Source organism: Chelmon rostratus, chromosome 15, assembly GCF_017976325.1.
Source record: "Chelmon rostratus isolate fCheRos1 chromosome 15, fCheRos1.pri, whole genome shotgun sequence".
Classification (NCBI taxonomy): domain Eukaryota; kingdom Metazoa; phylum Chordata; class Actinopteri; order Chaetodontiformes; family Chaetodontidae; genus Chelmon; species Chelmon rostratus.
In genome coordinates this window covers 2,913,703-3,053,729 of record NC_055672.1, presented here as the reverse complement: position 1 = coordinate 3,053,729, position 140,027 = coordinate 2,913,703, and the positions used below count along the sequence as shown (strand labels likewise).

The 140,027-nt window shown below is 42.2% G+C and overlaps 9 protein-coding genes and 12 non-coding genes across 34 annotated transcripts in view; 12 read left to right on the top strand and 9 right to left on the bottom strand.

The window, feature by feature from the left end:
* exoc3l4 (exocyst complex component 3-like 4) overlaps nt 1-8,106 on the top strand; it is a 26,432-nt gene extending 18,326 nt beyond the window's left edge. Inside the window, exon 14 of the mRNA XM_041954519.1 lies at nt 5,797-8,106. Within this exon, the coding sequence (XP_041810453.1) occupies nt 5,797-6,016 (220 nt within the window). The 3' untranslated portion in view covers nt 6,017-8,106. The remainder of the gene's footprint in view (nt 1-5,796) is intronic.
* On the bottom strand, nt 742-948 carry LOC121619001. The gene has a single exon (XR_006007466.1). It is a non-coding gene; the product is annotated as a small nucleolar RNA U3 (small nucleolar RNA).
* On the top strand, nt 1,331-1,537 carry LOC121618999. The gene has a single exon (XR_006007464.1). It is a non-coding gene; the product is annotated as a small nucleolar RNA U3 (small nucleolar RNA).
* Nucleotides 2,100-2,307, bottom strand: LOC121619012. The gene has a single exon (XR_006007476.1). It is a non-coding gene; the product is annotated as a small nucleolar RNA U3 (small nucleolar RNA).
* Nucleotides 2,320-2,526, top strand: LOC121619006. The gene has a single exon (XR_006007470.1). It is a non-coding gene; the product is annotated as a small nucleolar RNA U3 (small nucleolar RNA).
* On the top strand, nt 3,218-3,424 carry LOC121619005. Its single transcript, XR_006007469.1, has one exon. It is a non-coding gene; the product is annotated as a small nucleolar RNA U3 (small nucleolar RNA).
* LOC121619008 lies at nt 3,992-4,198 on the bottom strand. Its single transcript, XR_006007472.1, has one exon. It is a non-coding gene; the product is annotated as a small nucleolar RNA U3 (small nucleolar RNA).
* LOC121619003 lies at nt 4,586-4,792 on the top strand. The gene has a single exon (XR_006007468.1). It is a non-coding gene; the product is annotated as a small nucleolar RNA U3 (small nucleolar RNA).
* Nucleotides 5,357-5,563, bottom strand: LOC121619002. The gene has a single exon (XR_006007467.1). It is a non-coding gene; the product is annotated as a small nucleolar RNA U3 (small nucleolar RNA).
* A 520-nt stretch (nt 8,107-8,626) lies between the features above and the next one.
* Nucleotides 8,627-8,833, top strand: LOC121619000. Its single transcript, XR_006007465.1, has one exon. It is a non-coding gene; the product is annotated as a small nucleolar RNA U3 (small nucleolar RNA).
* A 585-nt stretch (nt 8,834-9,418) lies between these two features.
* On the bottom strand, nt 9,419-9,625 carry LOC121619010. The gene has a single exon (XR_006007474.1). It is a non-coding gene; the product is annotated as a small nucleolar RNA U3 (small nucleolar RNA).
* A 387-nt stretch (nt 9,626-10,012) lies between these two features.
* LOC121619011 lies at nt 10,013-10,219 on the top strand. The gene has a single exon (XR_006007475.1). It is a non-coding gene; the product is annotated as a small nucleolar RNA U3 (small nucleolar RNA).
* Nucleotides 10,220-10,760: 541 nt separating this feature from the next.
* On the bottom strand, nt 10,761-10,967 carry LOC121619009. The gene has a single exon (XR_006007473.1). It is a non-coding gene; the product is annotated as a small nucleolar RNA U3 (small nucleolar RNA).
* A 2,685-nt stretch (nt 10,968-13,652) lies between these two features.
* On the top strand, nt 13,653-25,309 carry LOC121618392 (tumor necrosis factor alpha-induced protein 2-like). Of its 2 annotated transcripts, none has more exons than XM_041953879.1 (12): nt 13,653-13,790; nt 16,648-16,896; nt 18,097-18,745; nt 19,578-19,689; nt 20,159-20,281; nt 21,300-21,394; nt 21,495-21,587; nt 21,705-21,831; nt 22,532-22,651; nt 23,174-23,329; nt 23,516-23,637; nt 24,892-25,309. In XM_041953879.1, the coding sequence occupies exons 1-12, from the start codon at nt 13,739-13,741 to the stop codon at nt 25,037-25,039; spliced, it is 2,046 nt and encodes a 681-aa protein (XP_041809813.1). In that variant the 5' UTR covers nt 13,653-13,738; the 3' UTR covers nt 25,040-25,309. The 2 variants fall into 2 exon arrangements, with proteins under 2 accessions (XP_041809813.1, XP_041809815.1); XM_041953881.1 differs by lacking the exon at nt 13,653-13,790 and adding an exon at nt 14,845-15,961.
* A 2,320-nt stretch (nt 25,310-27,629) lies between these two features.
* On the bottom strand, nt 27,630-35,945 carry si:dkey-196h17.9 (exocyst complex component 3). Its single transcript, XM_041954223.1, has 11 exons — nt 35,778-35,945; nt 33,357-33,849; nt 31,901-32,018; nt 31,569-31,670; nt 31,389-31,489; nt 31,184-31,285; nt 30,847-30,973; nt 30,622-30,729; nt 30,284-30,439; nt 30,077-30,198; nt 27,630-29,197 (listed from the first exon to the last, which is right to left on the bottom strand). Exons 1-11 carry the CDS (start codon nt 35,875-35,877, stop codon nt 29,056-29,058), a joined length of 1,671 nt encoding a protein of 556 aa, XP_041810157.1. The 5' UTR covers nt 35,878-35,945; the 3' UTR covers nt 27,630-29,055.
* Nucleotides 35,946-39,870: 3,925 nt separating this feature from the next.
* Nucleotides 39,871-41,347, top strand: LOC121618464 (protein FAM216A). The gene is made up of 5 exons (XM_041953981.1): nt 39,871-39,993; nt 40,180-40,306; nt 40,692-40,866; nt 41,044-41,117; nt 41,217-41,347. The coding sequence occupies exons 1-5, from the start codon at nt 39,874-39,876 to the stop codon at nt 41,345-41,347; spliced, it is 627 nt and encodes a 208-aa protein (XP_041809915.1). The 5' UTR covers nt 39,871-39,873.
* A 1,678-nt stretch (nt 41,348-43,025) lies between these two features.
* Nucleotides 43,026-47,199, bottom strand: vps29 (VPS29 retromer complex component). 2 transcript variants are annotated; one of them, XM_041953770.1, is made up of 5 exons: nt 47,147-47,199; nt 46,099-46,110; nt 44,711-44,902; nt 43,864-44,099; nt 43,026-43,547 (listed from the first exon to the last, which is right to left on the bottom strand). In XM_041953770.1, the coding sequence occupies exons 1-5, from the start codon at nt 47,147-47,149 to the stop codon at nt 43,430-43,432; spliced, it is 561 nt and encodes a 186-aa protein (XP_041809704.1). In that variant the 5' UTR covers nt 47,150-47,199; the 3' UTR covers nt 43,026-43,429. The 2 variants fall into 2 exon arrangements, with proteins under 2 accessions (XP_041809704.1, XP_041809705.1); XM_041953771.1 differs by lacking the exon at nt 46,099-46,110 and having other exon boundaries at nt 47,147-47,192.
* Nucleotides 47,200-47,538: 339 nt separating this feature from the next.
* eif5 (eukaryotic translation initiation factor 5) lies at nt 47,539-55,604 on the top strand. Of its 2 annotated transcripts, none has more exons than XM_041953857.1 (12): nt 47,539-47,603; nt 48,252-48,474; nt 49,712-49,991; nt 50,281-50,362; nt 51,165-51,337; nt 51,553-51,664; nt 51,788-51,918; nt 52,557-52,718; nt 53,019-53,180; nt 53,356-53,520; nt 54,264-54,404; nt 55,251-55,604. In XM_041953857.1, exons 3-12 carry the CDS (start codon nt 49,920-49,922, stop codon nt 55,347-55,349), a joined length of 1,299 nt encoding a protein of 432 aa, XP_041809791.1. In that variant the 5' UTR covers nt 47,539-47,603; nt 48,252-48,474; nt 49,712-49,919; the 3' UTR covers nt 55,350-55,604. The 2 variants fall into 2 exon arrangements, with proteins under 2 accessions (XP_041809791.1, XP_041809792.1); XM_041953858.1 differs by having other exon boundaries at nt 47,539-47,608.
* A 3,853-nt stretch (nt 55,605-59,457) lies between these two features.
* On the top strand, nt 59,458-112,760 carry mark3a (MAP/microtubule affinity-regulating kinase 3a). Of its 11 annotated transcripts, none has more exons than XM_041954419.1 (18): nt 59,458-60,080; nt 64,836-65,018; nt 66,242-66,295; nt 75,577-75,625; nt 77,188-77,253; nt 79,929-79,999; nt 81,478-81,534; nt 84,925-85,161; nt 85,960-86,079; nt 88,584-88,683; nt 92,938-93,050; nt 93,525-93,672; nt 94,539-94,756; nt 95,704-95,807; nt 98,828-99,097; nt 100,598-100,624; nt 110,175-110,219; nt 111,836-112,760. In XM_041954419.1, exons 1-18 carry the CDS (start codon nt 60,030-60,032, stop codon nt 112,179-112,181), a joined length of 2,259 nt encoding a protein of 752 aa, XP_041810353.1. In that variant the 5' UTR covers nt 59,458-60,029; the 3' UTR covers nt 112,182-112,760. The 11 variants fall into 11 exon arrangements, with proteins under 11 accessions (XP_041810353.1, XP_041810352.1, XP_041810351.1 ...); XM_041954418.1 differs by having other exon boundaries at nt 98,825-99,097; XM_041954417.1 differs by having other exon boundaries at nt 85,960-86,100.
* Nucleotides 112,761-113,843: 1,083 nt separating this feature from the next.
* Nucleotides 113,844-117,308, bottom strand: ckba (creatine kinase, brain a). The gene is made up of 8 exons (XM_041953287.1): nt 117,203-117,308; nt 116,593-116,794; nt 115,661-115,815; nt 115,445-115,577; nt 114,908-115,079; nt 114,690-114,813; nt 114,385-114,574; nt 113,844-114,196 (listed from the first exon to the last, which is right to left on the bottom strand). Exons 2-8 carry the CDS (start codon nt 116,783-116,785, stop codon nt 114,018-114,020), a joined length of 1,146 nt encoding a protein of 381 aa, XP_041809221.1. The 5' UTR covers nt 116,786-116,794; nt 117,203-117,308; the 3' UTR covers nt 113,844-114,017.
* Nucleotides 117,309-118,319: 1,011 nt separating this feature from the next.
* On the top strand, nt 118,320-133,516 carry trmt61a (tRNA methyltransferase 61A). The gene is made up of 4 exons (XM_041953288.1): nt 118,320-118,455; nt 119,432-119,772; nt 125,417-125,683; nt 132,830-133,516. Exons 2-4 carry the CDS (start codon nt 119,442-119,444, stop codon nt 133,135-133,137), a joined length of 906 nt encoding a protein of 301 aa, XP_041809222.1. The 5' UTR covers nt 118,320-118,455; nt 119,432-119,441; the 3' UTR covers nt 133,138-133,516.
* The last annotated feature ends 6,511 nt before the right edge of the window (nt 133,517-140,027 follow it).

Genomic DNA, 140,027 nt, shown 5'->3' with positions numbered 1-140,027 from the left:
TGTGTTGGAAAGTGGCGGTTTTGTTGAGATGAACCTGTCAAAGTCACCAGGCTTTGACACAAAAAGCATGAGGGAAAAAAACCCACACTGAAGACATTTAACCAACATCCTGATTTTAATTTCTATTTGAAATACTGAGAAAGTGTCAAAGCTTCCTCTTTATAAATGTATTCAGTGTTTAGATGGAGACGATTGAGGAAGGACAGAGGTCAGCAGATTAAAGTTGCGCCAAAATCCCCCATCCTCGACTCTAATAAACCCAACTGGACTAGAATGAATGTGACCTGGAGAATGAGGAAGTGATGATGAACTAACAGAAAAAAAGCTGAACGAAATGAAGTGGAAAGTACGTTGTAGTTACAGATTTACACAAAACAGAGCCGTGGTTGCTCCCTTCAGTGTTTACATGGCCCCCCCGGCATGTATCACGAGGAGGTTACAGTCCAAACACAGACGCCACGTGATTCCCACAGGAAGTGTCATGTTTCAGGTCTGATACAGATGAAAAGGAGCCACAATCTCCAATAAAGTGAATAGTTGCATGAGATATGTACTGACTTAACCAGAGGGAAAGGCTGGGAAGTGACCCAAAATGATGAAGCAGTGATAAACGCTAAGATCTTTATTGGCTTTATAGTTCATTTAGAAGTACAAGCTCTTCATAAGATAAGCTGACTTCAGAGAAAGCTGCATATTTCTCATCCTGAACAGAATTGCTTGTCTTAAGCTCTTAATACAGTCTCCACTCAGATCATGTTTCCTCCATCAGAGTCTCATTCAGAAACACTGAACAATCTTCAACAGTGGAGAAGAAACAAAGTCTTCCCACCAGTTTCCTGCTCTGAAGGAAACATCTCAACTCTTCATCGTGGGCAGCGAGACCAAACTCCTTAGAAACACATTTCTCAAGTCAACAACTAAAGAAATGATCCCTGAAAGTATAGTCTTGGTTTGTTGTGGATGTTTCTCAGGGTCTTCTGTCTGGAGACGAGCACTTTTACTCCTGGTGAGCTCCTGTGGTTCACACAGACTCTCCTCCTACAATCACAGCATCATCAGAGACACATGCATTCGTGTAGATATCAGACGTCACCAGTGGAAGTGGAGTATTTGACATCTGTTGCTGTCCTGTAGCTGCCCCAGCTGTGGACAAACTGGTTAAACACACAGTTGATCTAAATCATTTGTCCCCTTCATTTAACTTTAATGAATCAAAGAGAGGCTCTGCTTTCATTAGCAGGAGGAGAGTCTGTGTGAACCACAGGAGCTCACCAGGAGTAAAAGTGCTCGTCTCCAGACAGAAGACCCTGAGAAACATCCACAACAAACCAAGACTATACTTTCAGGGATCATTTCTTTAGTTGTTGACTTGAGAAATGTGTTTCTAAAGAGTTTGGTCTCGCTGCCCACGATGAAGAGTTGAGATGTTTCCTTCAGAGCAGGAAACTGGTGGGAAGACTTTGTTTCTTCTCCACTGTTGAAGATTGTTCAGTGTTTCTGAACGAGACACTGATGGAGGAAACATGATCTGAGTGGAGACTGTTGTTCTGTTCTGAAGACAAAACTTTTTAAAGTTTTAATGACTTAACATTAAAAAAAAACCTTATCTTTGAAATTTTACTTAAACCAACTACACCACAGTACTGCAGCAGGATGCTCTCAAGATATATTTTAAGGAGGCAATAAATTGAGTTTGTTTGCTCTCACATGAAGTGAAGTATAAATGCAGGAATTCCTGCATGAAGTTTGTTGACTTTAAGTAACCCCCAGCACAGCTCCATCAGCTTCAACCTGAGCAGAGGTCTAATCAGCTGGAACAGCAGCAAACACCTGTGTGGGAGTGCAGGACCTGTAAAGACCCGCCCACACAGGTGTGTTCACTTCATGTTGCCTGATTAGACCTCCTCTCAGAGCATCTGCACTCTGTGATGGATTGACCTCTTCTTGATTCTCCTGTTAGTTTTGTAGCACTTGTTTGAACAGGACAACTTGAAGCTTCATGATGTCGTTGGATGGAGATGAAACACTGCAGGTTAACTTCAACCTGAGCTGAACAAAGCACAGGACAAAGTCTGATTCCTTAAACAAGACAAACAGTCTCCACTCAGATCATGTTTCCTTCATCAGAGTCTCGTTCAGAAACACTGAACAATCATCAACAGTGGAGAAGAAACAAAGTCTTCCCACCAGTTTCCTGCTCTGAAGGAAACATCACAACTCTTCATCGTGGAGGAGAGTCTGTGTGAACCACAGGAACTCACCAGGAGTAAAAGTGCTCGTCTCCAGACAGAAGACCCTGAGAAACATCCACAACAAACCAAGACTATACTTTCAGGGATCATTTCTTTAGTTGTTGACTTGAGAACTGTGTTTCTAAAGAGTTTGGTCTCGCTGCCCACGATGAAGAGTTGAGATGTTTCCTTCAGAGCAGGAAACTGGTGGGAAGACTTTGTTTTTTCCCCACTGTTGAAGATTGTTCAGTGTTTCTGAATGAGACTCTGATGGAGGAAACATGATCTGAGTGGAGCTTCACCTGTTATCAAAAAACATTAAAGTCTCTAAAATAAGTTTTTTACTTAATCTTCTACACAGTTATATTGGTGCTCTGTTAGAAATGGCTCTTAACTTATGCTAACATGGCTAAATGATTAAAATATGTTTCTGAGCTCTTTGTTCTCATTAAACTGATGAAGAATGAAGGTGTTCTGCTCAAACAGGTGTGACAAACCTGACAGCTATCAGGAGACTAAAGAACAATAAGGAATCAGTCAGTTAGCCCACAGACTTCTGAAAAGACGTCGTATCAGTCCACATTAATAAAAACACCTGTGCAGGTGCACCATGGCTGAGCATACGGCTTTAAAGCAGGCAGTCCTTTACCTTTACATCATCTCAGTATGTGCTCTTCTTCTGCAGAGGTTTAATGGCACCTGACTGGAGATTTCTTTCCATTCACAGTGTATTTCAAAGTGCAAAACTGCTAATATTCACTAACAGTAGTGGATGAAAATGTGCATTTGTTTGCATTTTCTTTTGTTGATTTTGTTTTACATTTGGATGAAAAGCTGACAGGTAAAATAGAGTGAGTGCTACTGTTGGTCTTGCTCCATCACCACTGTGATTGTAGGAGGAGAGTCTGTGTGAACCTCAGGAGCTCACCAGGAGTAAAAGTGCTCGTCTCCAGACAGAAGACCCTGAGAAACATCCACAACAAACCAAGACTATACTTTCAGGGATCATTTCTTTAGTTGTTGACTTGAGAACTGTGTTTCTAAAGAGTTTGGTCTCGCTGCCCACGATGAAGAGTTGAGATGTTTCCTTCAGAGCAAGAAACTGGTGGGAAGACTTTGTTTCTTCTCCACTGTTGAAGATTGTTCAGTGTTTCTGAACGAGACTCTGATGGAGGAAACATGATCTGAGTGGAGACTGTTCTGTTCTAAAGAAATAACTTTAAAGTTTTAATGACTTTACTTCTTTTTAAAAACAAGCTTGTCTTTGAAAATCCACTTAAACCAAATACACCACAGTGCTGCAGCAAGATGCTCTCTATATATTTTAAGGAGGCAATAAATTGAGTTTGTTTGCTCTCACATGAAGTGAAGTATAAATGCAGGAATTCCTGCATGAAGTTTGGTGACTTTAAGTAACCCCCAGCACAGCTCCATCAGCTTCAACCTGAGCAGAGGTCTAATCAGCTGGAACAGCAGCAAACACCTGTGTGGGAGTGCAGGACCTGTAAAGACCCGCCCACACAGGTGTGTTCACTTCATGTTGCCTGATTAGACCTCCTCTCAGAGCATCTGCACTCTGTGATGGATTGACCTCTCCATGATTCTTCTCTTAGTTTTGTTGCACTTGTTTGAACAGGACAACTTGAAGCTTCATGATGTTATGAGATGAAGATGAATTTATAGCAGAGCTCTACCCAACTTGAACCTGAGCTAAACAAAGCACAGGACAAAGTCTGATTCTTTAAACAAGACAAACAGTCTCCACTCAGATCATGTTTCCTCCATCAGAGTCTCATTAAGAAACACTGAACAATCTTCAACAGTGGAGAAGAAACAAAGTCTTCCCACCAATTTCCTGCTCTGAAGGAAACATCTCAACTCTTCATTGTGGGCAGCGAGACCAAACTCTTTAGAAACACATTTCTCAAGTCAACAACTAAAGAAATGATCCCTGAAAGTATAGTCTTGGTTTGTTGTGGATGTTTCTCAGGGTCTTCTGTCTGGAGAGGAGCACTTTTACTCCTGGTGAGCTCCTGTGGTTCACACAGACTCTCCTCCTGCTAATGAAAGCAGAGCCTCTCTTTGATTCATTAAAGTTAAATGAAGGGGACAAATGATTTAGATCAACTGTGTGTTTAACCAGTTTGTCCACAGCTGGGGCAGCTACAGGACTTTGTAGCAACAGATGTCAAAAACTCCACTTCCACTGGTGACGTCTGATATCTACACGAATGAATGTGTCTCTGATGATGCTGTGATTGTAGGAGGAGAGTCTGTGTGAACCACAGGAGCTCACCAGGAGTAAAAGTGCTCGTCTCCAGACAGAAGACCCTGAGAAACATCCACAACAAACCAAGACTATACTTTCAGGGATCATTTCTTTAGTTGTTGACTTGAGAAATGTGTTTCTAAAGAGTTTGGTCTCGCTGCCCACGATGAAGAGTTGAGATGTTTCCTTCAGAGCAGGAAACTGGTGGGAAGACTTTGTTTCTTCTCCACTGTTGAAGATTGTTCAGTGTTTCTGAACGAGACTCTGATGGAGGAAACATGATCTGAGTGGAGATTCACTGTGTTACAAATTAAGGCTTTCTTGTTATCTTAGCCTTAGTTAGACATTTTCATTAGACCAGTTTGACTTAGAAGTTTTTACTTACAGCTTAAAAACTAAAACCTTTGTAAATTTAGTTACTTTAACAACGTAGTTTAAGAAATGCCTCCCTTTAAATTTTCACTTTAAGAAAATAAAAGTACTCCAGTAACATCTCAGAAAATATTTTAGAGGCAATTATCCATCAATTAAGTATCAACAGATTATTGAAATGGATTTAATTTGTAGAAAAGTTGTGTGAACACATTCAAATTCTCATTTTACTTTTACATCTTGCATGTGTTTGCTCTCACATGATGAGAAGTATAAATGCAGGAATTCCTGCATCAAGTTTGGTGACTTTAAGTAACCCCCAGCACAGCTCCATCTGACCTCTTCTTGATTCTTCTTCGTTTTGTTGCACTTGTTTGAACAGGACAACTTAAAACTCAATGATGTTATGAGATAAAGATGAACTTCAACCTGAGCTGAACAAAGCACAGGACAAAGTCTGATTCTTTAAACAAGACAAACAGTCTCCACTCAGATCATGTTTCCTCCATCAGAGTCTCGTTCAGAAACACTGAACAATCTTCAACAGTGGAGAAGAAACAAAGTCTTCCCACCAGTTTCCTGCTCTGAAGGAAACATCTCAACTCTTCATCGTGGGCAGCGAGACCAAACTCTTTAGAAACACATTTCTCAAGTCAACAACTAAAGAAATGATCCCTGAAAGTATAGTCTTGGTTTGTTGTGGATGTTTCTCAGGGTCTTCTGTCTGGAGACGAGCACTTTTACTCCTGGTGAGCTCCTGAGGTTCACACAGACTCTCCTCCTACAATCAGCGACAAATCAACCCCTCAACAACCTGCAGAAACTGTTGTTGTTGGTCTTTTCTGGTAAATTGGACTTCCAATGCTGTGATGACTAAAGATAAAAAAGTTAATACAGTTTTGTGTTGTCTTCTTCCACCTGCAGCAAGAAGCACCTGGTTGCTGTTCTGTATTTCAGAGGCCTGCTGAGAGGCCGCGAACACCAGCTGATCCTCCAGAGGCTCACGGAGCTGAAGAAGAAACAGGGCGGCGGCGGCGGCAACAAGAGCCAGGTTTTATTTGGTGACATGCAGGTCGCCGTCAACACCGACTGCTTGTCCAATCTGCCTTTCTCCTGCTTCAGCTTCCTGCTGCCCGACAACTAGTCCAACAAGGTGGACGAGGCGCTGAGTGGAGGAAAAGTGAAGTTCAAGAAGGTGGTGTTATACAGTTACAGTTTTTCTCAGGTGTTTGGACACATTGCACACAAACTAAGGTCCTCGCTCTCAAACACAGCCACTTAAACTCAAGCAGACTGTGCGTTTTGCACACCGTCAGGTATACCTTCGTCATTTTGCTTTCATAAAATTAATTAAAAAAACTTGTTGCCTTCAAAATATTCTTTATGGCTCTTTAGCTCCTGTGGAAATGCTTGTTAATGTGTCACTGAGGTCAAATTTCTGCAGAAATCTTCTGTTATTGTCAACAAATCCTCCAAAAGTCCACAACGCTCCTCATGTGAGGACCACTCGTACGAACAGATCCGTTCTGAAGCAGCACATGTGAGCAATTTCAGCATCATTTCTGGCACAAATCAATTTTCTCACACTGAGGATTTTCTTTACAGCACGAATGAAATTCAGGAGTGGTTGAGATCTGTCGAGGGAGCCGTGAGCAGAGTCAAAGAACATGAATCCAATCTGAGAGCTAAATCACTTCATCTGAATAAACTAACATGAAATATATGACCAAAACAAACGTAATGCAAAATTATATTCTATCCATCACATCACCACCATGTCTGGCCCACTTATCCATCATTTTCAATTCTCTGTGGACGGAGGCATTATGTTTCAGGTTGTCTGTCTCATTCTGGAGAGAATTTAATCACATCGGGTACAAACGTCCACGTGGACTCAAGGATGAACTGAGAATTTGGTGAGGTCAAAGGTTACAGGTGATCTCACAAATCCGGTTTTTGGCTTTATCTCAAGAATTAATTTGCTAATTCCGACAAAATTTCACACTAATGTCTCTGAGGATGAAATGATGGAGTGAAGACGTTTTATATTGAACAGGTCAAAGGTCACCTTCACTGTGACATCACAACGTTCTGCAAAAAAAACTTTTCTGCACATTATTTAACGCCTTGCGTGAGTAATGTTTGATAAAAGCTGCAGTTTCCAGCTGTTTATTTACGTCTCCAGTAAGAAGTCAGAGCAGCGTATGGAGAGACAGACTAACACAACATCTGTTTTAGTCTTTTCATGGGTTTTGGTGACAAAAAGTAAAGAAACGCGCCAGCTTTGTAATTTATATGAAGCTTAAATGAAATTCATTAAACGAAAAACGTATCTCATGACATAAGACTGCGACCCAACAGATGAGTGAACTTACTTCTGTTCTTCTAAAAGCAAAAAAGTTAGCTCAAGTGTTCATTAACGTCTCCTCCAGCACGCAAATGTAGAAACGCCTCACATGTTATCACTTAGAAAACATATTAAATGTGACGCATGCAGTGTGTTACATGTGTGGGTGTTTCCAGCATTGTGAGGAATTACAGAGATGTTTTCCGGGAAAGGAAACATTTACCAGCTAATCTGGATAAAACTCAAAGTTTGGGGGGGGAGGTAAAAACATTGTGAAACATTGTGTGGAAGGATGTGAGGCTCTCCGCAGATGGAAAAAACAAAAGGCAGGTTTCAGCATCAGTTTGCTCTGAGGAGGCTTCAGATCAGCAAACAGAAACTGAAAGAAGCTGAAACTCTTTGTGTGCTGATGGAGGAACTGAGCCGAGCAGATGGTAAATTTACTGCGTGTGAGCCGTTTGAACTGCCCTCGGGCTTAATATGAGAGGGTTGTTGTGAAACGTGTTTTTTTATTGCCAGTCTGTTAAATCTCTGGTTCAGATGACTTTGTATGATCATAGATGCAGAAAACTGAAAATTTTCATGTGATTTTCTTTGCACTTTTTATGCACTGCTTCAATCAGTGAGTTTTCCTTTTTCTGTAAGTTGTTTGTTGTCAGCTGGGAGAACTGGAGCATGTGCAGAATATATACTGTATATTCATATATTTAGCATCTCAGGATGCTTTTTCAGGGCTTTACAACTTGTTTTAGGCATGAAGTTCTCATGACGCTTGGAGTTTAAATATGAAATGTTTCTGTTTGATTTTCAGATATGCAACAGCAGCCCAGAGGTGTTAATACACAGAAATGTCAAGCTTATTTAATGTTTTTTAATAAAATATATTAAACCAATCAGTTTCATGCATCTCCTGCGATTCCATCTGCATAAGAAGCAACTGCTTGTTGAGCAAGAAGCTTTTCAACGCTGATAAGAAACAATAATCGTTTTAATTTTTGATGTAGATGCTCACGTGTGAAATCTTTCAATCTGAGGCACAGACGTCAGAGCCTCTCATTGGTTTTCATGGACACTTTGAGTCATTAAAGTTAACTGAAGGGGACAAATGATTGATATAAAATGTTTGTGACTTGTCTCTATGCTGTGACACAACTTTGATTCAGTTCATCGAAATAGTCTTGAGCCGCAGCTGTCCACGACTGAGCAGTTACAGTCGTTTGAAGCAACAGGAAACAGATGTCAAAGAAAGTCCACTTCCACTGGTGACGTCTGATATCTACATGAATGAATGTGTCTCTGATGATGCTGTGATTGTAGGAGGAGAGTCTGTGTGAACCACAGGAGCTCACCAGGAGTAAAAGTGCTCGTCTCCAGACAGAAGACCCTGAGAAACATCCACAACAAACCAAGACTATACTTTCAGGGATCATTTCTTTAGTTATTGACTTGAGAAATGTGTTTCTAAAGAGTTTGGTCTTGCTGCCCACGATGAAGAGTTGAGATGTTTCCTTCAGAGCAGGAAACTGGTGGGAAGACTTTGTTTCTTCTCCACTGTTGAAGATTGTTCAGAGTTTCTGAACGAGACTCTGATGGAGGAAACATGATCTGAGTGGAGACTGTTGTTCTGTTCTAAAGTAAAAATTTCAAAGTTTTAATGATTTCACTTTTTAAAAACAATTATTTCTTTAAAATTTTACTTAAACCAATTACACCAGAGTGCTGCAGCAGGATGCTCTCAAGATATTTTTTAAGGAGGCAATAAATTGAGTTTGTTTGCTCTCACATGAAGTGAAGTATAAATGCAGGAATTCATGCATGAAGTTTGGTGACTTTAAGTAACCCCCAGCACAGCTCCATCAGCTTCAACCTGAGCAGAGGTCTAATCAGCTGGAACAGCAGCAAACACCTGTGTGGGAGTGCAGGACCTGTAAAGACCCGCCCACACAGGTGTGTTCACTTCATGTTGCCTGATTAGACCTCCTCTCAGAGCATCTGCACTCTGTGATGGATTGACCTCTTCATGATTCTTTTGTTAATTTTGTTGCATTTGTTTGAACAGGACAACTTGAAGCTTCATGATGTGTGAGTAGATGGAGATGAAACACTGCAGGTTAACTTCCAGCTGAACTCCACCCAACTTCAACCTGAGCGAAACAAAGCACAGGACAAAGTCTGATTCTTTAAACAAGACAATCAGTCTCCACTCAGATCATGTTTCCTCCATCAGAGTCTCGTTCAGAAACACTGAACAATCTTCAACAGTGGAGAAGAAACAAAGTCTTCTCATCCGTTTCCTGCTCTGAAGGAAACATCTCAACTCTTCATCGTGGGCAGCGAGACCAAACTCTTTAGAAACACAGTTCTCAAGTCAACAACTAAAGAAATGATCCCTGAAAGTATAGTCTTGGTTTGTTGTGGATGTTTCTCAGGGTCTTCTGTCTGGAGACGAGCACTTTTACTCCTGGTGAGCTCCTGTGGTTCACACAGACTCTCCTCCTGCTAATGAAAGCAGAGCCTCTCTTTGATTCATTAAAGTTAAATGAAGGGGACAAATGATTTAGATCAACTGTGTGTTTAACCAGTTTGTCCACAGCTGGGGCAGCTACAGGACTTTGTAGCAACAGATGTCAAAAACTCCACTTCCACTGGTGACGTCTGATATCTACATGAATGAATGTGTCTCTGATGATGCTGTGATTGTAGGAGGAGAGTCTGTGTGAACCACAGGAGCTCACCAGGAGTAAAAGTGCTCGTCTCCAGACAGGAGACCCTGAGAAACATCCACAACAAACCAAGACTGTACCTTCAGGGATCATTTCTTTAGTTGTTGACTTGAGAAATGTGTTTCTAAAGAGTTTGGTCTCGCTGCCCACGATGAAGAGTTGAGATGTTTCCTTCAGAGCAGGAAACGGGTGAGAAGACTTTGTTTCTTCTCTACTGTTGAAGATTGTTCAGTGTTTCTGAACGAGACTCTGATGGAGGAAACATGATCTGAGTGGAGATTGTTTGTCTTGTTTAAAGAATCAGACTTTGCCCTGTGCTTTCTTTAGCTCAGGTTCAAGTTAACCTGCAGTGTTTCATCTCCATCTACTCACACTTCATGAAGCTTCAAGTTGTCCTGTTCAAACAAATGCAACAAAACTAAGAAGAATCAAGAAGAGGTCAATCCATCACAGTGTGCAGATGCTCTGAGAGGAGGTCTAATCAGGCAACATGAAGTGAACACACCTGTGTGGGCGGGTCTTTACAGGTCCTGCACTCCCACACAGGTGTTTGCTGCTGTTCCAGCTGATTAGACCTCTGCTCAGGTTGAAGCTGATGGAGCTGAGCTGGGGGTTACTTAAGGTCACCAAACTTCATGCAGGAATTCCTGCATTTACACTTCACTTCATGTGAGAATAAACAATTGCCTCCTTAAAACATATTGAGAGCACCCTGCTGCAGTAAAATTTTAAAGAGGAGATTTTTTTTTTTTTTTAATTAAAGTCATTAAAACTTTAAGTTTTTAAAAATGATTTTACTTCAGAACAGAACAACAGTCTCCACTCAGATCATGTTTCCTCCATCAGAGTCTCGTTCAGAAACACTGAACAATCTTCAACAGTGGAGAAGAAACAAAGTCTTCCCACCAGTTTCCTGCTCTGAAGGAAACATCTCAACTCTTCATCGTGGGCAGCGAGACCAAACTCTTTAGAAACACATTTCCCAAGTCAACAACTAAAGAAATGATCCCTGAAAGTATAGTCTTGGTTTGTTGTGGATGTTTCTCAGGGTCTTCTGTCTGGAGACGAGCACTTTTACTCCTGGTGAGCTCCTGAGGTTCACACAGACTCTCCTCCTACAATCACAGCATCATCACTGACATGTTGTGTCTGTCTGTTAACTTCCTGTTTTAAGTTTTTAATAGTTTTTATTTTAAAGGTGTATTTCTCAGTGTGATCATTTTTAACAGTGAAAAATTGTCTTAAAGTAAAACTTGAACAGTTTTTGAACTTTTACACCTTTGCAACACTGACTGGAAAATGACTGAATGCAGGAAACATGTTTAATTATCTGCTGCTACAAAGCATAAACCTTCATTCCAACTTTACCAAAGGTCACACGGATTTAATTTTGAGGTTACCTCCTTTACTAAAGGGAACATCTCAGCTGTGTGAGTTACAGTAATTCAGACGTTCGGGTCCAGATTGTGGTTTTAAGAGATAAAATCCTTGAGATTTAGATGTGAGATTATCTGAGGAATATTAGGAGGATCTTATTCATCGAGTCCACTTCTCAATGTGCCAGAAAATGAAATCATCCAATGAGCAAACACGGGATTCTTGTCTCTTTACTGTAAAACACTCTGCTGTTGCACATTTTTACACAACATCTGGACTGAGATATTACAGCTCTCAAATCACGGGCTGAAGAGAGATCCCTGAAAGTATAATCTACCTTTTTAATGCAGATTTTTCATTGTTTTATGTGCAGAAAAGAGGACTTCACACCACCTCCAATCACAGCTTCATCACTGAGGATAAAGTGCAGTAATACAGAAAACATCTGGAGCAGGCAGAGGCAGATAATAAACACTTTGTTTCCTATAAAGGCTCTCTTTTCTAATAGATGTATGTAAACTCTCCCACATGTTTCTCCTGTGGTTGTTGCAGTGGTGTCTGACATTTACAGTCTTGCGTGACTTTTGCTGTCTTTCCTTTTGGGTGCTGATGCAAGTTTGAGCGGCTACAGTTCTGATGCTTTCACTTTTCATTTAACTCGTGCTTTGCAGAAGTCACCGCGTGTTGACACAGTTTTTGCATGCCAAACTGACCAAGATGGTGTTTGTGTCATTCTGGAAGAAAATGCTGCCAAAAAACACTTTCGGCTCAAATGGTTTCATTGCCAGAAAGCATTAAAAACACAAACCTCCCTTATGTAAACAGACATGAACACTATTGGTCAGCACAAATCTCTTTCTAATAAATGTGCAATCTGTGATCAACATGTAAACACAAGTTTATCCATATGAGTCTTTTCATACACTGACAGTCAGTTGGGTTTTGTTCTTTACTGAAATATCTCGACAACTGTTGGATGATCGGCTGTAAAATCTGCTGCAGACGTTCATGGTCCCCAGAGGATGACCGCATCAGCCTCAGTTGCACTTGGAGTTTAGTGCTAATTAGCAAATGTTTGCATGCTAACATGCTAAAGCAACACTCAGAACATGGTTAAAGGAGGAAAAAAATCAAAACATCAAACAGAATTCCATGAATACTGGTCAACGGGGGTCAGACGAACAGTCAGTGTTCAGTTTAGTCATAGTGAGGTTGCCAGGTTTGGTACCAGTGGGCTTGTATAGGGACCAATACCCAAACACCCACCATATCTGGCAACCTGTGCTCTCGCAGGGGACACTCCTCAGAAGTTCTGAGTGGATGGAGAAAAAGTTCCAGTCTGTAAATCCCCCTAAAACCAAAAACTGAGTCATGAAAGTGGAAAAATAAGTTGAGGCCTCAGAATCAGTATGAACGAAAACAATGTCGACTCAAAATCCACCTTTTCCTGAGCTTTCAAATGCATAAACCACTGAAATCTCAGAAAAAGTTAATAAGCTCGATACAGTGGACCTTGAGATTCGGTTGCGTTGATACACACAGGTTGGAAAGCTTAAACAAACACTTTATATCACATTAATTTGTGAGCTTTAGAGGTGCTGGTCGGAGCATTTTCCAACTTTGGACTGAGCCAGGCTAGCTGTTTCCCTCTGCCTCCAGTCTTTATGCTAAGCTAAGGAAAGCTAATCACACCCTGACTCCAGATTCTTCTCATCCTTAGACATCAGAGCCAAACCATTGCTAAAGATCACAGATACGGATCAATAACCTTCTTACATCTCACATGCAGTGAAACCATATTTACTACACATTTCACTAAGTGACGACAGCTGAAAGCCGCATGTGCAGGAAGTGCTGGAAACAACGCTGTTTATTTCTAAATGTGTGTGAGACACTGTTGTGTGACTTCAACATAATCAAAAATAAAAGTAGCCACCAGGGAAGACAAATTTAAACCTGAACTCACTCTCGATGTGTCTGTTTTTAAAGGAAGTGAAAACAGTTCTGGCACACGAGGGCAGTTTGTGTTGTGAACTCTTTTCGGCTTTGTGAGACGCTTTGAAAGGTAAAAGTTTATTGTAAAAGTATTATTGATCTGCATATTTTTACCTGGAGTGGAAGCTGTGCAGTGATACCTTTAATGCAGCCAGTGTCCCGTGACATTTTGAAACCGCTCATACGCCACTTTGAAACCCTTCGTGCACTCATTCTCACATCAAGTTCACAGAGGAAGTGTGCATAGGTGGAGCGTATAGGTGCATAGATGGAAAACAGAGCACGCTTTCTCAAAGCATGACTTAACCAACATCCTGACATCAAATGTTTTGTCTGCATCTTATACTCAGCTCAGTGTTTCACTGACCTGCTGCAGAGACGGGTGAACTCTACATTTCTGTGAGTCGCGCTGCCTTCAGGAGCGATGTGTTGGAGTCTCCACGGCTGCTCGTCCTGCAGATTCTGCAGAACAGAAGGTCAGAAAAGCTCTTTATAATGCGGCATACAGGTTATTAAAGTTATTAGCAGGGTTTATGGATGCCAGATGTTACCCAAATATAAACAGTGAATGTACTGTATGTTTTGTATATTACCGTATATTAAATATGTGTAAAAATCTAAACAAAACATGGCCTTTTTCACATATTATCATATGATGCAATGCATATTCTAACAAGTCTCTTTGATGAGCATTTGAGATTGATTTATGCAACATTTCATTGTATTTATTTACACTCGGTGGCCACTTTATCAGGTACCCCTGTGCAGTTTAATGCAATCCAACTAAAACTTCGTCATAATGATGTCTAAAATGGTCAAGTTGTTGGACAAAAAATTTGAAATGCCACTCAATATAACGAAGTCCAGCACAACTCCACCTTTAACTGACTGTGACGTGATAGTTGCAGCGTATGTGAATGAGATAGTTCAGCTTTTAATAAATATGCAAAAATGTCTAATATCCTGTTTTTTACTTGCTGTAGAGGGTCTCAGCACTTAAACACTAAATACAAATCTGCTGCAAAATAATGAACAGACATATTGTTGACTAAATTAACAACACATTTCTAAAACATGCAAAAATATTTGTTGACAGAATGACTCAAAATAACAATTAATCAAAGTCAAAGTCAAAGTCAGCTTTATTGTCAATTCTGCAGTATGTACACGACAAACAGAGAATCGAAACCTCTGTGACAGGACATATATTAAACAGAAATAAATAAAACAACAGCAACAGGGAGTTATAGTCCAGGTTGTGTGTTTGTGTGGAGGAGGGGCAGAGCAGGGAGAGAGTTCAGCATCCTGACAGCCTGGTGGACGAAGCTGTCCCGCAGTCTGCTGGTCTTGGCCCGCAGACTCTGCAGTCTCCTCCCTGATGGCAGCAGGCTGAAGAGGCTCTGTGACGGGTGGGGGGGGGTCTCTCGCAATGCAGAAGGCTTTGCGAGTGAGGCGGGAGGTGTAGAGGTCGTGGAGGGAGGGGAGAGAAGCACCAACGATCTTCTCAGCTGCTCTCACGATGCGTTGGAGGTTCTTCCTGCAGGACGTGGAGCAGGCGCTGTACCACACGGTGATGCTGCTGGTCCCCGTGAAGTCACAAAAAAGGAACAAAAAAGAATAAAATCAAAGAAAACTGGGGAAAAAATTAAGCCACCATTACACTGAGAAATTGAGAACTGACATACTGTTTGAATGGTGTAAATAATGGCATCAAAAGAAGAGTTCAGAACAGTTCATGGTTGTTGTCCACAGCCTGAAACTGTTATTTTCTCTCTAAATACCTCTCTAACCGACCTAAACAACAAGGTTGTTTGTCAGGGCCTTAGTGTTGTCTAATCTGCTCCTCTGTAGTTAAGGTTCATCAGGAAAAGACTGTGGTCATGGTCAGGGGTGTGTCCTGAAATTTGATTGGCCACCCCAGGTGCTACGCCACTATCCAAAAGTATGATTGATCTGCACAGCGAGAGGCGGGACCATAGTTCAAAACAACAGTTTGAGGAGTGTGACAGACAATTTTCATAGCATTCTGATACGTTATAGACCAAATGATGCATCAATCAATTGAGAAAAGAATCTGTGGATTTATTCACAATGAAAATAAATGTTAGTTACAGCCCTACCATTGTGAAAACAACATCGCTAGATGGGTGAAGAATCAGAGTTTTTCAAGTATGCTTTTCTTTGCATGGAAGGATGTTGACATAAATCTCTGACAGGAAAATGGCCATTAAGTCTGCTGTTATCCAATCCTGAACTAGGAACTAGAGGAAAAATCATTCAATCATAGTCATTAGTATGAATACACTGGCAACGGTAAATGTCTGTACAAAATTCCTAACAAAATCGTTGTTGGGATATTTCACTCTTAGCAAAAGACGAGTGACAGACATTGCCTCAGCGCAAGTGTTTCTAAAAAAAAAGTCCAGCTTGTCTGTGTGTCTGTCTCTCTCTCTGTGTGTGTGTGTGTGTGTGTGTGTATGTGTGTGTGTGTGTGAGTGGAGTTTCCACCACCCACTCGTGGGAGTCATTTTCATTTACAACATCTAAAGTAGGAGGAGCGAGCTGCTCGCTGCTTTAAAATGATCCTCCAGTTCCCAGCAGCTGCATCATTACTAACAGAGCAGGACTGAGAGGTTGTGAGATCAGGGTGAGTAACAGCTGCTGCTTGTCTGGATCGCCGTGAATGTTGAGTTTGATGTTTATGAATGGACTGAGCTTTTGGTTATGTGTTCATCACTAGGATTTATTTTCAGTTATTCATTAATGAAGCTGAGTTATTCAGAATTTCAATTTTGATGAATGTTGTCATTCTTTTAAATTGTAAGTTTTACTTTTAAAAATAAAAGTAAACATATACATGATGATAGGACTGAACACTCTCATCTGCAATTCTGTTTTGTGATTTTATCTATTTATTCATTTAATGGCTAAAAAAAAAAAAATCATAACTGTCCAATTGCTAAATTGTGTTAATTGGGCTTTTATTTTGAAAATAACAACAGGCATGTTATGAGAATTAGCTAATGTTAGCTACAGAACTGTTAAGCTAACTTTTAAACTTTATTTTCATTACAAAGTTACATGACAAGAAACTTCCATTATACAGTTATTTAAAACTGCAAGGCAGCATCGTCAACAAGAAAATAGTTTACTGAGAGATAAAGAAGTAGGAAAGTCACGGGTAAGTTAGCCAAAATTAAAATTAAAACTGCCTAAGAATAAATATAGCTAAGGTTGCGGTAGCAAGCAAATGCGGTTAGCTAGGTGAAATCTTCGTTTTCATTTCCTTTTTTTTCAATGACATTAACACCTGGCGGATGCGTGTCTTCACAGATTTATTACCGCGTCTCTCGGACTGTTGGTCCCGTTGCTTCGCTTGGATAACGATGCGCCTCCGGTCAGACACGACCGAGACAGGCGGCCTCGGGTCGAACTTCACCCCGGATCACGGTGAGAGACCAGCGGGGGGCAGACGGTTTAAATTCCCGAAGTTCTGGGGAACCCCGAGCGGTCAGGCCGGTGTGAGCGGCTCCTCCAGGACCGATGGACGGCACTCACCCCGGGAAGAGGAGCCCCAGACCGGTCAGTTAACAGCTAACGTTTCAGCAAAAACATAAAAATAAGGACAAGAACGGGATAATCACCTTTTGTTCAGGTGACATGGGCACAACAGGAAGACACAGAAACCTTATAGGAGCCATGAACTGTTGTATTCTGTCAGCTCAAATCACATATAGTCTTAACTGACTAAAAATAACTGTACTGTATAATAATAGGCTGTAGAATTTCTGAAAGGATTATTGCAGGAACATTAATTATTAAAATTACTTTCTGAACAATAGGACTAGTAATAAGCATTAGTGTTAAGACACAGGGTGCATCCCAATTCTCTTCAACTGCATCCATGTTTCCTTCACTTGCATCCTTTCCTTGCGTCTTAGTCCCTCCCACCTTGGAGAGACGCAAGGAACCGGGCAAGGAGAGAAGAAACGAGGAAATATGTTACAGTTACTGTTAAATGAGACAGATTACAGAGCTGTCAGAAAAGGCAAACCTATGAGCCTTGAAACTCATATTTCACTCAGAGAACACGTGACGAGAGGCCGATGTGTTTGGTTTATATATCACTGACGGTTCTGTAAACATAACATTGCCATGTGAAGGCTTGTCATCATCTCTTTTAGGGAGGAAGTGACAATTAAGAGCACTGAGATGCACCCATAGAGAACAACAGAACCACTGTGCATTATTATTGAAAGACAGATTATTATTACACACACATATATCACTATACCACTTCCTCACAGAAAAGAATAACAGGAAGAAAAAGATGAACTTCAGGACCGAAGATATCCTGCTACAGAAAAATACCAAAACACAGCGAGGTCAAAAAGGCACTCAGCTGACACTTTCTGCCACGAACACTTAAAGTCTGAACAGTCATGTAGAAAATAAGATTAATACAGGAACATAAAACAATACCACAGGATATGGCTGCATCGCCGCTACACCCTGTGTAAGTATAATGTGACAGCAACAGCCTATTAAAGTGATTTTATGAGGAATTCTGTTGTTAGTATTGTTCCAGCTAAAATGATGGTTTTGATAATGGATTAATCATTGAAGCTGTGTGTCAAGAAAGAAAAGCAGAGTATTTGATGCTCTTCCTGATAAGAGATAACTGTGAGCTGCAGCCCTGGATATAATCTGTGTTTCTTCTAGCCGTTCCAGGAAGTTTAGATGGCTCATTGTGTTGTAAACACCTTTGCTTTTCTCCCTCAGTGACCCTCACGTTTGATCAGATCCTTGAGGCACGGCACTTGTGTGAAGCCAGCCGGCTGCTGATAGAGAGAGAGGAGCTCCTGTTCAGGGAAATCAAAGAGACAGAGGCGTTCAAAGATCACCAGGAGGAAGTGGACAAACTGGCAGCGGACTACAGAGACCTGGAAGGCCTGGTGATGCAGACTCTGAGACTTTCTCTCAGCCAGGAAGAGGTCAGCATGAGGGCTCTGACGTCTGCTGTGAAGGCCATGAACCAGGAGCTGAGCCAGGACCAGCAGTGGAAACAGAGGGATCAGACCCCGCCGGCCTGGAGGCCCTGCGGGTGGAAGAAGCTCCACGACGAGATGCTTCGCAGCTTGGTGGAGCACCGTATGGACAGCCCCTTGACCCCCCCTGCTGACCAGCAGCAGCAGCAGCAGTCGTCCATCCAGAGGGACATCCACGGCATGGGCAGGCAGCTGAAGGAGGACCTGCTGGTGGTGGTGGACGCGGTGAAGAGCTGCTACCCACCTGAGCTGGACATCTGTAATTTTTACGCCAGGTTGTACCACCAACACCTGAGCGCCAGACTCAGAAAGATCGCAGAGTTTGTCCTGGAGGACAAGGACTGCAGTTTCATCCTGCGCTGGGTCAACGAGTATTATCCAGAGTAAGTCAGGACTTAAGTTTACATTTAATTAGCAACTTGTACATTATTTCTGCGTCCATTCTGTGCTGTTGTATTTTTTTCCAGGTAGTAGCCTAAACATAGCATGATCTGTCAGTGTGTAGGTCCATCAGTCCTTCCTCTGTCCAACACGTCCATCCAAAGCAGATGGACGTGTGGGACGTCCCATTTTATGAGGGGAATGTAACTTCCTGCATTCTGGTGGAAGGGGGTTGGGTCCCACTGCAAAAGGGGGCACTGTAACAGGGCTAAATCAGACTTTTAGTCTTGTGTTGAATGTGTGGTGGAGACAGTGGGATGTTATGCAGAAATGCACACAACATTTACAGAAATATAACTTCTCACTGTGTCGTTGTACGTAAGTGTTCACAGCACGCTTCTAGACTTAAAAAAGACTAAAATCTCTCTTTAGTCGTCCCCTTATGTGGAATCAGTGACATGAATGAGGAAGTACCGCTTCCACCCTCAACCACTGACAAAACAGCTCGCCCTAAAGTTGTGCAACCGTGTGGAAAGTGTAGAAATCCGTTGCAGGATTGGTACAAATCCTGCGGCTCTGCACCCACAATCCAATATAAATACACTAGAATGCAATGCAGCAAAAGGACAGCTTGTGTCACACCCTGATGTTCACGCACCAGTTAGTCACAAGCCTTTCATTGGAAACAGCAAGTTCCTTCTTGTCCTTCTTTTGAACTTTCGTACCTGAAGTTGCAGAACAGGATGCGGGCAGGTTGAGGGAAAGCAGATAAAATGAAAAAGTGAATAATCCTGAGTTGCTGATGAAAGTTGTGATATCTGCTGTCTGTGTCAGAATCCTGCAAAAGGCCGAGCTGGCCAGCGAGATCGACGCTGAAGCTTTGGGAAAACTGCTGCCGAGAAAGTTGTTGGAGCCTCTGGAGGAACAGTACCTGAGCAAAGAACAGGTAACCTGAGCGGCTGCATTTCGTGCATTTCCTTATACTTTAGTTATGCTTAGCTGTTTTTGACCTCAGGTTGGTCTTCTACATATCCTGTAATCAGTCAATCAGTACGTCCAACACTTACAGACGGTCCAGAGTGAGATATCGCAACAACCAGAGGTCAGATTAGCATTAAATTTGCTGTTAATAATCATGGTCCCCATCAGATTAAGCCCAATGTTTTCAGGGGCTCCAGGCCACACAAAAGCCCCCTGCTGGTAAGGCTCTAAGGATAAGTAGATCATCAGTACGGTTGTTCCAACACTTATTGTGTAAATAATATGCAGTTTTAGTTTTATATAGGCAGAGTTATGGAGAATTCATCACATGTTGAACGTGTGATGGTAGTAATATATGATTAAAAGTCAAATCAGAAGCTGTGTGTGAAACACTGCATGTTTTAAATGACAGCAGCATGTCGCTGTGTGTTCAGGATGAGCTGACCACCTACATCGGCCGTGTGCTGGAGGAAGCAAAGCAGAAGTGGACTGACGGAGAGGAGCCGACGAGAGAGGACGGCTGCTTCGTCAGTCCTGTGGCCTACGACATCATTCAGGTAGCGTGATTCAGAAGAGTCCAAAGTAATGTGAAAACGATGATGAACCACCTGAATCTGCAGCTGCACTCGGCTTTATGAAGCTTTATAGTTCCAGCTCATTGTTTCGCTGTCAGGCTGCAGCCTCGCTGGTTTTCTTCACCGTCACAGCTCTCATAGCGTCGTTCTCAGCAGGCAGCTGTTTTCCATGACAAAGCTCTGAAAACACACTGAACACTCGCAGCAAACAGCATTTAGCAGCTTAAGAGACAGATATTTCCCTCAGGAGCTGGTGGAGACCAAAAACAGAGCTAAAAGAGTGTGAATATTGGACTTATATTCATCAGGTGGAAACAACTATGACTCCTGATGAACATGAATGCTTCGCTTTAACTAAATAAGCAACTGTTTGCCAACAAGTTCACCATATCAGCTGTTGTATGTCAGTGTTGGGATCACAACTTGTAACCAACCAACAACCAATATTAATACAATATAATAGCTTTGTTGTTGTTTCGCTATAATCACAAAATTCTTCTGTTATGCTGAGATGAGAAAACTTTAGAATGTTTGAATCTTACAATGTCAAGATTGTGTAATAATGATTTCTGTGCTGAAGTCACTAAATAAGCACATGAATGAATAATGTTACGTTCATGAAATGAACTTCTTGTGATCATGCGAGAACACGATGTAAAAATGAATCCTTCAGAGTTCCAACACAGTATTTTCCAGCCGGTCAGACCAGAGAAGAAACAAACTTCCTACACTGTGAGAAAAAGATTAACCAACAAGGAAGAAGCACATTTAATTATTCATAGAAAGTAATTCACATTCAGATCAAGGTGACAGTGTTAACAAGCTGCAGCCTGGTAAGTCGAGCAAGGAGCAGCACTGTCAGAGCTGGGGGGGGGGGGGTCAGTTTGTGTTAGTCTGACTGCTTGCATGGCTTTGGATCTTCCATTCACAAGAAGTGACCTGCAGTCTTCTCTCACTCATTTAAATGCTGTTATTGACTGTATCCTCCATCTGTCTTTAGCTTATCAATGGCAAAGTGAGTTCTGCTGAAAAGGTTGTGGGAGACCGGCACAAGGCCCAGACCATCACGTGCAAACTGAAAGATTTAATGCAGAGGTAACGAGACTCATGATAGTGTCACTTTAAAAGGCATTTGGTCTTAACAACAGCAACATTGTGGAAGTAAAAATCACCTGTTTTTGTTCATCTCCCGCAGGTTCAGCACCTTCCAAAACAACGTCATGAAGCAAAACAAACCGAACAGCAGGCCGTTCATCAAGGCGAATCTCGGCTGTATCCAGCAGTTCAGGTGCGTTTTAAACACCGGATGAGACAGAAATCTGAACATATTAAGATCAAATTCTGTTTAAAATCACAGCAGAAAATCTCCCTGTGAGCTAACGTGACTTCTGTGGTCTGTCTGCAGCGACATCCTCCATGGGAACATCCATCTGTTCCCGGAGGAGGTGCAGAACAACTGTCTGCTTATTCTGGCTGACATGAAACAATCTGCTCACTCCTATTTATTAAAACCAGTGCACGAGAACCTCAAGGTAAGTTTCATCACCTGTGTGTGTGTGTGTGTGTGTTTCAAAACGTGATGCTTCTCCTTCCTCTGTGTCCAAAAACCCTGAAGAACACATCAGGGAGCCACACTGTTCCTTCATTACAATGAATGCACACACTGTCGTTCAGGTGTTTCTGCACCAAGTGTAGAAAACTTTTTGGTATATTTTATTGTTTATTGTTTAGTATATTTTCATGTCTGGTATATCATCATTGCATTTACGAATATATTTTTACTGCATGTTAGTTTATTTTATTCTAGTATCTTAATTTTATTTTATAATCTTTCATATCTTTCTTATTATCTTGTTTCTAACATGGGGGGTGCAATGCAAATTTCATTGACGTGTCATGCTCAATGACAATAAAGAATCTTGAATCTTGAAAAAGATTCATCTTTTATAGGACAACACAGAGATTCCAAGGTTCTTCACAATAAAAGCATTTAATATAATTTAAAAATAGAATTTATAAAACAGAAAATCAGAAAGGAAAGGGACATTTTTAGATGTATATGTTTTATAACTGCGGCACTGGAGAACCATACAAATCCAGCTCCTCGCAGGTTTAACACCAACCCAGTTTTTTCAAACCAGGAAATTTGCAGAAATATTTATTTTATTGCAAATTCTCTGCGAGTGTGGATCAAAGTGTTAACAGTCGAATGTGTGTTTGCACCTCACACAGCCACACTACCGCAAGCTGGGAACCAGTGACTGGCTGCATAAGCAGCTGTTTGAGAAGCTGCTGGTCAGCATCGAACAGGAGCTGCAGGAGCTTCAGGGTTCGATTGAATCCTGCCACCAGGTAGGCAGAAGAGAGCACGAAACACACTCTTCAGAATTCAGTTTAAAGGAGAAGCTGCTGTCTTTGACTGCACACCGTGTAAAGTTAATATTACTAACATCCATTTCCAAAGCACGCTGTAGCTTACAGGTTTTGAATGTATTTTCATTTGCAGGGAATGATTGGTTTCTGTTCATTGAGTATGAAAATGATTTAGCTGAACACAAAACTTGTCCTTTGCTGTGACGGATTAAACAACTCCAGCAGGTGTCTACCAGAGAAAAAGCATTCAAAACTTTTAAATACAGTTTGTAAAAGAGTCAGCAATAATGTGAAGTATTTCTAGTTTTATAGTAAATGGATTAAAATATGTAAAATCAATTATAAATAATCATAAACTCACTTGAAAAGATCAAGTGGTCAGTTTAGCGTCCTCATTAGCTCATTAAAACAAATGAAAAGTAATTAAATTTAAATCTGAAGCCATGTATTTTCTTGACACTGGTTCCTGATTTGATGATTGGATGATTGGATTGATTTCAGATGCTGATTGGCCAGCTGCACCAGGAAGTGACAGCAGAATATGTGAAGAGGCTCCTGAAAGGAGACGTCAAGCTGAAGAACAAGGAGCTGCAGCTGAAGGCCTACACGACCGTCAGGGACAACGCTGAGAGTCTGCACGGGTTATTCATCGCAATGGTGAGACTCAAGCCCAAAATTACAAATTACAAACTTCCTACAGTTCAACATCTGGAATTCCAAGATAAAACACATCACTGAACTGACCACAGAGTGTGATTAACAAGCGATCCAGGAAAAATCCAGTGTAAAAACTCCCTGGTGTAGATTCCTGTCACAGACTGATCAGATGACTGTGTTTCACAGGGATCAAACAAAGGCTGGTTGACGGATATCCTGACCAAGATTGCACAAGTGCTGAAACTCCAAGACCTCCCGGCCATACAGATGCAAGTAGCATCACTGGGAGCTGCTTTTCCCGACCTCACGTAAGTTTACTCTCTTCATTCGCTTTAATACAAATATATAGAGCATCCATCACACATATGTGCTGGTCTTATTTAGGTCAGTTGTCTCAAGTGTAACTGACCAACAACGACAGAATAGCATCATTGTGCGAGTGGTTTACATAACTTTAGGATGAGTGGAAACAACCCCACATGTGCGAGAGAGCTGAGGGCCAACAGGAAGTGGAAATATCAGATGTTTCCTGGCAGCAGGGTGAGATTAGGATCTAAAAGCAGACATGCTGCAACTGGAGGTGCCAGTGCAACACAGTAAATCTTGTCTTTAGTTCTGGTTTGTGTAACATAAACCTCTTGCATGGCAGCGAAGCCAAGTTCTAACCTTAAAAAATACTTAATACGTTGATCCACTTTCTTGCTAAGAGTTAGATGAGAAGATTGGATTAGTTTATCTTAGCATAAAGACTGGAAACAGCTAGCCTGACTCTTTCCAAAGGTAAAAAAAAATCTGTATTTCTAAACCTCACTAAGCAAGCTGTTATATGTCATTTGTTTAATCCTCATGCAAACATAAATTCAAAAAAGACAATTTGTGGTTTGACAGGGAGTTACATGGTACACTTTAACTAAGGTATGCTTGAGTGTCCACATACTTTTGGCCATATAATGTATATAGAACACCTAGTTTAGCTTAGTCCTCTGAATGTCGGCCTTTGAGCTGTAATTCTTTAATATGACTTTATTACTTAAAATTGTCAAAAGGTAAACCCAGGTGTGCATCCAGACACATCACAGAAGTATAAGAGACCTTCTGCCAACAGTCGTCAAGTAGATGCAGAGAGATTGCCACAAAAATGACAAAAAACAAGCCTGGATGAGATCGGTGCAGTTATACTATATCAGCATATTTCTTTAACTGACTTTAAGTTAAGTAAACATGAAGTTACCTGCTCCTTGTCACCACTACCTTAGTTTAAATGTTGGCTGTGGGATGGATTCATCACTCACTGCTAAGAAAAAACAGTGCAATTATGTTTATAACATTTCTGTATTTGATTAACTTATCCAACACGTACACATCATCTATCTTAATGCACTTCAAGTACATAGAATATACAGGCAGGAAAGCTAACAGTGTGTGCTATGAAAGAGTAACAGCCCCTTCACATCCATGCTCAAGTATCTCAAGTTTGTGATAATATTAATCAATGTAATGTAATATATTATTGGGATTAACATGTTGATTTATAACCTTCCCCTCCCTTCTTACACCCACAGAGAGAAACATGTTTCAGCTCTGCTCAAACTCAAGACCGACTTCTCGCGAGCCAACAGGAAGACCGTCAAAGAGACCCTGTCAGAGACTCTGAAGGAGAACAGCTCGGTCACCGCTCAGCCATTTTTCTCCACAGTTCACGTCAAATGAGCCGCACAGTTCTCTTCATTTCAGTCACGTTAAAGTTGGCTGAAAGCTCGGTCGCATAATACCGTGTATTATAGTGCCTGCGTGTTAAAGTGTATTTTTTATATTAAATCAGTGCTATTTTTTGTTATTTTAATACTTACATGTGCAATAAAGAGAGAAGCTTTAATCTGATAGTTTTACAGGATGTTTCATGTCATGTGATGTACAGTATTTTTTTAGAGAACGTGTTAAATGTAATGTTGACTTTATTAACAAATCTGGTGAACCCTCTGCGTGATTTCACTGTGATTTTTTTTGCAGTTTGCTGCTGATGTGTGTGAACACACACGTGCTCTGAATGAACATTCACAACATTCATGGACATGAACCAGTGCTGCAGGGACGGACGGTGCAGATGTGCAGTTAGACAGGAGACAAACCAGACATGAATCTGCATAAACTGTTTTTTGGAAATTAGGAGATGCTGTGGGTGGATGAGTTACAAGTGAACAAGACACTGCTAGCATGCTAGCAGCTCTCTGAGGGTGTACAATAGTGCACTGGGCTACATGCTGACAGCAGCATGCTAACAACAACAGTCCAAACATGAACATTTTAAGGAGGTGTGAAATTTACCATTTCAGTTTAGCGTGATATTTTGACCTGCTGGTGGCGCTATATAGAAAGTCCAAGGGCCACCAAAGTTATTACAATTCATGCAATATATATGTGTACCACATTTCATGGTAATCCACCAGATACTTATTAAGATATTTTAGTCTGGAATAAAAATGTAAAAAAAAGTCTTTGGAGACATTTTCCCCAGGGAGGTCAGAGGTCAGGACTTAAATGACTTTGATTGTGCATGAACACCTAATCATGGGAGTAGTAAAACCCCCGAGCCTCCTGTTGGCAAGCATTAAGTGAGCAACATCACAAGCAGCCTAATCAGGCCCGAACAATCCCGGGAAATCATTGACTCTCTTGTGTGGGAATACAGGCTGTGCACGCTGGGCCGAGGTGTTTTCCAGCTTATTATTTCGCAGGTCTATATTTCCTCTCGCCAGCGGAAGGATATGAGTCTGTGTCGGCGTGCAGTTCTGTCCTGAAAGTCTGCCTGTGTTTGCATGTCGGGGAAAGACGGCGGGAGCGCTCGGGAATTCGTGGGTCATCACTAAAACTTCCTCATGGAAAGTGAGACGGAGTGAAGGAAGGTAAACTCATTAAAGCCGCTGGCGGTAAACTGTACTGGGAATAATCAGGCCGACCGCTGACTGGAAGCTGGTTGGTGGAAATTCACCGTGAGCCACCAACTCAGAGAGGTCATGGTACCTATTCATTAACTAGGATCACTGCCAAGGTTTCTCTTTGGCTGGGGTTAATGAGCATGACATTGATTAAAAATTTGTTTTTTATCAGTTCTGACTGAGTTCTTGAATGAAACAGATTTTCTATCAGTCGGTTGATTCGGTCAAAATATCTCTTCATCTATTGATGGATTGCCAAGAAAATGAGCACATTCATGCTTCTCTCCAGATCAGCTGTAATCCCTTTGGTGACAGCTTTTTCAATGTTAGCATAACACACTAGCATGCTAACTCAGATGCTGAACATTAAAATATTCAATATCAGCATATTAGCATTGGGTTAAGGTTAGCATTTAGCTCAAAGCACCACTGAGCCGTTGGCATGTTTTTAGTTATCAGTGTTATTTTTAGCCATGTTAGCACCAGTGCTCCGGAATGGCAATGTGTTTGGTTAAGACGACAACAGTGAAGGCCATGAAATGTTGACATTCATTGAATCCTATTGATTTTGATTTCCTGACTCCCCTTAACTTTGGTGCAAAAATTAATGTCCCTGTCAGGACGAAGTGCGATAACTTTGCTGATCCCTTAACTCTTAATCTGGTGCCATCGTCAGATCAAAATTTTGTTGAATACTGTCGTTTATGATCAAATACCTGCGAAACTAATCTCATTCCCTTTAGCCTCTGCTGTATGTTGAGTTTATAGCAAAGGTTAGCATGCTAACAAACTCTGGTAACATGATGAACATTATGCCTGCTTAAAATCAGCAAGTTAGCATTATGAGTATGTTAGCATGCAGCTCTAGGTACACCTGTACAAGTAGGTCAACAGTCTCACAGACCTGCTAGCATGGCTGTGAAACCTTAGATGATTTCCAAAATACTGTGTGTACTGTTTAATGTCTGCTTTGTCTAGTGTGTAAATGCGAGCTATGCCATCTGCTAAATGTTCATTTATTTTGCACTAAGTCATTAATGTTACCTGTAGAGCAAGTGCATGTGTCGACCTGTGCAGGTAATCTACTGTATGGCTTTAATGACTTTTGCAGTAAAAGTGTTTTTTAGAAGAGCTAAGAATGAATTCTCTTGTGACCCCTCACATTTATCTTGCAACCCATTGAAAGGTCCATCCCTCAGACTGAGAACCACTGTTCTGGGATCTGTGCTGTGTCTGAATAAACCAGTCAGAGGTGTCATTTGGGAGAAAAAATCTCCCATTAAGTCCCATTTTGCTAAGGTGATGTTTAGCTCCATCTAGTGGTGATACAGTGACGCCACAGACTGATTTTTCATTGAGCCATGCTGACATTTATTACTGACAGAAAAAGAAATGTGCCAAATATCCAATCTTTAAGCGTTTCAACAAAACAATCACCATATATAAATACAGTATATAACATTAAAAAAGTACAAATGCATTAAGTGTTACACTGAAGCAGAAGATATGACTTTGTACCGACATTAAAGAAGGAATGAAACCCAGTAAACCAAACCAGCACATCACACACAAAAAGTACCTTGTTTGGTTTCAGTAGAATGTATTATTAAAAAGTTTAACTCGTAGAAATCACAGACAAAAAAAAAGTGCCGAGCCCAGCTCCTGAAGTCGATAAAAAGGTTCAAGTTAAAACAGAATCTGTAGTTCAAGTATAATTCAGAAGTGTTTGATAGGCAACAAAAACAGCAGAATCTTTGCTTTTAACAGGAAAGTTTGATATTGTAGGATAGTCAATACTGGGAAGCTTCTGTAAAATATTTGCATAGTGTCATAAAAAAATAAATAAAAACTTAATAAATAATAATAAATAATAACATGTTGGAAAATTCCCCATGTAATAACTTTTAACAATGAAGAAACGGTGCATCAGCAGCTAACTGTCTACCTCTGAGTTAAGAGGACGGTCCACAAAGCAAATGACAGCAAACAAACTAAAAGTAAAGTCAAAACTGAGATTGACACGAAGAAAAAGACATTTTGTGACTGCAGCAGATGAAAAAGTAAACTTTTCTCTCTGATTCAGTCTCTTTAAATCAGACGTTCTCACAGTTTTCATGACTGACTGCAGATGATGTGAATATAACACATGCATGCACGTCACATTCAGGGGCCACGCTAAATGTTTCTGAGGGCCGCCACTGAGGAACACACTTTGAGGACCTACGTTTTAAATTGCTTGTGTTTGTCTTTTGATCATCAGAGCTCAACATAAAAATCTTGTAGAAATGATGTGACACTTCAGTTCACCTACGGAACCAGATTCTACTGTTAATGGTGTGCAAACATCCTGCAGCATCATGTGACTCTCCCTCAACCATGATCCACCTCAATATTTAAAAACATAAACATGCAAGCAACTAAACCTATTGAGCCGAAGTAGATCTGTTTTTTTGCACAGGCTTTTGATGGTTTAAAAGCTGAAGTGACAAAAAAAAACCAAAAACATAAATTTACAAGCAAGCAAATGCATTGAAATGCAAACTTTTTGCATAAGAACAAGACATTCTGGCAAACAAGACTTTAAAAACACCAGTTCACTTTTCCTGGAATGACAACAGCATTTGTAAGGAGACTGGTGACATTTAGGCTAACCCAAGCTTCTGTACTTTGATCCGTATCCTCAGCTCAGATTTGCGTAGTAACAGCAGTAATGGAGTGGATTCTAACAAGACTCAGCTCTGTCGTCTTCTCCGCTTGTTGCTGTTGATGCTCTGCAGAGCAGCTCAGCCTTCAGCAGCAGCCAAAACAGGAGAACCAGGCTGTAGATCTGGGTTTGGGTTCCTGCCCGGGAAGGGCGTCCAGCACCTCTCGTACCTGGCATCTGGAGAGACCCTTCCACCGGAGCAGGGCCGGCAGGAGATCCTGGTCCTCGCTGCGATTGAAGGCAGAAGACCAGAAGAGTTTGTGAGCTGCAGTTCCTCTAATGACCACTAGATGTTGACTTTAAGAAACTCCAATATGACAACCAAACCTAAACAGATACAAGTCAACAGAGAGCAACCACAACTTCACTCTGATCGAGAACCAAGAAAACTGCATTCAGAATCACATAGAAATTAGCAACAATGCAAATGACTAGAAGTCCAGCCCAGCAACATAAAGACACTCAAGAGTTTGTCATGATGTTAATCCGTCCAGGAAACGTGTTTTAAAGTCTGCGTCAGATGTAATATTTCTGTTTTTACTGGAACACCACATTATTATTACGATTATTATCTTTTTTTGCTCTGTATACATGACCACATACGTTCTTGTTGGGATATTACATTAGTCCGGGTGATTCAGTTCAGCTAAACTCTGCAGGTCCTCCTCAACTGAGACCAAAGCCAGAACTCTGAGGCATATTTCATTTGTTGAGCCCCGAAGGGAGCATGCAGTATAATTGCAGAACGATTAACGATAATGAATGATTTTGGTAGTGAGCTGGATTTAAAATGTGACTAATTTTTCTGTAATGACCTAATCTAAGTAAATTCTAACTTAAAGATTACTTACAGATAAGTAATACTTGAACAGTCCTCCTTCCACAGGCAAATTATCCTGAGAGTCGTCGCTATCCATTCTACTCTAAAAGATGACGCCTACGGTCAGTGTACTAATCTGTCTTTTGCTCTCTCATCACCTAGAAGACTTGATGGCTACAGTAACTGACACAGACTTTGGGGATTTATGGTTGTGGGTCAGTTCCTCAGAGGCTCAAAGAAACACTACTGGGCAAACTGGACCTAGATGTTTCATCAGAGAGATTTACCTCCACGTGGGGCAGTCCTTCTGCATGCTCGCCACTGTGAGCTTCACCACGTCGATGCCTTTGCACTCCAGCAGCTCTGAGATTCTCAGCAGCAGGAGGTTCCACTGCTGGACACCAGGAGCCTGAAGCAGCACCACAGAGACAGGTCAGGAAGCCGCTAATGGGTCAGCGTCATTGATCAGAAATAAGGACGAACTTTGACCTCACCAGGTCTGAGATGGTGTTGTGAAGCACCGCAGCGTCTGCGGCGACTGCTCGGCCGACGTCAGGACTCCAGCACTTCGCCAGTCTCTTCTGGCTGCTTCGGACGAGATGTTTGAGGTAAATGTGAGCGATACGCTTGTAGGCCTTATCCATCACCCTCTGAGACATGAAGACAGACAGAGGCACAGTGTCAAGAAGACAAGCGACAGAACCCAGAACACAAATATATTTAGACACAAACATGCTAAAGGACCAACAGCTAATAAGTGTTAAAGAAATCTTCTGAATGGAAAAACTGACACATATCTCGAGACTAGAAGAAGCAGAACTGGAATTCGCACCTTTTGTATGTCCTGACACCACGACAGCTTGGGGAAACACGCCTGTACTGCGACGATCAAGGAGAGGAACTGCTTGTTCTCCATTTTGAAGTAATTCTTGAGGTGACTCTGTGGGACAGAAATTGTGATTTAACAAACTAATTTTGTCAAACTGCTGTTTCTCAGGTAATGAAAGAAGCTTCACGCTCAGCAGAAGAAGAAGGAAGGAATAAGCTGAACAGCTACCTCTGCAAGGTCAGCTACCATCTCCAGCACAAGTTTCAGAGTAAAAGCCTCCATGTGTTCAAGCGTGTCCACAGTTTCCTGGAGGAGGGATCTTCTGACGCCTTCACCGCTGGTCTGGACGTGCTGCCTGAGGGGAAGCATCATAAAAGTCACCGTCTTTTATCATCATCATGTTCTCTTACGGTATGTTAGGCCTTTTAACCACGTGCATCCTGATTCACGTGTTTTAACTGCATTTGTATGTTGCATTGGCTTGTTTTTATTCTAAATGTCATATGCAAACCAAATATGCTTTAAGGAACAGCATGAAGTTCATATTTGGCAAAGAGACACTCACTTGAGTTTTTCACAGCTGTTCAAAGTCTTGAAGAAGTGTGTTGTTTCTGGTTTGTCCAGTTTTGCTTCTTTTTCAAGAATCTCAGTCTGCTCAGCAGTGTACCTACAAACCAAAGAGCATATAAAAACAATGCAACATATGTCATTACAAATCTTAAATCTGCAGTTGTTGTTGTCGTAATGCAGAGGTAAAAAATGATTCTCACCTACGCACAAACGTGAGCAGCTCCTGGAAACAAACGGCCCGGACGTGATCGGACAGTTCTGAGCTGATTCTTTGTGCTTCTTTGGGCATGGCGTCGATGCACTACAAGAGAAGCAAAAAAACAAAAGAACATTATTATAAGACAAACAAACAGAAGGACAAAGTGCTTTCAGAAAAGTACCTGAATAGTGTCCACATAAAGTCCAACGTAAGCTTCGTCGCAATCACCTTCCTGCCGTCTCTCAAGCTGCAGGATTTTCTCCAGGAACCCACTGACCTCTTCCTGTGGACAGAAAGACAGAAACGGTTTTCCTAAGAACAGTAGCTTACACACATAAAACAACGCTGATCCCAAAAAAGTCTGGACTGTAAAAGTTAATAAAAGCACAATCAATCATTTGCAAACGATTTATTGGTCCTCAGAGGAGGAACCCAGTTAAAAAGCATAAGCAAGTCTCATGAAGCAGCCCAAATAGTGTATTAGTTATTATATCAACATCATAACATTCTTACCTGCACATTTTCAAGCAGTTTGTCATTGGCTTTCGCGACCCATTCAGTGAACAGCAGGAAGTCGACTTTTTTTATGGGATCCATTTCTCGAAGGTCAGGATGATCCAGCAGCTCCTGACTGGGAAAGTACAGCAAACGGCCAACGTGAGAACTGAGCAGGTTTCACTTCTGTAGTCGACGCACACAGAAACGAGCAGCCACACTCCACCAACCTGCACTGAGGATGACTTTGCAGCACGTTAAGAGCCATTCAGAGTACGGCTGTGCACGACCAGCCATCAAATATACCCGGGACTTTCTTCACAAGTTTGCATTGTTGTGAAATCAAGATAGAAATAAAGCTTTGGGAAAGTCTCTTTCAGGGCTCTGATGTCGCCTAGGTAAGCTTTGTTCAGGATGTCTCAAGCTGACTGCAAGCTGCTAATAGAGTTGTCAGCACCGGGTGAGTGTAGCTGAGAAAATCAAGACCGATCACACAGTAGATCCGTTAAATATGAAGCTACTCGCACGTCAGAAGGACAGTTTATGAATATTTGGACTCCATATCTTCACTTTTCTAACTCCACAGTGGCTTCAATACTCTCGAGCGCTGTCCTTGGCTAGCCTTTGGCTCCTTTCCTGCATATTATTACAGCCTGACAATTTGAAACTTCTAGAATTGTGATCTGGGGTATATTTTTATTTATATATTCATTTTATTTCATTTATTCGACTATTTTATCTGTCTAGTCCTTTTTTCCTCACAGGGGAAGCCTTTTCATTGTACTGGTCAGATGTGAGAAGTACCACATGTGTACAGGCTGTCTAGACCAATGTTGTACTGAGTGCTGTTGATGTTGTTGTATTATTGTTTATGTAAAAAACTCAATAAACATATTTGAGAAAAAAAAATATGAAGCTACAGCCAGCAGGTGATTAATGTCATTAGCTTAGCACGCATACTGGGAACAGACAGCCTGACTCTGTGCAGTAACTAAATACACCTACCAGCACCTCTAACTAACACCTTATATCTCGCTCCATTAATGTGGAAAACAAGTGTAAAAACGACCCTCTAACAGTGGATTAGGTGCAAGACTATTTCCTGACCAAGACCAGCAACTTCCTGGAGTCAAACAGAACAGGGAGTCGTTGTTTTTCAGTAAAATATAAAATGTTAATTAGTTAGTTTTAAAGGCGCTGATAGAGGGAGTTAGGCTTAGAGTTAGGCGCAGCTAGGCTAGCTGTTTCCAGTCTTTATCCTCGGCGAAGATAACTATTTGCTGGTGGCAGATTAATATTTATCGTAAAGACCGGAGAGTGATATCAGTCCTCTCGTCTAACTCTTGGCAAGCAAGTAAATATTTCCGTCATCAGATGCACAGAACAACATTTGATTTTGCCCTGTCGGGGGATTATTACACATGTAAACATGAAAATAAATTAAGCTACAGTAGGTAAAAATGCAGGTAGATACCTCAGATATGTATGTAGGACCCACTTCATCAGCACAAGGGAATTCCTGGAGGAGCGGGTGTTCTGGAGCAGATCGCTGAGGTGATCAATTGTCTGGCGATGGTAGCAATCGATCAGACATCCCATCAGCCCCATGCTGTCCAGCAGGGGAGCCAGCTTCACAAGCTCATCGCGCACAGTTTCCTGCACGTTTAACAGGTGCCGCTGAAGGTTCTGGTCCAGATCTGCCGGTTGCTTTGGGAAGCGCTGGGACACAGATCTTTGTATGATGCGAACGACGCTCTGTTTCACGTCCTGCTGTCCTGAAATGGTCTCGGGCCGGATCGAGATGCAAGATCCATCCTCAAAGGTGATGTCGGGACAGGCCACACCGAGAAGTTCAGCCAGTTTCTGGAGCGTGACCTCTTCAGAAATCTGAAAAAGCTGCTGCTCGTTGGTGTTGAAGGTGTCCTGAGCCGAGGGGCCGTCCTGCCCCTTACCTGCGTGGCCGCATCCTATGACAGAGTTCATGTTAAGCTTTTACTTTAGAGTACTGCAAATATGACTTTACAATACAAAGAAATGATACATGTGTTACAAATGACTTTTACTTTGTTCACTTTCGGTTTGTACTTTTCCCCTGAACTCATGAAACTTACTGGATGTTCTCATTTAATCAACAATGTGACATTTACTTTGATGAACAGGTTGCAGAAGCATCCACAAGTTCCTCTCAAGTCTGTCAAGTTAGGTTTCTTGCAATAGACACTCGTCTCAATGACAACAATCACTCATGTTTCATATCACTTTTCAGTAAGTTCACGTGAACAGTGGTTCGCGTGTTCACGTCAGAGATAGCTGGCCAATGAGAGTCGGTTGCATGCAAGTCCAACCTCTGTACAGAGCATTCCCAGCCCAAGGAGATAACTGTGAACCACGCCTGGAAATCTGTGCTCCTTCTGACAGAGATCCTGCGAGATAGTCCAACTAAAGAATCGGGCTAACACGTGCATGTCACAGTATGCTGACTTAATCCTGTGCAATGATATTTCAGTCTTGAATTGGTCTCGTCCACATTACCAAGCAGACAGAAGTGATAGAAACAGATTATTAGTCACACGTGGGTCATGGCTGGAAATGTGAGTCTGTTGGTCAGTTCGTCGCTTTGACCCAGACTGAAACATCTCAACTTCAACATCTACTGGATGGGGTGGGGGGGTAGGCCTACCATTTGTGGATTTCAGTAAAATATCTGCACCACTGTTGGACGGTTTGCCTTGAAAGTTGGTCCCCAGATGATGAGTTTAGAATCAGGTTTATTGCCAAGTAGGACTTCACGTACAAGGACTTTGCTTTGGTAACGTAACAACTGTGCTGATCCTCTGTCTTTCCATGTAGTGCCACCATCAGGTCAGAATTTTAATTTGTTGGACATTTTGATTGATGGACAAATATTTACCAAAGCAGTGACATTCCTCAGGCCTCAGCTGTTCTCTGTAGTAATTCTAAAAATGTTAGCATGCTATATGGTAAACACTTGCTGAACATCAGTATGCTGGCATTGTCATTGTGAGTATGTTAGCATGCTGATGTTAGCATTTAGATCCAATTACCACAGTGCAAGCTCATAAGCTGTTAGCATGACTGTAGACTCTTATCTCTTTGCATGTGTGCTTTTAGCATTTTAGCATGCTAACTTTAGCTTTTAGCTCAAAGCATCACTGGGTCCAGCCTTACAAAGCCCCTAACATGGCTTGAGACTCTCTTAAGTTTGTTCTAACATTAGCAGCAATGCACACACAACATAAATAAAACGTTTTTTAAAAAACATTTCTGTGCACTTAATATTAATCATGATTTTGCAGTGAGTTCACATTTTATGATTCCTTGTTTATTGATCCTGACTAAGCATGGTTTAGCAAACCAAAGCAGAATATCAGGTTTGTTTTCTGAGGAGCAAAATAAAATAAGATCAGGGCCAATAAAAAGTTTATATGTACAAGTCACACAACTGTCAGACACCAGCTCAAATAAGCACAACAGCATTCCACAAGGTGAAATCAGGGTATGTTTGTACTCCACAGCATGCACGATATTAACAACAGAGGCCATGCCAAAGTTTGATCTGGTCAAATTTTAACTCCTGTGTCCTTTAGAAAATCTAATCTTGAAACACACCTCAACAGATTTGCTTTTAGAGAAGTCAATCAGAGCAGACAAGGAAGTGAAAGTACAGAACAGTTGCAGAGTTTTTTTTTTTGCAAAAGTTGTTTTTCTGTCATCTGTCTTTTGTTGTTAACTCAGATTTAAGAGGCTCTTTAATGTGCGTTTCCAAATCTACACTGAAAAGACAGACGATTGCACAAGAGGATAATAATGATGGTCTAACTAAAAACAAGCTCGTAAGTGCATACAATCTAATAAATAAATAACAGACTCTCACCATCTTGCACTTCTTTGTTATCCTCCATCAAAGCTCTCCTGCTGTCAGTCCTCTGAGGTTTTCTCCTTCCTCCTAATTTCCACATTTTTTTCATGACCATGTTTAAAGTTTTACAGGTTTATTGCAGCTTGTGCAGCCCGTCTCTCGTCTCTCGTCTGGAGTGCTGCTCAGAGCGGAAGCCGTCTGTGAATCAGCAGCTCGGTGATCCTTTATGAAGGCAGATGAAGGGGTTTTCCCGGAACAGCACCAAAACTGTTTCGTTTTCCTCTGCATGTGATAGCTGGGAAAGTGAAAGCTGTTGCATCATGTCAATAAGAGCTGCACCACATAAACATACATACAAATACTGCAGCTGCTGCCACGATTACTGCTAACAGTAAGAGTATTATAATTATATTACATGATGATAATTTAGATTGAATGTTTTTTTCCCTTGAAGTGCTCAAAGAAATATGCATGTAATTATTAGGTCCACAGCTAATTGTTCAAACACAACATACTGGCAGACATAAGGCTTAAAAGTAAGTCACGGAGGTGTCAGACAGCAGACACTTCCTGGTTACGTAAAGGTTTTTGAAAAGGGCTGGTGGGAAACACTGCACTACATAACTTCACTTTCTGTCTTTGTTTGCTGCTAACCTGAAAGGAGTAAAGTGAGTGGGAGTCACAGGTTACCTGTGCCTGCAGGTATCTGTGTATCATAAACAATCAAAGGCATGCCATAGTGCTGAGTCATGAGTGGAAAGGTGTTGCTGTGCAAATGCCACTCTGCTGGCACACTGTTATGAAAATGAAAGACATATCATTAGGATATAAAACAGTTTGATTTATTTAGATAATTATATTTCTAATTTGGTATTTAATTCCTTCACCACAACTGAGTAACATTTATTGTGTTAAGATAGTTTACTTTGTGATTCAAGATGAAACACATCAATCATGTGGATCATTTTTTGTGACATGTATAATCTTGATTTCTTTACAGTGTAAATAAAACATGCTTGATGGATTCATCTCAGTGCTAGGTTGCATGTTGTGTGGGTGTGTCCGATGCTGAAAAGGATTATAATAAAGTTCCCCTTCAGAGGACAAAAAGCATTCTGGGAGAAAGATGTCAGGAATGTGTCAGGGTTATTCCCCACTGCCTCATCCACTCAGAGAGCGCGGGGGATATCCATTAACCAAAGAGCAGAGCTGGATACCCCCTTCAAATCCAGCAAACCGACACAGTAAACATCACCTTTTTTTTCTTTTTTGAAGCAGGAAGAAATAGAATTAAATCTCATTGGTTGAGTTTAGCACCAGCAGATTCCACATAATCACTGGCTGATGCATTCAAATGAGTTGTTATGTGGTCGCAGGGCTGTTACTTTCATTGGTTTTGAACGCTTTTATCCGACAATAAAATTTGCTCCAATCAGGAGCTGAGTCATGAAGAAATATAAAAATAATATAAAAGTACCAAATATACAATATTAAATCAATCAAGAGAGAAAGCACTTGAATAAAAAGAATGAAAAATTAAGATAAAGATATCATTATGTGGATATCATAGTATGAAAATCAAAATACTGTCACAGATTAATATAGAGATGTGATATTCACACATGTTAGTGTGTCCGTGAGGCACAGTGTTTCTTTGAGCTAAATGCTAATGTCAGCATGCTAGCATGGTCACAGTGATATGTTAATGTTTAGCATATGATATTAATATAAAATATTGGCATGCTAATGTTTGCTAATTGGTGCATAAGTACAGCTTTGGTTAAGAATTTGATCATAAATTAAAGTATTTAACAAAAACGAAAGTTGACCTGACGATGGCGCTAGATGAAAGTTAAGGTCTCCCTGAAGTGACTGGACTGACATTACTGTTCCCCACACAGACCTGTAATAAATCTAAATATATAATGTGCAATGACGTAAAATTGCTGCACTTTCTGTTGTATTTTGTTCTCTGTGTTCACAGTTGTCATTTTGCAGAATCTTGTAACTTCATCTGAGTCAAAACTGTGCAGATTTTATAATCTCATCTTTTTTCCTTTCAAGAATCTTGGAAATGTGATAGATTTTTAAACTATTTATTATAGAATTTGTTTATTTTCCCCTCTTCTGTTTCAGCAAATCAGCTGGAGCTCTATGGGAAAGGACACGCCCACTGGCCCTCAAGGTGCTCTAAGACCAGACACCTCTTTACCTGAATCACCTGCACTCACCTCAGCGTGGACGGATTTGTCTCAGACAGCAGCTGAACTGTCTGCAGCTGCTGCTCGTACGGGGGACACTTGGCCGAGTCGCTGAACGTCCTCTCAACATGAAAAAACAAGTGACATTTGCAGGAAGTCAGACGGTCCACAGGCTCCATCAGGACGAGGCCCTGCCGAGGTAAAGTCCGAATTTAATTTCACTGCATGCCTACAAATAATGCTGTGACCTAATTCCATATTTTCACCCGTATATTAGTGCTGATCTGACTGAAACCTCCTATTCTGTTGCTCTGTCTGTTGCAGCGTTCCTGGGATGAATGAGTCAAAAATGGGTAAGTTTAAATCCTGCAAAAAAGAGCTGTTTTTCATTAAAAATAAACAAGTCAGAAAGTACAAAGTACAATCAGAAATAAGATGAAACCCAGATAATGACTCTGGTGGGTCAGCTTTTCATTCGGGGTGTTAAATCCACCGTTTTCTGTCTGTTTTGCTGTCGTTCCCTGGGTCAGATTTCAGATGAGCATGCACTGTCTCCTTGTTAAATTAGCAAAACATGCCAAGTTTCCTGTCTGCTTGGAAACCTAAGAACCAGGTTTTCTATTGGGGACACAGCAGCGTGAGCAGATCAGTGGAAAAGAGGGGAATCCTACACCTGAACCTGACCCGGGTCACGCCTGATGGGTTTCAGGAAGAAAGCTCTCTCGTGCTGTTTTCTAATTAGAAGCTCTTTGGTTTGACACTTTAACTAAGCCCTCATACAAGGCTTCAGTTTTGGCTCACGTGCACCAAATTACAGTCAGTCTTTGACAACTTCACAAGCCAAATGTACCAAAGTACCAAAAAATCTGAGCAAGACAAAGCAGAACAATAAACCACTCAATATTTTTATTAATAAGCTATTTTTACATTGATGGTGAATGAAACAGCAGCCAATACACAGCAGGAAAATGTCATCAAAATACTGAATTTCTGTTTGTTTCATGTATTAATGCCAAAAAAGTCTGTTTACACTGGACTTCATCGCATTTCGTTTCTTATCGAATTATACAAACTTTTCTGCTTCACACACTGACTGTCCTGCGTAAAGGTCTTAGTATGCTTCATACTTCTGTCTGGATGAATGAGATACTACTCAAACTCTCAAAACCCTGTGTACTTCCATATATTGTTCATTTAACCGTGTCTTATCTGTAGCGTCTGGCTTTGTTTTCCTGTCTTTTTGAGATTGGCTGCTCAGAAACATGTGATCTCATGTGATGGCGTATAAATAGAAAGCTGCTTTTAAGAGCATCTCGCATCTTAATGCACCATTTAATGAGTTTGGATGTGCAGAAAAGCACGATGTCAGGTAACTTCTGTCGTTCGTCACCATAGTCAGGAGTCTTGTTGTCATGGTAACGTTAATGAACATGCGGTCATCGTGATGTTGCTGTTTGGTTCGGTTTAGGCACCAGAACTACTTAGTTTGGGTTAAAATAGGTACTTTAACTTACGTACGTGACGTGAATTTAAATATATTACGTGACTTGACTCTCCTGTGTGAAAGTTGTTTGTGTTAGTTTGACCCATGAATCCACCCCTGCCTCCTCCAGATGTGGACTCTCTCACTCTCTTTACCACGTTACCTGACTTTTTTTTCACTATGACATTCGTGCCTTAAATGCAGTCAGTGTTAAAGACACGTGAAGAGCAAAAAACACATTGTGATAACAAAGAAAATGACTCAAGACTTTACTGTGTTATTCAGAAACCATTTGGAGAGACCAGTGAGAACAGGTATAAACACTTCTGCCATAGTTCCTTTGAAGCATACTTGAACCTTCAGCAAACACTGTCAACTGGCCACTGGGTCAACACGTCTGTCTGTTTTCTCTCTGGTCACAGCGAGCATGAACTTCAACAACGGTTTGAAAATCAACAGGCTTCCAGCTGCGAGACGAGACCCACAACTCCAACACGTGACGACCGTACAGATCCCCAAAACCATGACGGCAGCCCCGTTTCTGAAGGTACAACTGTACGTTAGTTCACATCACTGCCCGCTCTGCTACAGCGTCAGTGATCCGCTGATGTCTTTAATCAAACAACCAATAGTGATTGATCTTATTCAAACTAGTGAAAGGTCATTAGAGCGCAGTCGAGGTTTCGGTATGTGAGTGGGAATCCCGGCAGTGAAACCCGACCTCTGTCCTCAGCACACGGCACTAACACCAGCCCAGAAGGAGTACCTGTACACCATCGCAGCTTCCTACAGCACCACACACGTTCGTAACCTCATCACCCAGCACTACCTGAACGTGCTGCGCAGGTGTACACGAACAGGTGAGGAAAAAGGTTCGTCCAAGCCTTCTTTGTCTTTAAAGGTCTGTTGTTATGGTTTTGACATTTGACTTCACAGCCTTCAATCAGATTTGACCATATTGTTTCTATATTTCTGTGGTTCTGGTTCCTGATTGGTCCCCAGAGAAAGAAAATCTTGTGAGAACATTCGTACTAAAACAACTCATTCAGGCTCTCACTTGTTCTCTGTGTCAATTTACATCTTAGTGTATCAGTAGGCTGGTTCAACACCTGCGTTTGTTTTAATCCTCTTTATGCACTTTCATTAAAAAATGAATTATTAGGAATTATAGGAAGCTGCTTTATGTCCTCTCAGGGACTCTAGACAAAGGTTTTAACACTACTGCGATCGTGGCTCTGTTTGTAGGCCACAACCCTGAAGGAGGCGACCTCGTCAGGACTTCTGTTACCTCACAGAGGACGAATGAGAGCGACAAACAGCCGTCAGAAGTTTTTTCAAGGGTGAAACACAAGGAGAAGACAAGCACAAGTGCAAGGAATGCTGGGAAATCCTTTCTTCCAAAGATCCCAAACAGGCGAGCGTGAGACAAACAATTTCAACAGATATTTATACACAAAAACATGACAAAAAAAGTCACATTTTCAAGGTGATTACGCAGCCGCCTGCAGGAAGAAGTCATCACTAATTCTAAAACTGTTTGTATTCTTGCCCTCCGAAGGCTTAATTCACTGATATCTCACCTTCGTTAACGCTGCAGGCTTTCCAACACAACAGCATCAAAACACAGAATGATGAAGAAACGCACATCATCGCCTGTACTGCGGAGAAGAAGTCAGTCAGCAAAATCTAATTTTCTCATTAAAGGAAATACTGGCTTCAAATATCTGGTCGATCTAATGGGTGGTTGAATGTTTGTGTTTTTGTTGCCAGGAGCCAGGATCAGGCTGTTGGAGGAGGAGGAGGAAGAGGAGGAGGAGGAAGGACTGGACGATTCTCTGAGTGAATGTCTGAGTTCACTCTCTGTAGAAGAACCGGATGACGACACGTTCTCAGATTTGTGACGTTAGCATTGAAATTTGACTTTCTGTGTAACCTGACGGGGTTTTTCTCCCACTCACTTTCACAGCTCCAGGTGATCCCGGCACACCTTTTGGTTCTGCTCATGCTTCCACTGGTGAAAAACAGGAAACAGGAAGCAGGAAAGGTTTGAGAGTAGCAGCTCAGTTTGCAGCGTCGTCATTAAAAAAGGGATTTTGCACATTGGCAACTTCGTTTCCAGGAAATTAGAGTTTGTGTCAGTGACAAATGAGCTCAGTGTTCACAACCACATCCCATCCCATCCTTCAGGCCAAACTGAAACAAACAGCTGCAGGTGCTGTTTTACTGCTTTTTAAAGCTACAGTTGATTTTATTTCTCTAAAAGTGACTCTTTTAAACAACCTCGGACTGTCGGGTTAATCCAGCCTGAGATTAACGCACCTTTTCAGACTGAAGCTTCTTCTCCATAATATCTGTGAACTCATTCAGCAGTTTTTATTCAGAGCCACCAGAGTTTCATGTGAGCAAACAGAATGAATCTGGCTTGTTGGAGGAGGTTTAACAGTCAGAACAGGATGTAAATCTCAAATTCTCCACTCGGTCCACGTGGCCTGTGTAAATGCTGCTGGAGAGAAATTTATCAAGAGAGAAAAGGCTTCACTACTTTACTCTATGTGAGTAAAAAGCCTATAAAACCATCTGCTTGTATTAATGTGTGGATGCTGCACTTGAATAAATTAAAAATGTGTCTCCTGTCCTGTCTGACCTTTGACCTACAGCATTGTTTCATTGTGGTGATTAATGTTTATTATTGTGAGGTTGCATTTATTGAATTTCTGCAGCTTTAATGAGTCAAACTTCTGTTCTTTCGCTGATTGTTGGTGAGTTCTGTATAATTTTACGCCTCAAAATACCTTTTATTCAAAAGAGTCACCATAATATTGTGATTTTGTCATATTTTCAACAGAAATTTACCTGCTGAAGCCTTTTTCTCTGTGTCCTCAGTGGTAGCTTTCAGTACAATATTTATTTTACACACCAAATTCTACCATAAGACAAAATGTATGTGGTCACCCCGTCCACCTTTCACTCTGGGCCTTTATGTTCATGAACCCTCCATCAACCTTCATTTGACAAATAAACTGAAACTGAAACTGAAACAGACCCTTATTTCCAAGAAAGGAAATCTTGATTCCAGAGCCTGCTGTGATATTTTAGACCACAGTGCACACAAAGCTCCATAAAGACGTGAAAACTATCTGACTGGCCTGCACAGAGCCGTGACCTCAGCCCTTCTGATCCAGAGCTTACCGACAATCAGGCTCAACATCTGGTGGAGAGACTGACACCAGAAGGGTGGAGGCCGTGGCAGCAGCAGATTAAGCCTGTGGTTTTGTAATGAGATGTTCAGTTAACATATATGGCTGTAATGCTTGGGTGTCCACATATTTTTGGCCATTTGGTGAAATATTTGGTGACTTTCACTAACGTTGAGAGTGAGCTGGGAGGAAATTTGGGGAATTTTCGGATCTAACATAGATTTTGGAATGAAAGTTCTCACTGTACTGACATGTATGACTCCAGTGAATAATGTCCAGAGAGAAACATGCTGTCCTCACTTCGAGACTGTGTGTCCAGAGGAGTCCAGAGGACTGACAGAGAGCTTCATCACATCAGTATCATTAAAGACAAAACAACTGATGGAGCGAAATTAGATCTTTATTGTGGGGGTGAAATTAATGAAAAAAGGCCGACTACCTGAAGCTAAAGGCCTGGTGGTTACATGTAGGGGACATGACGAGGGTGAAAATGACAAAAAAAAAGAAAGAAAAGAAAATGGCACCAAATATTTCTCTTGATAACAAATACATGTGACATTATTGCATTCTCTACAGTTACCAACTGACAGCTTGGACACAAGCAAATGCTGATGACATATAAACAATATAATACATAGATGTTTCAGAGTTAAGTTACTGAACAGTTTGTTACAGCATTAACATTGTGGTGACTGCAGGGGAGCTGCTGCCCCCTGGTGGAAAGGAATGAAACGATACACTGAGCCATGTTAACCCAACTCCTCCTCCTCTTCCTCTTGCCGCCCTTTAAGATTTCTTGTACTCGATTCTCTCTACCTTGACATCGTCGCCGATCAGCTGATAAACGTACGTCACCACCGTAGACGCCTGGATGTCCATTAATACAAAAGAGGGGATGATGTTGCTGTAAGGAGAGAAGACAGATGTGTTTTAGGCCGAGGCTTGCCTGTAATTACACTCAGTCTGGTTCTACTATTACACCTGTGCACCTGCACTGTATGTCACACTGGAGAAGATCAGACCAGCTGCTGTAAACACCTCAGAGTGAAAAAATCCAAAGCAATGTCGCTTTCCAGAAAATCTATCTGACAGAAATGTAATTTCTGGATCTAGATATGTGCAACAAGTGATTTTTTTTTTTTTTAATTTGAATGCTTAAATTAGAATTTGCCCTCTTCTCCAGCCTTTGTGGGTTTTATCAGTGCAAATGACTCCTCTACCTTTCCAGTGCGCTGTAGGCTCCTGTGGCTGAACCAGGGTTGATGTAGAACTTGTTTTCGTTCTCAAACGCCTCAAACTTGTGTGTGTGTCCAGAGATGAGGATGTCGACATCCAGTTGCCTCTGGAGCAGCGCCAGACTGGCCATGTCGCCCCAAGGGATCACCTGATGGCCGTGGATGAGACCGATCTTAAACTGGCCCACCGTCACCACCTTCTGCTCCGGGTAGTTCAGGTTCTGAGGGGGAACGTGTCATGTGAGGAAAGAAACAAGTACAATGAGGTTTGTGCACTGTTGTTTTCAGCCACTGAAATCTGTGATGTGCACAGGTTTACACAGGCACAACAAATCAGCAGCAGTATCACTGAATTAAAGCATGTCAGTTCTTTAATAATGCTGTTTCTAAAAACACAAAACACTAAAAACACGTGAACTATGAAGGTAAATCTCAATTTGCAGAAACGAGCAACTACAATTTTATTAAACTGCAATTAATCTTTAGTACTGACAGAAGGTCAATTTCCTTCTTTCTTCCCATCTAATATTCAGCCACATACATGAGATTTGTTTCCTTTCCTATCAGTGCCCTTAGCTCTAAACCACTTATCAGAAACACTGTAAAGTACTAATTCTGCTGGACTTTGAATCACAGTGTCATGCTACCAACACATTAAGTACTTAACAAAAAGCTGAAATCTCAATGTTGAACCCTCACCGACAGCCCAGTTAAATTCACTGAATTAATCAATCCCTGAGCTCAATCAATGGTTGTTGTTGGGTGTCATGACTATGGCAGTGTTTAGGGGCCCTCTAGATTCTTTTATTGTTGTCTGCAAACACACACACACCTCATCGAAGTCTCCTCGGACTATGTGGACGTCTCCGGCGAGAGTCTTCAGGTAGTCATAGCTCTCCTTGGTGCAGAGGTTGCCCGTGCAGAGAATGTGCTGGATCTTCCCCGGGACCAACAGCTTCTTGAACTTTGCTGGCAGGGTGTTGCACCGGTGGGGGATGTGCAGGTCACCTAACACCAGGACCAACTGACAGCATCACAGACAGACACACAGACGAGTTAGTCGAGAAGCAATGAGCCACGGGGGAGTTCAGGCTGTGCGATGTAACTGAAGGCTGAAAGGAAGTGGGCCGAGGACAGAGCTCAGCTGGATGCCACAGGTCAGTCCACCAGAACCACCGTAGCCCTCAGTTAGTTATTACCAAGCTGTTGCGTATCTTGTTAAAACCAGCGAAATAACATCAAGTTTTATGTCACTGCACCTGAGCAATGACCTGCTCCACATTAATTCAGTACAGTAGATAAACAGGCTTGATTCATAAAGCTCAAGCTTATCAATAAGCAATATTTGTGAGTAACAAGCTGAGTTATTAAGTGTCTGAATTCAAATTTGGCTGCGAATGTCACTTTTTACACAGTCTAAAAAAAACAGCCAATGGTGGAAAAATATGGATTGAATCAGCACAGCTGGATTTCAGACACTCAATAACAAATGTAGGACATAAGAGCAAGACAATTATGTTTTCACACAACACAATGAGTCAATAAAACACCAACAAACTTGAAGGTTTGTACTAAACAAAAAGCCCATGAATAACCTTAGAAGTCCTTTGGCGAGAGATGAGAGAGAGAGAGAGATGCTGTAAATGTTAATTGTGGATTTATGTTACAACTTTGGTGAGAAACAAACCAACATTTCAAGGTTCTATCCTGCACCAAATGTACATTTAGCTGATAAAACACCCGGTGAATTACGAGACAAAACCAGGAACTGTGACTGACAAACAAAAGCTAAATGTGTGTGAAATTATAGCAATATTTTTGTCACTTTATACAAATGCATTGTCAAACCACTGCAAAGTTTTTAATCAGCTAGCTAGAGTGACTTAACTAGTAAGGACTCCCATAAAAGGGATCACCTTAATTTGAGAAACGTTCTGCCTGAGTCTTTGTAGATGTATGCACCGGTTTTTGAAATCTAACACAGGAGCTTTAGGTTTCCTACTCTGACTAATTTCTAGAGTATTTTTGGAAGATGAGTGATAAGTCATTTATTATTTGGACAAGACTCAAGAGAAGGTGGATTTAAAGCTTCAAAGCCTCCCGGGCACCACATCACTACGCTGCAGACCTCCACAGCTGTGCTATCCCAGTCCCATGTTAGCGTGCCAGGCAGAAGAGCGAGCAGAAAACAGGGATCCAACACAGAGCGAGGGCACTTACCCGGTGACCAGCCTGGTTGATTGGAGACAGGCAAGGAGGGGTGGGAGGAGGAGAGTGGGTGAGATAGGGAGAAAGGCAGGATGTGCATGGAGAGAACGATAGGAGGCATGATCAAGGATAAAAACAAAAAAAAGACAAGAAAGAATTGGGACAAAGGAAAACTGAAATTAGAAATTAAAAAGTGAATGGATTAAGTAGACAGATATTAATCATTCTAAAACAAATAAGAAAAAGCTAAACGACAATATGGTTGAATCAACTGTTAATGGTTAATGGTTAGTGGTAATGATAAAGCAAATATATAGCTACGCCTGACTGAGTGTGAGCAAATGCAAAATCATGTGGTGAAGCAAAGTGCTGACTGGAAATCAGTTTTAATCAATCAACAGCATAGATTTCAAGTGCACCCAAACGTGTTGTTCATACAAATATCTTGCTCCAAATTGCTGTCCAGCCCAAGAAAATTACAGATAGGAACGAGAATGAATGAATGAATAAATTAATGAATAGCATGTAGCTGCAGTCCTAATGAACAGGATTGTGTACGTAGTTGGTTTACCTCTGAGATCATCGAAAGTTACAGTTCGGGTTATTAGCTGGATGATAAACATCATTATTGCTGTCAGGAAAAGTGGCTCGTATTGAGTAGCTGTTAGCCTGTTAGCCCATCTAGCTAACTGGTTCGCAAACAAGAAAAAGTAAAAGATGTCGGGATATCAATTAAACAGACAACAAGAATGGTTGCTGAACAAACATGACAAACCGAAAGACAGGCGTGCAAATGAAAAGAGTCACTTTACGGGTGCTTGTGGCTTGTTGTATTGAATTTTGGGGGACTAAACTGTTCAGCTGTCATGTGATCGCTGATCCAACTCGGAATGAAGCTTCACTAAAAACCCTACAACTGAGACTGTGTGGACGCGCTGAAACCATGATGTCGCACTCCTAATGTCAACAACTAATCTAAGACAACATCATGCAAGCAAAGTGCTCGGACCGCGGGATGCAAATGTGGGAAATCGTGGCCTTTTCGCCATTTCATACTCACCATCTTCTATTTTGCTGTTTCTGCTAATCAAGTTGAGGAAGCGCCTACGCACGTATAGCGTCAAGACGTCAGCCAATGAGAAAAGAGAATATTAGCGTATGCGTCAAACAAGATATAATACTTCCCTTTGTCCTTTCAAAATAAATCAAGTTAAAACGTAACATGTCTGTGGTAATTGGGGGAAATTCCATAAACAGTTATAATCTGTTCTGAAATGTAGATTGTATGGCTAATATTATTTTCTATTGTGAATCACCTTGCGAACGGGTGACATAAAAGTTTCATTTTTTTTTTTATCTTAAAGGACTTGTGTATCACGTAAACAAGTACGACGAGAGCGGACGTTTAATTGAGAAGTATCCTACCACCGGAAATTACTAAATTTGTTGTATCTGCTAACTTGACATTGGTCAGTAAAAGCGACGTGAGAAGCAGTATTTCGCAGAACATTGGAGAGGTAAGGTGCGAAATAATTTCATGACGTTTCCCTAGGCTCATCCTGACGTGGATTTCACATTGATGGTCGCACTTCCACATAGAAATTTTAGCTAGCTAGCTAGCGTTAAGAATACTACTTAATCATGATATCTCACCCAACCGCGTCGACAGCACTTGGCTAGTAACTGGGTTAGCTGCGGGACGTCAGTTGGCTTCGCTTTAGCATCTGGCTCCGTCTATTTCCTGGAGTTCTACCGTTATGAGTGACTGGTTTTATAACAGACTCTCGGCGAACATGTACTTAGATGTAGAATTTAATCGCATCACTTCTGAGGATGCCACGTTTTTATGAACGTATAATGGTATTCCAGATAATCTTTTTGGAATTTGGTGATGAAACACGTGTAATGTCAACTTTAGCCAGTTAGCTGACTGTCGTTAACATGTTCACGGAGTTATATAACGTTAAAGTCCTTGACTTAACGCGACGTTTGAGAATTGAACTGGCTTTGTTTAGCGTTAGTTTTTACAACAGTTATATTGTACGTGACGTTTGAGCCACCCACCCAACGGACGACAACAGCTGTCACACCTGATGATGCTAACGTTAGCGTTTTAGTCCGCAGTTTGTATGAACAACAATAACGTTGCACTTCTCCTCCTAAAGGTCCCCAAACCCCGAGGACGTTCCAGATAACCCATCTCTGTCTCTGAGTCTGACACCTGCACTGTTTGGACGCTTTAGGGTGTTTAACTGTGCATCTTTGGGAGCCAAAAATCATTACGGACCCTGCTGCAATCAATACAACACCAGCACCAGCTATCGACCACCGTTCACTGCGGCTCTTGGACGATCAGCGTTGTGTTTATGTCTTTGTTTTGCGAAAACGGTAAGTGGTGGGAACAACTTATTAAATACTCTAAATGTTAGCGAGAATTATGATATGGGGTTGTGTTTTTTCCAAGTGAATAAGTCGATAGTACGCGATTCTGTGTAATACTACATGTTTTCTGCGCCTCGGTATCAAAATGGCGTCTCCCAGTTGCCTCACTCGTGTGCAGTGAGTGTATGACGCACTCTGCACCAAGCTGTCAGCTAGGCTAGCTAGCCTTCTTCTGAAATAGACTCGACCTCTGCCCTTCTGCAGCACCTCAGCTCTGGACACTGCCAAACCAGCAGTGAGTAATTTAATGTCGAATCACACTGACGTGGCTAAAGAAATCAGAACTAATACAGATTGGGTAGTTGGTATTAAAGGCATCAGCAGGGGGAGAGTTGCTTGGCAGCTGCTAGGCCTCCTGTTTTTGACCTATTAACAAGAGAAGGCCTTATGTGACTAAAGCCAGAGGCCCTCATGTAAAACAAAAGGCTTTCACAAAACCATTTTTGTATGTATATGGCCACAAAAGCATCCAGTTCAGTGGCTGGCTTTTATTATTCTCCTCCTGCTAATCATACTGTGCATGCTCACTGTTGGATCACATGGATTTGCTGGTTTTGGTTTTTGCCAGCAATATTTCCTCAGTGCAGAGGCTTTAAACAGCCTTTTCACATTTAGTAATCTGTCTGGCAATGCAGGTATTTGTGCTCAAACTTGTTTATGTTGAGAAATATTTGTATAAGGGACTCTGCAGGATTCTCTGTGGTTTGGCCTAACATATGTCATAACTCAGTCTGGTCTGGTTAAATAGTGGCGGTCAGTCAAGGATAATCCTGCACCACAGGAATCAGTTTTATTATTTTCTTGTGAATTGTGGGCTATCAAGAATTCAAAGCCACTTTTAATTGCAAAATAGATTATATAATTGGGGCTGTAATTAACAGCTATTTTCATTATGATTAATCTGCCTATTTCCTCAATTGATTCCTCAAAAGCTCGATTAGAGATTTTTTTTCTGTTAAAATGTAGTTAATAAATTAATGATCAAAATTCAGTAAATATATCTGAAAGTTCTTCTTGAATACTGCTAGTATTGATTAGTGCTGCAACTCCACTGCATGTCTGCGTACATGGTCCTGGGAAAACACCTTAACATTCTATTCAGTTCAGTTGGCCTGAACACATGAAGTTACTGTTATTTATTTGAAATTAAATATTGATGATTTTTGTCCCTCTCCTCTTTCAGAGCTGTTGCGCAGCCGTTGGAACCTGTGTGGTGGAAATCTAGCCTTCAAGCAAGGAGCTTGCGGCCACAGCGGCACAGCGTTTTTCATGTCAGAGACCGAGCACGCTTGCAGTCGTTTATGTCATCCCCTCTTTTCCAGACAGAAGATCCCGAAAAATCCCCAACCAAGATCCTTTTATCTTACTGATAGTGCTAACATCCAGCCAAAATGTCTGTCAACGTCAACCGCAGCGTGTCAGACCAGTTCTATCGCTACAAGATGCCCCGTCTGATTGCCAAGGTAACGGCTCTCTGTCACAGGGTTTTGAGTTTCTATAAGTTCGAGTTGTCTTAAATTTGAGTCAAGCAAACAGCTTCATCATGTTGACTCAGACCAAATCTAAGTTGCCTAAAATAACAATGTGGATACAAAATTCTGTAAGGACTGTAGTAATAACCCTGTCACACACTTTGGGCTTGTTTTTTGATGGTCTGTACTCTGTGTGTGTGTGTGTGTGTGTGTGTGTGTGTGTGTGTGTGTGTGTGTGTGTGTGTGTGTGTGTGTGTGTGTGTGTGTTCGTCTCTTCCAGGTGGAAGGCAAAGGGAATGGAATCAAGACGGTCATTGTCAACATGGTTGATGTTGCAAAGGCACTAAACAGGCCTCCAACATGTAAGTAAACGCATGTGCAGCATCATCCTGTTTGTCCTCTTCCCACCATTTGCCCGGTGTTAAAGCCCTGTGGAAGAGTCAACTTATACTGAGAGATTAACCAAACAGCAGCATACAGCTCCATTTTTCATGCTGTGTTTGTTTGGAAGCTTTGCTTACATTTCTCACTCCTTTACCTTGTTTTACTTCACTGTGTAACAGAACAATGTGAAGGGATTATGTAAAACAGCTTTAATCTAATAGAAATCAAACAAACAAGGCGACTAAACCAAGTTACTCCTGCTCGTCTCTCCCACAAAATGCTAAAGCAAAAGTCCTCCCCTCTCTATGAAGTACACCACATGAAGATGTAGCCATGAAGAAATGTCATTTTGATTTGCGTCTTTCATTTTTCATGTCTCTGGTTGAAGCAGGATGTTGATCTTGACAAATGTCAGATAATCCAATACGAACAGAGTAGAGTTAGCTGAGTCCAAACTGTGAGTAAACAATAGGAGACACAAACAACCAAAACTAAACCGCTTTTCCGTGATAATACTCACATCACTTTTAATATTTTATTTTTTTAAGAACAGGTATTTATGGCAGGGGGTTGAAGTCAGGATACCTTTCATGAATCAGTGATTTTATTTGGTGGAATCATGTAGAAAGTAAATGAAAATGCATCCATCTTCCTGGGTGACAAAATAATGTTTTAGATGTTTGAAACAAAATGTAATTTGCTTAAATGCTGACTGATGTTTCCAGAAGGGGCTAATCATTTCATTGTGACATCTGGTCTCATTTCTCATCTTCTCTGCAGACCCGACCAAGTTTTTTGGTTGTGAACTCGGTGCTCAGACCCAGTTTGATACCAAAAACGACCGCTACATCGTCAACGGATCCCATGAGGCGAACAAGCTGCAGGACATGCTTGATGGGTTTATCAGAAAATTTGTGCTGTGTCCCGAGTGTGACAACCCTGAAACTGATCTGGTAAATATTTCACAGCATCTATAACTTATGTCCAGTGAAGATTAAGAGACAAAAATGATAACTGACAAGCCTCATAGGGTTTAGTAATGCACAAAGTGAGATTAAGTTTTGATATCAGGGTTTACCAAATAATAAAGCAGATTTCTTTTTATTGGTTTATTGGGCTTCATTGCTGAGCTTTTTAGATCTAATAAGGTTTTCTTTGTCTCTTACAGCATGTCAATCCCAAGAAACAAACCATTGGTAATTCCTGTAAAGCCTGTGGATACCGTGGCATGCTAGACACCAGACACAAACTCTGCACGTTCATCCTCAAAAACCCGCCAGGTGAGATTTAGTTTTTCTGACAGTTACGATGTGACACAACACAAGCAGAGTCATCAGGGGCTGAGCTAATAGGAACTTATGCTCATGCAGATTTGATAACTATTTCTGCCCCTCTGATAACAGAGAGCACTGATAGTGGATCCGCATCTGTAAAGAAAGAGAAGGAGAAGAAGAACCGCAAGAAGGACAAGGAGAACGGCTCTGGCAGTGGAGAGGCTGGAAACCAAGACAACTTCGACGCTCCTGAGGCTGTGGTGGGTTTCCTCCCTTCATCACGGGTCCCGTTAATCTTTTTGAGCAAACAGGTTCCAGCATCTAGAGCCTCTTTAGGAGCTACTTTGAGAGTCAGACAGTTGTATGACCTAATGTGGGAGTTTCTCAACGGCAAACAAACAACCCGATAACAGCTGGACACATGCTGCGTTGTTTGCTTGCTGTTGGAGGTTGAAGAAAATGCTCGCCTGTCATGTGGTCGCTGAGTTTAAGGCCCCCGTGAGCAGCTGCCGGTGTGCTCAATGCTGAAACAGTGAAACAATCTCTCCCTATCACACAGGCCAGTCCTGCTTTTCATTCTTATTCATCTGTGTCGTTATTAAGCTTTAATGACTGCTGACTCATGCCTGCTCAGAATCCATCAGGAAGGTGCAACAAGTTTTCTGTACAGACTCTTCAAACACAAACTTTTGCAGTTGCATAAAATGATTAGACTGTTAAACTTGAGTTTGCTTTTCCCTAAAGCCCTGAAACAATAAGATTAGTCTGCATGAATGAACACTTTCATTCTTCTCTTCAGTGTTTCAGAAATCAGCTGTTTTCTGTTTACATTATGTGAAAAAATGCAGTAAAAATGTTAAACATTTCTGATCACCGTCATTTCGTGTCTGGTCGTTAGGATGGAGATGACGATGATGAGGACTGGGCAGAGGAGACTACAGAGGAGGCACAGAGGCGGCGAATGGAGGAGATCAGCGACCACGCCAAGAACCTCACGCTCAGCGAAGACCTGGAGAAACCCCTGGAGGAGAGAGTCAACCTGTTCTACAACTTTGTGAAAGTTAGCTTTCCCCAGCTGTGGACTCTTAATTAGACTTTACTCACAACATTCAGCCTTCACTTCCTCTCTAATCAAAGTTAAAATCACTACACACGAGAAATAATCAAAATATCAATGAGAAAGGGAAACTTCTGTGAGGAGAGTTTGGACATTTATAATGAGTTTGTTTATACTAGAAGCTCGGCGGTATAAATTCTCACATTGTACTGACAGAAGAATTAAGGGGAACATGAACAGAACAGCCAAAATACATCTCGTATTGTGTTTCCACCCTCTAACGTTACTGCTTTCCACTTCCAGCAAAAGAAGGAGAGTGGAACCATCGACGGAGCCGATAAGGAGATCTTGGCGGAGGCGGAGCGTCTGGATGTGAAGGCCATGGGCCCCCTCATCCTCAGCGAGCTGCTCTTCAACGAGAACATCCGCGACCAGATCAAGAAGTACAAACGCCACTTCCTGCGAGTAAGCTGACCGATGCGTGACTGTAGTTGTCAGGAAGAACTGAAGCTTTACAAGCGTCTCTCTCCTGCACCTCCAAACATTTCTGTAGATCGCCTGAGCTGAACTGACTCTATTGTTGCTCTGAGTGAGCGTCATCGTCGTCTCATGACTCTTCTCTGATTAAATTTCCCTTCAGTTCTGCCACAACAACAAGAAGGCCCAGAAGTATCTGCTGGGAGGGTTCGAGTGTGTCGTGAAGCTGCATCAGGTCCAGCTGCTCTCTCGTGTTCCCATCATCCTCAAAGACCTGTACGACGCAGACCTGCTGGAGGAAGATGTCATATTCGCCTGGGCGGAGAAGGTGGGAGCGAGAAGCTGTTCTTTACATATTAGAGTTACACAACAGTCAAAGTGCTGTGCTTTTTAGACCCAGATGAGGGAAAAAAATGAGAAAAGTGCTGAATGTGGACATTATTTCAGCTGAAATGTGTATTTATAGCATCCTTTCACACATGTGGCAGTTACAAGCTTTAAAAATCATCAGTTAAGTATAAGATTTAATGCTTCCATTAGTGTTTAAATTAATACAACATTTAAACTAAAGTGGAACTCATTTATTTTTTAATCTTTGTTATTAAAACATGGACCCGTTTTGCTCATTTATCACTAAAATTCATATTTTAACATCAAACGTATGAGCAGAGAATATCAAGTCTTGATGTTGGCCTCCAAAAAACATCTTTAAATTAATATCTGAGGTAATTGTGTCACCTACTCCTATGATCCTATTCCATTCCTATAAACTTACTCTTATAACTGTGCTGCTTATTGTCACAGTATTATGTAATTTTCTGCATGACGCTCGGTGTGCAGCTGATTTTACTTGCAGCGCTTCCTGTAATTACGCAGTAAAGCTGTTGACAGAAGGCGCGAGAAATGCAGGAGGTGAAGCGACTCTTTAAATCACTTCCGCTAATAACGCGGATTAACTGTGTCACGAGCAGAAGTGTTTAGATCGCCACTAATTTACAGTCGACGCTAAATTGGATTGTCACTGTATTTAATCAGAGCTGCCATAAACCCCGCTTTGTTTCTGTCCACCAGGTTTCTAAGAAGTACGTCTCCAAGGAACTTGCCAAAGAGATCCACGCCAAGGCTGCTCCTTTTGTCAAATGGCTGAAAGAGGCGGAGGAGGAGAGCGAGGGCAGCGAAGAAGAGGAGGTGGAGGAAGATGAGAACGTAGAGGTCTGTTTGATCCTATTAAACCTCAATGATTGTATGTAGAAAACATTAAATGAGTCCACACGTAGTCAGAGCTCTGAAGGATATATATATATGTGTGTCTGTGTGTCTATATACACATATATGTGTGTATATATATAATATTATTGCACATTTCATCTTTATTCTAAAAGTCAGTGTAATAAATCTAAAAACATTGAAGTTAAGGTCAAATCACTCAAAGTGATGTTTGCGCCTCACTGTGCAGATTGATGTCTGACAGGGTTTCACATCATCTGCTGGAGGCCGAGGTGTCTCTGCTCACCTGAAGGCTGAATTTGACAGAAGCAGGACTTTGTGACACGCAGCTCACCTGTAAAACCGACTGTAGTCCACCGGAACTCTCGCGTTCACAAACACTGAGAATTCACCTTTTCGAGGAAACGATTCTGTAATCAGCACAACTTTTATAATCAACTATTTGTATTTTTATGAATTCTGTATATTTCAACGAGGAAGCAAAAGTGGATGTTAATGAGAACTTTATGGAAAAAGCACGTCATGAATAATGTATCAGTGAAAGCAGAGTGTTGAATCCTGCCTGCAGGGGATCTTTAAAGACCAGGGCTGGGTTCGTTCGTTTGTTTTACAGACTGAAATGTGAAGTGCTGAATAGCTGATGAGTCACACTCGTCTTCACTTAATCCTTCCATCAATCAGAAGTGTTTTGCTTTTTTCCCCCCCAGCAGACTCGCGGTGCAGCTGAACGCGCTCGTATTTGCGTCTGTAGATCTTATCAGGACCGTCTTCACTCGAGACGCGAGCGTCAGTCAAACCGGCTGACGGAGTAAATCTGTTTTCTGTCCTCAGGTGGTTTACTCGTCCTCTGCCCGCGAGCTCAAAATGGAGACTGTGAAACCAGACACGCCTGAAAAAGAGGAGGACGACATTGACATTGACGCGATCTGAGAGACTGATGATGATGATGATGATGCTTTTCTTGTGTTGTGGCTTTCACTCACGACGCCCTGTATGACCCAAATGGCTGGCCTTTCCCTCCTTTACTTACCCGACCCACATCCCTCCTCTGCTTCGTGGCATGACTTAACGTAGCGCTTTACTTGCTGCACATTAACTCTGTAATTTTGAGATGTATTCAGTTAATGAAATGAAGTCGCTTTGGGGATTTTAATCATGGGTGTTTGGGGATCATTTTGACTGCACTTTTTTTTTTTTTTTTTTTTCTTTCTTTTTTTTTTTTCTGGTCCCTGTATTTTTCCAGTCAATAAAGAATGAATGTTTTGCTATCCACCACACTTGATCGTTTATGTGTGATGATGCGTGAAGAGACGAGCTGGTTTTACTGTCTGAACCTCTGGCCTGCAGAAGTCTCTGTGTTTGTCTTACTAATTAGATCTGAAATAATTAGTCAACAGACAGAAAGTTTGCTTCCAACCTCTGAAACATTTGATTTCTTCTGTGTCTTCTGTCGTACTAACATGAACCAGTTCTGCCCTGTTCAAAATGTGGCGATGGCTCTTTTTTTTTTTCACTATTTCTGACATTACATGAACTTATTGTAGAGGAAAATAATCACATTGCAGTTGCAGCCATATTTGAAATCTGCAGGAATCGAAGGATTATTTGAATAGCCAGTCAGTTATTTTCACTGAAACGGGATGTGACTGATCGATCTGTGGTTCTGAAGACCTGAAGGTTTTACATCCACCTGCTTAATCTTTTGTAGTGTAGCTCAGTAAAAACAGCTGGAAAGTTCCTGCAGGTCATATCACGAAGTGTCAGAATTGGTAAATGTCTGGTCATATTACAGGAGAGGCGGCACAACAGGAAACAGCTGAGACAGGAAAGGCTCAAACAGGACAAAGTATTGGTGATGAGTGACAATGGTCTGAGATGAATTTGGGATTTTTAGAAAAACACTTGAATTCTAAGTCATGAGTCAATGAGAGTTAATATGGATTTTAATTTGTGTGGATACAAACTAAAACTATCGGGTAAAATGTGAGTGTGCTGCTAACACAAGCTTTACTAATGTGAAAAGGTGGAAGCAGTGCTGGAGGAGCGTTCACGTCCTTCAAGTAAGTAAAAGTACGAATACCACAATGTAAAAATACTCTGTTGCTAGTTGAAGTCCTGCATTAAAAACATGAGAAGAGTGTCGCCAAGGATTTTACTGTTGGAGTTGCTTGAGGTTCATTTTCAACTGTTTTGCATCAGACTGCAACCGATGATTCTTTTAATTCTGGATCAATCTGCTGGTTATTTTCTCCATCAATCGATTGATTGGTTGGTTTGGAAACATTGTGAAAATAGTGAGAAATGTGAGTATGAGGCCGAAGTGACGCCTTCACAGTGTTTGTTTAGTCCAAAGCTCCACATTATGAAAAACACATTCAAATCATTCAAAGGAAAAGCAGCAAATCAAACATCTGAGAAGCTGAAACATCAAATGTTTTTACTAAATGTCTCAAATTATTATTAAAATAGTTTTCTGTCAATTGACTAATGAGTTCATCAGCTAATCAATTCAGCCATGCTTGTATAAACTGTTGGGTAGTTTAATTTATAACTAAACATCAGATTTTAAAAGCTCTCAGAATGTTTTGTGGGCAAAAGTTTTCTATTGTAACTAAAGTAGAAACTTCTCTGAGAGTACAAGTATCAAGTGGCAAGAGAAGGAAATACTTAAGTTGAGTACAAGCACTTAAAATGTCTACTCAAGTAGACTGTCAGACACCACAGTGTTTCAGTTTATTTTAAAAAATGAACAATAATAATAATAATAAATGTAACTTCGTCTTTGTCAAAGTACGAACATAAACGCTGTTTTCCTCCTGACTGATGACGCTCCTCTCTGGACCAATGGGACTGAGGTCAGCCGGTTTCCTCACTTCCGCTACCCGTTAAGCTGGACACACTGACGCTGCGTTCACATGCTGTCGGAAATATTAAACTAACCGTTCAACGCAACAAACCTGGCAGCTGGTGTTCTGCATATTCGGAGCTTCAAATGAATCTCAGCTCATGCGGCAATTATTGTAGTTTGAGTGCATCGTAATTTAAACTCACTGTGAAGAATTTCAGAGGAAAGCCATCAGAAAAAACTCAATAAATCTGACTTTATTTGATAAAAATCACAAAAGTCCACCTTTAATTGATTAATTTTGCTTTTTAATGATTACATTCTATCAATTCTGTCCACTTATTTGATGGTCTGGTGACGGATATTTAATTCGGGTGGAGAATAAACCCTCCAATCCAGCCTAAGAAATATCAGAATCAGCTGTGAATGATAAATTTTACATTTTACAGTTGAAATGCATTTTTCAGCATGTACATATCATCATCATCATCATCATCATCATTGTCAAATATAAACTAAAGCACCCTGTATATAGACATGTATACATTCACTGTACATAACCACCTGCTTCATTTATAGAAAGTAATCTATTACATCAATCATTCAACATTTATTCCAGTACTCTTTGCACAAGTATACAAGTTAATCTGTTTAACTTGTATATAGACATATGTTGTTGTTCATCGTAGCTTTTTATATATCTACATAAGCATCTACTGTTTCACCTATTTATGCAAAATGTTTGATCTTTCTTCCTGAAAGTTGTTCTGAGCAACTTCAAACCGGAGTCAAATTCCTTCTATGTGTTCACATACTTGGACAAAAAAGCTGATTCTGATTCTGATTCTGGAAAAACGCTCCTCATGTAAGTGTGCAGCTGTAAAACATTAACACCTCCTCATGTCATTAAACTGCACCAGCATCCAGAAATATAATGAGACTTTGGTGTCTTTGGTGGCGGCTGCAGCTCTCTGCCACCATGTTGTGTGTACGTAATGTTGCTGAAATAGTCATCTCGTTGTGTAAAGTGGACTTTAGTAGCAGCAAGTCACCTATTAAAGAAAATATCTAATTTTGAGACAAGAGATTGCAGCAGCGGCCTGACCAGTGATCGCTAAAATCTATTAGTGATGAGTAACACTGACGCAAACTCTGATCAATAACAGCTTCTCTAACATGTAGCATGAAATGTTGCCTTCAAGAACTTTTCACAACCTCATAAAAAGATTTATTTTCAGCTTTGCAGCTTATATTTAATTGATTCATGCTTTTTTTTTTTTACCAGTGTGTTTTTCTAGTTCACTTTTGTTGTTGATTAATTTGTCCATTTAATGCGTTTACCAACAACATGCACATTTCTTTTTTCTTTTCTCTCATTGATTTATGGATAAATTACATTTCATCCTCTTTATGTTAATATACACAAAATCCGACGAGTTTGCATCACCAACAAATTAATGAATGCATGTAGTCCAACACATAGATAAGTGATTTTTCTCTTTTTATTAATCTATATTGATTACTGAGCTGCAGAATTGGGTCTCACCAGTCCAGGGTACATGAACTCCTCTCTAAAACATAAATAAAAGAATAGACTGCCTGTATTTCACCTCCTGCAGCTATAAATTACTCTGGATTTCTTGATTTATTTCTTCACAGAGTTCACTGATTATGGTGAGAGCTGCAAAGATAAAAGTCACTCGACAGAAATTGAATTAATTTGACACTTAGATACTTCTCACATTAAAAAATATGATATGCTAATATGATTAGGATGCAGTATTATGCTCCACACGGCACTATACAAATGAAAGCTGCCCAACAAATGTAGAGGAGTAAAAAGTACAATATTTGCTTCTGAGATGTAGTGGAGAGGAAGTATAAAGATGCATGAGTAGTACAAGTATACACAAATCTAAGTATTTTTACTTTTTGCTGAAAATATTTCTGTACTTTTACTTTAGTAATATTTTGAATTCAGGACTTTTACATCTAATGGAGTATTTTTAGTCTATGATATTTCTGCTTTTACAAAAGTAAATGACCTGAGACCTTCTACCACTGATGTAGAAAATGATATGATAATGAAGCCGTTGGCTGTCGGACTGCTCATGATAAAGCTCTGACGTCGGAGCCTGGGAGGGGTCCGTGAAGGCAGCCTAATCCAGCCCAGCCGCTGAGTAGCCATTTTGGTCCCACCTAAATCAGACAGACCAGCTTCACTTTGGGCCGTCGGAGATGGAAGAAACCGAGTCGACGGCGAGTATTTCGGCCACCCAAACCTTTTGAATCCCTCCAAGAAATATCGACTGGTGACCCTCGACGCCATGGCTTGTTTCTAGACAGAGTTGTGCTTGTGGAAAAAAAGCCTGGGGCGATTTTTGGAAGTGGCGACCGACAGCGCCTTAACGTCAGTTTAGTTAGCTTCACTGACTCAAACCCAAGCGGACAGACCGACAGTGATTTCTTTTGCCTGGCGAGTTTGAACACAGGCCATGAACGGCGTGTACGTGCCATGTAAATACTGAAGACAAGAATATTGTGCTCTTTGGTGAGGATTTTTTTCGGTCCCTAACAGTTCAGGTGCTCGACTCTAACACGTCCGGTCTGGTTTGAAAATTGTCACGATCCATGCTGAGACTGTTTCCCCCGGAGAGAGCTGCAAAGCAAAGCAATAATTTCATTTTTCCGCCGTCGGACTGAAGAAGGTGTTGCTGGATTTTTGGACATCGGACGGCGACTGGTGGAAGAAGGACGAATAAAAGATGTCAACAAAAACTCCTTTGCCTACGGTCAACGAGAAGGTGTCGGAAAGTGTAAGTATAAAGGGTTGTTTGTTGGGATATTTAGCTAGCTGCACTTTGGGTCAATGCTGTTAAATATCATTAAATTGCTTCCAGAAGGACGTGGATGTCTTGCTGAAATTGTGGCTGATTGCTGGCGTTTTGGGGCACTGTTGGGCTGCATGAAAACTCGTTAATTGTTTCACACGGGGTGTTACACTTTGTTGGTAAATCGTAAACAAGCATATCCTCTACGTCAAACACGCCCTGTTATTTATTAAATGTCTATTTTTGGCATTTATTGACATGTTATTCTATTTTTTATCGGCGAATGATGTTTTGATGTGACTGTAAGTAATTAGGATGTAGTCAGGATATTTAGGCCTAACCGCGGACAAAACTACAGTACTTTGGCTGCTGGTTCTGGCAGGCAACAGTAGTTTTGTTCAGGCTCGCTATTGGCTTTGCCAGCTGTCACTCAAGGGTTTCAACCGTTCAGCTTCCAAATATGGTCACCATTAGTCCCGCCTTCTGGTTACCGACAGAATATCCTGTCTAAAAAGACGGCTGTCAAGGTGGCAACAACGAAACTTCCGGTTGTGATTTTCAAAATTAAACTAATCTGTGACGCGTGATATAGACATGAAATGGTTTTATTGAATAGTTAATCTTTTGTAATTATGTTTTTAGCTTTCTAAAATACATAAATTAAAACTGTGTAAAAGATAAATCAATGACTTTTTCTGGTAACAGCCAAAACACAAACAAATAAACCCAAAACCCAATAGAATACCAGGACTGCTACTAAATATTTTTTCTGAATAAACCAGTAGTTTTTTTTCCCCCATTCATTTCATCAGGGCTGCAGCAGTTGTTTCATTATCATCTCATCTAGCTTATTTTAAACATTCAGCTTATAGGGAGGAACTCTGGTTAGTTTTATAAATCATAAAGTGACATCTATAAATGTCTTTTTTTGTTTTTCCTTTTGTGGGACAAATATTCTTAAATCTTTTTTGATATTCAAGTAACAGTTGTATAAAACACAGGAAATCAGAACATTTGATTTTGGATGGTGGCATCTTTTTTATAGTCTTCAAAAACCTAAAAGACGAGCAAACGTGAAGAATTAATGCACATTTCAGCAAGTCGGGCTAACTTCTTGTACAGTTAGCATCCGAACAATTAATTTCACAGGTAAATATATTACTGTCATCGCAGTAACCTCCATGTGTGCAGTGCCAGAATGGGAATCTTGACAGGCGTAGCAACAGTAACTGATGAGGGCAGGGCTTGGCAAAGGGTCAATTTAGACGTAAAACAACAAATGTTTGCCATTTTTTCTTGATAAATGATCTAAATGATTCAGTGGTCATCAGAATTGTCAGCCTTTAGTTTGCCGTCGATCGACTACTTGTTTCAGTGCTACATAACATTCACAGGAAGTGAAGCAATGTGAGCCACTATACATGCATATTTTATCACCTTGATCTAAAACCTCTATAGCTGCTTTGTACATTCTCTTCATGCTATAACCCCGTACTTCATCTTGTGCCACTGTTGAATTCAATGGGTTGTATAGATTAGATAGATAGATTTATCTCCCTCGTGTTCTATCCTTACCATACACGCCTTTATTCTCCCCATATCCCGTCTGTGTATCTGCTGGTAATGTCCACATGCGATATCAGAGTCTCATGACTCATAAAGGTTGCAGCAGAGAGTCAGCTGGAGATAGCTCTTATCCTATACAAACACAGTGAAATTTTATTGATCCTTGTCAGGGAAAGTAGGCCATTTTAGTAGCTGCAAATGCCAACACTCAGTAGCCAGAAAAGACGGCTTGAAACAAGTAGAAGCAATAATGAAAACTGGAATAAGAATTTATTATTAATGGATCAAAAGACAATTCACTGAAAAACAAAAATGCCTTGTTGTTGTATTCTTTATTAATTTAGATTATAGTAAAATTTGATATGTTTGGGTCCCCAACACAGAGAAACCACAGAAAAAATTCTTTTAATCTGAAAGGATGATGTCTGGTTTCCGGTTCTCGGCGAGCCTGTCTGTAGCAGGCTTGACTTGAGATCAGTGCGCCCCCCCCCCCCCCCCCTCCTGCTGTCTCCCTCTCTGTTCTCTGTGGTTATCTGGGCTCTGAGTTGGGAAAATCTGGTGTTGTGGGAATCTCTATGGGCATCATCAGCGGGGCAGAGCGTTTTCCTGTTCAAACATGACGGGCTCCCAGGCAGCCAGGAGACACCGCAGCCTTGTGAGTAACTGCTGAAAAGGAAAGGATCAAATTCAACAGACAGATTCTTCTTTTACTGACAGGAAGTTGGGAACGGGTAAAATGGAGGTGGTGTTTTTTTTTTTAACGTGGGTCCTTCTGTGTCCTTTATGATTAGCAGACGATATGGTGGAAGTAGAAAAAAAAAATGTTCCCACTGGTGTTTTTTTTAGACTTTGAGTCTTTGGTGTTCAACAGTGACCTTATCCTAGTTGGTGGTATTTTTATCTCCACTGTAGAAGTCCTAAAATATTCCTTTAGTGACTTAAAGCGTGCATGCTGCTTAGTAGAGAGTTTAAAGTGACCTTATTGTGGTTTATAGCGTTTTATATCCTGTGTTCTCTCAAAAATAGTTCAAGTAGAGATTCTTATGTCTGCAGTGTAGTTTATTGTGACCTTGTCCTACGTAATGGTAACTAAATTGACTTTATAAAATATGACTTTAGCTGTAATATTTGCACAATATCTTACAGAATTCATACTGTGACCACTCTAAATCTGTTCAGTTGCATTGATGCAGCATGGAATGAAAACCTAAAGTAGTATCACGTTCGACCTCAGTTCTGGCTTTATTTTAAAATCCTGGTTTTGCATGAAAGTCTAAACTCTTTTTAGTTTTCCTACTTCGTCATTGTCCCTTTCATTGTCTGCAGGATGAATGGGGTCAGTTAGGTCTGTGGATGGGAGGGGAAAGGAGGGGATGGGTCGAGCCGGGTGCGGCAGAGGACATCAGTCGGTCAGTCGATACTGAGGCCGCACCGAGTATCTATCAGATTTTTTTCTCTTTATTAGTTGGTGGGACACAGAGGGGTGCTTTTGGACACAACACCCAAAAAAAATCAATCCCTCCTCTGTTGGTGTTGTCAGAACTGTGCACCACAAAGTCACAACACCAGACTTCTTTGTGCACCGAGCAGTTAATCTTTGAGTGCACTTGAAAGCTGCAACTCAGGCTGCGTTGGCTTTTCTCAGTGTTCAGTGTGCTCTGACGAGTTAAGTTTCTGTTAACTGAATATATTCTTTTGACTTATTTTTGCATTTTTTTAGAGCCTCAAGCAACACAAACATGTCAGATATTTTGATTCACAGCTGAATGAGCCATTAGCTCTGTTAAAATCCCTGTCAGACTTTATCAGGGAGAAAAAGGTAATCAATACAATCAAAACAGTGTTTCTCATGTTCCACGCAGCAAATGCTAGATATTTAATGTGTGTAAATATTACTTAAACCGATCATGAGACAAGAAGCATCAAGATCTGGGTGGTTACGAACTAAGCTCAGCAGTTTCTTGGGATGAATCCTGGTAAATCAGAGCAGTCGTGTGGTAACAGTATTTGAACCAGACTGCTGTCATAGATTGACCCTTTACCTTATTTTTTGCTCTGTGCTCTGTTATAGATGCATTTTTGTCTGCATGCCCACCTCAAGATGACATTGACTGATCATGTTAAAAGTATTAAAATTTAATTTAGTGGGTTTTTACATAACCTTTCAAACACAGAGGCACTAAAAGGTGCTTTACATGCAGCAAAATATGCACGAGAACAAAATGGTAAAACGTAATCCAAATGAGCAAAAAGAGGGTAGTTTCTGTTCTGCTCTGGTTGTTTGTGGTGCTCGCGGTTGGCTGGCAGCTAACTTGCTAAAAAGCTAACCATCTATTGTTCAAAACAAGGCAAGAAAATGAGGAAGACGTCAGGCAGAAATGTCTGAAACAAGCAAAAAATGTCCTTGAGTTGAGGACATGTTTCTGCTCTTCAACCGGTCACATTTTTTCACTTTAGTTGTCAATTATCTGCAACCGAACGTGACTTTCATTAACGTGTGGGAGCCAGTGAGCGGGTACGTCTCTTCAGTGCTCAAACTGAATCTGATTTTAATTAAAATCAACTGGTCACACGTCTGTAAGCAGCAAAAAATGTGTTTGTCTTCATTATTTAAGTTCATGTAACTGTTACCAGTGTAACGTGTGTTTATTTGGCAGCTTGCAGTGCATGTGATTTATATAGTCAGTCACCAGCAAATTCATCTGCAGAATTTGGAAGATTAACTTGTTCCAAGCTCTTAAATGTGAGGATTTATTTGCTTTTTGTGGTGTCACATGATAAAAAGTGAATATCTTTGGCTTCAGAACTGTCATTTTATCACCTTTTAAAACTGATGTCAAAAAGTACCAAAGAAAAATGTAAAATTAGAAAGGTGGCAAAAAGTCCCTGCAAGTAATGAAACATGTTCTTCTTACTTTGAGGCTCTGATATTTGCATGATGAAACTGCCTGGAAAATCTTTATAAGAGTTTATCAGCCATCTGTGGCTGGTGGAAGAAAAGCTGACTTTCCTTGTCTGGATGCAGGACTATAAATATCAGTAGTTTTTCCTGCAGAGCCTTAGTGGGTACGTCACAGCGGGTCAACGTGAGTCATGGCTGATACACGTAGATGTTTCACAGTGAGAACGGTTCACCGACCGGCTCTCGTCTAAAATTATATGTCTTTTCTGCAGCACACGTCTCACAGTAATGGGCGTCAGGAGATCAGCACGCGCTCGGTCCGGACCGGCGTGCGATCCCGCAGCTCCGAGGAGCCGCAGCAGCCCCACGTCGGCAACTACCGGCTGCTCAAAACCATCGGAAAGGGCAACTTCGCCAAGGTCAAGCTGGCCCGACACATCCTCACCGGCAGAGAGGTGAGACGGACGCAGACAGGCTGTCTTTACACCGAGGGAAGTTTTCAGGTGTTCAACCTGATGAAAGTCATCCAGAAAACAACAATATCAGGTTGAATCGTGTCACGTGTCGGTAAAGTCATGGATTTGAACAGCCAAAGTAATGATGAGTTTAGAAATCTGGTGAAGAATATTCTTGTGGTTTTGGAATGAAAGAAAGTTGGTAAATTAAAACATGCACGTGTGATCTTTCCACAATATGGAATATTAATACTGTAAAATAATACTTAAAGTACATGTAGCCCGCAGAAAACCCACCCTGCCTTGTGTCAGTGTTACTGTGTGGGTTATGTGAGCCTGAGTGTCAGCAGCATTGGTATGATCATTAGATTTGACCACGCCTATGCTTAAAGTTTCCTCTTCAGTAAATAAGTTGGACCCCCCTCAGTTAAAGCCCGTCACTCTGCATCATGGCTACGAAACAAGCAAAAATCAAATGTGTTTTTTTTGCACCTGCTTCAGACAGAGTGAATCTTTTCACTGCAGGTTTTCCACATCGCCCCATCTGAGCTCGTCTCTGAGAGTTTGGCAGGAAGTGACAGGCTCCTGTTTTTATCATGAATCACTTATCAATACTTCGTTTGTATCAATGGAAATGTGAAGTGAGAAAACTGTCAAGTAGCAAAAGCTGGCATTGAATTTCCATCCAGATTCGTCGTCTTGTTTTCTCATTCTTTGATCAGACAGGTCCTGTTTTGTTTTTTTTTTGGGTGGTGCTCTGCTTGGCTGTAGTGTCAGGTGTATTGGAAACGCAGCTCCACCAGCTCCATGTACTGACAGGTTCATTTCTCTAAACCTTGTTGGCAGTAATGGATGTTTGCTGCTGCTGAGCGTTTGATTTGTTCATAATTGATGAACAGAAAGAGCGAGCTTCCTCTGAACACAGCGTCCGACATTTAACGAAACGACGCCTTTCCCCTCGATCCCGCCCTGATTCTCTCGTTGGTTATTTGGCAGTTGCATTTTGCCGTAATTCTTTTCTCGAGGAAGCTGAAACTGTCTCACTGCTCTCTCTAAAGTCTTTAAATTATGGTTTTCCCATTGAAAAAGATGAAATGAGTGTCAGTGTCCCTTCTGGTGTGTTGTTGTTTTGAGTGTCATATTCCACTTCCTCTTTTCACACTTCTCTGCTGTTCAGTCCCATTTCGCTCAGTTTCAATGCTTTTTTTCTTCTCTCTCCACAGGTGGCAATTAAGATAATAGACAAGACGCAGCTGAACCCAAACAGCCTTCAGAAGGTAATTTACCCCCCCCTCTCTCTCCTCTGTTGTGCTCTCACGCTGAGGCAGAGTTCGTTTATAAATTCATGAAGCACAACAGATTCAGTATTAATTGTGTAAATGGGATCGGGGCATGCTGGGACTGAGTACGTGTTCCCCATATAGAGTTAAGAGCTTTCATTATTTTAGTGCGATGCTTCTGCAGTGGAGTAGATGTTTCTGCTCTTCATCAGCTGTTCCACTTTTGAGGTTTTGCATGACAACTTTGAACCGGGAAGCTTGATAAGATGGAACATGAGGCATAAAAAGATGATTTTATGTGTGTTAGAGTTGGGTTTAATCATTTCTGTTCAGCCTATTCACGACAAAAGGATTAAATTGAAGGATTTTGGCCACTTTTGACCCCCAAAACCCCTCAAACCAGAGACCATGTTTTCTTTAAAACATCGCCAAACTTTTGTAAAAATAGAAATTATTTCCAAATCTAACCTTAAAATAGTGATAGCTCATCAAGATCACTGTATTTAACATCTCTGATTTACAATTCTGTCAAAATGAGCTGTTTGCACTAGCTAGATCCTTTAAAAAACATTAAATTCTGTGCTCCTCGGCACAGCTGGGAGGCCTGAAATGACTTGTTGACCAACAGTCAGGTGACAAAGATTCAGTGAAAATCAACAGAAGCGCAGGCTGTATTTACACCGAGCAGAGAAGAGGCTGGGAATGCTTTGTTTGATTTATGACATTGAAGACATTGTTGAGTTTCCCTGACTTCTCGCCATGATGGTGCTGCTTCCACAGAGGCGCAGGGCTTTTATATTATCATGAAAAATGAGCGAAAACTGTGATGCCCAGAAACTGCTCGGGCTTCAGAGGGTTAAAAGGCTTTTAATGTTTGGATTTGAACATTTATTAGCGTCCGAGAGGAATGAAATGTGATTTTTCTTCTACCTTCTTCCAGTTCATGCTGCTTTGCTGTCATGCAGCTGGGAGTGACAGTTTTGTTTTCCTTGTTAAATCAACCAAATCAGGAAGCGGGTTTGCTTTTAAAATGCAAATTTCAGGGGCTGAGAGTGAACGCTCCCTTTGCTGCGCAGTGAATAGCAGTTTCACTTTACAGTTTGAAGCCATTGAGTTGAGGCTGAGCTGCCCATAACCCTGTGTCCGTTTTCTTTTTTGGTATACACTCATTAGCAAGGGAGATGTGTGTGCGTGGTTGTTTTGATCTGCTGTACGTTTTGGCTCCGTCTCCGGGCCTGGAAGTGGTTTCGGGGAAGTCAGAGCGATATCGACTCGGCCGCTGCAGCTCCGGAGGCTTTTTAGCTCATCAGACAGAAGAGGGGACGGGGTGGCGGCGGCGGCGGCTGCTGCCGGTGGTGGTGACGGTGATGATGTGTTGATGTTCAGCCGGCCCCTGCCGTTTGGCTCCTCTTTCCCTCGCCCCGCTCAGCGATCGGCTAGTGGTTTTCCATCAGTTTTTCCAAAGCTCCATTGATTCTGGCCTTTGTATCTCAGAGGCCCGGGCCCTTTGGCGTTGGCTGTGACACTACCCCGACAGAAAAATACTGAGTCATGACGGCGCTGTTCACGGAAACACAAAGCGTGAGGCTTTTGTCGGCAATCCTTGTTGTTTTTAGGTTACTGCTTTGTCACAGTCAAAGAAAAAAAACTCTTTGAGGAATTTGTCAGGTTGTTTTTCCTGTCGCTCATCCGGGATTTAGACTTTTCTCTGATGTTTATTTTAAGGACTTGGACCACACTTGAAAAGAGAAACTACATCTCAATACTTTAAAAATAATGTTTCACGATTGACACATTAAATGTTCCCATTCCTGTCTCGCCTTTCCATTTATAGGCCAACTCTGATTTTTCCTTTTTTGGTTGACAAGTTGGATATTCAAAGTTAAAGGAAATCCTGACATGGATTAGATTTGTGGCATATTTTAAGAGTATTTAGGTGAATAATTGAACCTGGCCCTAATCTCACAGGTTTCATATCTATGAGGGTCACTCCTGCTGAAGGAGTTGATTTGGAAAAGCACTTATTTGCTTTCATGCCAAGAGTTAGATGAGAAAATCAATGCCACACTGTCTGTAAGACGAAACATATAACCCCCAGCGACCCACAGCGTTGTGTTCTTACACTTCAGATTTTTGTACGAGTTAAACAAATGTTAGGTAACATGTTAATTAATTTTCGAGGTGCTGGTTGGTGGAGCCATGCTGTCTCCAGTCTCCAAGCTCAGCTAAGCTAAGCTAACCTGCTGCTGGCTGTAGCTTCATATTGAACGGACAGATATGAGAGTGGTATTGATCTTTTTCTCCTGACACCAAGCCAATACGCATATTTCTCAAAGTACTTGCTAAAATAATTACTGTTCCTTTATAATCAGGCTCGATCCATGTCAGGATTTTCTTAAACTTCCTGTAATCATAAAAAACTATAACGACAAACTTTAACTATAAATGCGTCGATGAGCCACGCTGTCGCACTACTTCCATAAATACTCACTAGAGCACCAAATGTTTATTAATTTGCTGAAAATAGTTCCCAACAAATGCTGCATTAGAACTAGAACTACAGGACCCGAATAACTGAACCTTAATAACGACACTGTATTTGTTTCCTGTTTTTAAAGATTTAGTAGGAACCAATGGGTTTCGAGCTGGGGGCCACACACAGGCTGGGCAAGGTCGGAAGTACTAAGACGTTAATTTTTGATCTTTTACTGGTGTTTTCAAAAAATCTGAAAAATAACACCCAAATCCTTGGAAACACTTGACTGAACGTCATCGGGCACCTCAGGTGTGTGTGTGAAGTGTTGTGTCCAGGCTCAGGTGAGTTTCGAGGGATTGGATCTGGTGTTTATTTTGCCCGACTCTCCTCTTTCCTCTGAGCTGGTGCTGCTGCAACAGCCAACCTGCATCAGAGCCGGCACCGCTGTGTCCTGACCTCTTATGTAACTGGAAGAATTGGCGAGAGGCTGATAGCGGGGGATATCGTCTCTGAAGCCTAAATGTTTATTTTCAGCCTCTGTTCTTAATAGTTCGGAGGAGCCGAGTCGACGTTCACATCTGTCATTTGCTCGTGGCAAACTGCCCTCAGCTCCCGCCGTGTTCCTCTCGCTCTGCGTCCTAATTCAACCCGCTGAGGTTCGTCCTGTTATCGTCCAGGTCGAAGGTCAGCGAGGGAGTGCGACACTTGGAAGCCTTGATTAAATGTAAACAATGCCGGTCGAATGCTGTGAGTGCGGGACAGCCTCCGCTCCCTGTGCTGAGGTTTTGCTTTTCGTTAAGTGGTTGTGGAGCAGTTATTAAAGCCTTGCGCGTCATTTTATAGTTCTAGTTTTCAAGCTGGAGGCAGGAGCTGTGCAGTGCCTCGTTAAAATCATTAATCTAACAAGAAGAAGTCCATTTTTCTTGACCTTTTTATTTAAAAATAACAGTTTTTATCGTGTGAAAAAGACAAACATTTTCAGTCAGTAAACCTCTGACATAATTAATTGGGCTCAGTATTGAACTGCTGCACCTTTTGACTACTGACGTCCTCCACTGTGGAAAGCTGAAAATCAGATTCTTACTCTAGTATCATCTTTTTTACTCGTTGCAGATTTTGTCCACTATGACTGCTTTAGGACGGCGACTGACAATTAATTTGATTATTTATCAAGATAATGATCATCCCTTTGATTAATGAATTAACTGTTTGGTCTGTAAAACATAAGAAAACACGTCCTGCAGCTCTGAGGTAGAGCGAGTCGTCTACCGATTGCAAACTTGGTTATTGTCGCACTTAATCAATGAGTAATTTAGTCCATAAAATGTCAAAAAATTGTGAAAAATGCTCATCATAATAAACGAGTCTTCAAATTCCTTTATTCCAACCAACAGCCCGAAACTTTTACTGACTCACAAATGACAAAGAAAAGCTGCAAGTACTTACATTAAGACGCAGGAAACAGCAAATGTTTGACATTTTTACTTGAAAGATGACTGAAATGATTCATTGATTATGAAAATAGATAGTCATTAATTATTTTTGATAGATTAATTGATTAATCACCTGTAAGTTGCAGCTCTAGTCTGAACCCCCACAAAAACCCCAAATTATCATTACATAGTTGATCTTTTTGGGACTTGTCTCTCATGTTTTTTGTGAAATGCAGGATACAGTTTCACCTTTTCAGGCCTCAACATTAGTCAACCATCTCATAAAATTCCTTTCTGATTGAACTGCAGCTGAGCTCATAAAATACAGCCACTGATGAGGGGCCACACCTCAGCACGGCTTCGTAGTCGGACTCCACAAAAAGCAAAAAATCAGGAGCACTAAGTCGGCCGGACAGAGAAAATTCAAAAACTCATCAGTAGGTGCTAAAGTTTGTCAGTCTGCAGGCGTCCCTTCATTTGTGCCCTCGTAACTTCAAAAGAGACAAACTTTTCTGTACAGTTTCCTAAACTCGGTGTGATTGGAGCAGTTAATTTGAGGCAGAACACTTCTTCCCTCAGGTTGATTTGTTTGTCCAGATGGGAACAATAACACTCGAGGTTCAGAGGGACCAAATAACTGCGCTGAGAGCAGCCTCTCCCGCTCAGAAAGCTGAGCGGAACAAAATGCACTCGGGGTAAACTGCAGTCTGGATATTTTTCTCTTCGCTGAAATAAACACTGGGGGTCAATTACAGCAAGAAGAGCACGGACATCCATCACTGTTCGCTGATGTTGCAGGGGCTGTAATCCGATTTGTTGTGACTCACCTCAGTCTCTGACCTGGTGGGATCAAAGTTAACCAAAAACATGCAGTAAATGATCTAATGGTGAGCCCACGCAATTTTGTCCTCAGATCAGTTGTAATTGAGGCAACAAGGGGAAGTTTTCCACCAACACGCCAGCTGTAGGTGTGATTTCACCCACTTTGTCCGAAGGTGCTTTGTATTGATCAGAAGACAGATTACGTAATCAGGACGGCTGTGTGTCATCGCAGTGGTATGGCTGGATCACCAGCAGGTTTACGTCCTCGACCTAGTGGTTGTGTTATGTCGTGAATCATCTGTCTCTCTTGTGTTTTTCCACTGATTCGGTTTACTGCATAACATACCTGACAAAGTATTCCCGTACACTCGTTGGTTTGCTGTTTTTTGAACCTCCCCAGGTGTCAAAAGAGGCTTGCATCTGCTATTTCGAACAATATGGACTCTGTCAAAGACTTCACAAAGTCACTGAGTTTGAATAAAAAAGTGTTAGTTGTCTCAGTCTGACAACCTAACTACCCCAAACGTGTTTTCCCAGAGCCGCTGGTGCCGTCTAGTAATCAGCAGAGACAGAGCTCCTGTTTCTTGAGCAGCAGCGTTTCTACTGTCACACAGAGAACCGGCTCAGATTTATTCCTCTGTGCTCGGTGAGGGCTCAGGAGAGTATTTTCAGTATAATGATGGGCAGAGAGCGCGATCACAGGCAGAGTGTAATGACAGTGAGGAGACCTCAGGCTCACTACAGCGCTCCTCTTCTTCATCCTCGCCTCCTCCTTCCCCTCGTCAGCAGCCAGACTTGTCCTGGCTCAGCGTGTTAACATGGCTTCCAAACCGGTCGACTCCATCCTGGAGGCCCCGCTGGCTGGAGTTCATAATTAACCCTTCAGTTGTCTCTGAACCGGGTGTGAAATGAGATTTATGATCTCAGTCCCTCCCACAGCTGGCTGCCATTGCAGGATCTGACTCTTTAAATTACTGCTTTGAAGTCGTATGATTTGAAGTGATACTTATTATCTTTACAATTTTTATTTTTGCTTTTAAGCTGCTTTCTAGACAGGAAAAGAAGGATGCAGCGAGGTGTTCAGTTTGTTCAGTTCAGTTTGTGGCTGCAACTAAAGCTTATTATCATTTTTAAAACTTTTTTAAAGTAAAAAACGGCCACCACAAGTTGTCATATTGCCATGTTGATCTCTTAATAGTTCTTATTTTGTCAGATCACCTGTGAAAAACCCACAGATCTCAATACCCGGTGATATAAAACAAAGAACAGCTGAATTTTAAGAAGAAATGTTTGGTGTTTTTACACCATAAATGGCATTAAAAGAATTGTTGTTTGACAGAAAGTTAATCAATCTTGTCATCTAAATCAACTTATCAATTAATTATTCCAGCACTACATCTAACGTAGCTCCATCGTCAGTAAATGTTTGAGGAAACATCTGTTCATGTATCTGACAAATGTTCAGCACTCCAAGAGCTATTTAGTCACATGTATTGTTAAGGTTTCGTGACAAACCCATTTCTGCCCTCTCCCTTGATTTTACTACACTTCCCTTGCCTTTAGCAGTTCCCAGATAACAGCTTTGCACATTTTGCATCTTAGCATCTTCGCGAGCAGTTTTTGACCTTGTTTTGACAGTGGACGGCAGAGAGGTGACAGGAAATGAGAGGAGAAAGAGACGGAGTGATGTGCAAAGACTGGTTTAAGCCCTGTGTGGAAACACGCAGCTCCCTCATTCATCTAAATAAAACCACGCCATTGGAGGACAGAAAAGTTTAACCCGGGTCAACTTTTGAGCCGTCCAGCACAGAAGCACGGCGCAAATACATGCAACTGCACATTCCTGGCAGATTGCTTTGTGACATGAATGATGTGTATCTGTTGTTTACGTTTTAACTTCCTGGATCATATTTCATTCTCACCGCTACCTGAGGAGACTCGCCCACACATATGCAGCCCCCTGTTTTTGTTTAGTTTTTGTTTGGATTTTTTAAAGCAGTGCAGTTTTTGGCCTGAATACCTAATAACTGGGCATGCAATGAGAAAATGAGCAGTGTCCTAAACCCCCTGGCCATCCTGACGCCCTGGTTTTGGGAGATTTTTGCAAGAGAAATGTATTGCAGTAGCAGAGCTAACCCGTCTAATTCATGAACGTTCAACTGGTTGAATGATGGTTTGTGTTTTTTCGTGTTCAAATAACCAAGAACAGAAGTGTAAAGACGTTTTCTTCGATGACATAAACCCTCTGCAGTGCCAGACGGTGCAGGGGGGGGGGTCAGTGTGAAACATGCTGGAGAAACATGCAGCTCTACATTTATTCTCTACATTTCTACAGCATTTTGTAACTGCGTGTGCTCTTGCAGCTCGGCGTGCAGCACCAGCGCTCAACGTGAAAACATCACCCGCTGTTTGTCACCATCTGTTTGCCTCTCAGGCAGACACCAGCAGCCCAGGGTTCGGGACAGAAGGCTTTATCGGGGCGTCCTGGTGAATCCGTGGGTTCGAATCTGTCAGTGAACCTTTTGTTGTCCGTCGCTCAGGCGACCCTACTCGCTTTACTGCCGTCGTTTCTGTCACTTTCCCACTGAGAGAGCAGATTTAATGTTCAGGGATGAAGGAGGCAAATGCACAAATAAGCAACGATTTATTATCTCAATGAGATTTGGCTGGTTTTTGATTTATCAAACGGAAAACTACGAAAAAGCTGCAGAGTGCTGCTGGAACAATTCAGTGATTAATTGATCAACTAAAAACAATTAAAGTTTATGTAATAGTTAAATTTATTAGTACAACTATCAAGCATTTGGAAGTTATTGCTGTAAAAATGTGATTGGCTTAGCTTCATATCATTAATGATTAAACTGAACAGTTTTTCCAAACAAACATTAAGATATCATTTTGATAGATTTTATAGACTAGAAAGAGATTATTTTTTTCCCCCGTGGTCAGAAAAGAAGCAGTTGAGTATTATAAAGATAAATGAGCAGAAATCACGAATAAACAAGAATTTTCTGTCTCAACAAGATGTTTCAGCTTTGTGGCTTGTTAGTAATAAAGCTATAAAAAGATCTTCCACAGTGCGGCTGAAATTTGATGTGTCAGTCCGGTGATTCATCCAGCAAACATGATTTTGAAGGTTTTAATACGTAATATTGTAAGAAAGTAAGATTTCGGCGTTTGTGGTTGGAGCTTTAATATTGGAGTGTGTCTCAATTTTTTTTTATGGAATAATCATTGAATCATGAACAAGTATTGACTGTTTTAAAAAAATTGTCATGTTTTCCAGTTGTGGTGATTTTGGCCCGTCAAAACACAATTAATTCATTTATTAAAATATTATTCAAACAGAACAGTTGAGTCGCAGAAGAATAAATGTGGACACAGTTTGTTGTCTGAATAAGATGTTAAAAGTGAAGCTGTGAAAAAGGTCTTATAAAGTGCTGTTGAAACAGTTTGTCCATTCAATTGGAAAAAAATGACAGTTTTAATAATTTATGTTGTAAGAAAGTAAAAATGTCAAGGAAGTGGTTCCCACTTTAGCAGTGCAATGTTTCCTATCGTTATCGATGGAACGGTCTGATAACTTGAACTTGGGCTCTGTACAGTACTGTGGATATGATGTTCCTCTGTATCTATTTAAAAGGTGTTTGTGTCTCTGTGTTTTCTGGCTACGCAGCCTCATCCTTTATTTGTCAGTAAGCCAGCAGCCAAACTGGCTACTCCCGCCTCATGAAAGTTTGATGGCTTTTTATATTTTCGTGGAAGGGAAGAGGTGGGTGGGTGGGTGAGGTGTAGTTAACAGCGGATCAATAATAAATCACACTTCTCTTTATTCCTCTTTCAGCAGAAGACTTAAAAGCACTTTCGGCCGTTACAAATCTGCTTGTCTGGTCCTTCTGAGTGCTGATGGGGAAGAGAGCGTGTGTAGACCGAGTGTCTTGTTATTAGTGCGGAGGGGAGAGATGTGATGGTACATGTTTAACTTAATTCAGTTCCCCTTTCTGACCCTGCTGGGCGGTGGCGGCTGTGGTGGCGGCGTCTCTCGGGCAGGAGACTCACGATGTGCAGGTGATGACGAGACGTCACATTTCTTCGACAGATGTGTTGGTGTTGGCACGACACAAGGACCAGTGTTTGAGTTTCTTAACCCATGATGTCCTGTGGTGAAGAAGAATAAGAACTGCAGTGTTGATGGGGGAACCTGGTGATGTGTTTCTTCATCATCATCAGGAATGGGATCATATGAACAGCTGATGTAAACTTGAGATAAACAGGCATGTTTATCCATGTGTTTAAAGTTTAGGAGCTTTTGTGTGAACAGTGTCACATCTCATGTCAGATTTATTCCTCTTTTTTAATATTGGTTTTGATATGGTTTTGACCTCTTTTATATGTCAGTGCAGTTACTGGATGTGCTGTCCTGAGCTGTGTTTGTCATTTTTATATGAGCTCACCAAATCAAAAAAAATCCTATTAACTGTGTTTAAATGTCAGAGTATGGAACTTGAATGCCACAGAGTAAACTATAAACATTTCTGTCTTTTCAGCTCTTCAGAGAAGTTAGAATAATGAAGATCTTGAATCATCCCAATATAGGTAAGTAAAATCTTACACACATAATCTCAGTGAAAGCAGAATAAGTGATGTAAGATAACTGTGTGCTTGTTTCATTTGACTATTTGAGTTCCTCAGTCATTTACATTTTAGACCTGGTTTGCTGTCTGCTCAACAACACCTGCCTTGCAGTTCTCTAACCTTTGACCTTCCTGTTACTGGAAAGCCACACGAAGCAGCAACATGCTGCCAGTCTGCACTTCAGCAGCTTGTTTTAAGTTGTAAGCACTGTCGTGTCTCCTGACGTCACAGGAGATTAGTGATTTAAGAATAAGTAAGTTCTTGCAAAATCTAACTATCCATGCAAGTGTAAAGGTTTCTGGAACTATGGCAGCCATCTAAAGGAAGAGGACAAAGACTATGACCTACGCCAAAAATGCAGTTCAAATTTAATAACTTGGATGGAAATTTGAAATTATTTTAGACAAAATCTGGAACTTATAACATCTAACTAACTTAATGTCTGCTGTCGTCTGTAACCGTATCTGACTGACGAGACTAAAACGGGAGGGTCATTCTTTCCGCTTTGCTTTGGGATTAGAAAACGAAGCGGTTTTGATCAATAAACAAGAGAACATGCTGCCCGGAGCAGCAGAAACTCTGGCATCAAACAACCAGCTGCAAGAGGAAATACCAGCAACTCCAAACCACTGCAGCAACATGAAACTAATATCATGAAAACCTCAGCTGTTGAAGGCTTGAACATGAACTGGGTAGAAGCAAAGAGATGAGAAATGGCGTCATGAGCTGCTGCTAAGGGTTGCAAATAACAGTTGTTGTCCTTAACAGTCTGACGATTAGTTTCTCCGTCTTTTCACCGAATAGTTAATCAATAAAATATGAGAAGGCTGGAATCACAAGGCTCCAAAAGGTCTTTTGTCCTTATTTACCTGTTAGTAAGCTTAATTGCACAGTATGTGCACAGCGAACACACACTCATGAACACACACATGCATGTGTTATAAAGCACACACAGCAGACAAGCTCGCCATGGTGCATTTGGTTTTGGAGATGGGATTCCCCCGCTAATTACTTTTAATTTCCTTTCCTCACGCTCCATGATTTCCTCTGCAGAAATGTGATTAGAATTACTGGGGTGATAGTAAGCGCTCTCCATCTCTACCTCTCTGTTCTCTCTCATTGTCTTCCATCCCACCTTGTCTATATTTAGCAGTGCAGCCCTCCGCCGCTCATCACACAGTCCTTTATATCTTCGAGCTGAACACACTGCAGTGAAAAACACACACAAAAAAAGAGGCTAAAATAAAGCAGCTTTTGGATATTACAGTAAATATCGAGTGCTGCAAAGCTGGGCTCGACGCTGTGAAGCTGTGCTTACGTGGTCACGACGCACACGCACACACACACATGCACACAGATCCACACGACTTGGCTTCTCACCTCTGCTCTCTCCAGGTGTCTGTTTGGGAAAACTTCTGGTGTTCGTGTCCTTGAATTCATTACTGTCTTGGTCTGAATCTCCGCCATCTTTAAATCTAATTGAATTGATAACTTCCTCTCTCTCTCTGTCTCTCTTCCCTTAGTCAAGCTTTTTGAAGTGATTGAGACGGAGAGGACGCTCTACCTGGTCATGGAGTACGCCAGTGGAGGTGAGACAGAAATAAAAGTGTCAACATTTTGTTGCTGTGAACCAATCAATAGAGGAAGTGCCCTTGCACCTCTACAAGCACAGGTAGACTGTCATGAAACTTCAAAACAAAAAAATATGAGTGATCTCCACAGCTGCTGCACAGAAGACCAGATATAGTCGGTAGAAATCTGCACACTGTGTGCTGCTCCCAAGGTCCCAGCTATGATTTATTAACACAAAATGTGATAAATGTGTGTGTTAATAATTTATGTACATTGGGAGCAGCATGCAGTCTGCAGAATCCACTTCGTTCTGAAAGGACCAGTGTAGAGGAACACAACTCTGACTAAATGTTGTGTGGTGTTTACAGGTTTGCTGTAAGCATGATTGTTGGGCTGCAAGTAACGATTATTTTGATAAACGATTAGTCTGTTGATCAATTTTATTATTTCAAGCATTTCAGAGAACAAAACTTACTCCTCATCTTATCATACGCTGCTCTTTCAAACAACTTGGCAAGTCAAGTACAGACACAGTAAAAAAAATTTAATTAGAGTTTTTGCCATCAAATTCTATGTTGCCGTCTGTGTTTTCCAATGGGAAAAGCGTCTTTTAATTTCTCCTTTGATGCAGCGTCACACATACGTAGGACCTAAAAGGCACATCTTGTCATTGATTTCTTGGAAAGGTCATGTTCAGACTGCTGAGCCAAACTGAGATGACAAATTGTGAAGATCTGCTCTCCAAGGAGCAAATCATATTACCACTGACATGGGAACTCTGATCATGGGCAAATTGAATTAGACCTTAATGAGGTAAATCTAATATTTCTTTCAGTTTGGGATTGATTTACTTTGAATTCAAGCAGAATCTCAAGGTGACTCCTAAGCTCTGTCTGGGGCACTGATTGCTTTCTAGCCATGATCCAGGACTGCATGGATCTGTTCAGGAACAGATTTCAGGAACTGATCTGGTCATGAAATCTGTTACACAAAGGAAACTTTATTTGTGCAGCACTTTCCGTTCAAGAATTGCAGCTCAAAGTGCTTTAGAACAAGGAAATCACACGCACCAAGTTCTTCACATAAAAAAAGAGAGAATGGATATTAAATCAACTTTAACTGGAGTCATATGCCCTCTTCTTATCCTTAATTACAATGGCATTTGAGACATTAATTGGCAAGAACTCAAAGTATTTTGCCTCGTGTACACACTATACCAGTCGGCACCTCTGAAGAAAACAAGCATAACAGAGCCTCCCTATTTCCTGATGGAAACAGATTCTCCACCAGTCTTGATTAGCCAAAATTAGCCTATTTTAGCCTACACCAAAGCATCATCTCCTACACTGAGGTTAAACACTAGGGAAGATGCTCTGGGTAAAAAGAAATCACTCTTATTTTGCTGTGTGTGGTTCTTACACTGGCGGTGGAAGCTATATTGCAGCCCTGCACCACCTTTGATTTTACTGGTGGAGACTTCTCTTTGTCAGGATAAATGATGCCTTTGTTCAGACATTCATTTCCCCCTCAGCGTGAATTGGGATAAGAACCATCATCAGTTCATATTTTTATCCAAATACCTTCAATATGAATGACATTCCTATTAGCCTCAGCTCAGCAACTTTGTATTACTGCTAATGAGCAAATTTTAGCACGCTAACACACTAAACTAAGAAACATGGTCAACATTTTACCAGCTTAACATCAGCATGTTAGCATGCTAAAGTTAGCGTTTATCTCAAAGCCCAGTTAGCACAGCCACACATAGCTGCTATTGTGGTTGTAGACTCTTATTGTTACTGAACAGCCTCCTGATATTTTTCCCAGTAATTTCGTGCTGCCAAAAAATGTTTTGAATACAATGTTAACGTCTTATTTCGCATTTGTACACAATCCAAATATCTAGCTTTTCTTTTTAAGTATTTTTTTCCTTCTCATTTCTAAAGTGAGATTACAATTTTCTTTCTACTCTCCAGTTTTGTTCCGTAATCTCATGCCCATGTACAGCACACGGTGTGCCCTTTAGCTCTGACATAAAAGGTGTTAGCTGGCACATTCTGTCTTTAGCAGTTGAGTCAGAGCGGTGAGATTGTTGCTTTTCTAGAGCTCTGAAGTATAGAAACGTGCACTCTGACCGCCTCTGCAGGTCAGCACTGAGAGAGTGGGAGGGCTTCAAGAATTCAGGAAACGTCGGGGAGGCATTTTATGTTGCAGGTTTCGTTGTTCGTCATTTTGTTTGTTTCCCCTTTTTCCTCGGCATGAACGTACGCACACGCCAGCCACTCGAGCTCAATTAGCACACGAGCAAGTGTAGTCACGTTTTGGCCGGCAGCGTGCAGAAGTGTGGGCCGGGGAAAGGGAAGGGTCTGCTGCCGGAGCCGAGCTCGGCAGCAGCTTTGTGCCTCCAGGAGAGGCTCAGTGTGGAGGAAGCAGCTCCGCTCTCACCTCAGTATGGTCAAGAAACACCCTCGAACCATGCACATGGGTGACGGTGCAGGCCAGCTGCACAGAAAAGTTCACCCTGAAGTTATTTTTAATCAACTTATTTTAAGTTGTGAGTCACTTTTTGTTTCTACCTTCTTTGCATCTGTCTTTTCTTTATTCTCTGACTTCTCATTCATTGCTTCCTCTGTCTCTTCAAACCTTTGTCATTCTCTAATTCTCTCTCTCTCTCTCTGTTTCTCTTTTGCAGGAGAAGTCTTCGACTACCTGGTTGCACATGGAAGAATGAAGGAAAAAGAGGCCAGGGCTAAATTTAGACAGGTACCCAGCTTTCTCCCCCTGCAGTGTTCTGGTTTCACACCTCTGCTCTCGGCTCAGCCTCAGAGGTCGCTGTCCGCTGTCCTGCTTCTAGGACGGCGGTCTGAAGACTGATGAGAAATGTCCAAACCTGCCTCTTTCCCCATCACTTACCCCTCAGTGATTGTCACACACTGTCCAAAGTCTCATTGAGTGTTGTTATGTCAGTAAGAAACTGGCCAAACGCTGCATCGTTTTCTCTGTTAAAGGGAGCTTTTAGAACTCACAGAGACACAGAAAGTACGAATCACAAATCAAAACCTTTTCTTACTACATTTCTGTGAAGAGCTGCGTGTCACTGAGGCATGAAATCGTGCATTCAGATCACATAAAGATGATGACATCTTAGAGTATGACTAAACGTGGCTGCAGTTTGACTTGAAACTGTGTCATAAACAAGTAGTGGACACTTGAATGTAAGGTCACATTATACTTCCAGCCTGAGAGTTTTTGCTCCGTCTCCCACTCATTTCACTCATTTCACTTGAAGCCCACAATAATTCAAGCAGGTATTTTCTGTTTTGGTGCCATCCACAGTCGGCAAGGTGGACTCCCAGTTCACAGTTCAGCTCTGTTCAACTTTGACCCAGCAAATGGGCTCAGTCAGCCAATAGAAACAGTGATGTGCTGTGCATTGAGAAAATGACAAATTATTTCTGTAGCAGGTGTTATGACCAAGTTAAGTACAGTATTACACTGGTTAAAGTTGAGTGAAACTCCTCATTAGGTATTATTCATTAAGAGTTAAAGTCTCAAACGTTGCTCCAGTGACGGCTGCGTGGGGATGGCTTGATCAGATTTAATGACGGCGGTCTGGCAGCGTGAGCGAACAGCCCCACAGCCGTCGTCGCATTCAGATGCCGCTAAATCGTGATTGCTGCTGAGAATTACATGACATCAGCTTTTTCCGACCACTAAAAGCCCAATGAAAAGAGAAAAGAACAACACCTCTAAAAGAAAAGCCTCCTTTGAAATAACCAAACCTGGTTTTGTTTTTATGTGTGTTGAAAAAAGACTTTCAGGGCCTTTTAAGATGTGACTGTGGTTCATGCGCTATCCAGCAGATGTTTAGTTCGAATATGTTCCGTGATTGTTAAGCAGTGCAGATTTGAAAATATCGCCTTCAGCAAAAAGAGAAAAAAGACGCCTGTGTGCCCTGATATTGATAATGCATCACAGCCTCCTGTACCATTAGTGCAGGCTGTTGCCTGGACTGTGAGACAGATAAATGTACAATAGTTTCACTGCACAGAGGAAACCTGCTCTTTCTCACCCTCCCGCTGTCTTCAGCCCCACCTGCGTTGTGTTTTATCTTTCCTGTCAGTGTCGACCACATCTCGTCCTCCTCCTCCTCCTCCTCCACCACATCCTTTATCGCAGTCTGAGAGCAGAACACCAGACAGTTAACTAAACTCAGCTCGTCTTTTTTTTTTCTTGTACAGATCGTATCGGCCGTGCAGTACTGCCACCAGAAGCACATCGTTCACAGAGACCTCAAGGTGAGTTCAGAGGAGCCACACTGGCTGGTAGCAGGACATTATCTCAGTAAGAGGCTGCGCCGGCAGCAGCTTCAATCAAGCACAATGCAATACAGCCACATGATGGCTGGTTCAAAAGAGCAGCCATTATCATCAGCAACATCAGCGTGTGCTCTGGAATTCAGGCCTTTGGGCAGTTGCCAACCAAGGTGAAGGGAAACATGAAAACAACAAAACTACAGGTGACTTCAGTTTAGAGCCCGGACAACACCGGGTTATTGACTCAAAACATTTATTTTCTTGTGATTCTTATCTTTTACATACACTTTGATTTGACTCCTCAGGTTTGGTTATTAAAATATTAGAAGTAAGACATGAACTGAAACAGGACGAACAACAAACTTAAGTATGAAACGTATCCAAAAATATGAGCAACAGTAAAAATTTAATTTGATTGAAAACATAAATATATTCAACTCCAGTGAAATAAAATTCCATCTGAAATGACAAGTTGGTCAGTGTGTCAGTCTCTCAGATGTGAATATTCGCTGGTTTTCTTTGTTTTCTGTGATATTAAACTAAATATCTTTGTGTTTTGGACTGCTGGTCGGACAAAACGAGTCATTTAAATATGTCGGCCCAGGCTTTGGGAAATAGTGATTTTCTGACATTTTATGGCCCAAACCAACAGTTGAGAAAATAATTGCCAGATTCATCATTTTCGTGTCATACCATCGCAATGGTTCACACCACATGGGATTACAGGACACATAAAAATACATCGATGCTCCAAAGAAAACCTCATACTGGTCATGTTCTTGAACCAAAGAATAGAAAGTCACACAAACAAATAGAAACACAATACAAAAACCACTTAATACAACAGTCATGCATCGTCCAGACACTTAGACAATGCCACAGTGTCTGGTTCAAGTGTTTTTGAGGCCAAAAGCTGTGGAAAAGTACGGCGGAAAGAAGTTATATTAACTTTAATTTGACCTTTTTTGTAACATGCCCTTTATAATTTATTTTCTTTTTTTGATTTATGATATATCTATAAATCTGTTTATCTATAGCTGTCTATGGCAGAATAAAACTAAACAATAAAACCAAGTAATCTTTTAAGTTTCTTTGACTCAGCTTTTCAGTTCCAGACTGAGTTATTAAACTGACAACATGCGCACCAATGGTGATGTATCTGTGAGCCGATGTCAGTACATGTCAGTTCAGCTCTGAACTGTGATCGCAGACTGATGATATCTGGAAGTGTTTGGGCGCTTCATATCAGATTATCTGCATGTTTTAATTCCAGTTGCAGCAAACTTCATATTTAAAACGGTAATTTGCATTTGAAAGGGTTAGTTCAGCTTTTTGAATTGGGGTTATATGGGGTACTTATCCATAGTTGGTAGACGTAGGCTGGCCAGCAGCTGCTATAGCAACGTCACTTCTGTGCAACATATAACACCAATAACAAAGCCTAGACGTCACTCTCGGTTCATTTGTTTTTTTTGTTTCATGTCTTAAGGCTACCATTGCGAGATGTTGCACAGGTTTTTAAAATAGCAGTTGCTGGTGCTGCATTGGCTCATGTGTTCGACCAATCAACGCACATTTACGTCCGTATCCATCATCATAAAAAGGGGCGTTCTGACAACTATGAAAAAGATGGAAAACAGCAGCAGCAACACGTATTTTAGCCACCTAAAAAGGATAAATATCAGTTTAAATGTACGCTGCAGTGGGGGAAATAATTATTCAACACACTGCACACACACACACACACTGATGATGGATAACGACCTCATACAACCCCGCTTCAAAAAAACCCAAATTCACCCTTGAATACACGTTCTTAGTAGTGTTCATGTGAATCAGTACTCCTATGAAGAGTTTAAATTAGCTAAGCAGATCCACCTTTGAGGCTAATTACCTCTGACTCATATTGGATAGAAAGGTCACCGAGTAGGGAGCTGACATCACCGCATCGTGTTTTATAACCCTCCTCTTAACTCCCGTGTTCTCGCTGACGACTACAACACAGCACGTCTAATTTCAAAACAACGCATACGCTGCTAATGAGGCTCCGCTCTGCCCTTTTCTGACTTTCTCCTCGGCTGTACAGCCACCGTAAAACCGATCATTACGCCACAGTCGCTCTGTAAACGCACAAGTAGGCGGCCCTCTAAAGCACTCACATGTTCTGCACCACATCACCCGTTGTAGTGTAAACGGTCCTCCTCCGTCTCGCAGCCGTGACGCGCTTTTGCTTCTGAGTTTAAAATATTGATGCTTCTGTATTTTTATCCCGCTGTCAGTGGGAATCACTCGGCTAAGAGGATCCCATGTACCTCGCTGCACGTCTAAACTGTTCGCTCTGTGGAGCTTCATGAATGATCCATGAGGAGGGAGATGTGAGAGCAGCGTCTTCTGCAGCGGACACACGTGTTTGTCCCTGTGCGTAGTGAGGGCAGGTGTGAACATGACGCAGGTGTGATTGTGCAGAAGTATGCAAGGTTAAAATGAAGCCACCAAATGAACCGTCTGTCAGGCTCTTCTGAATCATTTTTGACCCTCATGGCTTCACCCACTGAGATGAAATGTTGTTTTTGTTGTTTTTTTTCTCCTCCCTCCTTTGATAACGGTCAGCCACGGTGCAGCGAGTGTTGTTTAGCCCTCGTGCAGCTGAAAGCTCCTCAGGATGGTGGTTCGGTTCTTTCTCTGCTCACTTTGCTTCAGCTTCCTAATTAGTGTTTCGCCTACAGCTGCATGTGAGCGCCGAGCAGATGTTTGAGTCGCTGTTCCATTCACAAAGGAGATTTTCACTGTTCTATTAGACTGTACCAAACAGACCGATCTATTAATATGGAAAAGAGCAAATTAGAACAGAAATTATCAATTAGTAAAGCGAGAGAAAATATGTCTGTTTTCGTCATTTGTCAAGACGAGATTTGCTGCCACTGTTTTATATTATTGTCAGTTGAATATCTTTGGGTTTCGAACTGCTGGTTGAGTAAAAAAAGCTATTTGAAGACGTCGCTTTAGGCTCTAGGACCTTGAGCCTAAAACATAATCCCTATTTTCTATTGTTTTATATAAATTTGACAATTCAAGAACAGTTCGTCATTTTGAGAAATGCTCTTCTTACTGAGGGTTAGATGAGATGATCTCATCTGTATGATAAATATGAAGCCAGCAGCCAGTTAGTTTAGCTTAGCATAAAGGCTTGAAGCAAAGGGAAACAGCTAGCCTGGCTCAGTCCAAAGGTAGCAGAACCCACCTACAACTATTAACATGTTATATCGTGTTTGTGTAATCCGTACAAAAGCCAAAGTGTAATAACTGTACATCTCAGATTATGATGGATTATGTACGGACCGTAACCTCTGACCTTCATGTGTTTGTGCTCAGGCTGAGAACCTGCTCCTCGACGCAGACATGAACATCAAGATCGCGGATTTCGGCTTCAGCAATGAATTCACTCTGGGCAACAAGCTGGACACGTTCTGTGGTTCCCCGCCGTACGCGGCGCCGGAGCTTTTCCAGGGGAAGAAGTACGACGGGCCGGAGGTGGACGTCTGGAGTCTGGGGGTCATACTGTACACGCTGGTCAGCGGCTCGCTGCCCTTCGATGGACAGAACCTCAAGGTAGGATAGTGTGGATGTACTGACGTCTCGATGCTCCCGTTTTCATATGTTATGACCTGCTGTCGTTTAAAAATACAAATACCTTTATCATTGTGACTATAGCTCTGTTTGGTCACATGGCATTGCCTGTGCACACCTGTGGAGAGACAGCGTTTTTACTTGTTATCCAGCTGCAGATTATTTTTAAAGGTATTTTTAACCCGTGACAAATTTTTACCAGAATGATAAAATGTTTTGCAACATCAAAGCCAATTTTTTAAGATTTGTCTGTAATGTATGCAAAGTTTAACGAAGGAACTTACGTCCCCCCCCCCATTCATACACACACTTCTGCAAAATGCCACTTCACACAAGTCTGTGGGTTGGTTTTTGCTGTTGGATGTGGCACACTGTGTGTAATGTCTTCAGATAGTAATACTCATTTCAGCAGGTTACTAAGAAAGTTAAGCTGCCAGACTTTCTGTCCAAACTGTCAAGTTTTCCATCAATGCTGTGGGTGCTCGCCAACACTTACATTGTGGATAACGAGCTGAAATGAATTCACTCCAGTATTTAGCTGTGAAATGATCAGCAACAGCAGCCACTTTAATCTCCTTCTGTCAGTTTTTATCTGTTTGGTTTTGTACCATTCTCCAGGTTCTCCTAAATCTGACCAAATGTAGACTTTAACAAGGTATTAGAACCTGCTATCTTCATTAGCCCTCATATTTTTTCCAGCAGAAATAAACATACATGTGCAGATTTCTGCAGGTGTGCAGTCATACAGAAATGTGATGTTGCATGACTTCCTCTCTGCAGGAGCTGCGGGAGCGTGTGCTCAGAGGAAAGTACCGAATCCCTTTCTACATGTCCACGGACTGCGAGAACCTCCTCAAACGCTTCCTGGTGCTCAACCCGGCCAAGCGGGGTACTCTCGAGGTGAGGGAGGACGCAGAAAATGTAAATATACCACTCAATTCTTAACACCCCGTCCCAGCACGTCTGCACCATCGGAGAATGCCATCTATCCTCCACCTCTCCAACAACCCCTCTCCACTCCTTTCGGTTCCTGCATCACCCCCCTCACCCCCTGCATCATCTTCTCTGGCACCCACGGTGTCCTCTTCTCTGTGCGCGCCCGGGCGACACTCCCCTCCTGCTTTCTGATGTTGTGAATAATGCATCGTCATTCTTGTCTTCCTCGTTCACTTCTCTGCCCGCATCGATGAGTCGAGGGTACCTCGCAGTGTTCAGGGCAACATGCAACACCAGCTTGAGTGGAAGCTGTTATTAATGTGGTTCAAAGTGCTATAGAAGAAAGCAGAGTTCAGGTGATAAAGCTCATTTAAAGGGGGTTTGTTTGTTGTGCAGATCAAAGGCCAAAAACAGAAGAGGCAATTAATGATTTTTGTCATGACAAATTACAAAGAAGTATTCAGATCATTTAACACGAGTAAAATTTGATTTAGAAGTTTCAGGAGCTATATGTGGAGTGTTTGAATGATAATTATTCATTATTATTGATGCATTAATTTGTGAGCAGAATTTTAATGTCGTATTTCAACATGGATGGAACTTAAACTGATTTTAATTGCAGCGTGAAGCAGTGCATCATTTTCAGAAGACGTGCTTTGTTTGTAAAATCTGAAAGGTAAAGCAGTAACTGTAAAAGTAGTGGATTAAAAAGCAGAATATTTCCCTCAAGTGTGGTGGAGTAAAATCACTTAACATAGCGTACCGTTGACGCTTCTGTCATAGTTCATTATGAAGTCACGTGAATGGACATTAGCAGCAGAGATCAGGTCCAAGATGTCAGAAAGTCTGCCCGCGGTCCTGACTGTGATAATGCTGCCACAGAGTCCATCAACATTAATAAAGAGCAGTTTTACTGTGAGACCAACACGTTTTGCCTTGTGGCCTGATGCTGTAAATGTTTTGACCTCCTGAAGTCCATCAAAACTCTTTTTGCGTCAAAACGTCCTGACAGATACAAGTTTCCACCATTCATAACCGGATGATGCTAGAAATATTTAGACGTTTCACTCCATGTCGCATCTGCTGAGATTAAAATAGTCGTGTTTGATGTCAGAGGCAGAGAGGAGGGAGAGAGAATTGTTCCACAGATCAATCAGAGTGGCGATCACGTTGTCAGAAAAGTGTTAATGATCATCGTTTGAGCTGAAATCCTGCCGCTCTGCCCGACACCCAGCAGTAGATCATTAACATATAAAACACTGCTTCTTTCCAAGAGTATTTTTGGCACGTAAACTCTAAACTGGATCAGGTTTAATGGCGGGCAGTTGTGTTTTTTTTTTTAAACGGGCCATTTAATCAAAGAGCTGCTTTCCGTCTTTCATTTGCTTTTGACGAGCAGGAAGCTGTTTTATGGCCTCTTGTTTTCTGTTAAGATGATCGGAAGTGAATTAAACAAAAGGGTCACATGTGTTGGCCTCTGACTCCACATCATTGCCCTGGATTAGGAAATAAGGTCTAGTTACAGCAGAGCATGATCAGTGATAATTAGTTTGGCTCTGTCCTTATTAAAAACCCCAGAGATCAATGGATCAGCTGCAATGAAAAAAAAAAAGGTGCAAACAAGTGAGATGCAGCGATGCACAATGTGGATGTTACTGTGAAAAGGGCGGATTCATAATCTTTGTGTAATAGTGCTACCACATTTCTCCTCTGCCTGCTCTTCAGTGTGCAGCAGTTTGCCCTTTTGTGCTTAAAATAAACTTGAAACTTGCGACACAAATAAAGAAACGCTTCACTGAATCCTGGAAACCGACCAGAATACTAAAATAGCAGCACGTTAACGGATTAGCTTTGGAGCCTACGAATGCAGCCGTCGTAGCTTTATATACTGAACTTCACGTCAAAGCGACGGCGGCTGTGGAGGAGACCTGTGATTGGTCAGCTTGGGCTGCTTGTGTTTTGAGTCTAACCCTCCCACCCTCGTGAACCACGGTTACAATGAGGAGTATAAATAAATGCAGCCTGATGATCACGTATAAAAACGTCCATCAAGTGTTTGTAAGTCACACGAAACTCGACGCCGAGCTATAAATTAAATTGTCTGTTAGCCCCTTGTGTAAACTCCCCCTTGTAAAAGTATAAACTCAGCCTTGTACTTATAGTTCATACTTCATTGTCTGCAGAGCGAGTCAGAGACTGATCATATGACTGAGTGTCAGAAATGTCAAAGATATGTTTTGAGGTCATTTTACACGCTGCTACATAGTCGTGCACCAGAGAGCAATAGCCTTATAGGTACAAACTTTAAACAGACACAAAGCAAACGGTAAAGGGATTCTCATCAAAAATGTTCACGCATGTTTTTATTTTTGTAAAAATCAGCCAAAATATCATGATATGAAATATCGACACCGGCCTCAGAAATCCAGTATCAGCTGGACTCTAATTGTCTCACTTTGCTTTTGCAGCAAATCATGAAGGATCGATGGATCAATGCAGGATTTGAAGAGGACGAGCTCAAGCCTTACACTGAACCAGAGCTGGACATCACAGACCAGAAGAGAATAGGTAAAAAAAACAAACAAACCCAAACCAGACTGATGCTCGTCAAACTGCCGATGCTGCCGGTAAAGTCACATCACTGCACTTCTGTTTTCCTTCAGAGGGAAGTTTGTTTGGCCGTTTAAGTTTATGTGAAGCTTTACCACCACTGGGCCTGTGGTACCCTGTTGTGTAATCAGAAAAGTGCACAGGCATCAAAGCAACCTCCTTCCCATTTATTACAGTTAAAAAACTGTACGTTTCATGTCCGACGGTGAGAATACGTCAGCAGCGTTGAAACATTAGCGGGGTAAACGCACGGCGCCACGGCGCAGTCGCTCTCATTATTTCACCGCCGAAGAGCCTTAAAAGAAAAAGATGAAACGTGATGATGAATAAATAAACACGAGCTCTGCTGCCGCATTCAAAGAGAGAAGGAGAGAGTGAAGACGGGGAGAGAGAAGCCTCCCCGTCGTGCCCTGGATGAAAGCTGCGAACGAGGGGGAGCTCTTACGTAAGAGCAGCTGAGGTTGGCTGTCGGTGCAAACAGCCAGTCAGCGCAGGAGAGAAAGAGGGAAAAGAAGAGCTCGATCTTCCCGAGGAATCCCTGAATCCTGAATAATGCAGGGAAAACTTTAAAAAACCTTTTCCCAAACAATCTTAGGAGAGGCAGAATGCTTCAGGAGGATGTGACAACAGCTTCACATGTCGATCCCGCGTCTGAATAAACCTCTGAGTCACTTTTACGTAACAGTCACCGTGGCGGACTCACAAAGTCGGACCTGGTGACGCTTCTGTAGCACAAATCTGAATCGAATATCGTCAGATGAACATGAAGGCTGCAGCAGAACAGCTTCAGTTCACAAAGAGGGGGGTTCTTCTGCTTTTAGTTATCAATGATCTTTGAAACAAAAGCAAAAAAGTCTGTTTATTAAACCAGGAAATGCTGCAAATGAGCCAGTATTAAGGTTTTGTAGCCAATAATGCCAAAATTCCTCATTTCAAGACTGTTAGAGGTGAATTTTTTCTGGATTTCTTCGTCTTCTGTCAGAGTAAATTAGGTTTTGAACTCCTGAAGATGTCACTTTTTAATACTTGTCTAACTCGAATCAAAATCAGATCTTACTTGAACACTTGTGTATCTCATGCTGCAGTATTCCAGCACATTCTGAGGAGGAGAAGAGTAGAAGAAGCAGAAGTGTTGAGGGGGGGCAGGAGGGTGAGAGTGAGGAGATGGATGAGAGATGGTTATCGCAGATTCTGCCCGGTTACAGCAGCAGAGCTAGTTTCTCACCCTCAGTCTCTGTTCCCGTCTGTCTCGCTGGCGTCTCAGATGGTTTTAGCTGAAGCTCCTGCAGACCTGCAGGTCGGTCACAAAGCGTTAGTTTCCAGGTAAAGAAGACAGATGTTTATTAAAATCATGGCGTAGGCAGGTTTCTTTTTTTGTTTTTTTATTAGTCTCCTTAAATTTGTCACGTCTGCCAGGGTGGATTACTCCACGCTGGTGTGGAAAGACTTAATTTGACCAAATTAGAAGATCTCAGTCTGTAAAAACCTGCAGAGGAGAGCTGTTAACCCACAAAAAATAATGGCATTAGTACGGCTTTCGGTGCAGAGTTTCAGCGTGACGTGATGATCTGAACGCCGCCGGAGAGGCTCTTCCTGCCTGACAACGAGAAAATTCTGTCGGACAGGATGGAGCATTTGCATTTGTGGCGGTTTTGGTCTGTTGAAAACATTAAATATAGAACTTTTGCTGAAAAGCTGTCAGCAGCAGGGATCTAAACCAGGACTTTGGGCTGCTTGAAGCAGATGCCTTCAGTAAATATTGGTGAAGAAATCCTCCTTGTAGAGTCCTGCTGTTGTGATTGCAGGTCACGACCGGTCCCAAAGTATCTTTGAGCAAAGGCAGCAACTGGTTAAGTAATTACTGTTCGATAGTTGTAACAAATTATCACAATATAATCTCTTTGTTCTCTTTGTTGACAATTTAATGATATCTGTTACTACTGCTGGAAAATGCAGGTGTTAAATCCTCGATAGCATGTGGAAAATCGCTGTTTTGGAAAGTGGTGATGAAGCTAAATTGACCCCTTTAAAACTGTTAACTGTACCTTAACTCATTAACTTTAATATTAATGAGCTTGTGTTTCATTCTGATGCTGCGTAATCTATCATTCATATGAACCAAATACACCACATGCAGAGAAATATTAACAGCACATTTATTAAAACAGATAACAGGTAAAAGTTTGAACCAGTATTCATTGTTATAGCTGGATTAATATTGTATTTTTGAAGCTGATACCAATATTGACATTTTAGATTTTTTTAAAATGTGACAAAATCTCTGCCTTTGTATTGATGTAATCACATATCAACAATCATTTTTGATTTAAAAAAAAATCTATTTTTGAAGAATTGTGAGGACAGGATGAGTGTCAGCGCTCTCTGGTGGACAGACTATGTAATCGCGACACTGTCTAAACTGCTGTAAATACTTAATTTCTGTAATGCAGTTTCTTATTTACTGCAATTTTTCTTACTCATTTAATGACTGTCATAAAAACCTTGAATTAAATCACATTTTAAATGGTCTGCAGCTTTTAAGAAGCACTCACAAGTTAGCATAATTCTGTATTTATGATCAATCACCATCATAATAGATCATATTTTATGTCCCTTGTAGAAGTATGTGACAGTACACAGCAGTTGTCTGCAGAGCTTCTGTCTGCTGTGCTCCAAGGACATTTATTATATTAGGAGCTAACGTTTGCTAAAAATACAGAGATGCTCAGACACGCACACACACACACACACACACACACACACACACACTTAGCTGTTAACATCCCGGTAAAGCTTTAAGGGCTGCAGGAACATGCGGCGAAAGTCATAATTTAAAAAACAAAACTAGACTTAATGGATAAAGAATTTGATCTCTAAATCAGGCAGATCTGCTGGTGAAAACAGACGCCCACCTGCTCTGACACAGTGATTACTGTCAGGAAATGGGAGCACATCAACAGCCACTATGAAGCCTGTGACTCATCTCAACACCTTTTGCTTAGCAACCAGTCCTGCCTCTGAAGATGTGATCTGCTTTGATTCCTTCTCCGACATGTTTCGGATACAAGAGAGTCTATTAAAATATAATAGGCTGCGTAGTGGTGAGGTGAAGGGATAAAAGCCTTTATAGGATGCATGTTTGGGGGAGGGTCTCACACACACACACATACTCACACAGATGAATATTTAAAGCAGATCAGGCTGGAGCTGCAGCAGGAAACACCGCTATGCTTCACCTAACATGTTGCTACAAGTGTGATCTGGATGATGGGGGGGAGGTCATGGTGAGTGTATGTGTGTGCGCACATACACTCACTCTCACACACTCCCTCCAATCAGCAGCTTTCTGCCTCTGATTGATGGAGGCGGAGGCGGCGGGTAGGAAGCTGCTGACTATCTGATTCACTCACCTGAATCATTACAAACACACGTACTGACACACGTGATGCTCGTTCACCATTTGTGTAATAATCACTGAGGAGCGTCTGCGAAAGGCCAGACTGAGGCTTTTACATGAAAAATTAATACTCTGCCATATGCTGTTGGACATCGCTCCTATGTTGTTGTTTGCTACTGTGGCTTATTGCTGCATATGGAGCAGAAACAGTCACGTTGTGCTGCTTGTGGATGTTGGTAGAGACGTCGACGAGGAGCTTTTGAGTCATCGCTGCGTTCGTCTGCTTTCCACAGATCACCTCTTAGAAAGAGTGTGGTGCATTGAAGTCATCATCTGATTCGTGGAGAAAGTTTACAGCATTAATTAAACCTTTCATGAGTCATTTTATTCACAAAACGAGACAGAATTACAGATTTTAAGAAGGCTACAACCAATGAACTATTCAATTATCTATTAATATGTCATTTTTTTAATCTTGATGAATCATTAACTATTTAAAATAGAATAAAATGTATAAAACACACAGAAGGTGTTTAATTCGACATGATAAAACCAAGAAGAGCAGCTGCTGTGATTTTTAGTTTTTATTTATTCAGGAAGTCTCTTTTAGATCAAGATCTCTTTTATAAGACAGGCCCATGTACGACATCCCAACAAGACAATTAAATTGATCAGAACTGAAGCCTGTTCCTTTTTTTTTTGATGAACGACGACGGTTTAGCACAGCTTTGCACAGACGTTTTGTTTTGTGTGTGTGATCTGTATTTGGTTAAAATGCTTGTTGAATATATTTTTTCGTGTTTTGCTTTGTGCAGATGTGATGGTGGGGATGGGATACAACCTGGAAGAGATCCAGGACTCTCTGGCCAAGATGAAGTATGACGAGATCACAGCGACCTACCTGCTGCTGGGCAGGAAGGCCTCTGAGGTACAAACATCCACCTGTTGTCAGTGCAGCACAGTAGATCAACTAGTCTTTACTGCCAGGTCAGCGGAGGGGAGCGGGGATGGTTGATAGGAGCTAAACACAATGAGACATGGCTTAGTTATTAAAACGATAAACTTCTCTTAACCTTAGCTGATCCATCTTCTCTGGATGGCGCACTCTCTGCTGTTGAAGACAGAATTTATTTTGATCTGCACTTCTTTTGGACAGTAAACTTAATGAAAAGAGAAATGAATTAGTAAGATGTGCTCCACAGCTGCAACCTGGTGTTTGAAATCAGGGTAAGAAAAGGCTCGGAAAGGTTTCTGTGGTTTAAAGTTCAGACTGCTGTTGACCTTATTATAAGTCTCACTCAGCAGGTTTGCAGAATTTAAAACTCTGCTCAGGTAATAACAGTGTCAGCAGTCTGACGGTGCACCTGTATGTCTGTCTGTCTGTCTGTCTGTCCGTCCCCAGCTGGAGCCCAGCGAGTCGGCCTCCAGCAGCAACCTGTCTCTGGCCAAACCGAGACCCAACAGCGAGCTCAATGGCCAGTCGCCCTCCCACCTCAAAGTCCAGAGGAGCGTCTCCTCCAACCACAAACAGAGACGTTACAGTGAGCAAGGTGAGGACGACACGGCGTCTTTCTGTAGCTAAATGAAGAAAGCTGTGAATGTCCCTGCTTGTTGAACGAGTCCACGGCTCAAACTCCACTCTGCCTGCCCCTGCTAGTAAAGGTCGTTTCTGTCTGTAGCTTGTTGTCAGGCTGATAAAAGCAGTTAAATCAAACCAGCCACACGGTGGAAGCACTCTAACCTTTAGCTTATTTGCACAGCTCAGTGGTGTCCACTGTGATATAATGCTTTGTCAATAACCTCAGCTACTCTGAGAACCTTTAAGCTCACGGCTCTAACAGCCATTCACAGGCATCGTTTGTACTTTTTAAGTATATTATTGCACTTTAAGTGACACAACATGTCCTGTTACATCTCAGCAGCTAAATCTGCACTAACTGACACATGTGGGGCTGCAACAAGGGGTCGTTTTATCATCAGTTAAGATGGTGATTATTTTCTCGATTAAATGATTTGCTTTGTTTTGCCTGACCGATCCATTAAGACATTCATTTTCATATCACACGAGTGTAAGAAAACCAGCAAATGTTGACGTTTGAGAAGCTGGAACCAGTGAATGTTGAATCAGTTATTCAGATTATTGTGGCAACATTTTCTTTTGAGTGATAAACCAACTCAGTGCATCAGCTCAAGCCACGGGTCTGTTTTGGGAAAATATGGCCTCAAGCTCGTTATTTCACATTAAGAGGTAGACAAGCTACTGTGAGCTGAATCACCCTGCTTTCTTTAAAAATACCTTAATGTGAAATCTGCTGTCACTCCGAGTCAGTGTCAGATTCGGAGGTCATCTCCGTTTGGATAAAAAAGGTAAAAACGTCATCTTGGAGTCGCCGTCACTCATCTGTTTCCTCTGCAGTCGGTCAGAACGTCCCTCCAGGGATGGCCCATCCAAAGAGGAGTCAGACCACCACGGCCGAGAACAGCGCCAAGGAAGAAGGCGGGGTCCAGCTCCGTAAACCCGGCACCCCGGGGAGCCGCGGGGCTCCGCCCTCCAGCCCTCTGCTGGGCAACGCCAACAACCCCAACAAGGCCGACATCCCGGACCGCAGGAAAGGCGCCACCACCGGCCCGAGCGTGAGTTCCTTCATCCGCAAATACTCACCCATCAAAATTAAATTCATTTAAAAATGATCGCAAAAAAGCTGAATACTCGTTTACATGCTTGCTAGTAATCAGTTGTGGACAAAACAAGACATTTGAAGATGTCATCTTAGGCCAGGCATGTCCAAACTATTCCACAAAGGGCCATGTGGCTGCAGGTTTTTGTTCCAACCAAGGTGGAGCACATCAGGCCAACCAATCAACATCAAGGGATCACTGAGTTATCAGCTGAAGACTGAGATCAACTAATTAAGCTGGTGTGCTCCTCCTTGGTTGGAACGAAAACCTGCAGCCACATGGCCCTTCATGGAATAGTTTGGACATGCCTGTCTTAGGCTTTGAGAAGCACTGATCAATACTTTTCTTTATTTTCCGACACCGAACGACTAATCGATCGATTGATTGACAGTGAAAATCATTGTTAGCTGCAGAAATAGTCCGGTTGAAACTTAATGAGTGGTTCAGATAAAAGACTCAGTTTGTGAAGGTTTACGGTCCGTCATGCTGCCGCTGTGTGTGCAGAGACGAAGCCGAACTCTGGAATGATGATTCAGACCATCGAGGTTAGGAAGCAGCTCTAGAAACTGAAGTTAATAAATGTGAACCTTTAACTTTGTAGTCGTCTTTGAACCTTTCTTACTCCTCTCTGAGCCATGAAACAGTTCAGCTTTGTGTTAAACGGACTCTGTTATTAGTTCTCTGATTTTTTTGAAAACATGTTTTATGATCCTCTTGATGTTGTTACTACTTTTAGTGTCTAACTGTTCATTTCTACATTTTCTCTCATTCATATCTGAACTGCATCAGCAGCAGTCAGCTGTCATGTTTTTTTTTTAATCAAAAGTGATGCTTGAAACAAACTAAAATAAGTTGTATTAATGTCGTACGACCTCTGACTTTCCTCTGCTGTTGCTGTGCAGAATAACACTGCGTCGGCAGGTATGACCAGGAGGAACACGTACGTCTGCAGCGACAGAAACAACGCAGACCGCCTCTCCGTCATCCCCAACGGGAAGGAGAACAGGTGAGAGAGGGCGATGGTCGCCTTTGACCCGGATTCATCACCGAAACGTTAAATCTGCGTCAGCACTGCGAGCAGAATCTGGGTTTCCTCCTCATCAGTGAAGTACAGTCGACACAAAGAGCTCAGTCATTACTTCTTGGTTCGGGAGCGGTTTTTAACGAGGTTATTGAGCCTGTACATTTTTGTGGAACATGTTATTGAAGCTTTTCTTTGCCAGTAATGTGGCCTAAATGCCGTTTTAGAGCTTTTTCTACCCGACAGGAATGCAGAACTCCTCATTATGAACACAAATGTGGTCAAATTCAAAGCTAGTAAATATGGATATAAACAAAAAATATTAATGTCAGCCTTCCAGAGTCATACTGGTCAAACTCTAACAGCAACGTTTCACCAGTTCAGAGCAGATTCTCCGTTACTGTTGAAAGAAAATCCAGGATCCCAAGAAGAGATTTCCGTTGTTTCATTCCCTTATTTTCTTTCTTTCCAGTCCTTCTTTCTTTCTTGTATTTACTTTCCCTTTTTCTCATCATCTTATTTTTTATTTCTGCCTGTGTGTTTGTGGAACTGGGGGGGTGTTTTCGTTGCGGCATGACCAGCATGACTGAGATGGCTTGCGCCACTAGCCCGTCTTCTGCCTTTGCGGCCGCCGCGTTCGGTGCCTCGTCCAGTTCGGTGCGGCTGAGGTATCAAACCGTCGGCCCTTTGTACGTTTGCCAGGCGGGCTGGGCCACGCTGCCCCACTCCTACTACGCTCTGGACTACTGCTCGCCCAAGTAAGACGGCAGGGCCTCCAAACCCCCCTGTCTGTCTCGTCTCATGTCTCAGCCCCTGTTTGGCCCCTCGCTAACCCGCACATCCAGCCAGCTTCACACTCTGTAACACCACAACTAAACCATGGACTCCATTTCCTGCAGAGAACAGTAAGGAAAGCGTGCGTCCAACTTGGTTTTTCATGTCAGTGTCTGAAATTTGTGCTCAGCAGGAACAAGCAGGCGAAGTAAAAATTAGAGATGCACCGATCAGACTTTTCCCGAACTCAGCATTGTCAAACTGGTGTAGTGAAGAACGACAATGATTCATCATGTAGGATTAGAGTAGAGACCTTCCAAACAGCTCAGAGCTGCTGCGATAAACCACGATCAGAGCCGGTGCTGCACATGTGATCCTCTTCAGCAGGTCGGAGAAAAGGCTTCACTCGACTTCTGCAGCTGCTCAACAAAGCACCTGACCTGTTGGTTTAGTTTTACTAAGATGTAATGAACCGTTCTCCTTTAGCGATCTTGTTAACTACACCTTTCATCCGTGCAGGAAAATGTCTGAATCTCATTTTAAGAGGAGAAATTGCATGGAGTAAATCTTCGGTCATATAATCTAACCTTCCGTGTCACTGTCAACACTTAAGTGTCACAGTAAATTCTCGCCACAGATGTCAGATTAATATGCATCTATTGTGAATAACGTGCAGGAAGTGATGTTGCAGTATCAGCGGTAGCTTTATGCATCCGTATTCACTCACAGCACATGATCAAAACAGAAAAACTGTAGTTAAAGTGAATCAGTCTTTGTGCTCAGACTGATCAACATATTAAATTCAAATGTGAGGAAAAATAAACTAAAGGCAGCATCGAAATTAAGAGCTTAAATCGAGTCAGGCTGCGCTCACACTGACTTGAGTCAAGTCGAGCCAGATTCAACTCTTCAGGCTGTTGAGTTATCAATTATTATCCACCAAAAACAACTTTCACCTGCACTTGGAACCTGGTGGGTGTTGATTTCAGACACTGATAGAAGTGGAGGCACAAGTCGAGAAAAATATGTATCCTCACAGTGAAATCAAGCTGTCAGGCTTTGATGAACGAGGTGGGAAACTCTGTGTGTGATGATATTTTTCCGTGTTTGCATCATCCCTCTGCCAGCCATGAACTGGAGAACCTCTGGTCTCCGCTGCAGACATTTCCAATAACAAGCTGTCACAGCTCTGCTCCCGACCTCTCCCACATCCTCTGCTGTGAACGTTGACCCCTGATCTTCTCCGTCCGGATCCCTCGCCTGTCGGTGTCCGACGCGATGGCCGAGCTCCGCCGCTCACCGGCTCCCCTGCTGCCCCGGCACCCTCAGACCATCGTCTGTTTTTGTTTAACTGATCAGGAACACAACTCACTCTTCTCATTGTACTTGTTAAGAGGCTTGATGTCCAGGGTGGGAAATTAACATCAGCTGATAAATTTCAGTTACAGCTGGTAAATTTTAGTCGTCACTTTTATCCTTTTCTCGTCTGAAATGATCTTTGGCTGGTGAATTTATGGGAAAAAAAATTTGATCTAAATTTGTTTTGATCCTGTTATCTCAACACGAGCCTGTTTGCACTGCAGGGACTCAGGAACCAGGGTGTAAAGTGGTCCCGCTGTCACAGTTTCCGGCCCCTGAAGTCATTGTTCTGGAGCAGAGTCTGAAGGGCTGATCGTCACTGATTGGTCAAACACAAACCTCAAAACTGCTTCATCTTGTGCACAGCTTCATTCACACAGTAAAGTCAGGTGTGACAGACCGATCAGAGGGCTGTTCAGTGTCTGAATCCACCTGCTGATGAGATCGGATGATGTTCATCTTTGCTTTTTTATTTAATTTCCTACCCTGACGACATCTAACACGCAAGAATCATTTAGTCGAGCCCATGGCAGCGTTAGAAATCCACGTAGGAATAACAAACTCGCAGCCATTTTAAAGATAATGAGGGAAATGTGACGTAGCTGTAACAACAGTTTTTCCATTGCAGTCGTGTGATTGGGTACCAGAGTGTACAGTAGCAGCGACCTTTGACCTTTGCAGGATCTGTCTGTAATTTATGCAAAGTGAGTCGGCTTCATCGCACACTTCCTGGACACGCTCGTCATTTAATAGACAATATTAGCTGCTGGTTCAACACGTCTGCAGTGGAACAACTGTCAACCTGAACGTTTATGGGTTTGAATTTTGATTGGATCGTGACCGTTTCCACTCTTCCTCCTCCACATCAGCAGCGTCGCCGTGTCGCCCGGCAGCCAGAGGAACCCGGTGGCGTCCATCCACAGCATCGCCAACGCCACCACGCCTGACAGGCTGCGCTTCCCACGAGGCACCGCCAGCCGCAGCACCTTCCACGGCGGCCAGCTGAGGGACCGTCGCACCGCCACGTACAACGGGCCGCCGGCCTCGCCAACCCTCTCCCACGATGCAACCCCTCTCTCCCAGACCCGCAGCCGTGGAACCAGCAACCTTTTCTCCAAACTCACCTCCAAACTCACCCGCAGGTAGGAGAGGAAACACACACGGCAGTGAAGCATTGGAGTTTAGCTCTTTCTGCTCAGTCAATTTTAAGCTTAAATTCATTCTAAAACAGAGATTTCTGAGACCTTCTCATCACTGCACATGTAAATATTGACTGATGTAGAAAGGGCATGGACTCCAGCCCTCCTCTGTACACAGTATGATCTCCTGTGACTGTCTGTTGGAAATTAGAAGCCAATCAACACCGTGCCTGGTAGAGTCAGGATGATAAATTACATGCTGGGGGGAACACTTGACTGTCCTGTACGATGTGATTTATTCTCAAGTCTAAATTGTTTATCTGTCGCTGCCTGGATGCCTGCCACAGAGAAGTGAAACCCCTCTGAATGAGCCACAGTTTGACCTGCGATGTTGTTCATGTCTACGGCTGCGTTACGGTCCAAGAACGCTCCGAGGCCGCGACGCAGCAGATAATTTCAGCTGTAGTCCTGCGATTCATGAAATGTGTTCGCTGATCATTTCTTTCCATCAGAGACGTGGAGAGATCTTTTCATGCAGTGCAAATGCTTTAAAAGTTAACACGTCTTCAGCTGGTTTTCTTTGGCCTAAATCTGGAAACATTTTTGAGCTGTCGGCACAAACAAACCGGAGCTTCTATCAGCGCCTCCAGTCAAAACAATCGACTATTTTGATAATCAATTTAAGTTATTTGTCAAGCAAAAATCAAATAATCCTTCTTCTCAAATGTGAGTGTTATCTCTTTTCTTGTGTTTTAGTAAAGTGAATATCTCAAGGTGTTTGTTGGTTGGACAAAACCAGACACATGACTAAACTTTGGGCTTCAGCCAGTGGTGGAAAGTAACTGAGTACATTTACTAAGTTACTATAATCCTGCTCCACTAAATATTTATGATAAGTGAACTTTCTGCAAATTCAGATTAATACTACAAACTATAAACAATGATGTATTATGGTAGGCTAAGATAAAACTTTATTGATCCAAGGGGGGTATTGCAAACTACCTAGCAGTATGTAAAGTAATTAAAATCAGCTCCACCTTTTACCAGCTGCAGGATTAAAGTGATGAACACATTAATGCATTAATAATTGTAATCCAATAAAATTATATAGATTACTCAGAATTGGGCCATTCTGCATTATGAGTACTTTTACTTTTGGCTCTCTTTAAGTATAATCTCAGGTTCATATTTTTGTATAATTTGTATTTGTATAATTCAGTTAATCGAGAAAACAACCATCTTGGTGTTTGCACATTTTGTCTGCATGAAAAGTCTCAAAGTGGCAGCCAGGCCAGCGACATCACTGCAATGACTGACCTAAAATGAGGAATTGAAATCATTTGATAATCAATGAAAAACATGAATCTTTCCCTTCACTGTTGATGATTCCAATCACCCCATTTTTGTTCACTCATTCAGACTCCTCATCCCTCCCTCCCTGCCCCTCCTCCTTTCACTCCTCCTTCACCATTTTCACTGTTTCTTTGTCTGATTCTGTTGTAGAAACATGTCATTCAGGTTTACCAAAAGGTAGGACTCTTGTACTGCCTTTCGCTCTGTGCCAAACATAACGAAAACAATCTCACTGAGAAACTTCCTCTGAGACTCTACAGACGCGTGGGGCTGCTGGCACTGAACTAACACACCGCTTAGCAGAGAAAAAACTCTCTGGGTACATTTACATGCACACAGTTAATAATCAGATTAATGTGATCAGATTTTAGTTTGAAGTAACATGAATTTTATATAAGTTAATATCATTGTTTGCATTAAGGAACTGTGACATTTTGTGGAATACGCTGAATCGCTTTCTTGTCGAGAGTTGAAATGTGAAAATTGATACCACTCTCATGTCTGTACAGCAAATATGAGGCTGGAGGCTGCAGTCAGTTAGCTTAGCTTAGCATAAAGACTGGAAGCAGGGGGAAAAGCTAGCCAAGCTCTACCCAAAGGTAACAAAATGTGCCCATTAGCACCCTTCAAGGCTCTGTATAAACATGTCAACTGAACCGTGGACAGTTTGTGGAGTCGACCTGCTCACTGTGTTACCTGGAGATGCATTCAATTGCCAGTTTATTGAGTGAACTTAACTTCAAATGCAGTCTAATAAAGGTTATAATGTCCAGTTTTCTTGTACCTGAGAGGTGTTGATTCAACTTTGTGGTCATTGTGGAGGCTGCAGGTGTTTCTGTAATTTTGTCCACCCTATATATATCAATGAGGATAGATTAAATAACACCAACACCTCCCTGTACAATGCAACAGCACCACAAACTACACAATCTAAAATGACAGCACAGTTGGATCAACAGCTCTCTGAAACAGTTACAACAAGAAATGAACATTTCTGAAGGATTTATTGCAGGACTGCTGTCTTAGAGCGCATTAGTTTTAGCTTGGTGGGCCCGATAAACTGGCAACTGAGTGTACATGGTGGGCTAAAGCTTGAAGAGGTCATGTGTTGTTGAAGCATGTTTTTAGCATTTTTGTTGAAATTCTCTTCACATCCTGCCAACGATCAATAAATCAAATGCTCTAACAAAAAAGACAAAAATGTGCCGTCTATGGCTGTCGCAGGCCTGTAATCCTACCCAATGTTTCCAATCGACCTGAATGAATGCTGACTGGATGGCATTCCTGCCTGTCTACCTGCGTACCTGCTACCCGTGCCCTCCACATGCATGTCTGGAGTCCTCCTCAAGGTTAGGCGGATATATCGCTAAAGCTACAACGAGCTAGTTGCACAAAAATGGCAGAGAAAGTGCAGCCAAAACTCCCCAATGCTAACATGCTAGCTTGACCGCTGTGAGCACTAACAATAGCCATGTTCCTTGTTTACGGTGTTTCCTTACATGAGAATGAGACTTGAGGTAGTTGGATACGGTTAGTGATGAAAACGATGCTCTGTGCTCCAGTTCAGCCCCCTGAGACCCCAACAGACTCTGGTTCAGCAGCTAACTCAGTAGCACAAAGCTCACACCCACAGCAGTGAGCGGTAACCGTCAGGCCGGCCTTCTCGCCAGTCATCCTCTGCCAGGCGCTCTCTCGTGGACTCGTCCTCCAGCTGTTGCCAGGAAGTGCTGGTTCAGGTGTTTTGGGGGAGTGGTTTTGGAGGGGAGGCCTGATGGGAAGGGATGGGATGTTATCCAGCATAAACAACTGCTGCTTTAATGTCAGCTTGTCTCTGTGTTCAGTCGGCTGGTCTCTGATACGTTAGCTTCGAGGGCTAGAAGGTGTGGAAGGCTGCTAGCTGCTACTAAAAGACGACAAATTGTAACCATGTTTGTATTCACATGTTGTGTGTTATTAGTTGGCCCGCTAACATTAGCTAAAGGTAAGCCCACATTCAGGAATCAGCTGGTTTTGTTCAGAGTTGGAGGGTGTGTGAACTTCCCAGCTCAGGTCAGGACTTCTGAACTGTTGTATTGCTAGGGGCTAATGCTAAGCTAGCTGTTCATGGTCAATAAATATATTTGGCGACTGTTGGTTAAACCAGAGCGCAATATTCTCTTTCTGCATGTGTTAAATACTGAAGATATGAAGTGCAGGTGAGGAGGATTTGGAGTTATTTCAGCGGCAGCTTTGATGGAGCTTTGCTGTAATTAGGAAAATAATGTGATTTCTTTTTCAGTAAGAAGTATGTAATGAGTAATTAATACTGTTATTAATGAGTAATTACTAAGTACTACTGAGCAGAGCCAGGCAAGCTGTTTCCCCCATTTTCCAGTCTTTATGCTAAGCTAAGCTAACTACCTTCATGCTGACTATGAATATGAGAGTGGTATCAATCTTCCGATCTTGCTCTTGGCAAGAATAAGCGTACTTTCAAAAATGTTGAACTGTTCCTTCAAGAGGGAAAAAATCAACAAAAACATGTGATTGTTTGTATTTCTGTATAAAACCACGGTCGTCAAAGGGCGAATCGGAGACGACATCGTGATAAATCTAAACGATCACTTCATCAGATGGAGTTATGCATTAATCCGGTTTGAGCTGGCGTTTCTGTGTGTGTAAATGTACTCAGTGCGGCTGTGGTTGAGTGGATAAAGGCTGATTGGGAGAGCAGACCGGAACTCCTTGAACAATCAGTCGATTAACCAACAGCAACAACAAAGCAGCTTGCCACTAATCAATTGCCAACGCCTGCATGGGGTCGCTTCTTACAGCTGCCATTGATTGTTCTCTCGCCACAGTGATTGTTGTTAACGACTGAACTCTCTCCCTGCTGTTGAAACTGCACATTTTAGACGACGCCTTAAAGATTATTCTGCTGATTTTTTTTTTTATTTTAACTCTCTCTGGCCCAGATGGGATTTATCGTAGGTGTCAGAACAGAGGGACAGAGGAGGAAATGTCTGAGCTCAAAAAAACAGATTTGTGCCTTTGTCTGGATCGTCTGTCGTGTTTATGTCGGACTTTGGTTGATCGATCACATGATGTTCAGTGTTTTAGGTCTTGCATTACATTTCCTCTCTGCTACAGGAACTTCAGTTAAACTGAAATGTATTTGAAAGGCCTGTCGGTCATTTCTTCTGTCCTTTGTTTTTGGGAACGCTCGGTGTTCCTGGACTGGCTTTCTGGGCTTCGGTGAATTTCTGAATTTGATCACTTATGTGAGCTATAGATCCGCGTAGATACAAACATATACAAAACAACACCCTTCTTGTTTGAAATACTTTGTGCAAAGTATCACCTTTATTCTCAGTGGATACAGAAATTTACAAGACCAATATAAATGACTATAAATATAAAACATGTAATAACCAAACTCCTCAGAATAGTCGAACAAATGTGTTTTAACTCAATGGCTGTAAAGGTAAATCATTTCAAAGCCAATCTGCCGTTACATTCACACTTCTTCAGGTCTGTCTTACTACGACACTCAGCTCGTATGAACCAGAGACCTCTTCTTAAAGCAAAATCTGTCAGTGATAGAAGACAAAATCCAGTTTTTAAACAATTCCTTAAAAGTTATCGTTTTAAAAAACTGTTTATTCATGTTAGCACAAAGGTTTTTTTTCCAGTTCTAGTTCAGTTTTTCTCTTATTTTATTGTATGTTTGGTATTTTATTATTATACTTATTAACTGTACTTTATTATTACATTGTGTTATATATGAATATGATTTATTGTAATTTAGTTTTTCCTTTTTAAATCACATTGAATGGTGTGATATAAAATAAGTGAATTATTATTAGCACTACTGCTAGCAATAGCAGCAGCCATAGTAGTAGCAGTAGTAGTAGTAGCAGTAGTAGTAGTAGTAGTAGTAGCAGTAGCAGCAGTAGTAGCATTAGCAGTAGTAGCATTAGCAGTAGTAGTAGCATTAGCAGCAGTAGTAGTAGTAGTAGCAGTAGCAGCTGCCATAGTAGTAGTAGTAGTAGCAGTAGAGCAGTAGTAGTAGCAGTAGCAGCAGTTGTAGTAGTAGTAGCAGTAGCAGCTGCCATAGTAGTAGTAGCAGTAGTAGCATTAGCAGTAGTAGTAGTAGTAGTAGCATTAGCAGTCGTAGTAGTAGAAGTAGAGTAGTAGTAGTAGTAGTAGCAGCCGTCGAATGCTGATGTATTTGCACAGGTATGTGTGTAGCGCTACGTTAACTCATCCTAAAACACACTTCATTCAGACGTGACAGAAGCCAAATGAAACTCACCAAAACCGTCGTGTTTAGTCTTTTCACTCTTCCATCACCAGCTCCAGTTTGGTCGAAACCAAAACCATTAATTCACAGAGTTAGATGTGAAATATTCTGTCTCTACTCGCTGTTTCCTCCGCTGCCTTTTTGTGCTGCTGGGTTAGTTTGCTGAACAGAGTCTGTCGCTGAGCAGCAGCTCTCACTCCTTCAGAGGCAGAACAATAAATTAGTTAAATAAAATGCCATAAATCGTCCAAAAAGAATAAAAAACGAGCAGGAATTCACTCAGCCAGTCGCCAACAGTCAATTTATTTGTACGGTCATCCAGCCCTGGTTGGTACGAGGCTTCAGCAGTCAGTCAGACTAATGAAGTGGGAATCTATTTCAATAATAATCCGATGATTATTTTATCAATGTTTATCAATTTAGTGGCTTGTTTTATTCAACAGTCCTAAACCAGAAGACATTCGGCTGACTGACAGACTGTTCCAGCTTTATGTCGTCCAGAGTTACAGCCGTCTTATTAGCACCAAGTCTCTGCTGACTCAGCAAGGAAAAGCTTCAAAAAGAAGCAAAACGGGGAGTTTTGTGCTACAAAGATTAAAGATCCACACTTCATATGTCAAACTCCGACTGCTGAGGCCTCGATTTATCTTCAGCTGAACTTCAGAAGTTATTTTTACTCAGAACAAGAGCTTTATTTCATCCCCTATCACTAAGTGAGAACGCTTTAAGCGGGGGTCTCTGTGGGCCGAGTCCGGTAGTATTGTATGAAGATTGGGTTGGAGAAAATGTGAACGTGTCCTTTAACACAATAAATAATAAAATATCCTTTTGATTCAGGACAGTTCTTTGAAAACAGTACAAGCCAGTAGTTCCTCTTTTAACCCTCTCAGGCTTGAAGTGCCCAATGAAAAGATCCAGAAGAGAAATTTCTCCCATTTCAAACATTTATCACATAAACTCTTGTGGTTTCCTGAGTCGGGTCAGTTTGAGTCCTTTCTCCCACTAATGGAGGGTCGGGGTTTGGAAAGGAGGCTGTGAAACTGATCTGACATCAGGCCGGGACCCCAAAATAAAGCGTGACACGCCAGATCGATTCCTAAAATAGAGCTTTTTAAGTGATTAGATAGCTGTGGTCAAACTGAACCGGCCTCTGCTCTGATCATCAGCATCAGCTGTGGCCTCTGGGAACAGTCGAGGCGCTTTATGGCCCTCGTGGGGTGCCGTCTCAAGGCTCAACACTGCCCTCTGGTGGCTGATTGGCGGATATTCTTCTTCCTCTGGCGTCTTCATCATCCACAGAGTCGTGTCATCTGTCGTCATCTCACTCTTATCACCTCACTCTGTTTTTGTGTTTGTCCTCATTCCTGTTTAGACAAAATGTAGTAAAAGGTTATCAGATGAGTCGAAAATATCTCAACAAATGATATTGTTAGTTGAATAATTGAAGAAGTTGAATTTATGAGTTTTATACTTTTAATTTTAACCTTAAATCAGTTGGTTATAAGCAGCAAGAAAGCGTTTCATTTTTTACTTCACCACCAATCAATCAATATGAAGAAAGACAACTTAATTTTACTCTTTATCTTTCAGTCATTCTTTTATTTTTCTACCCTGGAACAATCGCTCTGGACAAAGGCTGCAACTAGCAACTATTTGTTAACTGTTTAAGTCAAAATTATTTTAGAAAACCTTTGACGTCCTGAAAACCCAGAACCCAGAGATTCAGTTTGAAGTCATACGAAAACAGACAAAAGCAGAAAATGCTTGAAAAATGACTTTAATGATAAAAGGTAATAGATTTTTGAAATAATGGGAAATGTTGCACAGTGAAAATATGGAATAAAAAGGAAAATGAAGGAGTTAAAAAAATAAATGAGAGTTAAAGAAAAAACTTGGTTGGTGAAAGGAAAAAAAACCTTTTTGGTTTTGTTTTGTTGAGGATGTCAGTGTCAGTCAGTCGCTCCAACGCTGTCATCAAAATGAATTGTCATAACTTTGTTCACAAACCAAAATATTAGACTAATTCAGATTTTCATCTGATGAAGACACTCGAAGAGGAAAGGATCAACAAATACCAGAAAAACTAAACTAAGGACATTTTCCAGCTCAGCTCTGCTCAGAAATGTTAAAACCTGCCATCAAACATCAGCATGTTAACATTGTCTTTGAGAGCATGTTAGCATGCTGATGTTAGCATTTAGCTCATTTCACTGCTGTCCAGCCTCACAGAGCTGCTAGCATGACTGTAGACTCTCAGTCAGCTGATCGAAGGTTAAAAGAAGAAGAGGTTTCAATTATTGAACCAACAATATTATTCATCATGTGACTCAGTTGTATTTTTGACTCGTCTGATAACGTTTCACTGCATTCTGTCGGTCTCGACCTTCCGTACGTTTCTGCCAAACGTCCTCATCACATCCGGAGACTTAACCAGCGAGTTTTTGTCATTTTCCTCCTCCTCAGGACGTTTTAGGTTCAGTCACCTCCCTCCTCCTCCTCCTCTCCTCACAGTTTGTGTGTTTTTGTCCTCCTAACCTTCCTGTGTCCTTTAACCTTGACCTCTTGCTGCTCTTCCTCTCTGCCTAGGGTCAGTATTGACCCGGCCAAACGGCAGGTGGCCAAAACAGGGCCTGCCGTCCCTTCTACCCAGGGAGGAAAGACCCTTAGTAAGTCTTCTGCCCTCCAGTCTCTATCAGCCTGTCCTTCCTTCCTTCCTTCCTTCCTTCTCATCATCCTTCCATGTTTTTTCTTCTTTTTTGGCCTGTCCTCATGTCATTCATCTTTAATATTCTTTCCCTCTCTCTTTCTTTCTTGTCATGTGTCCATGGAGAAAAATCGCCGTTTTTTTCAGATTCCCGTTTTTTCTTTCAGATTCAGGAGCAGAAGATATAGAGAGTTGTAGGAAGATGAAGATCTAGAGTAAGGGGCTGTTTCAATCCCTCAACCTCTCTTCTGAGACTAAAGTCTTGAGTGTCAGTTATGTGGAGGGAGTCACCCTCCCTCGCCCCCACCCCCCCACCCTCCGTCCCTCACCCCCTCGGTCTTGTGATCTTCACGGCCTCTCCGACCGACCCAGGACCTGCTGTCAGTCCCGTCTGTCCACTTGTCGTCTTGTCGTCGAGTCTCTTGAGCTGTCGGGGAGCGTGGAGTCGCTTCCTCCTCCGCCCGTCCTGTTTTTCTGTTCTCCGGGCTGCAGTGCATGCTGGGAACCCGTCCAGTCAGACCAGCAGGGATCTGACTGCTTATTTAGCTTTAATCTAGTCTTCTGGTGTGTTACTCAGACATTTTCCTTTTGTTTGTAGTGATTCAGGGACTGGTTTCCTGTCTGTTACACAGTTCTGACCCAGTAAAAGTCCTCATGAGTCACCGTGACGAGCAGATGAACAAAGACGCGCATTAATGCCTCGAAAAGCAAACACAGCTGCTCTGTGGTGGTTTCATGTCGTAGGACAATTCTTCATTTCTCGCCACCTTGACTAAGATTTAGCGATATGGATAAAATGTTTGTCAAGTAAAATACGCAGACAGAAACGTTGGATTTTTGTTAGCAAATTAAATATCTGATGAATCAAAAAACTTAAATCACATAAATACTGAATATTGTCGTATGCAGCCCGACGCTGAGCTCAGTGCTGTTGTCTGTACCTGTGTCAGCTGTTTGTGTGGCTGTTTGTGTCCATGCAATGAGGCGTAGCTGCAGTTAAAAAGGACAGACTGGATCTCTCACAGCGTCTCACGATGTTGCGACGAGTAAAAAAAAAACCAAACATTTATTTAAAGAAAAGCAGCAGCGATTCATCTTTCAAACTGAGGAAAGAAATTTCATTTATTCTCCGGGGACGGTAGCTTTCAAACCGTTGCACGTTTTCATAGTTGTGTCACTCAGGTGCTTTTATTTTGACAGGCGAGATGATTCTGATGATTCACTCTATAATAAAAGCACATGAAACCTCTTCCTGCTTCACTCTGAGGCTGAGGAATGTCGTCACATGCTGCCAGTTCTCCTGTCCAATAGAGTCGCATCAAATCAGCCTCTAGTTTCTGATAAAAACAACAAATCCGGTCGATGAACTGCGTGTCCGTCCCAGATCAGACAACGTGGTCGCCATCAGCTCCTCCTCTGCTGTGCAGCTTCTTCGTGAGTTCAAAGTGCCCCTGGTAGAGAGACGGTTTGATGTGTTCGATTGGACGGTTTGAGTTCGATTGGACGCTCGTCGAGCGTTCTCACGTGGACTCCGCCCCCCCCGTCGCTGTAACCCAAACAGAGCAGACGTCTGCTGAGCTGCTTCAGTCGCAGGAACACATCGGTTTAAAACGTTTGGTTTTATTTGTAGAGTTTGACCCGGCGACACGTTGCACAGAAGCTGCCCGTGTTCACGTGTTGTAGTTTGTGGACGTAGCTTTTCCTTCCAGTGAGAAGATAAACGTGACTTTAAATGACTTCATTTAAAGAAGTCAGGTTCAGAACAGAGACGCAGCCGGATGCAAAAAAACAGTCAGACAACCAAAATCAATTTAAACAATCGCGTCTTTAAAACATAAGATAATAAAAAGGGACTTTTGACTTTCCACAAAATTATGGAAAGGTATGATTAATTAATTAATAGCAACAAAATTTTAATCAAAATCAAACAAAATCAATCAGCAAATTCACATTTCAGGTTTATTTTGGAGTGACTTTCTCAGAGAGGAAGACGATTTAGTGCATTGAAGCTGAGTGAGATCTCATGATTTGGACTCTGACTACTTCCTGGAGCTTTTCAGCGCCTCTCATGGTCTTCCTCACATGTCTTCATCGCTGAGAAAACTCCACTGAGGAGACCCTGAAGGCTCAGAAGAAGCCAGTCAGACCTTCAGTGCAATAAGCCGTCCCACTGTTATTTTTTTCCAGGGTCAATAAAGAACATTGAGGCTCATGATACTAACGATCGTTAATACATTTGCTCATTAATAACTTTGATTTTAAGGGAGTAAAAGGCCCGAGAGCTTTTTGCACTTCTGCTCGGTGTTTGAAATCTGCTCTTGAGGAGGAAAGTCAAAGGAAATAAACCTTTTGAGAGGCGCGGGCCTCCCCTGCAGGCTGCAGCTGCTGCTCTCGACTCGCTCGCGAGCTCCTGAGCTGCGTTCCCGTCTCGCTGTGTGTTCAGTTTTCTTCGTCTGCTGTGAAGTGCTGGTTTCAGTTTGGCGTCACGGTCTCGACATCCATTGCTGTTTTTTTTAGTTTTTTTCTGTCATGCTTCTTCACTGGAGGTCAAACCTCCCGTCTCTTTGTGGTGTTTTCGGTGGTGCTCTCACATCAGTGTCACTCTCCTCCTGTCACATGTTCTCTTGTTAAAAAAAAAAAAACTGGAAATGATCTGAAGTTATTTCTGTCGAGCACAATCCACATCTTTTTTTTTCTTCTTTTTTCCCCCCCTCCCTGTCTGATCTTCTCATGCGCCTCAGAGTCTCAACCGAGTTTGAGAGAAACGGGAGACTTGAGGGCTCAAGGTGAGGTTACCTGCCCCCCCCACCCCCACTGTGTAGGCTTGAGTCTGGAGGTGCTCGACCCGCTTGCATAGGAAACCCTCTGTGCTTTGACTCTGCTGGGATGTTTGGCTGTGTGTTGTATTTGAGCCTTGCTTTCAGTGTTTCGGCTTGTTGTTTAAAGTTTTTTACGTTTGCATGGCTCTGTTAGCATGGCATCTCTGTACTGTTGTCAGCCTGGAAAATACTGCTAATACTCCCAAAAAAACTGCCATTAATCCAGCATGGATGTGTCTAACCCCAGTCTACATTACATTCACAGTCACTGAGTTATTATGGGAAATATTCAGGGACATTCAAAAACACTGAAGCGTCCTGAGGGTGTTTCCACAATCCTCAAAGACTCAGAAACATCTGGATGGAAAAACACAAGCAGTTTCACAAAGTTTAAGTTTGATTTTGATTCGATTGATTGAGCTGTTTCCTCTTAAATGTATAGAAACAGATGCAGTAAGACCTCAAATTTATCTTTATTATCTTTTTATCTGCTCACTTGAAGGTTTAGTATATGATAGTAAAGGAGGACACCATCTAACTGCAGATGGAGGCTGTTGTTCGTTCATGTCATCCAGTGAAGGCAGAGAACTGATCTTTAAAATGATGCGTGAAAACATTCGAACAGACAGATTCACTCTGTGATGAATCGTTTTAACTTCGGTTCATGTGGTCCAGATTGACACGAAAGAACATTTCTCACGACTCGGGAAGAATCCACAAAATATGAAACGAGTTAAAAATCCTTCATCCAGATGTTTGAAAGAGTCTCTGAGGGTCCTGGAAAAACCTTCTGAAAACCACGAAGCGTTGTTACGTGCATGTCCCGCTCAGCTCTGTGGCTTGAATCTAATGATACGAGAGGTTCAGACTGGGGCTACAGTGTGTTTGTGGTGGCAACAAACACCAGCCACAAGCTAAATGTCATTTAAAGGAATCGTTCGACATTTGTGGAGATTCACACGTTTGCTTTCTTGCTGAGAGTCGGATGAGATTCTGCTGAAACCGTCCAGTAAAACCTGAACGTGTCTTATTGTTGAACAAATGCATATAACCTGTTAATTAGGTGCATCTGCAGTGAAAAGCAACACACATGAATGCAGCAGCAACATTGATCCAAAAACGTCATACAGATGTGATAATAGAACACCGATGGGCCCTCCTGTGCTCACTCATCATTTATACTTCAGTAAATTCAGCTGTAGAGGAGGATTTTCTCAGTGTGGTGCAGCTCTGAATACTGTAACCAGGCTAGCTCTTTCCCCCTGTTTCCAGTCTTTATGCTAAGCTAAGCTAACCGGCCGCTGGCTGCAGGGTCGCATTTGCTGCGCAGACGTGAGAAGTGATGTCGATCCTCTCAGCAAGAAAGCCGATAAACGGTTGAATTATTCCTTTTAAACCTGTAGCCGGCGGGTTCGCCTCTCCCATCAGCCGCTTTGACTTCGTTTAGCAAAGAATGAGAAGGTGGATTTCTTTCATCGAACAGTCAAAGTGGCTGTTGAGCCTTTAAACCCACCCCCTGATTTAAAAGCACTGAACCAAATCTGCGACAATCCAACGTCTCTTTGTGTTTTTTCTCTCGACAGTCGCCATGTACCTGGGGATCAAAAAGGGGAAAATAAAGACAGTAAACCCCGCTCCCTCAGATTCACTTGGAGTATGAGGACCACCAGCTCCATGGAGCCTTGTGATATCATGCGGGAGATTCGCAAGGTGCTCGATGCCAACAACTGCGACTACGAACAGCAAGAGAGTTTCCTGCTTCTTTGCGTCCACGGGGACGGGCGAGCCGAAAACCTGGTCCAGTGGGAGATGGAGGTTTGCAAGCTGCCCCGTCTCTCCCTCAACGGCGTCAGGTTCAAACGGATATCCGGATCATCCATCGCTTTCAAAAACATTGCTTCCAAAGTTGCCAACGAGTTAAAGCTATGAACAAAAGGGTTTAAAAGTATACATATATATATCTAGAAGTATTTAAGCTGTACAATCATTCAAGACGTAGCAGTTTCCAAATGTCTCCTTTTTTTAAACAAAATACAGAGTATGTATTGAATATTATGATGTATAGATTAAGGCTTTTGGCAATAATCACTGAATTACCTACTAATATCTCAGTCTATTCTGGCCACACGGGGTCGACATAAACGAGTTGAATATGATTTGTCATGCTGTGAATGTGGACAAAAAAAACATTTCTAGTCTTATTTATTTCTTTTTTTTTCTCCTGGAAAAAGAAAAAATGACGTAGCGTTTTGTTTTCAGTGTAAATAATGTATCTTACTTTCAAGACGGCTTCACTGCAATACTCATTTTGTTTTTTTTTTGTTTTTTTTCTTTTCTTTTGTATTTCGTTGAAAAGTAGAGATGATGGGGGGGTCCGTGTAAATGCCCACATGGTTTAAAGGTCACTCATGTCTCAATTAAAGTGTCTGTCAACTTGAACGTCTCACGCTGATCATTTGTAACCGGACACACACGGTCGAGATGAAAACATAAAAACGTTTGCTTCCATTTTGCTGTTTCTGTGTTGAGCTTCATTCCAGTGTTTGAATTTATTTGTTCATTTAGTCATTTTAGAAAGGAAAACATGGTTTAATATGAGCTCGTACTTGCAGCTGCTGGTATATTAGATGCACTGTGAACTGAAACCTTCATGTTTTAGTCATAATTTTGAAATCTCAGTCCTCGATTGGTTAAATATCTCTTGATCAGCTTAAATCTTCTATTTTAAGACAATGAACTAAGACAGATTGTTTCCCGAAAAGGATATCTAGTATTTTTTTTGTTTTGGAAAAGTACTGATGTATTTTGAGTGTATTGTGTGTTTCATGCCACAGGGTCCCAGTTAGCATTTGTCTTTGTATGGAGCTTAAACTGGGTGAGTTCAGACATCAAGACACCCAGAAAACTTTAATCTGATGAAGCCCAGCTGAAACCAGGATACACAGATGTGTTCAGGACTACAAAACCCAAACACCATGCTGTGTCCTGTCATGAACTGTGAAGATGAGTTATTCAGGTGTTGAAGCAGTTTGAACCCAGTGTTTCTACCGTTCAGTGACTTTTGGTTAACTTAACCTCACTACAGCTGGACAAGTCTAACTTCATGAACGCTGCAGAACAGATGCAGTGAAGCAGTTCATAACATCAGGAAACTGAAAAAAAAACACAACTTAAAACAGTGGCTCCTACTTTTCCCATCATGCAGCTGAATAGCGTCCTGAGCCTCCTGACACACTGTACTGAAATCCAAATGAGTGAAATGGCTTCGTTTTAGCAGAAACTTATTTTACCAGATCACATCTGTACAAACCTGTGCTGCATTCAGGGACTCATGTTTGCTTCTTCCCAACAATACGTGTTCTGTGAAATGTTTCAGCTGAAGTCTGGACAGGAATGATGGAAACCTGGTTTTAAATTCCTACACTAGTGTGAAATCTTGAAGGTTGGTGTAGATTTGTCCTGTGATAATAGAAGCTACAACAGTTCTTCAGACAAGTTGTCATGAAATGTTGCATCAAGCTGTTATAACACTGAGGGTGGTAACATTTAATGATACCTTGATTTAAGATAAAACACACCTCACTGCATAGATCAAAGAACTTCAACCAGAACATTTATTTTATTTCCATCCTCACTGTACAGGAACCGTTTCATCTTAAATAAACAAATCCAAACTGTAATACAGAGTGCATTCAGGACAGAGTCGAACAGTCATTCAGACAGAGGGGAGGGGGCTGAGGAAGGTGGTCGGGCGTCAGGATGGTTTTACTTCTGGGCGGGCATGAGGTCGTCGATAGACTGGCCTTTCTCCAGCTTCTTCTCCATCTCCACCAGCAGCTTGACTCCATCGACCACCATCTGCACCAGCTCCACCTCAGAGAAGCCCAGTCTGTCAGCGTTGGAAATGTCAAAGATTCCACCCACAGCGGCCGTGTCCACCCCACCTGACGGACAAGACGGATTAAAACATTTCAGTAATCAAGACTAACATCCAACATTTTAGGGCAAGAGCTGCATTTACTGACATTCAGCTCATGGACACTGATCTAAATACAGAAACGTGTGTAATATGCTGTTTTAATTTTTGATGTTATAACATTGCTCGTGGCAGGTAAATTAAGGTTTTACACACCAGTTCCACGTTTCTGGAGCCTCAGCCTCTTGAGAACCTCCTCAAACTTGGCATGCTTGCTCATGTTGGGCAGCTTCACGTGCACACCTGCACGCAGGCCGGTGCCCAGGTTAGATGGGCAGGTGAGGACGTAGCCCAGGTGCTCATTCCACATGAACGCATGGCTTCTCTCCTTGAACAGGTTCTCAATCTAATCACAACACAACCAGGTTAATAAAGGTCCTTGGAGATCATACGAGATAACATAAAGGACATGGCTCATGTAAACACACTAAACTTCCACTAAATATGAATGTTGGTGTAACCTTGGTGAGTCCGGTACAGAAGCGATCGAACACTTCCTTCATGTTGCCGCCTTTCTGCATAGAGATCACACGCAGGTGGTCCTCCTCATTCACCCAAACCAGGAATGTCTTGTTATCGTTGTGCCTTCACACAGAAGATTACAATTATTCTTTCAAAATTAAATCTCAAAGAAAAACACGAGGTCGGGTGGGAATCAGTGGTGAAGATAAAGTCTCACCAGATGCCCCTGGCATCGGGCCAGTCGCGGGCCATCCCTGAGGCCAGCAGCAGAGGAGACACTGGCTTGTCAAACAGGAAGTGGTCATCGATGAGCTGCTGCTGCTCGGCGTCGGTCATGTTCTTCAGGGCGTAGTATTTCCCCTTCAGGTCTCCGGACAGGGCGGCCAGAGCTGCAGGGAGGGAGATACAAGTTTGAATGCCACAGATCTCCAATGTCACAAAACACAAGATCCAAAAGAGAAATAATGGATCATCATCCTGTGAAGGACTTGCTTCAGCGTTGGAGGGCAAATTCAAACCGACCTTTATTTTAATGTACTGCACTATAATCTGTTTTCTCTCCTGCTACCACTAGAGGGCACCCACTGCTGCACAAATGAGACCAACCAGCGTCACACTGACTTTACTGAGCATCACTGACTTTACACAGACTCACTCAGCTGCAGCCATCTGAATGCACAGCACTTGGTGCAGATGGCAGTCAGTGACTCAGCATACACAGAAGCAGAGTACTTGGTCAACAAGGGACCCCCACCTTCGATGGAGAGCTTCTCCACAGCGCGCCTCTCTCCTCTGCTGCAGTGAGGTGGCAGGCAGAAGCCGCGGATGCTGCGGCCTGTTCGGACACGGGAGCTCAGGACGTAGTTGGGGTCCAGATCGTCACCACCCTGAGGGGGACCACCCACACACATTAGTTCCTGTTTAGTTCCACTACTACATGCAGCCATGCTAACTGACAGAGCTACAGTACCTTCAGGTTGGCTGAGTTGAGGTCAGTCTTGTGCTTGTCTGTGGGTTTGTAACCTCCATGTCTGTCCTCGATCACGGGGTCCAGCAGGTCTTTGAAGACCTCGTACGTCTCCTCGTCTCCAGCGACGCAGCCCACGGTCATGATGAAGGGGTGGCCTGCACACAAAGTAAACAGGGTCACAGAGCAGACAGTGGACAGAAGGACAGACAAACCAACATCCTCACTAACTCAATGTGCTGAGTGTCATCAGGTCTCAGGATGGGACTGTAACTGTACCAGGATTATCAACTCCTGTCTGAATGACACCATCTATGGTGAAGCCGCTGGGTGTAGCCCGCTCTCTCAGCTTCTTGTACATGTCCAGGGTTAAGAACTTGGCCATGTGGTTGTTGTGCTGACTGAGATTTGGGAACTCTTCTTCAGCTGACAGCCTCTTCAGCGTCAGCTTGGCCATGCTCTCAGAACTAAAGAGAAACACAGTCTACAGGGTGAGGGAAGACCACCTGCCATACCTCAGAATCCAGCAGAGTCCAGGTTCACCTGAATACTCCTCTGAATGTTTAAACATGAGACACACTGGTCAGCTGATAGGTTAGTCTACACTACAAACTGTAACTACCATCATAAACAGAAGCAGAAGTGGATTATCAGCTGCTGCCCTGCACACATTATGTAACACTGCTAATCTTTGCCATTTGCTGTAAAGCAGCGGAGTATTGCTTTGATAATGGAGGCCCATTTAGGAGGGTGGCGTTTCTAGCTGCCTCAGCTCTCCATATGTCTATAAACGTTGGTCATAGTTTATCCCCTTGGCAAGGTCACAGTGCAAAAAGCTGTTCGTGTCGCTCTCAGGAGCGCGCAGCGCGGCCATTAACCGCGGTCGATGGAGCAGAACAGATGGCGTTTCGCCGAAAAGCCGCTTGGGTTTTTACCTGGGTTATCAACCCCGGTCTGAATGACATCATCCAGAGTAAATCCACTGGGTGTCTGTTTGCTCCTCAGCCGCTCGTACATAGCAGGAGTCAGGACCTTGGCCATATGATTGTTGTGTTTGGAGAGGTCCGGGAACTCCTGCTCCGAGGCGTATTTCATCTTCATCTGGTTGTGTGTGTTACCGAAAGGCATGGCTGATCCCTGGGCGGAGGATGGAGGGAAGAGACGGTGAAAAGCAGCGAAACAAACCGAATGCAGAGTGGGGGCGGGCAGCATCATGTCTGCAGCTCACAGCGACATAATTATGGACGTGAGATTTTAGCTCAAGTGACTAAACAACCGCAGACAGACGGAGACATTTCCTGCAGTGAACCAAGTGTCCTGAATGCGTTTAAGCAGGTGCACAAATGTGCATCAGACACACGAATCATTTAGGTGATTTTATTAAAACTATTCCAGTAGCTCACATGAACTGTTGTGGTGAAAAGTGGACACATTCATAAAGCAGAATAATCTGTGTTTGCCGCCCAGCCATCATTTAATCGCTGCAAACCAAAGAAACTCTGTCGCTGTGACGGAATTTTCCGTTAAATGACGCAGTTTTCCTACCTGTTGTCGTCGGACTTGAGTACTACTACTACTACCAGTGGTTGATACGAAGATCCCTATTTTTCCGGCCGAGGAGCTCACAACCCAACAGCGGCGTCCCAGCGACTCTCCGATCAGACCGAAGGCTTCAGGTCGGCTTTTATAGTTCAGCGTCTCTGCTCCCATTGGTCAGTATTTGTAGTCCATTCATTCAATTGGACGCGGGGGTTTGCTGCTGGTGTGAAGTGGGGAATCCTTCTGCTAATTCAACTTTTTGTACAATTTACAAATAAAATGAAATTATATGATCCAGCCCAACCATTTATTTCTTTATAGGACTGGTCACATGTTCCTCCAACATACCGCTGGAGGTTCAGTGGAACGGAAGTTACGTCCAAGTGGCCCCATGTAAATTTATGAATTATACAAGTAATCAAACTAAAGTTTATATTCATTCATTGACGGATGTCTAAAGGAACGAAATAACACTGAGGTTTTTTTTGCTGCTGCATACCTCTACTCCACTGCTTTTCGTTGGTAAATGTATTTTTACTCGACTATGTTTATTTGACAGCTATGGTTATTAGTTACTTTTTCCCACAAACTTAATACAAAACGTTAACATCTCACAAAATGTTTGTTATAAACTGCCTATCATAACACCAGTTAGAATTAGCACCACCTCACTCACTCATAATAATAATAATCCCAAACCATAACATATAAGTGATGATGTAACACTATGGGATCATTTTCCTGCATAACGTGATGCTCTAAGTACATTTTTATAAAACGAATTCTGTACTTTTACTTGAATAAAATTGGACAGGACTTGTAATGGAGTATTTTTTTCACAAAAGAACGGATGTAGAATCTTCTTCCACAGCTGTTTAACTTACTGTTGATGATAAATGTCAGTTTTTCCTATGGAAATTACATATACTGACGGCATCCCTTGTGTCCATACGTGCAGTTAAACATGTGCGTCTTCTGGGGTGAAGCGCAGATTTTAGTAGATTTACAAATCATGTGCACGGCCTCGGTGAATCTACTTTGTCAGCGAATGGAGTTTACTGATTGAACAAGCGGCTCAGCATCCGGTCGTGTGACTCAACTTCCTCTGAAAACAACGCCACATGTGGGGAATGAATGGGTAGCTGTCACTGCGGTCCACATGCACATCCAACGACATTTAAAGCAGATTTTATCTTTTATGAACCATAGTTTGTGTTGGCCTTAAAAGAAGAAGCCAAAGAACGCCAGTTTCAGAGAGGGTAAGCTAGGCCGACGGTCACCAACGGCTCTTTTACATGCTAAACGTAACGGCTCCGTTAGCTAACGTTAGCATGTTAGCTAGTTAGCAAGTCAAAGCAGCGTTTAAAATAAAATTCGTCTGCACTCGTTAGTGAACTGTGCTAACAGACATTTTGCACTGTGACATTTCTGTGTGGTTGAAGTTAGAAACTGGTAATTTATAAACTTCACTGAATATGCGACCCAATAACGTGCGTAAACGTTTGATCAGTTAGCTACCTAACAACCTTTGCCAAAAGCTAACGTAACGTTAGCGTCAGTTAGGATGCTAAGTTATTATCGATAAGTTAGCTAGTTAACGTTAAGGAAAACTTTCTTTGGGTGTCGTGTCGAGGTCTGTTTCTCCATTCACTTGTGTTTTCCCTTATTTTAATCTGACGCTAAACGTACCCCTAACCCCAACTAACGCTAGTCTAGTTAACTTACTCTAGCTAACGTTAACTTTTGCGACGTCTAACTTAATATTAGCCCCAATCACGGAGGGCAGCAGCACGGGAAACACTATTTGAAGGGGAAACAGACTACCGACACAACAAGAAAAAAACAGTTTTCACTAAGAAACATCAGAAATGTAAAGTTAGCTGAGTACAGATAGCATTCATTCACGCCACTCACATCTTCTCTATATTGTCTGACATGTTTTCGTCCGTTCGTCTGTCGTGAAGAAGCAAAGCGAGTCCACCTTTCTCTTCCTAAAATCAAACGGCTGCTGTCCTTCAGCTTCAAATCTGACGGTTTTTAAAAAGCAACGGCCTGTGCGCGTGGCAGTAACGTTAATGCTGGTTACCATGACAACGAGGGCCCGTGCTGCCAGCATCCAGGACCGGATGCAAGAGCAGCAGAACCCTGAAGTCAGAACTAAACTACTGTTTCTGTGAAACTTAGCAGAAGCACAGAGTAAATCTAACCTGAGTACTGCCCACCTTCCTGTTACAGAGTTCTTACCATGAGTTTTGTGGAGTACTCAGACTTCATTCAGGATGGGGATGTTGCCATCGTCTACCTGGGCCATGACTCCTTGATGCCAGTCAAGGTGCAGCAGGGCGCCCAAACGCAGACGCGCTATGGAGTCATTCGCCATTCCACAGACCTGATTGGGCAGCGTTATGGGTCGAAGGTGACCTGCAGCAAAGGCGGGTGGGTCCACGTGCTTCACCCCACGCCTGAGCTGTGGACGGTGTCCCTGCCGCACCGCACACAGATCCTCTACACCACCGACATCGCCACCATCACCATGATGCTGGAGCTGAAGCCGGGATCCGTCGTCTGCGAGTCCGGTGAGGGTTTCTTTAGATTCAGGACAAATGTGTTCATACAATGAAAGCCACACAAATGCAGAATAAATCAAGAGAAGAACACATGGTTTGGTTACGAGAGAACCTGATCCTGAGGTGATGAGAACAGTTTAAACACACAGGTTTATCATTTTTACATGTTTACATGAACAAAAATGGCATGTGAGAATTCTGATGCAGACACAGAGCAGTGTGTAGTCGAGTGGAATTAGCATGCAGGGAAGCTACAGGGTGTTAGCCTTATTGCTAACACTCCTTTTAACTGTTATACAACCTAGTTCACTGTGACTGCCAGGCATGTATGGTTTAAGAGCACGTTAGCCGGATAGCAGATAGTGACTAACATGTCTCTTTGGCATTCAACATATTCAGTGTCCATTAGATCCTAGAGTACAGTGTGACTAGAATTTTTTGCTGCAGTAGAACAAAAGAGAACAGCACTAAAATTAATATCAAATAAGGTAAAATGTGTTTCGATGGATTTGATGAAACTAGAAGGTTACATTTTGAATAATCAATTGTTTTTGGTCTCAGTATTCTCAGTTCACTAAGGCCTCCGTACTGTGAAACTGCTACTTGGCGTGTTGGTGGCTGTAAATAGCAACAAGAGGAAACAGTCTAGACCGCAGCACACAGCGTGCTAACATGCATCAGCCTGGTTAGTCTGTGAAGCTTCATCCTAAAGGAAATCAGCAGGAGAAGAGAGCAGAAAAATATACGATTGGCTTAGAATTTCAGTTTATCTGTAGACTACACCCTAGCTAATGTGCAACTCCTTAAAGTGTGACTACACCTCTGTGTCTCACCAGTGGACATTGTTTAAAACTGAAGACAACATTAAACAAGTATAGGAAAAGCTGAGTAATGTTCTCCTTTTCAGCAACACATTTATTAAAGCTGTCTCCATAGAAAACCATCTGCCTGTGTAAACACAGTTCTTACTGTAATGTAAGTACAGCACAGTCAGCTGCGGTGCGTTGCAGTGGTAAATATCTACGAGGTCTGTCGTGAACCCCGAGCATCAAGTATAAATCCAGTTTTATGTTCACTAGGTCTCACATTGGGGGAAGGGATGCTTTGCTCTCTTGCCACCGATATTTTATTCATTATTAAGGCCTCAAAGCTTTAACACTACAGCTGATTTTAATCTGTCTGTTCTCACCTCCGAGTCTGATGCTTTGTTTCACAGGACCTCAGCTGCTGATATTGAGCATCATGTGGTGGCTGCAGATGTGACTAAGTAAATTATGTAACACAGTGTTTGTCACTCTTTGTGTTCCCTCTGATATTCCCCGCGGTTCTTGCTCTGGTCTGACCACTGCTTCGCCTTCAGCTCCATCCTACATTTCCATTTAATTGCAATCACTCAGCAGTGTGTCGGTGTGTTTTTGGGTAGCTGTTGCAGTTTCTTCCAGTCCAAGGACGGCGAGGGGGATGGGAGAGGCTGTTAATGTTAATGTGGTGCAGTGCTTCATCATGTTTTACCGCTGGCAGCCCTGTGCATGTCACTTCATTGATTGTGTGTGTGTGTGTTGAGATTGGAGGGGTCTCCAGGGTGATGAATGGGTTCTGTAGGAAATCTGTTAAGTCAGCACACACTCCAGCAGTATGGAGAGGGCTGCACTATCTGCACTGGCATCACATTACTGAGGCCTTTTTTAATGTATATGTAACATTAGCAGCATTAGATTAAAACCATCTCTGGAAGTCTAATCACATTTACATTCAGAGTATTCAATGGTTTGAATATCAGATTAAACACCTGGTTTATTAATTTATGTCTGGAATGCAGCATTTTATTAGCTGCACATAACAACACTTGAGTGTCATTATGTGTCGGTGAGGCGCTAATCAGCATTTGTACGACACGGTGGTGACTCATAACGTTCAGCATGATAGTCTACCGTATAAACAGTACGTGCTGTCCCACGAAGGGGAGTCTTTTTGTCAGTGAGCTGTATAAACATGCAGCGATTAGAGGTGGCAATTGTGTTCTCACGCGGCCCGCACGTCGAGCCTGCTGAAGGAGCATCCAGGTCACCTTGGAGGCAGTTTGTTCTGACTGGCCAAGTGTTTACAGCCTCCTGTTCGCTGTGTGTTTTATTTTCTCCACCTGTATCAGTGCTTCACATCAAGCAGCTTGCAGTGCCGGCACACTCTGCAAACACTGACTAACTCGCAGGCTTTTGAGTCGTGGTATTGAGGCTGTTTAACCGGTCAGGGGGCGTACCGGTAGAAACTGAGGTGCTTCTGGCTTGTTTTTGCTTTGCAGGGAAGAACAGTTACAGAGTTGTAGGTGGGGATCTAGTGAGGGATCATGTCACGTATTGAAATGAGTCCCATCATTTCTTTTTATCTTGCAGAAAGCTGCAGCTCCACATCTGCTGGAAGGATGGACATGGTTCCCAGATGATGTAATGACTGAATTCTGAGGTGGATGTTTGTGGTTTTTTACTGAAATAGCTCGAGAACTTTTGGATGGATTTTCATGAAATTTGATACAAACATTAATGTTCCCCTCAGGATGAATTCTCAGAACTTTTGTGATCCCCTGACTTTTCCTTTGCTGTGTCCAATACTTGGCTGTATGAACAAATATCTGCAAAACAGTGCTGTCAGCCTCAGCTGTTGTGTTGAGTGTTAATTAGCAAATGTTAGCATGCTAATGTGCTAAGCTAAGATGGTGAATATGGTAAACATGATACCAGCTTGACATCAGTATGTTATGTAAGCATTGTCACTGGGAGCATGTGAGCACTCTGATGTTAGCATTTAGCTACAAGCACCGCTGTGTCTAAATCCAACCTCACAAAGCTGCTAGCATGGCTGTAGACTTATTTTCTTTTTAATAGCTGCAAAGCTGTTAACAAACCATTAATATGCACTTTGTCAAGATATATAAGCATGCTGAAAAAATGGTCAAATGCTCAAATTCCAACACTGAGTCACAAATGACTCAACAGCTGCTTGGACTGGGCGTCAAAACCGACATTTTTAACTCTGGAAAGCGTTTGTCAGAACATTCTCTGTGCTGTTGTTGCTGTGTGGTGGGAGTGCTTCATGCTTCATCTTTGCTTGGAGCAGTTTTTGTCTTCTTGTTCCCAGCACTCGTGTTCTTGGCACTTCTTGCACGAACAACTTCTTCATTGTCGTTTTTGTGATACTTGTGCAAGTTTAACGCTGATTCCACACAGCTGGCATGATGACTTCAGGCAGCTGCTGCTATAATGCGTTCCTTCTTCTCTTAATACGCCGGATCGAATAGCAGCTTCCTATCTTCCAATGTGTTTTCGGCTCATATCGAACCAATAATCAGTACTGAATTATGTGTTGGTGCGTCTCTAACCTGAACTAACTGTGTTTCGGTCTGCATCTGCAAAGAGATGACAGCAGTCCAGGTTTAGAGGGAAGTTTGGACACACTTGCAGCTCCAGACCTCCTTTTATCAGATTTGTCCCTCATTTGGAAAATGCTCTTTGTGTACTCAGACATCTCAGCTGATGAATAAAAATGCCATTTTTATAACAGAGGTTAAAGATTTGTGCTCTACAGTCACGTTGCATTTTAAATTTACATATTTATGACATAATTTTAGACACAACTCCTGATGTTGCATGTGTTTCTGGTGGATTTGGCTGTATTCCAGCCTGTACATTTGGATAAACCAGGATGGAAACTGGTCCCATCAGCACCCTGGCATGAAGCCTGAGGTCCAGAGTCGGTTCTGTGCCGATTGATCGTCTCTCTATGCGGAACAAGGTCAGATGGCGTTAGAGCTCTGGGCTCACCATCACTCAGACAGATCTCAGCTGGAGCCGTTAGCCATTTCCCTTAACAGTCAACTCTGCTTTACAGAATGGATCGATGTGTTCAGCCTGTATAACTGTGTTACAGTGTGAGGCTGCAGTTTGTGGTGTGCTTGGATTGGATCATATGACTGTTTAGATGTGTCGTGTTGCTGTAGCACTGCGTGTAGATGTAATGCCATTAATTTTTTGCACAGTTTGCAGGAGTTAATTAGTGCTGAAACAAATAGTTAATCAACCACTTAACAAGCAAAACCAAGCCACTGTCTGGGTCCAGCCCCTCAGCTGAGACGACTTTCTGCTTTTCTTGGTTGTCTTTCATTGTAAATTGAATGCCTTTGGGTTTTTGAGTGTTAATCAGGCTTAATAAGACATTTGGGTTCTGGGAATCTGTGGAGGACATTTCTCAGCATTTTATGACATTTAATTGACTAAATTAAATGAATAATTGATTAAAAAATTATGGCAGTTTCTATCAAATAGGCCAAACTAACACTGAACTATTTGGCAAACAGTTACAGCACATAAATAAATAACCTTTTTTGGGTCTTGTCAGATATTTTATGTATTTGCTGAAGATTTGATTAAGTTTCTAAAAAAAAAAAAATGGAAATGGCCTCTACTTATTTTAAGCCAAGGAATTTGCTCCCGATCTCCACCATCCACAGACCTGTTTGTTTCTGGTCCATCAGATTTCATTGAAACGTGTCACGTAGTTTCTGAGAAATCTTACTTACTAAGAGACAAACAATTGGCACTGAAAACACAACTTCCTTGATGGAGATAATAAAGTAATTCAGTGCAGGAACAATATGAAAACTGAATCCACACCTCGTTGCACAGTGCCAACACAAAACAGCAATTTTCACTGCAGGGATTTGTGTTGGATTGCATGACATCATGCATGGTTTATATTGTTATCGAGTCACTTAATGTAAATCAACATAAAGTCCAGTTACTCCTTCACCCATAATGATAAAATAGTTTTTATCACAAATGAGATAATTCAAGCAAAAAGCTCATCTGAGCTCTCTCTCTCCGCTTATTTACATCTGCGTATCCTCACTCCTGCAGTTTACTACAATCCATCCGCAGTCTCCTATTTACTGTTGTTTCCAGCCACAGACCATCCGGCCCAGCAGTGTGAGCTTTTAGCAAGTCAAAGTGCTGCCGAGGAGTAAACATTGCCCCCTTTGTCGCCACACGAACAAAGACGGCAGTGATGTAATGTCAGGAGAAGAAGAAGGGGGGTTGGATCTAGCCGTGTTCTCTACGCTCCATCCCCCCCCGCGTTAACTGCAAGTCACGTGACCGGCGTTATTTCTCTCCTTGTAAAATCTCACACGCTCGCATCCTTCTTTCGCAAACGGCATAGTAGCGGGCATTGAGGAGCAACCAGAGCACTGCAGGGCAAAGAGGGCCCACTCAGACATGTAGCATCCACTTAGCAGCCCGAGTGGAGAGAAAGCCAGTGTGAGGATGTGAGTGTGTCTTCGTAACAGCTGGGAGCTCGTTGTTGAGACTGGATCAGGGTGGAGGGAGGCTTTAACCGTCATTTATGAGATGCAACAAGATGTATGTTTGAGGTTTTGTGAGATTTCATGGCTTTATATTCCACACAAAATTAAAAATAAATAAATCCATCATCCACATGTCACCGCTGCTTTGTCTGTCCTGGTGTTGTTTTAAGATGGAAAACTGTGGAACTGTTCTCTGAAGCTCCAAGTCTCAAACAGCGATATTTAGCGACATTAGCTAACCAAATTGTGATTTTCAGAGTCCCTGCTGTTCTCATCCGGTCTGTGGTGTCTGTGTTGCAGGCACCGGTAGCGGCTCCCTCTCCCACGCCATCCTGCGTACCGTCGCCCCCACGGGTCACCTGCACACGGTGGAGTTTCACCAGCAGCGGGCGGAGAAGGCGGCAGAGGAGTTCAAGGAGCACCGCGTGGATCATCTGGTCACCGTCAGGAACCAGGACGTGTGCAAAGACGGGTTCGGAGTCACCGGGGTGGCGGATGCCGTCTTCCTGGACATCCCCAGCCCCTGGGAGGCCGTGAGACACGCCAAGGCTGCCATGAAGAAACAAGGTAAGACCCCACGGCGTGTGTGTGTGTGTGTGTGTGTGTGTGTGAGAGTCCTTCAGGCTCACACTGATGGCCTCCTTTTCCTCAGGTGTGTGTGTTTTTACCAAAAAACAAATAATATATGAATATTTAGTTTGTTCTTGGAAGCAAAGAACTCCCAGATCAGATAATTACTTCAGAATGCATTCAAATGAGTTTTAAACGTAATGAAATTCATAACAAATAGCTGATTATGTGGTTCCGGTTTATGTACATTGCTGCAAACTCGTCGCCTTTCCACAAATCATGCCACCTTAATGGTGCCTGTGTGATTCATGTAGATCTGACGGATGGTGTCTGGAGGACGGAGCTCCACCTGAGCAAATCAGACACACCTGCACTTGTTGTAAGACGCTGCTCAGTCTCTCATAGCCGGACTCATCTGTACAGCGCTGGAGAAAAGTCTGTTCAGCTTGTTTGTATTTCTGTAACAGCCGTCTAGTCTGGGGCTGTCGAAACTGGCCAAAAATTACATTCCCTCTAAAAAAGACGTGTCTATTTTTACGCTTTATGTTGCATGTTATGTCTGTTATGGCGTTGGTAAACATCCCAATGCTACGAGAGGCAGTTAGCAGAGTGTCACTGCAGAAAAGAAAAAGAGGCACAAGGCTGAGCAGCAACAGTGAACAGAAAAACGTTTTTATTGTTGAGTATATTATTTAATTTATTCAGTGAATTGATATGTTGTCAGATTAACAGGAAAAAATTCCTTCCACAGTTTCCAAGGTGACGTCTTCAAATTAGGGCAAATGAAGCTGTGTGATAATCAGCTGATGGTTAAACAGCTCCTCTAACGTGAGGATCTGCTGCATGAGTTTGTCTTACGTGATCGTTAGCTGAATATCTCGGTACTTTGGACTGCTGGTTAAACAAAACAAGCCATTTGATGGCATCACCTTCGGATTTTCGTGAATTGTGAAAGACGTTTCGCACTGTTTCCTCGAACTTTGCAAGCTTCCAGTTTCTCAAACGGGGTGTGACTTTTTGAAATTTCCCATTGATGCACTATTCGTCACTATTACTGTTTCATCATCAGCTGTAAATCTAAACCTAGTTATCAGCAGTTTAACAAAAAAGTGGTCTGACTTCATTATCAGCCCGTTCTGAGAAACAGATGACTGTATTCAGTCAATCCTAACATTATCCACATGTCATTATCACACAGAAAACATCACCAGGACGTGAACCAGGACTGGTAGTTTAGTGGAAAGTGGTACAAATCATCTAAATGTCAACATTCAGCACTTATTCCCCTTAATGCCCAAAACACTGGCATTAAACACAGACCTAACTGTGTGCCTGAAGTGTCCTGTGACTGGATATTATTAAAATATTTGCCTGTTTGTGTGTGTGCATGTGTGTGTGCATGTGTGTGTGTGCATGTGTGTGTGCGGGAGTGTCATTCACCGTCACCTGACGCTGACTTCGCTGTGACTGGTCCTGGCACAGCAGGAACATGACTGTGACTGAGCTCATTTTAAAATACCAGCCAGTGGATTTGTCCCCCCTCCCCTCCCGGCTGTGTCGCCTCGCCCTGCTCTCCCCCAACAACCGTCGACCCTCGCCAACACAGCTCTCATTAACTTTGCCTTTGTGTGTGTGTGCGCGTGTGTGTGTGACTGGCAGCATGTCTGGGCAGGTTGGGGGCTCACTCAGGTGGTCAGTGTTTAGAGGTAACGTCAACGTTTCTATGATTCATAGCAACATGTCCTTCCTCCAGGTATTTGTTGCGTCTTCCAAAAATCTGGACAGTTTACTTCTTCTGCTCATTTTAAAATAAAATCATAATAATCCTTTATTGATCCACAAGGGGAAAAGTTGAGAATCAGAAATTTCAAATAGAAATTTGCAATAACATCGATTTAAAAATGGAAAGAGCTGTAAGAAAGTCCCCAACCTTTTCTGTACCATGGCCCAGTTTAATGTCTGACAATATTTTCACGGCCCAGTCTAAAGGTGTGGCAGATAAAAACAAAATAAAATGATAAGATCGGCATTAAAAACTGTGGTATTTTCTCTTTAATAATAATAATAACAATAATAATGAACGTAAATCCACGTTTTAATCATGTCAAGAGGACCTGGCTGCAGACTGGCACCGTCAGGCACCACCTGTTTTTCAAATTATGTGAAAAAACAAAATAATGGAAATTATTTTTTCTTTCTGTGCGGCCCAGTACCAAATGACCCACGGTCCACTAGTGGGCCGCGGCCCACAGGTTGGGGATCAATGAACTAAAGAATGTGCAGTTGTTTGCAGTATGAAGAATGTTTGCAATACGTGAAAATAATCAGTGTTTCTTCAGCGTTTGTGAAGGATGCAGCAGTTCAGCTTCTGCTCCCCCAGTATACAAAAGCTGGGATGCTGTGAAGTAAAACAGAATAACTTGCAAATCCAAAATCCAAAATCATCTGTCAATTTTAATATTATAAAGTTGGGACAGGAGCAACTAAAGACTGGGAAAGATGTGGAACGCTCCAAAAACACCTGTTTGGATCATTCCACAGGTAAACAGGTTGATTGGTAACAGGTGATAGCATCATGATTGAAAGGCTCAGTGGTTCACAGCGAGGATGGAGCGAGGTTCAACACTTTGTGATCACATGATTGGATAAAGAGATTAATACCTGGACTCAATAAACAGTTTGTTGACTCTGTTTTATGTATGTTTTACACAGTGTCCCAGCTTTTATGGGAATCAGGGTTGTAAAATCTAAAAAGTTTGGATAATTTTCATAGGTTAATATTAAACCAGGGATTGTCGTGCTAACCTGAGTCAGTTAAGTGTTTTAATGTGTAGCAGAAGGAAAACGCCCTCAATTCTTTGTGTCACCATGGTTGAAAAAAGCATTATCGTACGCCGCCACCTCAATCTTTTCACTCAAATCAAGTAATCCAATGAATGGACTGAAAAAAGAGCGCAGTTAAGATGAGCAGGATCAGTGGTTTATGAGCCTGCAGGCCCGAGCGCACGCTCATTTTCCTGCGGCACATAAATGCAGCATCATTGTATAAAGTAAGCCCCAATATGAAGAGGAATGCAGGAGGAGCGAGGATGCTGCTCTCTCTCCTCCTCTCTGAAGCCCTTTTATGGTGCCACTGCTACATATTCCTTTCATGAGCTGTTGACCCTCACATGCACACACACACACACACACACAGTCAGATACAGATAAATAGAGTGCAGCCATTGTAGAAGCAGTCCCATGACCATACAGGGTTATGCTGCAGGGAGCGAGCTGGTGAATGTGGCTCCATAAGGAAAGGCTTGATTTACTTCACACTGCACAGACGGGATGTTTTCTCCAGAGAGCTGGAGCCAGGCTGAGCACCAGCGGCCCAGAATGCTTCAACCGAAGGCCACAGGGTAGAAACGTTAACAAAGGTCACCTGTGGAAGGTCTGAGGTGTTGTGCAACACGTGAGAGGAAGCTAGTTTTGTTGTTGGAGGCGCTCACAGAGTAGAAACGACAGGAGGAAAGACTTCATCACTTTGTTGTTTCTCTGCACAGAACGACTCCAGATCTTTTCTCCGCCATGAGACAAAGTTGCTGTGAGCTGGTTTACTGCGGTGTGTACAGAGTGCAACAAGAGCGCCAGTGAAATATTTCTTCCTTTTCGTCCAAGCTGTAATTCTCCTAATGTTTTGGCCCGCGGCCCGGCCCTCCATTTGGCCGCTCTCTGAGAAGGACCCTGGATCCTGACAGGCCGAACCCTCCCTCCCTGCTCGCTCAAATTCTCTTATTATGCAACCGTAAAGCAAACATGTCCCGTGAACACACACACACACACTCAACAACCTGATAAAGAAGCTTAGTTTCACGCATGTATGGATCCCAGATGTGGACACACGGCTGATATTCGAGGTTATTAATATCTGCGTGAGACGCCCTTGTATAATCATCAACCGGACCCCTCCCTGTGTGTCCGTCCTGGTTGCTAGGAGACCATTGAGTTGTGTTTATGACCGTCTCGAGGGAGAACACTGGGCCTGTTAGCAGAATGAACGACTGCTATCTGAAACATCCCCTGGTCTCCTCGGTAATGTGCATCAGGCACAATGGACTCTTCAGCAAGGATGCCCTCTGCAGACCTGGTCTTCACTCCTGTGGCTGTGGCTCATCATTACGTGTTGATGACTTCAGAGTCACAGGCGTCACTTTGTCTGCCATCATCACTGAAGCAGTGAGTGCAGATTAAGTAAGATTAAACGGGCAGATCGCAACACAGACGTGTTCTGTGACGCTGTGACGCTCCATAGGTGGAAAAACCCAGAACTGTGGCGAGCGGAAGGTAGAAAAGGAGGATTTCAGCCACACTTGAATGCTAATGAAGTTTCAGGTCGTATGTGTTGACTGGAATGCAAAGTGGGGAGGGACTGCAAAGTCTGGAGTAGGCCTGAAAATACAAGAGAGGCTTCTGTAATCATGTATATACTGTATTAAAGAAAGAAAACACATCAAAAGAAATCTTTTTACAAAGCTTTTAAAGCATCTGGATTATTTGTAGACGTGCAATAGATGCCACATGTGCAGAGCAGGTAGAAATGATCGACTTTAGTTGTATTAAAACAGAATATTAAAATGCGGTAGCTAGATTGCAAACCTATATGAAGAGAAACCAAGTAAAGGGCAGGAAGCTGATGGTCGCCGATGTGGGCAGAGGATGAAAATTACGTCACGTGAACCCTCATGTCGATGCTGAATGTGGAAATTATAAATCAGGATTTGTCTTGTATGTGATCGTAAGTGAGAAGTTTGGCCATCGTCTGTTGGTCGGTCACCTCTTTGGTCCAGACAGCAATTTATTGTCATGAAATTTGCCAATTTTTTCCCTCAGGTGTTGGTAGAGACCAAAAACAGAGCAAAAAGAGAGCGAATATTGAACTTACATTCATCAGGTGACACAAACATGAGTCCAAATTAATGAAAATGTTGCTCTGTAGTAGCTGATGTATTAATAAGCTGTTTGCTAACAAGTTCAGCACATCAACTTCACAATGTCGGTGTTGTGATCAGAGCTTTCTTGCCCCCACGTGGCCAAAAAACACATCACTATATGAGAATATCATCATTTATGATCCATCCACTGTGTTTCTCTCCCTTCACGTTTAAAGTTTTCTGAAATGATGTCTCAGCAGTTTAGATAGAAAGTAGAAAAGCTGCGGCGACTCAGCTGGTTTTGTTGACCCGAGCCCGTCCTGTCCCCAGCTGCGCTATCAGACTCACATTCTTCACTCCTCAGGTCAGCCGTGAACACTTTCTTGGCTCGCCGCTCCTGCCCCCCCTGCTGCGATCACAGCAGGGCTTCATTTAGAGACGAGAGGCCGGAGCTGGTGGGTGATCTGTTTGTCAGGGCGCCGGCTCGTCCCCCCGACGATCCACGAACTGCAGCCTGGAGCCCGACAGGTCACGAGCCTGCTTTGTTAGGGAGGAAATCTGCTTTGAAAGGGCTTTTGGGTGTAAGAAAAACAAATTATTTATAGTAGTAGTAGTATCACGGGTTTCCCTCGAGTGAGCCTAAATTTCTCCTGCGTCCATATCAGGTTTGTAACTCTGGTTTACATTATTTATCTTTGTCCATAGCTGTTTTTGACTTGACTACACGCAGAGAGAACAATGAAAATAGGCACCGTCTACTCTGGTTGTTAGGATGTCTGATGCTTTGAGGTGGTTTAATTTGCCCCAAAGCACCATCATGCGTGTCTTGGCCATAATAACCATGAAAGGACGCTAAACAGTTTCATCTTTATTGAGTATCCTCATTCTCGGCGTCTCTTCTTCTTCTGTTGCCGGGACGCCGGGCGCTTCTCGCCGTGTGTCGGCCTGTAGGGAACGAGGTTAAGTGGATCTGCGCTGATCTCGTCTTGATCTTTAAGAGAGTCGTTAAGAGTAAATAACAAGTGTTAAGTGACTCTCTCCCCCTGCTGTGTGCTCGGTCTGTCCCGAGTGATGGTTCAGATCATCCCGGAGTTTATGGACCAGAGAACAACCAGAGCACCGACTTATTGATTCTGATCGCTGTGCATTTTGACAGCAGAGCCAGTCGAAGAGTTTCGGGGTAAATATGTCAGGGCAGCATCTCGTTTTGCCTCATTTATCCTCAGTTGTTTTTATAACATGCTGAAGCAATCGTCTACCTCAGGCAATAGCATTGTTTCTGTCGTTATTAATTCATCAGCTAGCGCACTGACGTTTTCCCAGACTTCTAACATCACCCAGTATAACCGTCCTGTTGTTGGCCATTGTACCGATGCAGCTTCTTTGAGCCTTTCACATGAGAAGACACCTGCCAGAGATATCAGCCATGGATGGTAACAGTTGGGATTTTCCAAATGAGGTCAGAAACATGGGAGGCCAGTTAAATGGGGGGCATGCAGAGCCTCTCAGGGTAGCAGCATTCAGACACGGGTCCTGAATGATTCTGCAGATTGTCAAAACCCATCTTGGACCGCCAGATGAGCTGAACTATCTTTGTTTTTTCTAACTTGGTGGCCATTAGGAAAGCTAATACTGTGTGCTACAAATCGTAGCTACCTGTCGTTACCTCAGTCCAAGTACTGTAGTCTAGCAGAAATCAATAATTCTTTTATTTTAATGGGATCAGGTTTTTTGAGAGGGTTGTATGAGGTACTTGTCAGTGTCAACGGCGGTTGGCCCTCAGGTTGGAGATGCAGAGAGTAACACCAGCACAGAAGCAGCAAATTAGCACAAAAAACAAGGAAAAGCCCCCATAAACACTGATGTGGTGATTCACAGAATGCAAAATGTTCAGATATGTAGCACATACAGCATGTTTGTCACTCAGGCTTATTTGGCTGAAAAGAGAAATCCACACGGTAAAAACAGTTATTTTCAACAGCAGTTAGCTGTATTTTAAACTCATGTTGGAGCCAGAGGGAAAAGTCAGAGGATCACCAAAGTCTGTATGATTCAACATCAGGGAACCATGAATGTCTGTACAAAAGTTCATGGCAGCCTGTTTAATAGTTGTTGAGATATTCTGGACCAAAGTGGTGGACAGACCGACTGACGTTAACACTCAAAAGACAGAGACATGTTTGTTAGTGGCTGTTCTAACTGTTCGACAACAACTGTCCTCTGTCTCCAGGAGGTCGGGTGTGTTCGTTCTCTCCGTGCATAGAGCAGGTTCAGAGGACGTGTGAGGCTCTGGCGGATCAGGGCTTCGAGGAGATCAGCACCGTGGAGGTCCTGCTGAGAGTCCACGACGTGCGAACCGTCTCCCTGCCGCTGCCCGACTTCGGCCCCGAGCCCTCTGCTCAGATGGAGTCCGACGCCGCGGAGAAAAAGCCTCCCGCTCCAAACCAGGCCTCCATCACCATGAAGACCACCACCCCGCCCAGAGAAATCCCAGGTCACACAGGGTACCTCACCTTCGCCACCAAACCAAGAACCTAAAGCTCAGGAGGGGTGGTCTTTATTGCGCCAACAGGAAATGGGACGTGGTCTATAATCCGTCCTTGCTCCTGTGTATTTTCCATGTACATTAATAAGACTGATAATCCAGCAGGGGTACCAGGTCCCTCCTGGTCCCGGTTGGCACTGCAGCACCAAGAGGATTTACAGTGTTGTGTTACATAATTTTGAGCTCCTGTCACTTGGCACCAGTTTGTTGCTTGCATCAAGCAAGAGTGAAAATCAAGTCAACAGTGATTTCATTTGAGATATCAATAAATATCCTTTATAGCTTTTTTGATCATAACTGAAAAGATGCCTCCCCTTTTTATAAAAATCATTTTTATTCGTTGGGGGAAGAAATAGCTTTATTTTGACCTTTTCTTGCACTTTTGTATTCAAATAAATACAATAAAGGTGTGAAATGATCTTTTCTTTGTTCTGTTGGATCGTGGAGGTCTGGAAATGACGAGTCAGCTGATCTGATCTGTTAGATCACAAACCAGATCAATCAACAGTGTGAGTGTTTATGAAAATGCAACACGAAGCAGCAGAATCAGATTCCAGTTCAGTTCACGCTGTTTTCCAGCTGCTTTAATTCAGCGACAGTGCTGATCTCTGTTATACTGCTGACATGTTCAGTGTCCCTGCAGTTAAGATCGTGGCACCAGAAAGGCTTAAATAACACAGAGGAGCTCCTACTTTTCCTCCTCCCAGACTTCCAGACTGTTGGACTGCTCGGCTTTCCCTCCCCCCTCTCAGAGCTCCAGTGAGCCGGGAAGTACGGGAAAATCACTGCTGCTGTTTTCAATTTGGACTCATTCGTGTTTGAGGTTTCTTTTCCAAAGCTTTACCGGAAGACTCGGGTTCCAAACGTTGCGTGTTTCAAGTCGGAGAGATCCGATGAAGAAAAGAGCTGGAGTCACTTTGTCGTTGTTTTATCTGATCGTATCTCACTGAATCAGTGCTGTAACACCTGACTGCTGGCACTGTTGATAGTCAGAGCCCTCTGCTGCATGTAGAGGCTGCTGGTGAGCGCCGGGGACGTTACGGGCTGGTTAAGGGTATAATCCCGTGCTTACTGTGGGTTATAAAAAGCACTGTTGTGGTTTCAGTCTGCTTGTTGCATCTGAGTGTGTTTGACCGAGTGGCTGAGAGAGAACTGCCAATTTTCCAGGTCTGGACCAGGCCAAAGACCAGCTCCAATCACAGCCCAGATCCTGTTTTTACTACCTAACATTCATTCACAACAAGCCACAAAATCAACTAGAAACGTGATAAAGGCCTGAGAGCAGTAAAAGATGGGAAAGTTGAAGCTGTTTTGGAGCTTTGGGACGATCGCAGATGATAAATAAGTCCCAGCTGGTGCCGCAAACAGTGGAAACAGTCTCTGAACTGGTGAAATGACTGTTTGGGTGTCTTGAGTCTTCTGCTTTGTCTTCCCTGAGCAGCGGCGTGTGGGTTGGCGGGTGGAGGAAGTGAGTAACGCTCCCTGAAGAGGAGGTGGGTGTTGCTGCGATTAAACCCGGTGCCTTCACGTTCGTCTTCTCGCTGCTCCGAGAGAGAAAATGTTAACGTGTGTGAATCTCACGGATGATTCAGTTTGTCAAAGTTAACTTCTCGAAGGGTTTGAAAACTACTCAGTTTACACTAAAAAAAATAAAAAATCTAGCAAATATTTCCGCTTACATGATGCGGTTAGTTGGACATAATTTGACCAGTTAAAGCTGGAATCAGCCGTTTTAACTTAGTTGGAGGCTAAGTTTAAAAAACAGCTCACTGTTTTGGTTTTATGCCTCCAAACTTTGTTCTGGCTAAGAAAGAAAGATGTTTGCAGGATGCATGAGGAGGAGGAAACATTTCTGTCATTAAGATTAATAACTGTAACATGACGACAATAAAACTAGAGTTCATACACCAAAGTGACGCGTTAGTCTACATCTCACCTTAATTATTCGGCAGTTTAAATGTACATTTTCTACCGTTCTAGAAATATGTTTGAGTTGTGTCTGCATTAAAGGATAACTTTCGTTTTTTTTACAACCTGGACCTTATTTGTAGCATTAAATACGACCATTTACTCACCCAGACAACTTTGGTGGCATTTGGAGTCGTTTTGAAGAAATTAGCCCCAGAGGAGCGGCGCGTATATCCGTATAATGCGAGTACTCGGGGCATCCATGAGCAGCCTCTATATAACGCATAATCTGCGGCGAAACTCGTTCATATTCCAATATTTTGTTATGATATGCTGGTGTTATTCCCCTCTGAGCCCGTGGTGGCATGTTATCAACATCCGGCGTCTCTAGACAACTACCTCTGACGTGGATGATGTCATTAACGAACGCTGTGAGGAGCCGGCCACAACACGGCTGACTCTGCGGCGGTCGGCTACAAATACGCAATAACGAACCATAGCTGTGCCAAACTACAGCTAAACTAGCCGACCGCCGGCTCAGAGGGGAATAGCACCAGCATATCATAACAAAATATTGGAATATGAACGAGTTTCTGCAGATTATGCGTTATATAGAGGCTGCGCATGGATGCCCCGAGTACTCACATTATACGGATATACGCGCCACTCCTCTGGGGCTAATTTCTTCAAAACGACTCCAAATGCCACCAAAGTTGTCTGGGTGAGTAAATGGTCGTATTTAATGCTACAAATAAGGTCCAGGTTGTAAAAAACGAAAGTTATCCTTTAATTTGTCAAACGTAAATGCAGCACTGACTTAAAGTAAAGCTAACTTGACATCAAACTGGAGCCAGTTTCAAGAGTCTGTTCACTGATTTTTGTGTCGATTGGAAAGCCGTGTGGCACGTGTTGGAGAAAGTAAAGCGCTCACATGGCTGCTCTTCTTTCACATCCTACATATAATTACCACTAGGAGGCTGACGAGAATATTACTCAACCCCCCATTAAAGAAATCCCAGCATCTCTGGTCGGCCTCCAGTGATCTGAGTCATGAAAGCTGGTATAACGGCTGCGCCCTCGGTGGATCGTCCCACCCGCAGGCCAGAGGCAGCAGGCGCCTCCGGAGGGTCTAATCTGGCCCGGCCGAGGCTCGGAATAGCTTCTCTGAGCTGCTCGAAATCCTGACGCTTAATCAGCTTGTCTTCTGGCCTCCTGAGCCCGGCGCTGATTCAGGCCTGAAACCAACGCCGCACGAGACCAGAGCGCACGCCACGAGCTCACAGCGAGGCGAGGGGGCGTGTCGGGCCTGCACGGCTGCTATTTCAGGACAGAAACCGGGTACAAGAGGCGGACCGGGACTCATCGTTTTAAAGACCGGAATAAATAGTCCTCCCTGGTTTCATGTCAAAGACGAGAATTTAATTCAAAGGGATAAAGGGGTTTGGACGGAGAAATATGCTTGAAAGTAGGACAGAAGAGATTAAAGTTTTTTGGTAACAGAGCTAACGCTCGACAGAGTGGAGATGGCACTCAGTTATATGGTGGAAAAAGAAGCATTAAATTAACGATGCATGTATCTTTAAAGTAAAGATGGTTCCTCATCAAAATAGGACCCACAAAGGCAACTTGGATTCATCATTTTAACGATTAAATATATTGGAGGTTTTCTTGATGAGTGAGCTAATGGTTCACAGAGAGGAGGGGGCACTGAGGCTTGACTGACGTTAAAGAGGAGACAATAATTCCAACTTTAACAACAGTTTTCAGATTTTTCAGTTGAAACATGCTTGAAGTCGTCGAGTAGAATCTGCAGTTTTTGGTAACGGTTGACAGGAAGATGTTAGATGGTGCAAATAACAAGCGTTAGTTTAAATACACACTGATGTTTGATTGAATTAAACAGCGACCCAGTGGTTTGTAGGGAGGAAAAACACATGAAAAGTCTTTTTCAGTGTTTCTGAGAGTCCATCTCACTGTTTCTTCTGTAAAATAAGCGGTATTCCAGTGTCATTTCCTTCCTCTTTTATTATTATTATGAAGAAGAACCCTTTCAGGAGCTCAGCGGTTCTGCTTTTATTTAACAGGATGTGATCGGCAGAGGACGGTCCAGAGCTGCAGTTTTAACCCTTTAATCCTGGTGGGACGAAAAGAGAACGAGAGAAAAGTAGTGATGATCAGATTAGAGGCTGAAAAGAGTAAAGCTGCGTCGCTGCTTTAAACAAACGAGTCGATCTCGCTGTTAAAGGAACAGATAGTTTTAATTAGATCAATAACAGCGTCTGTCAAAGTCAGAATCAGCCTGATGGTTCTGAAAGTCAGTCAGTGTTCTTATGTGGGTCAGAAGATTTAAAGACGTTTCCAGTTCTAACACCATCAGGAGATCATTTATTGATTCTCCTGACGGTCAGAGGTCGTCAGAGGTCAGAGGTCGTCAGAGGTCAGAGGTTATTGCTTCAGGACGCTCCAGCAGAGGAGTTTGAGTTTTTGTTTTTTCACTAATTCTGTTGCAAAGAGCAGATTTGACTTTATCATGCACTCACTTTCATTTACACATGAAAAAACACAAGAGTCCTCGTTTACAAGTGTGCTCAGCTTACATAAAAACAAAGTAATAAAGAGTGAACAGTAATGATAAAAGAAGGTAAGAAGATCAAGTGGAACACAAACGTAGCGATGATAAAAACACATTTTGTCTCCACTTGGTTTTATTTTTATCACTATCAGCAGGAAAAAGCTGCACATCCAGCTTCCTGTCTGTCAGTGAGGTCCTAAGTTCAGGAAGTCCAATGAGTAGACTGACTGAACACGTATGTTGTCACAGTGTCAGCTGACCAGAAACCAACGAATGACAAACAGGGCATTTAGAAACGTGCAGGTTTGATGAAAATACTTCCAGATTTTAGGGATCTGGTTTTGATCTGCCGTTGGGCTCCACTTTGATCCAGAGCAAAATACCCCAACGACTGGCCTCATTACAACATTTAATGAAATGCTTGTGGTCCCCTGAGGATAAACCCTAATCATTTTTATGACTCTGGTTCTACACAGGCCTCAAACAGAGACCAAGACCTGAACCAAGTGAACCCGACCCGAGACCTGAGGCAATGTGCTCGTGGTTCCTTATGTTCGCTTTGCCCGAACAGCTGCTTTCTCTTCATAAAGAATAACTGATGTAGCAACAGCAATGATAAGAAGTTAGACCAACACAGAATATGACCATCAGCACAAAACATACGGAGTCATGTCGACCAGATTAGACAACGTAAACCTGCAGCAGCAGAAACTGGAACTGACATCTTATGATCATCTTTGAAGTTGCAAAGCTGCAGTCAAACAGCTGGTCTCCACCATCTCCTGAGAGAAACATCTGGCTTTTTTTAATGCAGCCAACTGCAGCATGTGACACTGTAATATCTCATAATAGTAGATGATCCACTTACTTCTTACCCAGATAACGTGGCCTTTTCTCAGTATCAGCCTGATGAGGGCTGGGAGACGTCTTTCCATCTGAACTTGAAGAACTGTTTGTTGCTCTGGAATCTGTTCATAATGTTTCCATCATGCATGCTCCCAGAGGATGAACCCTTTTGATTTTGGGGAACTTCATGATGCCGAAGTGTTAACTTGCTCAAGATATTACTTGAGATTGGCAGATTATGTTCATGCTCGAGAGAATAAATCTTACAGGCCAACAGTGGAGTTTGAGGCAGCGGTGGAACGAGTACATTTACTCACAGGACAGCCCAAAAAAACAAACATATGATGCATCGCTGCAGATTAAACCAGCCAACAGTATATGAAGTAGTTCAAATGAGCTCAAGCTGAAACATCTACAGCAGTAAAATGCAGCATTAATGCAGCAGTGATATTGATCCACAAACATAAAAATACTGACAGGGAAGGTTTTACTGTAAATTGAGTACTTTTACTTGATAATACTTACTTTTACTTAAGTGACTTGTAATAGAGTATTTTTACAGTGTAGTATTAGTACATTTACTTGGACCTGACACACTGGTTTTAGGCCCACTGATGGTAAGAAAACATAAAGATGACCATAAATAACATTAGAGCTGTTCTGTATAGTTGTTACCTGTTGCAGGTGGGCTGATGGCTGATGCTCTCTTGCTTGTTGCACATATACTGGATGCTGTAAATCAGGTGACTCAGGATGCAACGAGAGCACGTTTCTATGCACAGTGTGTGAGAAGGAGACGTGAGGCTGCAGATGAGGTGTTTAAAAAGAGAAACAGACTTTCTCTGCAGCTCAGTGTGACAGAAACTCTTCATCTTTCCACCATAATTCAAACTCAAACATCAGTGATCCGGTTTCTCACAGTGACGGTCGGTGAGGGACGAATGTTTCCATCCTGCAGGGCATGAAAAGCCACAGGCCTCCTTTGAGGTCCAATTACTGTATGAAGTATTGATGAGAAGCTCGTTTGAATCGGTTCCAGCTGTTTCCTAATTCACTATTGATCGGTTTTAGGATGGAAAGCCAATGCTGCTTCGTCCTGCCAGTGAAACAAAAGATGCCACTGTGTTTTATAATTACACAGCTGATCTGAAGAAAATGATAACAGCAGTGTCAGGATGAAATTACCTGATTGCTTTGTGGAGCACCATGTGTATGTGAATGAATAATTTATTTACTTTCCATCTTAGAAAGCCACAGCCTCATCATTAAGGCTGCTGATTAAGATCAATGCTTTAATCTTAAAAATATATTCAAAGAAATTAGTGGAACATGTCCACAATTTCCCATTATTCAGTTTAAAATGATATAAAACGGAGAAACAGCAAATGTTGGTCCACCGCTCTGGTCCAGACTGAAGTATAATTAGATTTCAGTTAAATTATCTACAGATATTCGTGGTCCCCAGAGGATGAACGGGAAAAAAATACTGACATTCCTGTCAGCCTCAGCTGTACTTTGTTTAGTGCTAATGTTAGCATGCTAACAAGCAAAATTAAG

Coding starts and splice junctions, on each gene's coding strand:
- LOC121618392 (XM_041953879.1), top strand. CDS start 13,739: ATGTGTTGGAGTCTCCACGGCTGCTCGTCCTGCAGATTCTGCAGAACA. Junction 21,588..21,704: donor GGCTGTATCCAGCAGTTCAG/GTGCGTTTTAAA, acceptor GTCTGTCTGCAG/CGACATCCTCCATGGGAACA. Junction 22,652..23,173: donor CGATTGAATCCTGCCACCAG/GTAGGCAGAAGA, acceptor GATTGATTTCAG/ATGCTGATTGGCCAGCTGCA.
- si:dkey-196h17.9 (XM_041954223.1), bottom strand. CDS start 35,877: ATGGTCATGAAAAAAATGTGGAAATTAGGAGGAAGGAGAAAACCTCAG. Junction 30,440..30,621: donor GGTGTCAGGACATACAAAAG/GTGCGAATTCCA, acceptor TTCATGTCTCAG/AGGGTGATGGATAAGGCCTA. Junction 30,199..30,283: donor ACAACACCATCTCAGACCTG/GTGAGGTCAAAG, acceptor GTGCTGCTTCAG/GCTCCTGGTGTCCAGCAGTG.
- LOC121618464 (XM_041953981.1), top strand. CDS start 39,874: ATGAACTTCAACAACGGTTTGAAAATCAACAGGCTTCCAGCTGCGAGA. Junction 39,994..40,179: donor CGGCAGCCCCGTTTCTGAAG/GTACAACTGTAC, acceptor CTCTGTCCTCAG/CACACGGCACTAACACCAGC. Junction 40,307..40,691: donor GCGCAGGTGTACACGAACAG/GTGAGGAAAAAG, acceptor CTCTGTTTGTAG/GCCACAACCCTGAAGGAGGC.
- vps29 (XM_041953770.1), bottom strand. Junction 44,100..44,710: donor TCCGAGGAGACTTCGATGAG/GTGTGTGTGTGT, acceptor GTTCCCCCTCAG/AACCTGAACTACCCGGAGCA. Junction 43,548..43,863: donor GCCTACAGCGCACTGGAAAG/GTAGAGGAGTCA, acceptor CTCTCCTTACAG/CAACATCATCCCCTCTTTTG.
- eif5 (XM_041953857.1), top strand. CDS start 49,920: ATGTCTGTCAACGTCAACCGCAGCGTGTCAGACCAGTTCTATCGCTAC. Junction 49,992..50,280: donor TGCCCCGTCTGATTGCCAAG/GTAACGGCTCTC, acceptor CGTCTCTTCCAG/GTGGAAGGCAAAGGGAATGG. Junction 51,919..52,556: donor TCGACGCTCCTGAGGCTGTG/GTGGGTTTCCTC, acceptor TCTGGTCGTTAG/GATGGAGATGACGATGATGA.
- mark3a (XM_041954416.1), top strand. CDS start 60,030: ATGTCAACAAAAACTCCTTTGCCTACGGTCAACGAGAAGGTGTCGGAA. Junction 85,162..85,959: donor TCGATGGACAGAACCTCAAG/GTAGGATAGTGT, acceptor TCCTCTCTGCAG/GAGCTGCGGGAGCGTGTGCT. Junction 88,684..92,937: donor CACAGACCAGAAGAGAATAG/GTAAAAAAAACA, acceptor TGCTTTGTGCAG/ATGTGATGGTGGGGATGGGA.
- ckba (XM_041953287.1), bottom strand. CDS start 116,785: ATGCCTTTCGGTAACACACACAACCAGATGAAGATGAAATACGCCTCG. Junction 115,080..115,444: donor GGAGAAGCTCTCCATCGAAG/GTGGGGGTCCCT, acceptor CCCTCCCTGCAG/CTCTGGCCGCCCTGTCCGGA. Junction 114,575..114,689: donor TCTGTACCGGACTCACCAAG/GTTACACCAACA, acceptor TGTTGTGATTAG/ATTGAGAACCTGTTCAAGGA.
- trmt61a (XM_041953288.1), top strand. CDS start 119,442: ATGAGTTTTGTGGAGTACTCAGACTTCATTCAGGATGGGGATGTTGCC. Junction 119,773..125,416: donor ATCCGTCGTCTGCGAGTCCG/GTGAGGGTTTCT, acceptor TCTGTGTTGCAG/GCACCGGTAGCGGCTCCCTC. Junction 125,684..132,829: donor GGCTGCCATGAAGAAACAAG/GTAAGACCCCAC, acceptor CTCTGTCTCCAG/GAGGTCGGGTGTGTTCGTTC.